The 144,179-nt window shown below is 44.1% G+C and overlaps 8 protein-coding genes and 2 pseudogenes across 8 annotated transcripts in view; 3 read left to right on the top strand and 7 right to left on the bottom strand.

Moving 5' to 3' along the window:
- The first annotated feature begins 19,923 nt into the window (after positions 1-19,923).
- Positions 19,924-21,729, top strand: LOC123398399 (UDP-glycosyltransferase 83A1-like). Its single transcript, XM_045092875.1, has 2 exons — positions 19,924-20,500; positions 20,597-21,729. Exons 1-2 carry the CDS (start codon positions 20,017-20,019, stop codon positions 21,478-21,480), a joined length of 1,368 nt encoding a protein of 455 aa, XP_044948810.1. The 5' UTR covers positions 19,924-20,016; the 3' UTR covers positions 21,481-21,729.
- A 1,448-nt stretch (positions 21,730-23,177) lies between these two features.
- On the bottom strand, positions 23,178-25,124 carry LOC123452306 (UDP-glycosyltransferase 83A1-like). Its single transcript, XM_045128947.1, has 2 exons — positions 24,568-25,124; positions 23,178-24,465 (listed from the first exon to the last, which is right to left on the bottom strand). The coding sequence occupies exons 1-2, from the start codon at positions 25,049-25,051 to the stop codon at positions 23,570-23,572; spliced, it is 1,380 nt and encodes a 459-aa protein (XP_044984882.1). The 5' UTR covers positions 25,052-25,124; the 3' UTR covers positions 23,178-23,569.
- Positions 25,125-51,408: 26,284 nt separating this feature from the next.
- Positions 51,409-52,373, top strand: LOC123397157 (annotated as a pseudogene).
- Positions 52,374-68,048: 15,675 nt separating this feature from the next.
- LOC123452308 (UDP-glycosyltransferase 83A1-like) lies at positions 68,049-70,801 on the top strand. Its single transcript, XM_045128950.1, has 3 exons — positions 68,049-68,739; positions 69,665-70,209; positions 70,359-70,801. Exons 1-3 carry the CDS (start codon positions 68,265-68,267, stop codon positions 70,704-70,706), a joined length of 1,368 nt encoding a protein of 455 aa, XP_044984885.1. The 5' UTR covers positions 68,049-68,264; the 3' UTR covers positions 70,707-70,801.
- A 1,462-nt stretch (positions 70,802-72,263) lies between these two features.
- LOC123452309 lies at positions 72,264-74,622 on the bottom strand. The gene is made up of 6 exons (XM_045128951.1): positions 74,470-74,622; positions 74,160-74,246; positions 73,621-73,851; positions 73,252-73,446; positions 73,098-73,151; positions 72,264-72,888 (listed from the first exon to the last, which is right to left on the bottom strand). Exons 1-6 carry the CDS (start codon positions 74,575-74,577, stop codon positions 72,361-72,363), a joined length of 1,203 nt encoding a protein of 400 aa, XP_044984886.1. The 5' UTR covers positions 74,578-74,622; the 3' UTR covers positions 72,264-72,360.
- Positions 74,623-88,373: 13,751 nt separating this feature from the next.
- LOC123452307 (UDP-glycosyltransferase 83A1-like) lies at positions 88,374-90,008 on the bottom strand. The gene is made up of 2 exons (XM_045128949.1): positions 89,409-90,008; positions 88,374-89,320 (listed from the first exon to the last, which is right to left on the bottom strand). Exons 1-2 carry the CDS (start codon positions 89,890-89,892, stop codon positions 88,437-88,439), a joined length of 1,368 nt encoding a protein of 455 aa, XP_044984884.1. The 5' UTR covers positions 89,893-90,008; the 3' UTR covers positions 88,374-88,436.
- A 9,111-nt stretch (positions 90,009-99,119) lies between these two features.
- On the bottom strand, positions 99,120-100,733 carry LOC123452301 (UDP-glycosyltransferase 83A1-like). The gene is made up of 2 exons (XM_045128943.1): positions 100,117-100,733; positions 99,120-100,046 (listed from the first exon to the last, which is right to left on the bottom strand). The coding sequence occupies exons 1-2, from the start codon at positions 100,592-100,594 to the stop codon at positions 99,163-99,165; spliced, it is 1,362 nt and encodes a 453-aa protein (XP_044984878.1). The 5' UTR covers positions 100,595-100,733; the 3' UTR covers positions 99,120-99,162.
- An 8,368-nt stretch (positions 100,734-109,101) lies between these two features.
- LOC123397156 lies at positions 109,102-118,408 on the bottom strand (annotated as a pseudogene).
- A 2,877-nt stretch (positions 118,409-121,285) lies between these two features.
- Positions 121,286-121,809, bottom strand: LOC123452305 (GDSL esterase/lipase At3g48460-like). The gene has a single exon (XM_045128946.1). The coding sequence runs from the start codon at positions 121,771-121,773 to the stop codon at positions 121,294-121,296; it is 480 nt and encodes a 159-aa protein (XP_044984881.1). The 5' UTR covers positions 121,774-121,809; the 3' UTR covers positions 121,286-121,293.
- A 20,694-nt stretch (positions 121,810-142,503) lies between these two features.
- The window catches only part of LOC123452302 (UDP-glycosyltransferase 83A1-like), a 1,786-nt gene continuing 110 nt past the window's right edge, over positions 142,504-144,179 (bottom strand). The window contains exons 1-2 of the mRNA XM_045128944.1: positions 143,655-144,179; positions 142,504-143,572 (exon numbers count right to left, since the gene is read on the bottom strand). The exon at positions 143,655-144,179 is cut by the window's right edge and continues 110 nt beyond it. Of these exons, the coding sequence (XP_044984879.1) occupies positions 142,698-143,572; positions 143,655-144,135 (1,356 nt within the window). The 5' untranslated portion in view covers positions 144,136-144,179 and the 3' untranslated portion in view covers positions 142,504-142,697. The remainder of the gene's footprint in view (positions 143,573-143,654) is intronic.

The raw sequence follows: 144,179 nt of genomic DNA, 5'->3' as shown, positions 1-144,179 counted from the left end.
TATTAATTAAATTTATTATATTTGTGAACCATTCTTTAAAATTGATGGCAAATTGATGACCATTTTAAAATGCATGATCGTTTAGCTCATGGTTGTTTTGACTAGTTTTAATAATTTATCTTCATTTTTATGTTTTGCTTTCATATAAATTATTTTGGGTATATAATAGTATATCTCCTCTAATAATAAAGCGCGCAGTGCTTCTGTCAACCGTCGCGGCTTTTTTGGAAAAAAGCCCCTGAGGCTTATCGAAATCAACCCGCAATCCTATAGCAACGGGAAGAAAACGTTTTTTTTTTTAAAAAAAAAAGCCCTCCGTCGCCGCCACGAGCCAGCCCTGAGCTCCTTCTCCTTTCTCCCGAAGCTGCACACCCGATACCGCCTCCGGTGGGCGTTCACCGGAGCTCTGCCGCCGCCGGAGCACCGACAGCTCCTCCGCCCGGATCCCGACCATGGCAGCCCGCGCCGCACCTTCCTTATCCTTTCTCACGTTCCCTCTCTCTCATCTCAGGTCTCTCTCTTCCCCTGTTCCGCAGGACCGCCATGGCCATGGAGCTCCGCCGCTCATCGTCGTTCTTCGTCAGATCCGGCCACAAGAGCAGTCGTCGTCCCGCGCTGGACCCTGCATCACGTTGCCGCCTCGCCGACCTGATCTGGATCGGGGATCCATATCGCCAGCGTCGCCTCACCCCGTTGACCTCGCCAGCCTCGCCAGCGCTCCTGGACCTAACGGAGGAGGTGTCGTCTCGGCAGTGCGTGACCAGCGCACAGGTTGATCGCTGAGAACTCCGCACTTCGCCGCCGGATCGACCAATGCTTGCCCCATCTGGCATCGCACCATCGAGAAGGACATCCCTGTCCTCACCTTCGATGCCACACGCGGGCCAGGAAGGGATTCTTCCCTACTGTGGTCATCGCCTCTCTCATAGACATTGGCAGGATTCGGCCAGACCGTCGACACCCCAAGGTGAGCCCTCATAGCGGCGTTGGCCAGGCCTCGCCAATCACCAGTGAGCCCGGTCTCACATCTCCACCATCAGGGCTAGCTACCAGTGCAGACCATGCTGTTACAACGTTCAGCGGCGTGGATGGAGAGTTTTTCACAATGAGGTTTCTTCTAATTTGAAGTTTTGAACGATGAATGCAGACCGCGGTCGTCCGAAACGTCGGGAGACACACCGCCGGGACCAGTCGCGTCAGGGCTTCTGTTACTCCTCCCCATGGTCAACATCATCACCTGCTCAGAATCTCCGATGGGAATAGTATGAACCATTAAATTCCATTGCTGAAGCGTCATATCTCACTAGATTCTACATTATACAACTAACAATGTTTGTGCCGCAACGAACTTTCTTTATTCCTCGCTGAAATTTATCTCGTTTTGTTTCACATCAGACAATATACAGTTTCTAAACTAAAAAAAAAGATAGTACAATTTCTGCTCATATTATGTTTTCCCTTCTTGGTCTGTCATTGATGAAGTAGCAATTGTTAGCAATGTCAGTCATGCACGGTGATGCAGATTAGCGTTTTGTATAAATGTTGGTCAAAGATAATGTTTACCTTTATCTTCCTTGATATCTTCTTTTAGACAGGAATCATGTGACTTACATGTCTTCAGTAATGGAATGGAAACAATAATCATTGAAATCATGTCAACTTTCTGGCATGTTCTGAATCTTTTTCTCTATTATATCGAAAATAGTGCTTATGATGCCTAATAAATAATCACTTTTATGTACAATTTGGATGATTAGGTCACTTGATGGTTCGAAATTGAAACCTGCCCATCATGGGTTGGATAGCCATGCCTACCATTCCATGCTATATTATTGTTTTATGGCGTATTTGTGTTTGCAGAAACCAGAACCGCATACTACTCTCCCAACTAGACTACTGGTGCTTCAGTATTTTTAATCAAGGTAATTCAATTATGGTTATGCCCAAAAGCACAAACGTTGAGTTTACAGAGATATGTAAGGTTCGGCTACCCACAAAAAACGTAAGATTGAGCTGTGGAGCTACCGTTAAGTTTTTTCTAACCTTAAACCTTATACTCCCTCCGTTTCTAAATATAAGTCTTTTTAGACATTTCACTAGAGGGCTACATACGGAGCAAAATGAATGAATATATACTCTAAAGTATGTCTATATACATCCGTATGTAGTTATTTTAGTGAAACCTCTTAAAAGACTTATATTTAAGAACGGAGGGAGTAGAAGTTAAGCTGGTGCGGTTCAATGATATATTCTTAGTCCGTCATGCGTGTTTTTTAGAAAAGTTCCTACTCTTTTTGACAGTAATCCTGCAATCGAGTAAATAAGTGAAAAAAAAGTCTTCTAATTTGTATGTCATGACCGAACGAATTATTGGCCGAGCGACACGATCAACCGAACGTAAGACCCAGTTACCGCGTTGTTTGCCTTCCTGGGCCTTCCTTCTGTTTTCTACAATAAAAGAGAAAATACTGCTGCCTCAATGGATAAAACTCATGAACAACTACGTACAGTATTGTTGAAGTCCACGACGAGCTGACCTCTCATGCCCACGTAGGATTGGAGCGCCGCCTATCTTGAGCAGTCACTGCATCGCTGCTATTGCGTAGTTGGCTGCGTCGGTGCAGAGGTATGAGCATCGGTCATGTAGTCCCCGGTTCATATAATTGTGGAGCCACATTGCTTGGATATAACGCAAGGAGGAAGATGACAATCTGTGTTGGTGTGCGATCGGACGGCCACACATATTTTGATCAAAGGGCTGGTACATATATCTATTCTTGGAGCATGCATGGCACGAGGGATCGACAAGGGAATTATTATACAGTGAAAAGGTTTTAGCATGGTTTTCGGTGTGTGATAGCTAGGAGTGTGTCATTCGGCCTCCTTATAAGAGCATCTACAATCGGGACTCCTAAATTCATCTCAAACGCTCAGCCGGACGATCTGGTTAATGATCGATCAGAAAAATCCGATTCAGATGGGCGCCTCAAACGGGCCTCCAAGGCCTAGGCTGACCGACGCACCTCATATCAAACCCAAATAAAGAACGGATATGGGGAGGCTCGGGTGCGTCGGTCACGTCGGACTAACAGTCGGATCCCACATGGAAACACTTCGAAACCCGGTCTGAAGTTCGTCTCCTTCCTCGGATCAGTGGCACCGCGTGGCGGCGCTTAGGCGGGCCAGGTAGTGCCCCATCCCGGCTATTTAAGCTAACTTGCGACACTGAAACCTTACCCAAATCCACAATTCCCTCATCCCGTCTCTTGACGCCGCCAGAGTTCACTCATCGTCCGCCTCCAGTCGTAGCCATGCCTCCATGCCATCGAGTAAAGCACTACCCTTATCTGATGCTGGTGGTCTGGTTGGAGCGCCTTGAGCATATTCGAGCAAGACGCGAAGCCCGGATCACCTTGGGGATACCTCCGGATGCGGTGGGTCCGGAGGACTTGGAGGAGGAGGAGGAGATGGTGGGGGAGGAAGGAGAGGATGAGATGGAGGAGGACATGGGGGATGTTGGGGACGCGGATCTACACACAGAGTAGCAGACGATCCTCGATTCCCACTCGTCGGAATCGGCAGTTGATGCAAAGCGCCATTGTCTCCAGCCGGCGAAGGCGAGGCACGATGCGGATGTCGACAAGATGCTCGCGTACATGGATGATGATGAGGAGGAGGAGGAGCCGGAGCCCTCCCATGTGCCTATCTACCTGGTCCCTGGTACTGATGTGGTGGACATCTCCGTCGATGAAGCTTAGACAAGCGCGGACATTGGATTTAGTTTGCATGCTTTATTTGGATATAGGGGATGAATATGAGGTGTTCAGATGCATATCACTCAATATGAGGTGTGACCGTTGGTGTCCACAGACGCGCCCGGATACATCCACAAACGTTTGTGAGGCTGTGTACGGTTGTAGATGCTCTATTTTTTGGCATTATTAATAGAGGATGTTTCATGATACTATGTGAAGATGTAGTCCTGATACAAATCATTTAGAATCCATAAGATTTATTCTGAGGGTGCTATATTGATGTGTATCCCTTGAAGAACCATTTTATCTTTATGCTTTTGCACAAAATCATTTATGGTGTTTTCTTAGGATAACTTATCATGTTGTTTCTCATGTGGCAGCATAATGAATTTTAAGAAATTTGCTGATGTCGTCAAGTGTATATTCAAAGGGGGAGACGAACTATTTCTTTCTTCCGTTGCAACGCACGGGTATTTATCCTAGTGTTAACTAAAGAAAGGGCCAAATAGTAGTGTGTCGTCAAAATGGACAACTAAATTTGCCCGATCTATTGGTTATAAGCTAGAACCGAGGCTGTTCCTGACCCTGGTTCGAATCATGTTTTTCTCCAATTTTTGTGAGGAATAACCACTTCCCTTTTTTTTCTTTTGCGGCTTCTGTGTTTCTTCCTGGGCCAGCCCACGAGGAGGGGCGCTTCAGGTGCCACATAGGAGCTCCCCGCGCTAGGTCCACATATTGTATGTACTGGTTCCTAAAAGTAATCGCCGTTGGACCGGACCACTTTCTAGCGCGGCGCTGCACGCTAGTTCTTGCTCGTAGTGAACAATAGAGTTTGCTTGCTTCGTTTTTTTTTTAGAGAAGGAGGTTAAACCTCCGGCCTCTGCATCAATCGATGCATGCAGCCATCTTATTAATTATTTCAGAAATGTTTAACAAAAATATACATCAATCCATCCAAAGCCACCACTCACACCTACAAACTCGATAATGTGGAGTGCTCTCACTCCACATATCTAAGACCGATGTTGTTTTCAATCCATCCACATAACGTATCGGGAAAAACAGCCGGTGCAACACACCTAAAACGCACACCTCACGCACACGTTTTACCAGCCACCATCATCCTCGAACCACTGACCCATCTTCAGGAAAGAGATCCGCATCATCCTTGCCAGGCCAATCATCCGTCGACGCCACCACGGTGCCCAACGGCGCCACCGCCCTGCGCTCATCCGTTCAGATGCGAAGACTCCGGGAGATCTGTCGTGCGTAGCACCTGCCAACCAGGCATGACTCAGCGTAGCACCTGTCGGCCAGGCATGACTTGTCAGCTCCACCGAAATTCCGTGCAAGACGAAGCCGCTCCACCTCCTGCCTCAGTCTGTCAGCGCTGCTCCACAAACGATGCTTCCAAGAGAGAAACGGCACCGCAGTACCGCCATCGTTCGATCTGGAAGACCAGATCCTAGGGTTTCCCCCGAAGCAGTGCCCACCACCAGCAACCAATCAGGACCCACACATTGCCCACCACCACTCAGCCCTCAAGGCGACGCCTTCAGGAAGGTAACGACGTCGAGGACGCCGCCGCCGCCCACCGGAGTTAGGGTTTTCACCCGAAAGGCAAGGAAGGGGAGCAGAGGAGCAGATGTATGCCGACGTCTCCAAAAAGAATAACGACGCCCTTGAGCGTCGTCGTCGGCGCGGCCGGCCTCGGCCAACCAAGGGGTTTCCCATAATCCGAATCTCCTCCACCGGCTTCACCCGCAGGAAGGGCCCCGACAACCACGCCGGCACCGCCAAGAATCCGCAGGAGAGAGGCCCACAAATCAGGACCTGGGGGGCGCAGGCGGCGGTGCGGGCTGCGGCCGACGAAGGGGAACAACACACCTCCACAACGACGCTTCCAAGAAAGATAGCGGCACCCGTGGGCGTGGGCGTCGCCGTCGCGGCTCCGATAAAGACCGGAGCAAGGATTTCTCCCGGAGCTGCGCTGGATAACCACCGCCACCGACCGCTGAGCATGGCCGCCACGCACCATCACGACCCCCAGCCAAGGCCACTGCACCGCGCGCCCTGGACACTGCTCGTGCCCAGCCGACCAGCGCAGCCGCGCCCGGCTGCCTCTCCCTACCACCAGGGCCGAGTGCCCCGCCAGATCCAGCCATGGAGCCCCGGATCCGTCCTCTGCCGCCGCCGATTGGCGAGATCACACTGGATCCCGCAACCGCCGACGCGGGGCGCCGCCATCAGAGCCCGAGGGCCGACGCGAGGGGCCCCGCCGCCGCCATCCCTGGGGCACGCGCGGCTTCGCCGGCGTCCCCTCCGGCAGCGGCGAAGCGGGAGGGGAGGCGGAGAGGAGGTCCGGTGACAGCACGGTGCGTGTCTCCAGATTGGTTTGAAGGCGCCCGCGTCGGATCGCGTCGGGGGCGGCGCCGCGCCGAGCGCTGAAGCTGGCCGCCTCAACTCTCGTGAGGAGCGGCAGGTGGCGAGGGCAGGCCGCGTCAGGTAGGTCTCGCGGTGGCCGGCGTCAAGTCGCGTGGAGGCGGGGCGGGCGGGCGGGCGGGATCTCGAAGTACTCCCAACCACCTCTTTTTCCTTTTTTTCTTTCTTCTTTGTTTTCTTCTGTTTTTTCTTTGTTTATTTCACTGACTTTATGTTTCTCTTTTTCTTCTTCTCCTATGCTTAGGTTTGATTTGCTTATCCATGTTTTTTTCTTTTTCTTTATACTCTGATTTTCTTTGTTTCTTTCCGGGGTTTTTTTGTTTCTTCACACTAATTTTTCTTTCTTTTGTTTTTCATTGCTTTTATTTCTTTAAAGTATGTATACTTTTTCATACATTATGTAAACTTTAATATATATTTAAAACATTTTTTATACTTTTTAATATTTATAATATACTCCCTCAGTTTCAAAATTCTTTTTTCTTAGATTTGTTTAGAAATGGATGTATCTAAATACTAAAACGTGATTAGATACATTCATATCTAGACAAATGTAAAACAAGAATTTTGGTATGGAGGGAGTACATTTTAACAGGAATATGTTTTGATTATTTTTTAAATACATGTTGAAATATTTTTGATATGATAAAAACATGTTCGTTGCACTAAGTAAACATTCTTAGTACATTGTGCAATTTGTTTTTGAAAATATCATGAACACATTTGAGAAACTTGTGGTTTTCTTTTCAATGTGATGTACATATTTTGAATGTATGAAATATTTTTATTGAATTAAACAACCTGCTTTTTATATTTGTATAAACATTGTTTAAATTAAGGAAGCATAATTTCATTCGGTCTCCTGACATTAATATACAGTTCGGCTCATATCCGGTGTGGGAGTTAGACCATTGAAAGGATCTTTCCCATGTACGAGAGGACCAGAAAGGATGCACCTCACGTACTTTTCTTTGGGAATGTGCGACATTTTATATTTGTCACATTTTTCAGACATGTAATTAACATTTTTTGTACATCTGTGTGACTTTTGTTGTACACATGATTAACATTTTTTTATAAATGATTAAAATTTATTTATTTATTTTTCTGCGCAAAAAAAATATTATTTATTTTTTGTATAGAAAAAACATTGTTTGAAGGTATAAGCACTCCGGTTTGACCAGTCTTTAGTCACGCCACGCCGGCCCGCCCCGCGCACCATCGTCGTACTCGAGCGGCAGCAGTATGACGCGCAAACGAGGAGGCATACCACCGGCCCGACATGCCGGAACCGAGCAACCGACTAAAACATGACCGCCACCGTCGTCGTCGCCAAGGGAGACTCCGTCGTGCCTGATGACTTCGCCACCGTGCATCCATGTAAGCATGCATCTTGTACCTTCGTATGTGCTTGACACTTGCGAATGAGCTGTCTTGTATAGCCACGATCCAGAGTCCTTGGTATGTTGGCCGCCACAGGAGACACCGCAGGAGAACCTGCGACGTGTACCCGTTGATCAACCGCTTGATCGAGAGGGAAGACCCCAACAAGATCGCATGCCGTCGTGCAGCTCACACCATGGGTAGCGCCAGCCAATAGTACTGCAGCACATTTGCCACAACCGCATCCCTCTACAGCTCCGTCGCTGCACGTAGAATGAGTTCTCGTCGTCGTCTTTGGCCGCACAGACTTCGCCCGGTGATGTCCTCAGACGATGGCGAGGGGAGCAGACGGAGAGCCTGCCGGTGGAGGGTAGAGGAGATGGCTGTCGTCCTTAGGCATGTACAATGATGTTATTTTAAAAGTGTCATATAGGATAAATGATGAGGTGGAGGAGAGATAACTTAAAAAAAGACTTTGCCTTCCCTTATTTAAGAGATACCTTAAAAAAAAGAGGAGATTATTGAGCATATTATAAAGGATGAGCCCGACCGCTCGCGTCGCCTCCAGGGAGGCGACTCGGGCGCCCAGCCGCCGCCGTCCTCGACCTCCCTCCTCCCCTGCTTCCCCGCCGCCGCCGGAGGAGGCCGGCGAGCGAAGCTCGCCCGGCGGACGGCAGACGGTGGGCCTTCCTCCCTTCTTCACGAAAGGATCCTCTGGGTGAGATGCGACGGCGTCCCTCGGCGTACGACATGGAGGCGGAGTTGGCGCGCTGGGGCGGCGGCCCGATGGGATCCTAGCGGCGCTGCGGGGGTTGCCGACGGATCTGGGGTTCACAACCCCAGATCGGTTCTCCTCCTCGGATGATGCTGGATCTAAACAAGGTGGTGGCGCCATCCCCTTTGTCAGGGATGACGTTCAGGTGGTGGGTCCTTGTGACGTTGCCAGTGGCGGCGGATCTTGGGATCCCGCTCCTGGGGACGTCGCAGGATGTGGTGGTCCGTGCAGGAGAGATGGGTTCTTCGAACAGATCTGGATAAAAGCTTGCTTTCGGCTACTGCCAAAGCCAGCGATGGCGGCATTGTCTACGTCGTTCCCTTCCTAAAGGCATCGCCGAGGAGAAGTGCAGGACCACTCTTTGCTACCTCCGAGGGAAACCCTAGATCAGTAGATCGGATGACGGCGACACTCTGGTGTCGTTTCCCTCTTGGGGGCGTCATTCATGGAGGTACACACGGGCTCGAGGGATCATTGGTCGGCATCTACGGTGGAGCGGCGTTCCTTGTGACACATCGACGTCGTGGAGTCTCGGCGGCGAGGCGCAGCAAAGTCTCGGCGACTGATGCGTGATGATGAGCGCGCGTAGGGAGGAGGCGCTGTCTGGCGCCGTGGGGGCATCGACGGCAGGCCTTGCAAGGTCGATGCGTTAGTAACTGTTCTGAAGATGGATTGATGGTAAGCGGCGGCGACGGCCTATGAGGGTGTGTTGGATCGGTTTGTTCCCCTGACCCGCTATATGGCTCGGTCGGGGCCTCCGGCTTTAGATGTTAGGCTAGGCGAGAGGTCTGGGTATGTGGCTCATACTTTCTGCACCCCTTCATCATTGGATAGGAGTAGCGACAAATATTGTCAAGAGAGCGGCTTCAGATATATTGATGTATTGCTTTGTAAGATCTTTGTGAATAATTAATAAAATGGCTGCATGCATCTTCCAGATGCAGAGGCCGGAGGTCATCCTCCTTTTCTAAAAAAAGAGAAGACAAAAGGTGATCTCTTAGCACAATATGTCTCACCATGTTTTTATGAATAACTAATTATAGAAGATAAGGCTAAGAGATGACCCGTTGTAGACTCTATTTTTTGTCATCTTTAAATTACATGCAAGATTTAAGATAATATTATTTTATCAACCATTGTACATGCCTTTAAATCGCCCGGAGACGATGGGGGGATTCGTTTTTTCAAGAGTTCTTTGGGTGCTCGAGCCTCCAACTTGTGCTACTCCAACTCGAACCAATATAAAATTGGAAGAGAAATCCACTTCATGGGCCTCTGCATCAATTAGAGATGCATGCAACCATTTTAATATGAATATCAAGATAAACATGATCCTCATATTTTTTAAAATAAGTATCAAGATATTTTCTAATGAATGGTTTCACCACATATCAAGCTTGATCCTCAATAAATGTAAACCCCCCCCCCCCTTACATCACCTGTCAATTATAGGAATTGAACCTGAGTAGTTACACTAGTGGGGACAGGGCCTATAGCCCCGGCCCGTAAGGGGCTTTAGTCCCGGTTCACCAACCGGGACTAAAGGGGCGGGACTAAAGGCCTAACCTTTTCATCCTGGCCCTCTTACACGCCGGGACTAAAGGTGCTCCACGTGGGCGCCTCGTCGCGCCCCAGGGGCAGGCCCTTTAGTCCCGGTTCGTTACACGGTCCGGGACTAAAGATTTTCAGATTTTGCTGGCTTTTGGGTTTTTTTTTGAATGAAATTATTTTTAGGTTTTAGGGTTTTAGGGTTTAGGTGTTCAGGAGATTAACGTGATGCCTCGTTTTGTGTTCGGGAATTAGTTTTCATATAATTTAAAATAGAAATAATTATGCATATATATAAGATTAACTTATCTTACAAGCGATTATATATATACAATTATATGGAGATCTGAATTATCGGGACTAGAGCCCGTCTATTCGATTACATGGACGAACATCAGTAATGACCCTTAGCTACACTAAATCGTCCTTTGTCTTCTATAGCTTCCGTCCTCAGAAATCCCGCAAGCTCCTCTGCAACAGCAATCGCGCGTTGCTCTGGTAGGACCTTCGTTCTCATGACCGTGTGCTATATAAGAAGAGGAGATGAATATGAATATCAATCATGATAACAAAGAATGACGGGTAAAAATAGAGGTGTGAATGTTCATTGCTTACGTCGAATCTGTGCTCCTTGAACTCAGAGGTAAACGTGCGAATGGTCTCGCAAACATAGTATCCGCATAGATGCGTTCCCCGTGGCTGCACTTTACGAGAATGGAATATATATAATCAAAATAATAATCTAGCATCATAAATGTATTGAAAATTAATAGAAGTATATCATACTACTACTTACCTGAGCCGCTCTAAAGGTCAGCTTCTCAGGAAAGTTACCGGGAGTCACGCACTTGAACCGATTCCAAACCCTGCCTGACAAGGATAATGATTTGCTAAATTTTCATTAATTGATATATCAGAAAATCATCGAAAGAGATCGATAGAGCGCAAGAATGATTAAAATTACCCTTGAAGCATGTCCTGCAGGCTTTGGAACTGTTCCAAGGGTCTCGATAATGGGTCGAAGGCATCAACTCTTCCCTTATCAATTTGAATGTCCAACAGAATCCAATGGAAGTTGCACATGTGTATATATATATATATATATATATATATATATATATATATATATATATATATATGTGTGTGTGTGTGTGTGTGTGTGTGTGTGTGTGTGTGTGTGTGTGTGTGTGTCTGTGTGTGTGTGTGTGTGAGTAACTTATCAATTACACTTATAAGTAAATGGACACAACAGAGTAAAGACCCTCACCTGAAGTTGTATGGAAACAGTATGTGGTCACAGAAATTTTGATCTCTTAGAAACCTTAGAAGGTTTTCCTCCGTCTCCTTGGGATAATTAGTTAGCGTCGCTATATGTATTTTATCTGGATCAATAAACCCAACATTTAGGATGCTCTTACTTTTACACTCCAGAATCTTCATTCTGCATAATAGAGTACACGTTATATATAGAAAATGAATTGAAATAACTAAACAAGTTATATGTAGACAACGAATTGAGAAACTTACAGACAATAGCAACTCATAAGCGATTTGTCGAGGGCGTCGCCATTGTACATCTGGAAGAGTTCATCAAAGTCGATATGGATTTCTTCGGAGCGGCCGTAGTACTCCTGTGGGACACTCAGCACGATCATCGTTCTCCCATTCTTTGATTCACTTAAGTACCATTTATGCAAGTAACGCATATTTGTTGGGAGATCATCTTTGCTGACCAAAGGCTCTCCCATGACAAATTGTGGCTTAGGGGCTACCACAGCCTTGGGGTATCCTGTCGTCTTGGGAAGCCAGCAAAATTTCAACCAAGATACCACATTCATCCGCCAACTCCTTTGCTTTTTCAAAAGCTTGCCCCTGCACCGGAGGGGGAACATTCTCGGTTAACACCTTGAGGGGTGGGATCGACTGTTTGGCCTGTTGTCCAAGTTGAGGAACGTTTGATTTTTTCTTGCTTGTAGTTGAACTTGATTTGCTCCCACTTGCACTTGCATGTGACCTGCTCTTTTTCACTTCCTTCTGCAATGTGCGTGTATAGTCATCAGGCTTATAGTGTAAGTCATACTGTGATGGAGTGGTTATGAAGTCTTTTGCCCATGCTATGTTCTTCTCCGTGTATTTCGGGCGGGGCTCGGGTTCCTTCCTTATCATCTGCGCATCATGTTGTTCCTTTGCTATCCTGGCGTTTTCCTCGGGGGTACGATCATAAGGTCTGATAGGAAGATTAGCATGAGGTACCTTTGGGAGGGGCGACAGTTTGCGCTTTGGGGAGCTCCGTCCCTTAGAAATCATCGACGAAGCGTTCTTGCTGGCACGCTTCCGCTTAGTATCATGTGCGGGCGGCGGCGGAGACGGACGACCCAAGTCCGGCGGCGGTGATCGAGATGGACTCGTGTTGTGCTGGTCGACGTCATGTGGAGGGATTGGAGGTAATGGAGGTGTAGGTGACCTGCGACGACTCGGAGGCGGTGTTGTCCTTGGGGCCGAGCCTGGAAGCTTGATGTAGTTCTTGTCTCATAGGATAACTCCACCCAGTACTTCTCCGAGTGTCCTCTCATCTTCGGGTCCAGCTATGTCGAGCTCCATATCATTAAACCCCGTCATGATTTCATCCACCCCGACTTTAGCAAAGCCAGCTGGAATCTCACGGCCATGCCAGCGTGCATCAGGGCCAGAAGGTAAAGCTTGTCCGACGGCCACCTTCATGGATATGTTCTTGAATTTCTGATGGAGTTCACATGATGTTGACTCCTTGATTCCATCCACGGGGTAGCCGGGACCGCCCTCTATCATTCTTCGTTCATCGTCGGGCGGGGCCTCAGATTCAGCCACGCTGCTTTTCCGCTTAGATGGGGCGCCGGTAATATCAACTGCAGGATCTTCCTGGCGCGGTACTCCTCTAAGCTCATCAATCTGCTTTTGTTGCTCGTTAATCCTGGCAAGCAACTGGTTGAACTTGTCATTCTCCTCATCCTGCTGCCGCTTCTTTGCTCTCTCTCGGCTTCTGTAAGTGTCTTGGTCTCTGGCAAACCCAAGCCACCACGGGTAAGAAGGACCGAAGCCTCGCGTTCGTCCTCCTTGTTTGTCATTACCGAGGACCAGTGTGAGCAAATCTTTCTCTCTATCTGCAGTGAACTTTCTTCTTCCCTCCTTAATTTCTTTCACTATCCTTTTCCAATTCTCCCTGGGTATCCTAAGATTGTCATTGCAGATGAGGTCCCCTGTTGTTTCGTCGTACGACCCATCATGCGCAAGGAACCAATTTCTTGCTCTCAATTCCCACTCACCACGGAGTGGTTCAGGTACGACGCCTTTATCTATCAGATCTTGCTCTTTCTTATCCCACTTTGGGATGGCAGTCTCATAGCCCCTGGCCCCAGCTTGTGGTGATATTTCTTCTTGTCGGCATTTATCTTGTTCTTTTCTGATAATGCATGGGCATCTTCTGACTCCTTGTACTCTTGAAATGCCTTCCAGTGATTCGCCTGCTTGGCTAGATACCCCTCGAATACTGGCACTTTCTGTGTCTTCAGATAGTTTTTCCATAGCTTCTTCTTCCAGCTACGGAACAGTTCGGCCATCTTCTTCAGTGTCCACTGCTTGACTTTGGCCCTCAGTTTGTCTGCGGCGTCTTCATTCTCACATTCTGGCAGGTTGAAATGTGACATGAGATCATTCCAAAGATTATCTTTGTACCTTTCGGCGACATAGTCACTATCGGCTGCCCCTTTGCGCTTGTTCCACTCCCGAACGCTGATCGGGACGTGATCCCTAACGAGAACTCCGCATTGCTTCTTGAATGTGTCAGCAACATTCTTAGGAAGCTTGGGTTCGCCCGTAGGAAATATCACCTCAAATGTGTAATGCGTCCGTGCATCCAACTTTCTAGTCGGGCCTCGTTTCGTAGTTTTGCTCGATGTGGAGGCCTAAGAGGGAGAAACATTCGTCAAATGAATGTATATGTATACAATATAGAGCTATCTCCAATATTTTTCACATATTACAAGTGATTGTCGAACTTCATATGTATACCTCGCTGGACTTCTCCTCTTCACCGGCTTCTCCATCAGCGGAGCTATCACCTTCTCCGTCATTGGACCTATCTCCTGCCCCATCAGCTTCACCTTCGTGTCGCTCGACCTCCATTCCAACGTCCTGGTTTAGATATGACGACGGAGATTCAGCTGGTTCAATTCGGGGCCGTCTTTGATTATATCTTCCAGAAGTTCTTCCTCTTCGAGGTTCCTGATATGTGGATCTATAGTTCTGCAAAAAACGGATTCTCTTAACCTTTGTACCAAAAACCTAAGTAGGAGTACTTTTCCAATTTGAGACTCCTAGATTTCTGCATAGTATTCAAAGTAGGAGTACTTTTCCAATTTGAGCATTCAATAAGCAAAACCAAATCGAAAAATAAAGTAGTATTCAAATTAGCATGCATTCAATTATAAGCTAATACATCATCACTTTTGTCCGTACATCGTCGAATATTATCATTAATACTCCTCGAATACTATCATACATATAGCATCACTAATACATCTAGAACCGTAGCGCCCGACGGGTATCGGTGCGGGCGGTGGACACCCAAAGAGAAGGAACCATCACAGGATCATAGCTCCAGTGAGATCCCCGAAGAACCTGCCACGTATGCTCGAACCTGCCCTCCAACGCAACCATGTAGCGACGGACGTGCTCATCCTCCTCGCTAACACGGTGACGTACCACCTCCGCGGTGTCCGGAAGCCTCGGCACCCTCACTGGCCCACGCGACCGCCACCAAACAAGGATCGGGTCAACGACGGGCTGGCTCCTCACCAACCTACGCCCCCGGAAGGTAGCACCTCCCAATACCAGCCGGGCGGAGCCCAGTCCCGGACAGGGCCCCTCTGATCAAGCAGGTGTCCTCCGTCGAGTCGACGACGAGGATGCGGGATAGGCATCGTAAAATGAACTAAAAAAATAAACTAGTTCTATTAATTTTTTTGCTAAAAATAAACTATTAACACTTAAGCATATACAATAGCAAAATTAAACTATAAATAATAGCAAAATTAAGCAATAATCTAAGAAACACTATTAACACTTAAGCATATACACTATACAATAGTAAAATTCCTCCTCTTCTTATTTTCATTTTTCTTCTCCTCCTCTTCTTTTCTTCTCTTCTCCTCCTCTTCTTTTCTTATTTTCTAATACACTATACACTATATACACTATAGCAAAATTTCTCCTCTCCTTATACACTATACACTATATACACTATACACTTAAGCATATACACTATACGATATACATTTTTTCTTCTTTTCTTCTCCTCCTCTTCTTATTTTCATTTTTCCTAATCTTATTTTCTTATTTTTGTTCATATTTCTTCTTCTTGTAACCCTAATCTAATTCTAAATATTACTAACCCTAATAATCTAGCACAAACCTAATAACAATAAGAATTAAATGACAAAAAAATCTTTTCTTTTTCTTCTTTTCTTCTCCCTTTTCTTCTTTTCTTCTCCTTTTTCTTCCTTTCTTCTCCTTTTTCTTCTTCTCTTCTCCTTTTTCTTCTTTTCGTCTATACTTGTCGGAGTGTTGGGGAGGAGGGGGCGGGGGGCTTACTAGCCGGAGTGTTGGCAAGGAGGACGGCGTGGAGGACGGCGTGGAGGACGGCGCGACGGCTAGGAGGACGGCGAGGAGGACGGCGCGGCGGCGAGGAGGACGGCGCGACGACGAGGAGGACGGCGCGGCGGCGAGGGGACGGCCGACGGCGAGGAGGACGGCGGGCAGCCTGACGGCGTCGGTTAGTTCGTCGTTGTGCCGCGCCGGGCAGGAGAACGAGAGGAAGAAGAAGACAAATGGACGAATTGGGTTGGAAATTTTCGAAGTCCCGCTTATATAGGTGGATCTTTAGTCCCGGTGTGTGGCTCGAACCGGGACTAAAGACCCCCTTTAGTCTCGGGCGGAGCCACGACCCGGGACTAAAGGCCTCTTTTCGGGCAGACCAGGAGGCGGGAAGCAGGGGGTCTTTAGTCCCGGTGCGTGGCTCTAGCCGGGACTAAAGGGGGTCTTTAGTCCCGGGGCGTGGCTCCACCCGGGACTAAAGCCCCTCCTCGGCTGCACGATAAGTTTAGTCCCACCTCGCCCAGCGAGGGGGACTAACACTTGTTTATAAGCCCCATCGCAGCTTGTCCATCGAGCTCCTCTCTAAAGCAGGCTTACTGGCCTAAACTTACTGAAAATTGAAACTATATTCGAAATTGTGGATAAAATTCAATCTGAATTCAAAGTGAATTCAGGTCGAATTTTGTCCATGATTTCTCATATAGTTTCAATTTTTTTCTTTTTTCAAAATTAATTATTTTGACTATCCAAACTATTAACTTATTTTGTTATTTTCAATTAAAAACTATGTTTATTAAAAATTCTTTTTGCATATTTGAGAATTTGGCAAAACTATGATAATGAAAAGTGTTTGAAATTGAATAAATAATTCAAAACTATTTTCTATTTTCAAAATGAATAATTTTGACTATCCAAACTATTAACTTATTTTGTTATTTTCAATTAAAAATTATGTTTATTAAAAATTCTTTTTGCATATTTGAGAATTTGACAAAACTATGATAATGAAAAGTGTTTCAAATTGAATAAATAATGCAAAACTATTTTCTATTTTCAAAATTAATAATTTTGACTATCCAAACTATTAACTTATTTTGTTATTTTCAATTAAAAACTATGTTATTAAAAATTCTTTTTGCATATTTGAGAATTTGACAAAACTGTGATAATGAAAAGTGTTTCAAATTGAATAAATAATGCAAAACTATTTTTTATTTTCATAATTAATAATTTTGACTATCCAAACTATTATCTATTTTGTAATTTTCAATTAAAAACTATGTTTATTAAAAATTCTTTTTGCATATTTGAGAATTTGACAAAACTATGATAATGAAAAGTGTTTCAAATTGAATAAATAATGCAAACTATTTTTTATTTTCACAATTAATAATTTTGACTATCCAAACTATTATCTATTTTGTTATTTTCAATTAAAAACTATGTTTATTGAAAATTCTTTTTGCATATTTGAGAATTTGACAAAACTATGATAATGAAAAGTGTTTCAAATTGAATAAATAATGCAAAACTATTTTTTATTTTCATAATTAATAATTTTGACTATCCAAACTATTATCTATTTTGTTATTTTGACTTCATTTGGTATATTTCGTGCATTTACTTTTTTTTTGAGCTAGTTGACCTTGAAATTGAAAAGCACTACAAATGAACTCTGAAAATGTTGAAAATTGGCATGCTATCATCATTTCACCCACATAGCATGTGTTAAAAAGTTGAGAGGGCTACGACAAAAACTGGATGCACTTCGTGTACAAAACTGACAATCTCTCCCGAAATAGCAGGGTTTCGAACGAGAACTCATCTCTTACAAAGGGATTTCATTTTTTTAAACTTATTTGAACTCCATAATTTTTGTGTGTTCAAAATGCACCATTCAAAGGCAGATCAAAAAATTTCAACAATTTCTGACTTCATTTGGTATATTTCGTGAATTTACTTAATTTTTTTGAGCTAGTTGACCCTGAAATTGAAAAGCACTACAAATGAACTCTGAAAATGTTGAAAGTTGGCATGCTATCATCATTTCACCCACATAGCATGTGTTAAAAAGTTGAGAGGGCTACGACAAAAACTGGATGCAGTTCATGTACAAAACTGACAGTCTGTCTTGAAGTAGTAGGGTTTCAAACGAGAACTCATCTCTTACAAAGGGATTTCATTTTTTAAAACTTATTTGAACTCCATAATTTTTGTGTGTTCAAAATGCACCATTCAAAGGCAGATCACAAAATTTCAACAATTTCTGACTTCATTTGGTATATTTCGTGCATTTACTTAATTTTTTTGAGCTAGTTGACCCTGAAATTGAAAAGCACTACAAATGAACTCTGAAAATGTTGAAAGTTGGCATGCTATCATCATTTCACCCACATAGCATGTGTTAAAAAGTTGAGAGGGCTACGACAAAAACTGGATGCAGTTCATGTACAAAACTGACAATCTGTCTTGAAGTAGTAGGGTTTCGGACGAGAACTCATCTCTTACAAAGGGATTTCATTTTTTTTAAAATTATTTAACTCCATACTTATTGTGTGTTCAAAATGCACCATTTAAAGGCACATCACAAAGGGATTTCTTGTTCTCTCATATATGGTGGACACTAGCTCACCTGATTTTTCAACCGTCGATGATGGTCGCTACTCCTACTTACCCTAGTGCATAACCAATATCTAGCACAAGGAGAAGAAGGAGAAGTGATTATTTTAATCAAAAACAGATCTGTTACAAAAGGGATTTCATTTTTTGAACTTATTTGAACTGAAGACTTTTTGTATATATATGTGGTCAAAATGCATGATACCATGAAGTTAGAAAGGGCTAAACCATTCAAAAGTAGCAAATGAAGTTAGAAAGGGCTAAACCATTCAAATTTGGAAACTATAATGGCACAAACTTACCTCGCCCATTGGAAGATCAAGACATGGCTTGCGAAGCATATTTGGATGACGGCAACACCGCGTTGATCGGCCGTGTACTCCAGATCAAGCCCGAAGAACTTCTCATGATCCGCTGCATGGTCAAACCATCGTTCCTTCAACTGTTGAAGGAAAAATGGCACCTCCGTGCTCAGGTTCGTGTACACGACACGAAGCTTCGTCGTGCCATGCGCGACCACCTCATGAAAGCTAGTTGGCATGGTGGAAGAAGAGAAGGGAAGAAGAGAGGAGAAGAACAGAGAGGGCGACGCGAGAGAGAAGAAGAATAGAGAAATGGCGACTGTACGCTTCGGTTCGTGCTTTTCATCGCCCGAAACGACGCGGGATGCAAACCGTTTGGGCCTTAATCCCGGTTTGAGCCACCAACCGGGACTAAAGAGGTATACCAAACGGTTGCCACCACTACGGCAGGCCACGTGTTAGGCTTTTAGTCCCGGGTTCAACCACCAACCGGGACTAAAGAGGTATACCAACGGTCGCCCCACTACGGCAGGCCACGTGTTAGTCCTTTAGTCCCGAGTTGAGCCACCAACCGGGACTAAAGGGGGATACGAATGGTTGCCACCACCACTGCCCGCCACGTAGCCCTTTAGTCCCGGTTTGGGACACGAACCGGTACTACAGGCTCCTTACGGGTCGGGACTAAAGCCTCGAGGGAGGCATTGAGAATTGGGGCGACGTGGCTGGGCCTTTAGTCCCGGCCCAGAGGCAGGCCGGGACTAAATGGTCCAGGCCAAAGGCCCGTTTTCCACTAGTGTTAGGTTGCACAACAGCATGCCTAACTAATGAGTCAAGACCCCCTTTGCTTAATTTTTTTTGTTTGGGGGGATGAGATTTCACTTTCCCGACCTCTGTACCAAATAGGGATGCACACGGCCTTAAGTATGAGTACTAGGACTTTTTAGTCTCGTTTATACCAAGCCTATTCCTCAATAAATGCATGACTATCGAAAAAGTTCGGTCCTCAAGAATAAATGAAAACCTAAATTCGCCTTCGTGAGGATTCGAACCCAGGTGTTGGGTTTGTATCCATTTTGATAGCGTATGTGTTTTTAGGTTAAATTCTTTCGACCTATGCTTTTCTTCATTGACAACGGTTGTTGCTCCGGTGCACCGGCCTATCAGGCTTAGCACGACGGCTTTCATACTGTCTAATACAAAACTTTTCTCTGGGTCTAGCAGGGTAGGGGTGATAACCGCAATACACTTTCGATTTACTTGAGTGCGTGTAGTCGTTGTTAGGTGGTCTACGTTTTGCTGTCATGATGATGAATAGATCAAAAGTTCTTTTAAAGAAAACCCCATAAGATAACCTCTTTTTAATTAAAGATGATCATATGGTCAACAGACTGGGAATCTGCTGACGCAATCAGTGACGAACGTCAAATAATTTGGTGCGCTCCTTCAAATATGCTCACGTGATGAGCCTGTCTCTGTCCACACGGACACGAAGTGTCAAGCTTTGAACTTTGTACAAACTTCTTGAGCTCACGCACTATTATTCTAGTGCTAGACAAGCTCCATGGCGGATGCGGCTGCTGCTGCTACTCTAGCTCGTGTGATGGTGCTGCCCTTCCCCGCGCAGGGCCATGTGATCCCACTCATGGAGCTGTCTCGCAAGCTCGCCGGACACGGCGTCGAGGTCGACTTCGTGAACACCGAGTTCAACCACGACCTCGTCATCGGGTCAATGGCAGAGAAGGGAGCGATTCCTCAAGGGATACACATGCTCTCTGTTCCGGACGGCCTGGGGCCCGGGGACGACCACGCGGACATCGGCAAGTTTGTCAAGGACTTGCCGGCCGCCATGTCCGGCCGCCTCGAGGAGATGATCCGATCCAGGAAGATCAAGTGGGTGATCGTGGATGTATCCATGAGCTGGGCACTGGAGCTGGCCACCACGGCGGGTGCCCGTGTTGCCTCCTTCTCGACCTATTCCGCGGCCGTGTTTTCTCTCAGGATGAACCTCCCCAGATTGATAGAGGATGGTGTGCTCGACGAAAATGGTAAGAACAAATCAAGCATCTCCATGGAACTTGTTACGTTTCTCTTCTCCATTTGGTTAAGGCCGAATAAGAAATAAGAATGTGGAGCTTATTTAGGGAATGTGAAGGGGCAGGGGAAGATCCAAATGGTGCCGCCCATTGATCCGGCGGAGATCCCCTGGATCAGCCTGGCCAGCACCAGCGCCCCGGAGAGGCGCAGAACCAACATCCAGAACGTCCTCAAGACCAACCTGTCGATGCCACTCGCCGAGGTGGTCATCTGCAACACTTCCATGGAGTTGGAACCCGACGCTCTGCCTCTGCTCCCCAACGCGCTGCCTCTCGGCCCGCTGGTAGCGCCCACGTCGAGGCCGGCGGGACACTTCCTGGCCGAAGACCTCGCCTGCCTCGCCTGGCTCGACGCGCAGCCCCCAGGCACCGTCGTCTACGTGGCCTTCGGCAGCTCCGGCTTCTTGGACGCGACCCAGTTCCAAGAGCTCGCCGACGGGCTCGAGCTCTCCGGCCGGCCGTTCCTGTTGGTGGTCCGGCCAAACTTCACCACCGGAGCCGGTCAAGATCGGTTCGACCTCGACGCGTTCAAGCGCCGCGTGGAGGGGAAGGGGCTGGTCGTGGGCTGGGCGCCGCAGCAGCGCGTGCTCTCGCACCCGGCCGTGGCCTGCTTCGTGTCGCACTGCGGGTGGAACTCGACCATGGAGGGCGTGCTGCACGGCGTGCCGTTCCTGTGCTGGCCCTACTTCGCCGACCAGTTCTGCAACCAGAGCTACGCGTGCAACGTGTGGGGCACCGGCGCCAAGCTCCGGCGAGACGAGCGAGGGGTCGTTGCCAAGGAGGAGATCGAGAGCAAGGTCGCGTGGCTCCTCGGTGACGAGGGGGTCAAGTCGAGGGTGGCGACGTGGAAGGACGTCGCACGGGGCAGCATCCGAGAGGGAGGGTCCTCGCATGGGAACTTGCTCAAGCTTGTCAGCTTGCTAAGACAATAATGATTATTTTTTAATATGCAGAACGAACTGTTAGACATTGTATATCCCTGTACACATGGTATATGTATAAACCATGTGTATCACGTTGTAGGCATGCGTGTGTTGGTTTAAACTAAGGATGTGTTGTTAGGATCTATCTCGTGTGTTTAACTTGTAGATAAGATAGATCCTAACTCCCTGTTGTAATCTTCTTGGCCTTGTGCCTTTATTAACACGCACGCGTCCCTGTTAACGCATACGCTTCAAGCTTTTCTATTCTCACACGAACAGCAAAACAACATGACTTCGATTAATGCCATGATATAAAGTCACTTTGATGATGAGATGATAACGGAATTTGTAAGATTCTTTCCGCATCGACCGACCAAAAAATACCACACACCAACTGCTCATCCCAATTCCCTGATATTGGATCGATCAGGTCTTCAACTTTCTATCCCTAGGGGTCATTACGTTGCGATCATGGCTTGTTGGGATCCACGGGTCCGCCCAAATATCAATTGAAGACAACAATGATTGATCTTTCGATGGGCGTATATTTTTTTTACAGCGGTATCCTCCAAAATGTTGTGCAATCCCATGCACGGGGAAGAAATCAAACGTATAGACGAATAAAGACTGAATCCGAGCGATTGAATCATACAGAATCTGGCGCAGCCGCACCTCCAGGCGCCCATCCACAATCAAACACATTAAACATCGCACACATTAAGCATCGTTAGAATGGTGGACAACCAGCTACGTCATGTGACGCATGCTGGTTGGTCGCAGTGAGATTTTTTTAGATTTTTAGAGTTATTTTCAAAATGGAAGTGAGAAGTTTTTCTTTTTATTTTCAAAAATGTTTTTAGGTTTATTTTTTCTTTTTAAGATGGATGTGATGTTCACATGACATAAGAATTTTTTAAATTTTGAAAAGAAGATATGGTGCGGACAGTTTCCTCTCAAACGGTCCGCAATGACGGATCCTAATCACTAGTGCTAGACACATCATCGAAACGGGGCTACACTGAAAGAAATTTACTCGATTTTAAGGAGTCCTGGTCGTCTTGTCCTCTTGAAGAGAACACAAATGTAAAACTTAAAAAAAAAAGCAAAGCCCTCCCGTCGGCAAGAATCATAATCTATCGCGTCCCATGGCACTAAGGTTGTAGGAGACGCGGCAAATCAACGACGGCACCGACGGGAGGCTGAAACTCTAGCCGCTTGTTTGCTTGAAGGAGAGGTGAATGGGTAACACGATAATATCATCATTGAGTTGACATCGATTTTGCCTGTTGCAACCACATCAGTGGAAAGAGCTTTCTCAGCTATGAGTATTATCAAGACAGAGTTGAGGAATAGGATGAGTGATGATTGGCTTAATTACAGGATGGTTTGCTACATTGAGCGAGATGTATTTGCAAGTACTTGATGATGATATTGTATATCGATTTCAATCATATATGTGTCGTAAAGAATTTTTACCTCGTCGAAGTGGTAAGTTTTTAGATTTAAATCAATGATAATTGTTTCACTTATTTTTTATGCCTTGTCTTATGAAACTTTTCTCTTTATGTCTTCAAGGTGTTGCCTCTTCTTCCAACATGGATGAGATTATGTGAGGCACTGATGAAGCAAACCGTTGATTTGGTACTCATTTTATCTCATAATATTCTTTGTAGTTTTTCACATATTTTTGTATACTTTGTTGTGTCGTTAAGCATTGAGTTTAAATTTTAAAACAAATGTGCAATTGAGCCATATTTCATACGGGGTATCTTTTATGGTAGCTAAAAGCCTTACGGACGTTAAGTTTTTTCCTTTCAAGGATTTTTTTTAGATCCAGGGCTTGCTCTAATCCTGACTCCCCCACTGACCGCCGGCTAACACAAAAATAAAAAGAAGCAGGCCGGCCACACCATTCTAACAGGCCGATTCAAATGTGACAGGCAGCTAGCATAGAGAATATTCAATGAAAGCGTCGACTGAGACTTGGATAGAAATCAATCGACTGAGTTTTAGTCGCTCCGCTTTTTTTATGCTAAATCTAATCTGTTTAAGTTTTCTCGTAAATGACAGGAGCCGTCCGGTGTCTCTGTGTCGTGATTCATGCAGTGACGGGATGAGATCCCACCTCTCCTAGCAAGCTCACAAGCTTGAGAAGGTACTCATGGGAGCACCCTCCCTCTGCAACGCTCGCCCACGCCTTGTCCTTCCACGTCGCCGCCCTCGCCTTGACCCCCTCGTCGCCGAGCAGCCGCGCCACCATGCTCTCGATCTCCTCCTTGGCGACGACCCCTCGCTCGTCTCGCCGGAGCTTCATGCCCGTGCCCCACACGTTGCACAAGTAGCTCTGGTTGGCGAACTGGTCGGCGAAGTAGGGCCAGCACAGGAATGGCACGCCGTGCAGCATGCCTTCCATGGTCGAGTTCCACCCGCAGTGCGACACGAAGCAGGCCACGGCGCGGTGCGAGAGCACGAGCTGCTGCGGCGCCCAGCCGACGATCAGACCCTTTCCCTCGACGCGGCGCCTGAACGCGTCGAACCAACCTTCTGTGGTGCCGGTGGTGAAGTTTGGCCGGACGACCCACAGGAACGGCCGGCCGGAGAGCGCGAGACCGTCGGCGAGCTCTTGGAACTGCTTCGTGTCCAAGACGCCGGAGCTCCCGAAGGCGACGTAGACTACGGAGCCGGGGGCCTGTGCGTCGAGCCAGGTGAGGCAGGTCAGGTCTTCGGGCAGGAAATTTCCTGCCGGCCTCGACGTCGGCGCTACCAGCGGGCCGAGCGGCAGCGCGTTTGGGAGCAGGGATAGAGCGTCGGGTTCCATCTCCATGGAAGTGTTGCAGATGATCTTCTCAGCAAGCGGCATCAACCGGTTGGTCCTGAGGACGTTCTGGATGTTGGTTCTTCGCCTCTCCGGGGTGCTGCCCAGGCTGACCCAAGGGATCTCTGCCGCGTCAACCGGCGGCGTCAGTTGGACCCTCTCGTGCCTCTTCACGTTCCCTGCAAACGTGGTGTACATGTTCATGGTGTCCAGTCCAAATGGAAAATGCCGAGAAAAGTAGGAAAATAACAAGTGACATGGAAATTTTGATTTGCTCTTACCACTTTCATCAACAACGCCGTCCTCTATCAGCTTCGGGAGCTTCATCCTGAGCGCGAAAACGGCCGCAGAGTACGTCGAGAACAAGGCGACGCGGACGCCCGACGTGGCGGCCAGCTCCAGGGCCCAGCTCATGGACACGTCCGCTATCATCCACTCCGTCTTCCTCGACCGCATCATCTCCTCTAGGCGGCCGGACATGGCGGCCGGCAGGCCCTTGACCAGCGCGCCGATGTCCGTGTGGTCGTCGGCAGGCCCCAGGCCGTCCGGAACGGACAGCATGTGGATTCCTCCTGGGATCGCTCCGTCTTCTGCTAAGGCTTGGAGGACGCGGCCGTGGTTGAACTCGGTGTTCACGAAGTCGATCTCCAAGCCGTGCTCGACGAGCTTGCGGGACAGTGCCATGAGCGGGATCACGTGGCCCTGTGCAGGAAAGGGTAGCACCATGACACGAGGTCGTTGAGGAGGAGCAGCAGCAGCAGCCATTCAGGTTGTTCGCGCTAGAATGGAATATGACTCACAAGTTTGCAAGAGCAAAGTTTGTCACCGTGGACGAAGACGATCGGGTTGTACATATGCCCACACATGTTCATATAAGGGTGTGCCAGACCAATTGATGTTGCATCAGGGATTGCATCAGTACACCTCTAGTCAAAATGACCACATGTTTGCCCGCCTCAAGTAAAATAAAATCGACCACATGTTTGTCTCAAGAAAAGCTTATCCGGGTAATGACTCATGCGACTCGTGGATAAATTTTCATGAAGTTGTGGAGTGGAGTGTGGACCAAGTTGTTGTCTCTATCGTGTTAGGATCGTCCCGGATTAGATAGGAATTATTTTCCTCTTATCTTTAAGAGGCTTCTTACCCTTGAGACTCAATGCAAAACGCATCGATTCTCTCACCTGTAATTCTTTTATAGTTCGATCTCTTTATATTGTACAAAAAAGAGGATGATTGTAGCCAAATTTTGAACCCGCAACCACAACTAATCATTGGAATGCAAATGATTTGTGTGTTGACTCAAGGAGCTTTCTTGCGGTGGACGACAAGTGTTGGGGTTGGTGGCCTTCTTCCGTAACATCACGGTTTGTTGCGCCGTGGTCATGTACCCGCCACCTCCATCGGCCTACGTGTTGCCGGCCGTGTGCACCGCTAGCATGCTCATCTACAACACACTCTACTTTTTCTTCTTTGCGGACACATTGAGGTGTGGAACGTCACGCTCTCCACGTTAGCTTCCCTTTCTTGGGTTGATGCCTATGTTCTTGTCACAGCTAGGAACGTTGTAGTCATTCTTATTGGGGTGGCAGTCTTCAGTGCAGGCTCTTACGTAGCTTTGTTTTGTCGTTAGCGTTACTAGATCTGCTTCGTCATCAGGGATGACCCTAGGCCATGATAAAGATGCGACCATCGATAATAAGGGGCAAATAGATTATAGATATATAATTTTAGAACCTAAAATCAACGCTAATAAATGGATAGGCAGGGGGCGTTGCCCCCCCCCCCCCCTCCCCCAACGGTGTATTTATGCAATAGTTGTTTAGATTGAGCATGTGTATCTTATAATTATTATTTATATTATACAATTATATATACATTGCGTACTAAGACTTTGTCTGTGAATTGATTTTTTATGTTTATGCCTTTATTTTATAATGATTTTAATGATATGGATGAAAATATTTATGTTACTCCGTTCTTGTTGTTAGGTCAGTGTATCTCATTCACACTAGAGCCTCTCAATAGTAGGGCCGACCATGTTTGTCATCAAGAAAATATATTGCTAGATAAACGTAACACTCATGTAGTAAGTAAGCTATATCCATGATCGGTGCTTGGTGGTTACCCCAATAATCCACGGCTGCACCTTTGTGTCACTAGTAGGATTATGTGATTTGGGGTTTTGGGATTTTAGGGTTTATTGTTTATTTTCTGTTTTCCACTTAATTCTTTTTCATTTCAAACATATCATAGAATTTGGTACATATATCATAGAATATCTCGTACCATCATATATATATATGCATACACAGATGCATATATATATATATACAATTTGATATATACAATTTCTCATACCACTTGCGGATCAATTACATGCATACATTAATTGGTGAAGTGGTATTTTCCTTTGGGATCTATGACCTCATCGAGCAAAAATCCGGCAAATTCCTCTTGAAGTTCTCTTATGCATTCCGTTCGGAGGAGTTCCTCCCGCTTCTCCATCATCCTTTAAAGAAGGAGACCAATATGAATATTTTATATGTGCGTACATATATATATATTAGACCATGAATATAAAAATTGTGAATAATGTTTACATTCCACAAGAGTTCCTGGTTTACTGGACAGTTCGGTCGTAAAGGAGCGAATGTTCTCGCAAACATCGTATGCACATAGATTATTCCCCGGTTGTTTCCGCATGCAAAACTTTACGAGAATAGAATTGAGTCAGATAATAATCAAGCATTATAATGGTATTGAAACTAGAACTAAAGAGATGCACGGACGTAGCTAGTACTACTTAATTACCCTGGACGGTGTCCATCGCATCTCTGGTTTCCATTCACCGCGAACAATATTGATGAACCGGCTCCAAACCCTGTCCGATAAAGAAAAATAATAAAAGGAGTCATTGATTAATTGATATCAGTTAATGAACTAAAGAGGCCGACATAGTGCGATAATGATTGAAATTACTGGTCCAGCATCAACTTCAGGGACTTGTACTCGTCTTCGTCTTTTCTTAGTGAGTCGAGTACTTGAACTTTTCCTTGGTCAATCGAAATGACGAGCGGGATAAAGTGGAATCTGCGTTGTATAAACGGGCATGCATGCAACACAAGAACTATACGTAAACTTAACATTGTAGGCAAAATAGAATTTATAGTACAAGACAGCAGTAACACTTACTTGAAGTTGTAAGAAAATAATATTTTTTCATTGTGACTTAGTATCTCGAAAAACCAAAACAAGTTCTCCTCTGTCTCTTCTAGGTATTGTACTACCGCCTGTTCAAAAATGGTATTTGGGTCAATGAAACCAATGCCATATAGTCCATCTCTTTTCATTTCAAGCATCTTCATTGTGGATAACACCACACACACAAAATAATGTAATGAGGATAATTAGAGGCAAATGAACGAGACGATGAGCTAGAGGCTTGAATTAGAAAGAAATCACTTACAAACAATAGCAACTGACGAGAGATTTGTAGAGTGCGTCTTGATTGAATAACTGCCAAAATTCTAGCATCTCAACCCACAAATCTTTGCAATTGAATAAATGCTCTGGCTTGACTGTCACCATTAGGGACTGACACCCGAGTTCTGCTTCCTTCATGTAGCAGTTATGCAATTTGTACATTTTCGTTGGTAGCTGCTTGACAAGCTCAGGCCCGACGAGAGATCTCTTGGGTTGATATGTCCATACTAGTTGTTTGTCCACCGTGCCGGGAATGTTCTCGTTGCCTAGGAGTTGTGAAACAGTGACACCGACAGTCATAGCCTTCTTTTGAGCAATATCGGGATCGACTACAGAATCATCGATACCGACCTTGAGTGGAGGGATCGATTGCACTGGTTGTTCTCCCAGCTGGGGAATTGTTTTCCTGCTTATTCTATTAAGGAGCACCGTCTTCATTTGCCCTTTTTGATATGACTTGGCAATAGAGCGGTCATAGTCTGATTTAACTCTCTTCGGAGGCGGTAGGTCGGAAAGATTGGCCAGAACGCGCTTGACGTCTTTCAGAGGTGTTATATCCTTTGGTACATGCTTTCTCTTGTCTTTATGGGCCTGCAACTCAGCACCCACTGCCTTGTCTAATTCCTCCATGGTCTTCTCATAAGCCAACTTTGGCGGGGGAGGAGGGGTGCGTTTCTTCCTAGGCTTATTCCGCTTTGGACTCTGTTTCTTTAACAAAAAATGAAATGATTTCCCGGTGGCGGATTGGAAGGCTGGAGTCGGCTGGTGGGATGGAGTCGGCTGGCGGGGTGGAGTCGGCTGGCGCGACAGACTTGGAGGAGGAGTCGGTGGCCTTGGAAAGACGATGCAGTCCTTTCCCCATAAGCAGAGGCCACGTAGGACTTCTTGCAGTGTCTGCTGCCCTTCACCTCCAGGAATGTCGAGCTGTAGTGACTCATATCCCGGCATCACTTCATCCACCCCGACACGAGCATAGCCAGGTGGAATCGGAGTGCTATGGAAGGTTGCACTAGCGGGATTTGTTAAAGCATAGTTGACCGCTGCCTTCAGGGATGTGTTCTTGAGTTTCATGTGAAGCTCACAACTTTGTGTCTCTATGATTTCATCCACGGGGTAGCTAGCCAACAGTGCATCGTCGGCAAGGACTCCCGTGGAACCCACACTGCTTTTCGGCATCGATGGGACGGTACTATCCAATGCTGGATCGGCTGGTTGCTCTGGCAGCCGAGGCGTCCTTTGTTGGCTAAGTGTGTCGATCTACTCCTGCTGCCGCAAGAATTTGTGTTCCAAATCCGCAAGCCGGCCAACATCCTGCTTCTTCCTGGCTGACTCCTGATTCGTCTTTCTCGCACGGCTTCTGTAATCGCCCCGGTCCTTAAACCCCTCAATCCACGGAATAACGCCTTTGCCTCGTGTTCATCCCGGGTGTTCAGGATTATTGAGGGCGCGTGTAAGCTCATCATTCTTTCTCTCGGGCTGGAACACACCCGTTCGAGCATCTTCTATTGCAGCAAGTATAGCTTCAGAGGCATTTTTAAGACTTGTCTGCTCCACACGCAACCTTGTCTTTGGGTCCAACTTTCCCCCATGCCCATAAAACCAATTCCTACACCTTTTAGGCCATCTGGTTGTTTGCAGAGTGACCCCTGCATCAATCGTCTTCTGGTCGAATTCATCCCACTTAGGAATGCCACTCTTGTAGCCACCTGGCCCCAGAGAATGGCGATGCTCTTTTTTCTGAGCATTTTCCTTGTTTATCCTCACCCGCTCCTTAATTGTTTATGATTTCTTGAACTACACGAATAAGTCCGAGTGATCTTTTATCTTCTCGTATTGTCCAGTGAGTTCTGGAGTCTTTCCCTGTTTGCCCAATTCGGCCCATAACCTTTTCTTCTAGTTGCAGAATTGGGTGGCCATCTTCTTAAGAGCAAACTTCCTGACTTTCTCATGTTGTTTATCTGAGAAATTCTCTCATAGGGTGAAATGTGTGATGAGCGTATCCGAGAGAAGATTTTTTGCTCTTTCTTCCACAAAACTAACTTCTCGATCTTGCTTTGGCCTATGCCATTCTTCAATGGAGATAGGGATTTGGTCCCTGACAATAACTCCGCATTGACATACAAATTTGGATGCATTCTTTGGGGGATCGGTTGGTTCTCCACCTAACGATATCGCATCAAAGTTGTACCTTGTGCCCTCGGGCAACTTTTTGGCCGGCCCCGTACTGCCCTGCTCGTAGAAGATTTGCTTGATTCGGAGGGCTAAAAGAGGAGATTCGCTAATATATATATATATATATATATACAAATCAATTAATACACATCTAATGTTCACCACATGCCAAGTATATATACCTCGCCAGACTTTTATAATTCGAGAAAAATTTCTTTAGCATCATCGTCGTCTGGTTCCCCTTCGTCTCTTTGTTGTTCTTCCTCAATTCCGTCATACGATGGGTTAAGTTATTGTGAGCAACCATCTTGTTCTTCATTCTCTTGGTTTCTAGAGCGTATCATGTCGTACAAGACATGCTCTTGATCATGGTCTATGTCTCTACTGTCCATAGCTTAACTAACCGAGAAAAAGATAAAAAAATTAGTATTCACTTTAGCTAGCAAGATCATCATGTATATATAGTATCACTCATACATTGAATAATCCACTTAAATAATGCATCATCCAATAATCCACTTAATATTCTCGAATATATAATCTCGAATACATCACTAATACATCTCTCGAATAATATCTAACTGATCAACCAACAAAGAGCTGCTGCTGTAGTGAGGCGCGAGCGGTGGACACCCAAAGAGGAGGAACCATCACCAGATCATAGCTCGGGTGAGATCCCTGAAGAACCTGGCTTCCAACGCCTCCATGTAGCGACGGACGTGGTCGTCCTCCTCCCTGACACGGCGACGTTCCTCCTCCTCGGGACCAAAAGTGGCCCACGCGACCATCACCAAAGAAGCTCCGTGCCGATGACGGGAGCCCGGTTCCTCACCAAGCTGCGCGCCTCGGAAAGTAGCTGCTCCCAGTGCCAGCCAGGCGGAACCTAGTCTCGCACACGTTGGCGCCTATCAAGAAGGTGGTCGCCACCAAGTCGACGACTAGGATGCGGTCCAAGCATTATCGACGTCGAGAACCAATTGTACAACTATTTAAATTCTTACTATTTAATAAACTTCAGTGAACTTTTACAACTATTTAAGTGCTAGCATATGTTTGTGTTCTTATTTACAAGATGTTATCTAGAGAAGGAGCACTATCCAAGTTTCTAGAATTAATAATAAACGAACATCTTATTGTAAGGAACATGAATACTTAGGTCTACTCAGTTTCTATAATAGATGGCACTGCAAAATCGATTAGCAGCAAACTAACCAAGTTTACTGATACGTCTCAAACGTATCTATAATTTTTTATGGTTTCATGCTGTTATCTTGTCATCTTTGGATGTTTTATGTACCTTTTATATCTTTTTTGGGACTAACTTATTAATTCAGTGCCAAGTGTCAGTTCCTGTTTTTCTGTGTTTTTGACTCTTTTCAGATCTGATTTTGGAACAGAGTCCAAACGGAATAAAATTCCCGAAATAATTTTTTCCAGAACGGAACAAGATCAGGGGACTTGAGGGCCAAGGCAGGAGATCCACAGGGGGCCCACAAGCCCTGTAGCCGCCACCAGGGGGGCGGCGGCTACCATGCTTGTGGCCTCTCTAGCACCCCCCTAACCTAGCTCCTTCGCCTATATATTCCCTAAAATACAGAAAAAATAGGGGAATCCACGAAAACACTTTTCCGCCGCCGCAAGCTTCCGTTTCCGCGAGATCTCATCTGGAGACCCTTTCCAGTGCCCTGCCGGAGGGGACTTTGGAGTTGGAGGGCTTCTACATCAACATCATCGCCTCTACAATGATAGGTGAGTAGTTCACTTCAGACCTACGAGTCCGTAGTTAGTAGCTAGATGGCTTGTTCTCTCTCTTGGATCTTCAATACAAAGTTCTCCATGATCTTCATGGAGATCTATCCGATGTAATCCTCTTTAGCGGTGTGTTTGTCGAGATTCGATGAATTGTGGATTTGTGATTAGATTATCTATGATATATATTTGAGTCTTTGATGATTTCTTATATGCATGATTTGATATGCTTGTAAGTCTCTCCGAGTCTTGGGTTTTGTTTGGCCAACTAGATCTATCATTCTTGCAATGGGAGAAGTGCTTGGTTTTGGGTTCATACCATGTGGTGACCTTTCCGAGTGACAGAAGGGGCAGAAAGGCACACATCATGTTGTTGCCATCAAGGGTCACAAGATGGGCTTTTATCGTAGATATGAGATTGTCCATCTACATCATGTCATCTTGCTTAAGGCGTTACTCTGTTCTCATGAACTTAATACACTAGATGCATGTTGGATAGCGGTCGACGTGTGGAGTAATAGTAGTAGATGCAGAAAGTATCGGTCTACTTGTTTTGGACGTGATGCCTATAGATATAATCATTGCCTTAGATAACGTCGCGACTTTGCGCGGTTCTATCAATTGCTCGACAGTAATTCGTTCACCCACCATCTACTTGCTTTCGTGAGAGAAGCCACTAGTGAACACTACGGCCCCCGGGTCTATTCACACCTATCCTTTCCACTTTCACTTTTACTTTGCGTTATTTCTTTTTTGCTTTCAGTTCTCACTTGGCAAACAATCTATAAGGGATTGACAACCCCTTCATAGCGTTGGGTGCAAGCTCTTTGTGTTTGTGCAGGTACTTGTGACAATCCTTCACTGGATCGATATCTTGGTTCTCAAAACTGAGGAAAATACTTACCACCGTTGTGCTACATCATCCTTTCCGCCTCCAGGGAACACCAACGCAAGGCTCCAAGGCCACGGGGGAATCCTTTGCATATTTGCCAAGGAAGTCCCTAAAGGCATAGCCGTAGCAGAAAGATTCCTGATGCCGTTGGTGAGGAGTATCAAGACAATAATAGTCTCTCGTCATCACGCTTGTTTCTGGCGCCATTGGAAGGTCTTTTGTTGCAGTAGCAGAAGTATTTCTGGCACCGTTGCCGGCGAAGGAGAGATCTATCCATGTAGGTCTCACAAACTCATCTGTTGCATTTACTTTTTTTGCCAGATGCCTCTCGTTTTCCTCTCCCCCACTTCACATTTGCCGTTTTCATTTGCCTTTCTCCTTTGCCGTTTTCTTTTGCCTTTTTGCCGTTTTCCTTTGCCGGTTTTCTTGCTTGCTTGTGTGCTTGTTTGTTTGTTGACCGTTTTCATTTGCCTTTCTCCTTTGTCGTTTTCTTTTGCCTTTTGCCTTTTTGCCGTTTTCCTTTGCCGGTTTTCTTGCTTGCTTGTGTGCTTGTTTGTTTGTTGAAGTCATCATGGCTTAAAACACCAAACTTTGCGACTTCTCGAGTACCAACAATAATGATTTTATTAGTACTCCGATTGCTCCCGCCACTAGTGCGGAATCGTATGAAATCAACGCAGCTTTGCTGAATCATGTTATGAAAGAGCAATTCTCTGGCCTTCCTAGTGAAGATGCCGCATCCCATCTCAATACCTTCATTGAGCTTTGCGATATGCAAAATAAAAGAGATGTGGATAATGACGTGATTAAGTTGAAGCTTTTTCCTTTCTCGTTGCGAGATCGCGCAAAAAACTTGGTTTTCTTCTTTGCCTAAAAATAGTATCGATTCTTGGGATAAGTGCAAAGATGCTTACATATCCAAGTATTTTCCGCCGGCTAAGATTATCTCCTTACGTAACGATATCATGAATTTCAAGCAACTTGATCATGAACACGTTGCACAATCTTGGGAGAGGATGAAGTTAATGATTAGAAATTGTCCCGCTCATGGCTTGAGTTTGTGGATGATTATACAAATCTTTTACGCTAGTTTGAATTTTGCCTCTCGCAATATCTTGTACTCCGCCTCAGGTGGAACATTCATGGAAATCACGTTAGGAGACGCTACAAAACTCCTAGACAATATCATGACCAACTACTCTCAATGGCACACTGAAAGGTCACCTGCTAGCAAAAAGGTACACGCTATAGAAGAAATTAACTCGCTTAGTGCTAAGATGGACGAGTTGATGAATTTTGTTGCTAGTAGAAATGCTCCTTTAGATCCTAATGACATGCCACTATCTTCCTTGATTGAGAGTAGCAAGGCTAGTTTGGACGTTCATTTTGTTGGTAGGAACAATTTTGGCAACAACAATGCTTTTAGAGGAAACTATGTTCCTAGGCCTTTTCCTAGTAACTCCTCTAACAATTATGGCAATTCCTACAACAACACTTATGGAAATCACAACAAATTACCCTCTGATTTAGAGAGTAATATCAAATAGTTCATCAACTCTCAAAAGAATTTCAATGCGTCCATTGAGGACAAACTACTCGAAATTGACGATTTGGCTAAGAGCGTTGATAGGATGTCTTGTGATATTGATGCTTTGAAAGTTAGATGTGCTCCTCCCAAGGTCAACTTGGATGAAACTTTAAAAGCTATGCGTGTCTTCATGAATGAGAGCAAAGAAAGAACTGCCCAAATTCGCGCTAGGCATGAATGGTTTAAAAGGGTGCGTTCTAGTGATGCAAATCACGAAGATCTTAAAGTGCTTGGTGTGACTCCTCTTGAATCTTTGTTTTCACGTGTCAGACCTATTGATGAAGGGGTTGGATATGAATCCACTTTGGTTGAAAAACGCCCTAATGATTTGGAGTCCACCTATCTTGATGATAAAGGTGTGGAGAGTGGAGTATAAGAAATCAAAATATTGGGTAGTAATGAAACCCCCACTTTGGATTTCAAGGAATTCAATTATGATAGTTTCTCCTTGTTTGAATGCATTTCTTTGATGCAATCCATTGCAAACTCTCCACATGCTTATAGCCAAAGCAAAGCCTTTACCGCGCATATCGTAGATGCTATGATGAAATCTCTTGAAGAGAAACTCAAATTAGAAGTCTCTATACCTAGAAAACTTCATGATGAGTGGGAACCTACTATCAAAATCAAAATCAAAAACTATGAGTGCAATGCTTTGTGTGATTTGGGTGCTAGTGTTTCCTCGATTCCAAAGTCTTTATGTGATATTCTTGGTTTTCATGAGATTGAAGAGTGTTCTCTTAATTTGCATCTTGCGGATTCTACTGTCAAGAAACCCATGGGAAGGATCGATGATGTTCTTATTGTTGCAAATAAGAACTATGTACCCGTGGATTTCATTGTACTTGACATAGATTGCAATCCTTCATGTCCCATTATTCTTGGTAGACCTTTCCTAAGGACTATTGCTGCTATCATCGATATAAAGGAAGGGAATATTAGATTTCAATTTCCCCTAAAGAAGGGCATGGAGCACTTTCCTAGAAAGAAAATAAGATTGCCTTATGAATCTATGATGAGGGCTACTTATGGTTTGAGCACCAAAGATGACTATACGTGATTCCATCACCTTTTACCTAGCTAAGGGCGTTAAACAATAGCGCTTGTTGGGAGGAACCCAACGAATCTATCCTTTTTCTTTCTGTTTTGTGTTTTCCACACTTTCATAATTCTGTTATGATTGTGTTTTTTGTGTTTCTTTTTGCGTTTGTACCAAGCAAAACCGTTATGATTAGTCTTGGGGATGATCGTTTGGTCATGCTGGAAAAGACAGAAACTTTCTGCTCAAGAAAAGAATTTTCTTTTTTTCTGTAAGAGCTTTTGAGTTGATTCTTTTTGCTACTGATTGCAACGCAAATTCTTTAGACCGTCGTAAGTTTTCAGAATTGTTTAAGTACCAGAAGTATACGAAGTATACAGATTGCTACAGACTGGTCTGCTGTTGACAGATTCTGTTTTTGTTGAGTTGGTTGCTTATTTTGATGAAACTATGGATAGTATCGGGGGGTATTAGCCATGGAAGATTGAAAATACAGTAACCCAACATCAACATAAGTAGAATTTAAGTTTTCTACAGTACCTAAAGAAGTGGTGGTTTGCTTTCTTATACTAATGTTATCACGAGTTTATGTTTAAGTTTCGTGTTGTGAAGTTTTCAAGTTTTGGGTGAAGTTCTTATGGACAAAGAGATAAATAGTGGCAAGAGCTCAAGCTTGGGGATGCCCAAGGCACCCCAAAATGATTCAAGGATGACGTAAAATCCTAAGCTTGGGGATGCCCCGGTAAGGCATCCCCTCTTTCGTCTTCAATCCATCGGTAACGTTACTTGGGGCTATATTTTTATTCACCACATGTTATGTGTTTTGCTTGGAGCGTCTTGTATCGTAGGAGTCTTTTATTTTTGTTGTGTCACAATCATCCTTGCTTCACACCTAGAGAGAGATACATCCATTTACCGTAATTTTGTCGAGCTGCACTTATATCCTTTGGTAGACAATTCAGCTCACATGTGCTTCACTTATATCTTTTGAGCTAGTTGATTTTGCTTTATGTGCTTCACTTATATCTTTTAGAGAACGGAAGCGCGTGGCTTGGTAGTGATCTATGCTATGAAAGTAGTCTCAAAAAGGGGTAGTTATGCAAAGGGATGTGAAAACTTCCACCTTCATGTGCATTGAATAGTTAGAGAAGTTTGATTCATATCAATTAGTTTTGAGTTGTGGTTGTGGTAATATTGAAGTTATGCTAGTAAGGTGTTGTGGATCTAGAAATACTTGTGTTGAAGTTAGTGATTCCCGTAGCATGCACGTATGGTGAACCGCTATGTGATGAAGTCTGAGCATGATTAGCCTATTGATTGTCATCCTTTGTGTGGCGGTCGGGATCGCGCGATGGTTTATACCTACCAACCCTTCCCCTAGGAGTATGTGTTGAATGCTTTGTTTCGATTACTACTAAAACTTTTGCAACAAGTATATGAGTTCTTCATGACTAATGTTGAGTCCATGGTTTAGATGCACTTTCACCTTCCACCATCACTATCTTCTTAGTGTCGTGCAACTTTCGTCGGTGCAGAAAACCCACCATTAGCCTCCCTCAAAACAGCCACCATACCTACCTACTATGGCTTTTTCAAAGTCATTTCGAGATATATTGCCATGCAACTACCACCATGACATGTGCCACCACGTCTACATTGCTATTGCATGATCGTAAGATAGCTAGCATGATGTTTCCATTAATGTCTATGCCATGCTAGATCATTGTCATGGTACAGTACCAAAGGCATTCCATATAGAGTCATCATTGTTCTAAGTTTTGAGTTGTAGGTGTGATGATCATCATTGATTGAGCATTGTCCGATGTGAGGAAATAAAAGAGGCCAGCGAAGCCCATATACAAAAAGAGGCCAAATATGCCCACCAAAATAAAAAAATAAAAAAAGAGGCCAAAGAGCCCACCAAAAAATTAGAGAAAAAGAGAGAAGGGACAATGCTACTATCCTTCCACACTTGTGCTTATTAAGCACCATGATCTTCATGATTGAGAGTCTCTCGTTTTGTCACCACCATATAGCTAGTGGAAAATTTTCATTATATAACTTGGCTTGTATATTCCAATGATAGGCTTCCTCAAATTTGCCTTAGGTCTTCGTGAGCAAGCAAGTTGGATGCACACCCACTAGTTTTCTTTAAGAGCTTTCACTTACTCTTAGCTCTAGTGCATCATTTGTATGGCAATCCCTACTCATTCACATTGATATCTATTGATGAGCATCTCCATAGATCATTGATATGCCTAGTTAATGTGACTATCTTCTCCTTGTTTGTCTTGCAACCTCCACCACACTCCACACCACTTATAGTGCTAAAACCATGGCTCACACTCATGTATTGCATGAGAGTTGAAAAGGTTTGAGAAAGTAAAGGTGTGAAAACAATTACTTGGCCAATACCGGGGTTGTGCATGATTTAAATTCGTTGTGCAAGGATGATAGAGCATAGCCAGACTATATGATTTTGTAGGGATAACTTTCTTTTGGCCTTGTTATTTTGAAAGCTCATGATTACCTTGATAGTTTGCTTAAAATATTATTGTCTCCACATCAATAGCAAACTATTGTTTTGAATCTAATGGATCTGAACATTCACGTCACATAAGAGGAGTTACAAAGGACATCTATAATAGATGGCACTGCAAAAGTGGCCCACGCGACCATCACCAAAGAAGCTCCGTGCCGACGACGGGAGCCCATTTCCTCACCAAGCTACGCGCCTCGGAAGGTAGCTGCTCCCAGTGCCAGCCTGGCGGAGCCTAGTCTCGCACATGTTGGCGCCTATCAAGAAGGTGGTCGCCACCGAGTCGACGACTTGGATGCGGGCCAAGCATTATCGACGTCGAGAACCAATTGTACAACTATTTAAATTCTTACTATTTAATAAACTTCAGTGATCTTTTACAACTATTTAAGTGCTAGCATATGTTTGTGTTCTTATTTACAAGATGTTATCTAGAGAAGGAGCACTATCCAAGTTTCTAGAATTAATAATAAACAGACATCTTATTGTAAGGAAGATGAATACTTAGGTCTACTCAGTTTCTATAATAGATGGCACTGCAAAATCGATTAGCAGCAAATTAACCAAGTTTACTGATACGTCTCAAACGTATCTATAATTTTTGATGGTTTCATGTTGTTATCTTGTCATCTTTGGATGTTTTATGTACCTTTTATATCTTTTTTCGGACTAACTTATTAACTCAGTGCCAAGTGCCAGTTCCTGTTTTTTCTGTGTTTTTGACTCTTTTCAGATCTGATTTTCCAAACGGAATAAAATCCCTGAAATAATTTTTCCCAGAACGGAAGAAGATCAGGGGACTTGACTGTTGGAAATATGCCCTAGAGGCAATAATAAATTAGTTATTATTATATTTCTTAGTTCATGATAATCGTTTATTATCCATGCTATAATTGTATTGATTGGAAACACAATACTTGTGTGGATACATAGACAAAACACTGTCCCTAGTAAGCCTCTAGTTGACTAGCTCGTTGATCAAAGATGGTCAAGGTTTCCTGGCCATAGGCAAGTGTTGTCACTTGATAACGGGATCACATCATTAGGAGAATCATGTGATGGACTAGACCCAAACTAATAGACGTAGCATGTTGATCGTGTCATTTTGTTGCTACTGTTTTCTGCGTGTCAAGTATTTGTTCCTATGACCATGAGATCATATAACTCACGGACACCGGAGGAATGCTTTATGTGTATCAAACTTCGCAACGTAACTGGGTGACTATAAAGATGCTCTACAGGTATCTCCGAAGGTGTTCGTTGAGTTAGTATAGATCGAGACTGGGATTTGTCACTCCGTGTGACGGAGAGGTATCTCGGGGCCCACTCGGTAATACAACATCACACACAAGCCTTGCAAGCAATGTAACTTAATGTAAGTTGCGGGATCTTGTATTACGGAACGAGTAAAGAGACTTTCCGGTAAACGAGATTGAAATAAGTATGTGGATACTAACGATCGAATCTCGGGCAAGTAACATACCGAAGGACAAAGGGAATGACATACGGGATTATATGAATCCTTGGCACTGAGGTTCAAACGATAAGATCTTCGTAGAATATGTAGGATCCAATATGGGCATCCAGGTCCCGCTATTGGATATTGACCGAGGAGTCTCTCGGGTCATGTCTACATAGTTCTCGAACCCGCAGGGTCTGCACACTTAAGGTTCGACGTTGTTTTATGCGTATTTGAGTTATATGGTTGGTTACCGAATGTTGTTCGGAGTCCCGGATGAGATCACGGACGTCACGAGGGTTTCCGGAATGGTCCGGAAACGAAGATTGATATATAGGATGACCTCATTTGGTTACCGGAAGGTTTTCGTGCATTACCGGAAAAGTTTCGGGCTCATCGGTAGTGTACCGGGAGTGCCGGGAGGGGTGCCGGGGACCATCGGGAGGGGTGTCACGCCCCAAGGGGTCTCATGGGCTATGGGAAGAGATAAACCAGCCCCTAGTGGGCTGGAATAAGTTCCCACTAAGGCCCATAAGGTTTGAGAAGGAAAAAACACATGGTGGAAAGAGTTTCCAAGTGGGAAGGTGGAATCCTACTCCAAGTAGGATTGGAGTAGGACTCCTCCACCTCCAATTTCGGCCAAACCTTTAGGTTTTGAGGCTGCCTCCTCCCCTCCCTCCCACCTATATATACGGAGGTTTTAGGGCTGATTTGAGACGACTTTCTCACGGCTGCCCGACCACATACCTCCATAGTTTTTCCTCTAGATCGCGTTTCCGCGGAGCTCGGGCGGAGCCCTGCTGAGACAAGATCATCACCAACCTCCGGAGCGCCGTCACGCTGCCGGAGAACTCATCTACCTCTCCGTCTCTCTTGCTGGATCAAGAAGGCCGAGATCATCGTCGAGCTGTACGTGTGCTGAACGCGGAGGTGCCGTCCGTTCGGTACTAGATCGTGGGACTGATCGCGGGATTGTTCGCGGGGCGGATCGAGGGACGTGAGGACGTTCCACTACATCAACCGCGTTCACTAACGCTTCTGCTGTACGATCTACAAGGGTACGTAGATCACTCATCCCCTCTCGTAGATGGACATCACCATGATAGGTCTTCGTGCGCGTAGGAAAATTTTTGTTTCCCTTGCGACGTTCCCCAACAGTGGCATCATGAGCTAGGTTCATGCGTAGATGTCTTCTCGAGTAGAACACAAAAGTTTTTGTGGGCGGTGATGTGCGTTTTGCTGCCCTCCTTAGTCTTTTCTTGATTCCGCGGTATTGTTGGATTGAAGCGGCTTGGACCGACATTACTCGTACGCTTACGAGAGACTGGTTTCATCGTTACGAGTAACCCCCTTTGCTCAAAGATGACTGGCAAGTGACTGTTTCTCCAACTTTAGTTGAATCGGATTTGACCGAGGAGGTCCTTGGATGAGGTTAAATAGCAACTCATATATCTCCGTTGTGGTGTTTGCGTAAGTAAGATGCGATCCTACTAGATACCCTCGGTCACCACGTAAAACATGCAACAACAAAATTAGAGGACGTCTAACTTGTTTTTGCAGGGTATGATTGTGATGTGATATGGCCAACGATGTGATGTGATATATTGGATGTATGAGATGATCATGTTGTAATAGAAATATCGACTTGCACATCGATGGTACGGCAACCGGCAGGAGCCATAGGGTTGTCTTTATACTAACGTTTGTGCTTGCAGATGCGTTTACTATTTTGCTAGGATGTAGCTTTAGTAGTAATAGCATAAGTAGCACGACAACCCCGATGGCAACACGTTGATGGATGATCATGGTGTGGCGCCGGTGACAAGAAGATCGTGCCGGTGCTTTGGTGATGGAGATCAAGAAGCACGTGATGATGGCCATATCATGTCACTTATGAATTGCATGTGATGTTAATCCTTTTATGCACCTTATTTTGCTTAGAACGACGGTAGCATTATGAGGTGATCTCTCACTAAAATTTCAATACGAAGTTGTGTTCTCCCCGACTGTGCACCGTTGCGACAGTTCTTCGTTTCGAGACACCACGTGATGATCGGGTGTGATAGACTCAACGTTCACATACAACGGGTGCAAAACAGTTGCACACGCAGAACACTCGGGTTAAGCTTGACGAGCCTAGCATGTGCAGACATGGCCTCGGAACACATGAGACCGAAAGGTCGAGCATGAATCGTATAGTTGATATGATTAGAATAGGGATGCTTACCACTGAAACTATTCTCGACTCACGTGATGATCGGACTTGAGATAGTGGATTTGGATCATGTACCACTCAAATGACTAGAGAGATGTACTTTTTGAGTGGGAGTTCTTAAGTAATATGATTACTTGAACTAATTGTCATGAACATAGTCTAATGGTCTTTGCGAATTACGATGTAGCTTGCGCTATAGCTCTACTGTTTTATATGTTCCTAGAGAAAATTTAGTTGAAAGTTGATAGTAGCAAACTTTGCAGACTGAGTCTGTAAAACTGTGGATTGTCCTCGTTGCTGCACAGAAGGCTTATGTCCTTAATGCACCACTCGGTGTGCTGCACCTCGAGCGTCGTCTGTGGATGCTGTGAACATCCGACATACACGTTTCTGATGACTACACGATAGTTCAGTACAAAATACTTAATGTCTTAGAAGCAAGGCGCCGAAAACGTTGTAAAACGTCACGGAACATAAGTGATGTTCTAAAGAGATGAAATTGTGATTTCATGCTTGTGCCCTTGTTAAGAGGTACAAGACCTCCGACAAGATTCTTTGTCCACAAAGCACAGGAGAAAAGGCTTAATCGTTGAGCATGTGCTCAGATTGTCTGAGTACGACAATCGCTTGAATCAAGTGGGAGTTAATCTTCCAGATGAGATAGTGATAGTTCTCCAAAGTCACTGCCACCAAGCTGTGAGAGCTTCGTGATGAACTATAACATATCAAGGATAGATACAATGATCCTTGAGCGATTCGTGATGTTCTGACACTGCGAAAGTAGAAATCAAAAAGGAGCATCAATAGTTGATGGTTAGTTAAACCACTAAGTTTCAAGAAAGGTGAGGGCTAGAAGGGATACTTCATGAAACGACAAAACAGTTGTTGCGCTAATGAAGAGACCCAAGACTAAATCCAAACCCGAGACTAAGTGCTTCTGTAATGAGGGGAACAGTCACTGAGGCGGAGCAACTCTAGATACTTGGTAGATAAGAAGGCTGGCAAAAGTCGAGAGAAATATATTTGATATACATAATGTTGATGTGTACTTTACTAGTATTCCTAGTAGCATGAGGGTATTGGATACCGGTTCGGTTGCTAAGTGATTAGTAACACGAAATGAAAGCTACGGCATAAACGGAGACTAGCTAAAGGTGAGGTGACGATACGTGTTGGAAGTGTTTCCAAGGTTGATATGATCAAACGTCGCGCGCTCCCTCTACCATCGGGATTGGTGTTAAACCTAAATAATTGTTATTTGGTGCTTGCGTGAAGCATGAACATGATTGGATCGTGTTTATTGCAATACGATTATTCATTTAAAGAGAATAATGGTTACTCTATTTTCTTGAATAATCACCTTCAATGGTTTATTGAATCTCGATCGTAGTGTTGCACATGTTCATGATATTGGTGCCAAAAGATACGAGTTGATGATGATAGTACCACTTACTTGTGGCACTGCCGCTTGAGTCATGTTAGTATAAATTGCATGAAGAGGCTCCATGCTGATGGATCTTTGTACTCACCTGATTTCGAATCACTAGTGACATGCGAATCATACCACATGAGCAAGGCCTTGTTTTCATTGAGATGAAATAAGATAGTAACTTGTTGGAAGTGATACATTTTGATGTATGCAGTCCAATGGGTGCTGAGGCACGCAGTGGATATCATTATGTTCTTACTTCACTGACGATTTGAGTAGATACAGGAGTATTTACTTAATGAATCACAAGTCTAAAATGTTGAAAAGTTCAATTCCGTTTCAGAGTGAAGTTCGTCGTAACAAGAGGATAAACTGTCTACGATATGATCATGGAAATGAATATCTGAGTTACGAGTTTTGGTACACAGTTAAGACAATGTGGAAATTGTTTCGCAGTTCATGCCACCTGGAACATCATACTGTGATGATGTGTCTGAACGTCATAGCCACGCACTATTTGGTATGGTGCATACTATGATGTCTCTTATCGAATTACCACTATCGTTTATGGGTTATGCATTAGAGACAACCGCACTCACTTTAAATAGGGCACAGCGTATTTCCGTTGAGATGACACAGTATAGACTGAGGTTTAGAGAAATCTAAACTGTCGTTTCTTGAAAGTTTGGGGTTTTGACACTTATGTGAAAAAGTTTCAGTCTGATAAGCTCGAACCCAAAGCGGATAAATGCATCTTCATAGGATATCCAAAACAGTTGGGTACATCTCCTATCTCAGATCCGAAAGCAAAGTGTTTGTTTCTAGAAACGGATCCTTTCTCGAGGAAAGGTTTCTCTCGAAAGAATTGAGTGGGAGGGTAGTAGAACTTCATGAGGTTATTGAACCATCACTTCAACCAGTGTGTAGCAGGGCGCGGGAAGTTGTTCATGTGGCGCCTACACCAATTGAAGTGGAAGCTGATGATGATGATCATTGAGCTTCGAATCAAGTTACTACAAACCTCGTAGGTCGAAAAGGTCGCGTACTGCTGCAGAGTAGTACGGTAACCCTGTCTTGGAGGTCATGTTGTTGAACAACAGTGAACCTACGAGTTATGGAGAAAGCGATGGTGGGCCCAGATTCCGACAAATGGCTGGAAGCCATGAAATCCGAGAGAGGATCCATGTGTGAAAACAAAGTGTAGACTTTGGTAGAACTACTTGATGGTCATAGGACTATTGAGTAAAAATGGATCTTTAAAAGAAGACAGACGATGATGGTGATAAGTCACTATTAAGAAAAGCTCGACTTGTCGCAAAGATGTTTTCGACAAGATCAAACAGTTGACTATGATGAGACTTTCTCACTCGTAGCGATGCTAAAGGTCTGTTAGAATTATGTTAGTTGTTGATGCATTATTTATGAAATATTGCACGTAGGATGTCAAAACATTGTTTCCTCGACGGTTTCCTTGAGCAAATATTGTATGTGATACAACCAGAAGGTTTTGTCGATCCTAAACATACTAGCAAGTATGCAAGCTCCAGTGATCCTTCAATGGACTGGTGCAAGCATCTCGGAGTTGGAATATACACTTTGATGAGATGATCAAAGATTTTGGGTTTGTACAAGGTTTATGAGATACTTGTATTTCCAAAGAAGTGAGTGGGAGCACTATAGAATTTCTGATAGGTATATGTGGTTGACATATTGTGGATCAGAAGTAATGTAGAATTTCTGTAAGCATACAAGGTTGTTTGAAAGAAGTTTTCAAAGGAGTACCTGGATTACGCTACTTGAACGTTGAGCATCAAATATCTATGGAGATAGATCGAAAGCGCTTAATAGAAGTTTCAACAAGATGCATGCCTTGACAAGTTTTTGAAATAGTTCAAAATAGACCAGCAAAGAAGGAGTTCTTGGTTGCGTTGTGAGGTGTGAATTTGAGTAAGACTCAAAACCCGACCCCGGCAGAATAAAGAGAATAGACGAAGGTCGTCTTCTATGCCTTAGCCGTAGAATCTAAAGTATGCCATGCTATGTACCGCACCTGATGTGTGCCTTGACTCAAAGTATGTTGAGAGGTACAGAGAGTGATCCATGATTGAATCACTAGCAGCGGTCAAAATTTATCCTTAGTAACTAATGGACTAAGGAATTTTTCTCGATTATGGAGGTGCTTAAAGAGTTCGTCGTAAAGGGTTACGTCGATGCAAGCTTTGACACTAATCCGAATAACTATGAGTAGTGAAACGGATTCGTATAGTAGAGTAGATATTCTGAGTATTTCCGAATAGCACATAGTAGCAGCATCTATAAGATGACATAAAGATTTGTAAAGAACACACGGATCTGAAAGTTTCAGAACCGTTGACTAAAACCTCTCTCACGAGCAAGACGTGATCAGACCCCAGAACTATATGGGTGTTGGATTCGTTGAAATCACATGGTGATGTGAACTAGATTATTGACTCTAGTGCAAGTGGGAGACTGTTGGAAATATGCCCTAGAGGCAATAATAAATTAGTTATTATTATATTTCTTAGTTCATGATAATCGTTTATTATCCATGCTATAATTGTATTGATTGGAAACACAATACTTGTGTGGATACATAGACAAAACACTGTCCCTAGTAAGCCTCTAGTTGACTAGCTCGTTGATCAAAGATGGTCAAGGTTTCCTGGCCATAGGCAAGTGTTGTCACTTGATAACGGGATCACATCATTAGGAGAATCATGTGATGGACTAGACCCAAACTAATAGACGTAGCATGTTGATCGTGTCATTTTGTTGCTACTGTTTTCTGCGTGTCAAGTATTTGTTCCTATGACCATGAGATCATATAACTCACGGACACCGGAGGAATGCTTTGTGTGTATCAAACGTCGCAACGTAACTGGGTGACTATAAAGATGCTCTACAGGTATCTCCGAAGGTGTTCGTTGAGTTAGTATAGATCGAGACTGGGATTTGTCACTCCGTGTGACGGAGAGGTATCTCGGGGCCCACTCGGTAATACAACATCACACACAAGCCTTGCAAGCAATGTAACTTAATGTAAGTTGCGGGATCTTGTATTACGGAACGAGTAAAGAGACTTGCCGGTAAACGAGATTGAAATAGGTATGTGGATACTAACGATCGAATCTCGGGCAAGTAACATACCGAAGGACAAAGGGAATGACATACGGGATTATATGAATCCTTGGCACTGAGGTTCAAACGATAAGATCTTCGTAGAATATGTAGGATCCAATATGGGCATCCAGGTCCCGCTATTGGATATTGACCGAGGAGTCTCTCGGGTCATGTCTACATAGTTCTCGAACCCGCAGGGTCTGCACACTTAAGGTTCGACGTTGTTTTATGCGTATTTGAGTTATATGGTTGGTTACCGAATGTTGTTCGGAGTCCCGGATGAGATAACGGATGTCACGAGGGTTTCCGGAATGGTCCGGAAATGAAGATTGATATATAGGATGACCTCATTTGGTTACCGGAAGGTTTTCGTGCATTACCGGAAAAGTTTCGGGCTCATCGGTAGTGTACCGGGAGTGCCGGGAGGGGTGCCGGGGGCCATCGGGAGGGGTGTCACGCCCCAAGGGGTCTCATGGGCTATGGGAAGAGATAAACCAGCCCCTAGTGGGCTGGAATAAGTTCCCACTAAGGCCCATAAGGTTTGAGAAGGAAAAAACACAAGGTGGAAAGAGTTTCCAAGTGGGAAGGTGGAATCCTACTCCAAGTAGGATTGGAGTAGGACTCCTCCACCTCCAATTTCGGCCAAACCTTTAGGTTTTGAGGCTGCCTCCTCCCCTCCCTCCCACCTATATATACGGAGGTTTTAGGGCTGATTTGAGACGACTTTCTCACGGCTGCCCGACCACATACCTCCATAGTTTTTCCTCTAGATCGCGTTTCTGCGGAGCTCGGGCGAAGCCCTGCTGAGACGAGATCATCACCAACCTCCGGAGCGCCATCACGCTGCCGGAGAACTCTTCTACCTCTCCGTCTCTCTTGCTGGATCAAGAAGGCCGAGATCATCGTCGAGCTGTACGTGTGCTGAACGCGGAGGTGCCGTCCGTTCGGTACTAGATCGTGGGACTGATCGCGGGATTGTTCGCGGGGCGGATCGAGGGACGTGAGGACGTTCCACTACATCAACCGCGTTCACTAACGCTTCTGCTGTACGATCTACAAGGGTACGTAGATCACTCATCCCCTCTCGTAGATGGACATCACCATGATAGGTCTTCGTGCGCGTAGGAAAATTTTTGTTTCCCTTGCGACGTTCCCCAACATTGACGGCCAAGGCAGGAGAGCCACAGGGAGCCCACAAGCCCTGTAGCCCGGCTACCAGGCTTGTGGCCTCCCTCGCCCCCCTGACCTAGCTCCTTCGCCTATATATTCCCTAAAATACAAAAAAAAAAAGGGGAATCCACGAAAACACTTTTTCACCGCCGCAAGCTTCCGTTTCCGCGAGATCTCATCTAGAGACCCTTCCCGGTGCCCTGCCGGAGGGGACTTTGGAGTTGGAGGGCTTCTACATCAACATCATCTCCTCTCCAATGACTCGTGAGTAGTTCACTTCAGACCTACGGGTCCGTAGTTAGTAGCTAGATGGCTTCTTCTCTCTCTTGGATCTTCAATACAAAGTTCTCCATGATCTTCATGAAGATCTATCCGATGTAATCCTCTTTGGCGGTGTGTTTGTCGAGATCCGATGAGTTGTGGATTTGTGATTAGATTATCTATGATATATATTTGAGTCTTTGCTGATTTCTTATATGCATGATTTGATATCCTTGTAAGTCTCTCCGAGTCTTGGGTTTTGTTTGACCAACTAGATCTATGATTCTTGCAATGGGAGAAGTGCTTGGTTTTGGGTTCATACCGTGTGGTGACCTTTCCCAGTGACAGAAGGGGCAGCAAGGCACGCATCATGTTGTTGCCATCAAGGGTAACAAGATGGGCTTTTATCGTAGATATGAGATTGTTCATCTACATCATGTCATCTTGCTTAAGGCGTTACTCTGTTCTCATGAACTTAATACACTAGATGCATGTTGGCACTACTAGGAAAAGGGCTATAGATAATATAGATACTAATGGCGCACCAGACAAGTGGTGCGCCACTACTATATAGCACTGGCGCACCATGTGCAGGTGCGCCATTAGTGTCCATCACACTAATGGCGCACCACACACACGGTGCACCACTACTAACAATTTTTTTCCAAAAGTACTAATGGCGCACCGGGGCAGAGTGCGCCATTACTAGTTTAATTAGTAATGGCGCACCACTCACCCAGTGCGCCACTACTATAATTTTTTTCCAAAACTACTAATGGCGCACCACTAGCTAGTGGCCATTAGTAACCAGGGTTACTAATGGCGCACCACTAGCTAGTGCGCCATTAGTAACCAGGGTTACTAATGGCGCACCAGCTGGTGGTGCACCATTAGTAAGCGTTACCAATCTCGATCCCTATCCAGAGTCCTCTCTCCCAATCCCCACCCACCCGGCGCCATTTCTCCCAATCTTGAGCGCCATAGTAGTGCCGCACGCGCGGTCCCTCCCGCCGGCGAGAGCTTAGGCACCGGCGATCTGCTCCGTCAGCCTCTCCTCTAGTCGCCGTCGCCTTCACGCCCCCCGAGGTAAGGCTCCCTCACCCGCGCACCCCGATTCCTCCGCCCCATGCGGAACCCTCGCCGCCGCGGGAACCTAACCCTAGCTCTCCCTTCTTCCTCCTCAGCCATCTCTAGGTCTCCGCAAAGGAGTCCCCGACCTCAAGCAGCAGCGCCGCCACCGCCGGCGCCGTATCGTCTCGTCTCGACATCCCTTCCATCACCGATGCATCAGGAGGTACCTCTTACATGCCTTCCCCTCCCCTCTAGGGTTAGGATCTGTCGCCCGATGCATTGGGTAGGATTTGGTGCTCCGGTTGCTCTTACTGGTGCTCTCGATTGATGATTCGATTCGATCCAGATTCTAGAATGGGGGCGAGAGATCGAATTGTCGATCTCAATTTGCCGCAGCAGCCTAAGCATATACTGTCTGCGTCTGTGCTTTTGTGCATTTCGCGTTTAGGAATTTCGAGATGTGCGGGGGAAGCGGGGGGTTCACAGGCTGCTGCTAGCTGAATTATGGAGTTCAGATTGAGTGGAGGCACCTGGGGAGAAATGCTTACCACACTATATAGCTGAATTATGGAGTTCATCGTCTTCACGCTTTGCATCTCCACATGTTGATCGCATCTGCACTTAGGAACTGCATAAGAATGTCAAGCCATCTTACAAAAGGAACATCCAGCGCTTGTTACTCACTATATGCATGCATGTGCAATGAACCTTACCTTGTGATGAAGCATACTGCTATTTGGCGCACCAGCAACTTCACTTTCAGTATCCGTAGAATCAGATAGAGGCCCCAGTTTTCCTACAGTGCTGAGAACTTGCTTCTTCTAAGGTTCTTCCAAGTTCTAACGGCCTCAGGCTTCAGTGTTAACAATTAGAGCCATGTTAGTACATAAGTAGAAGTAGATACCAGGTAGCTAACTTCCTGAAAGTTCATAATATTACATTGTCCCGGACCAAATACTTCTGGTCAACTGAAGGAATAATCATGGAACACACATTTTGCCAAAAGTGAGATGGTGCATACAAAAGTACTCGTGCATATATAAAATAAAATTAGTTTGGACTACAAGCAAACTGACAAATGGCAATATACAGGTTGGATGTCTGTCAATAAATATATTTATCTGTGCCTCTCTATCCAACTTTCCATCAACTATGTGATAACTTAATACAAATGAAGTTGCATCATAACACAAAACAGTTGTAAAAGGGGGAGGGAAACTTTACCAGGTTTCTTGCTTTTGAGAGGAAGAAGTAATTAGATCATTGACTTTGTTTTCAGCAGCTACAGTCTCAGTTGATTTTTTAAAGTTGTCTACTAGTTTCCTTGTTAACATGCTCATCCTTTTGTTGTCAATTTGTTCGGTTGACCTAGTAGAGGAATCTGATTTCAGTTATTGTGTTTGTTTAGATATGCTTCCAGGACCGCCACCAGCTCTTCTTATGGGATATCCCGCTGTGCCGAGCGCGTCACCGTCAGCTACACTGTCATCGTCCATAGGTGCCAGCATCGTCATTATCGTAATCGTCATCATCGCGTCGACCTTGCTGATCTGTTTCATTAAGGTCCTTTGTCGTAGCCCCCATCGCCCTCGCCCATCGTGATCATCATTCTCTCGCCACAACAACATCTCTCGGAGGGCCTCATCGTCAGCAGAGTCTGACAGGAAGCGTGCGGTGGCATCAGTTGTTCACACTTCCCCGAGGGCCAGTGCCTCACCTAAAAAGCATGCAGAAGGTTTGCTGTTTGGGTTGGAGGTCTCTGTGCCATCAGCGCCCTCTCTACCAGAGGTGGAGCTGGTGATCTTGGGGGTGCTCTCACAACCTCCCTTGCTGTTGCAGAAGGGGATGTTTTGCTGCATCTGCGCCCAAGAGTTTGCGCCGACCGATAGGATCCTGGCCCTTTCGGCGTGCTTGCATAAATTCCATGAGCTGTGCATTATCCCATGGATTCTTTGCCACACATCTTACTGTTGTCCGTTCTGTGATGCTTCCATCACCATCCCCTGCGCTGGCCCTGACAATACCTACACCTCAGATCAGTATGACGTCGAGGCACATACAATGATTGTGCCAGCTCCGCCTGGAGAGAAGGTGGCACAGGCTGTGGGGGGCTCTCGCGGATGGCTGTGCTCTTCACTGGACAGACTCTCACGCAGCTAGAGGGGATGCTCCTACAATCATTCCACTGCCGTTGTAGTGCCGGTGTCCTCATGGCATACCATTGGAAGCTGGAGAGTCGACACCTCTGACAAGGAGAACGTAGAGGCACCTAGGGAGAAATGCTTACCACACTATATAGCTGAATTATGGAGTTCATCGTCTTCACGCTTTGCATCTCCACATGTTGATCGCATCTGAACTTAGGAACTGCATAAGAATGTCAAGCCATCTTACAGAAATAAAACTGCAGATAGTTTAAGAGCTGGCCAATCACAAATATGTGGTACTGTTGTTTTGTTAGCCCCTGAGGATGAAAATATGTTGTGAACAACTTGCCAGGCAACTCTAAGTGTATGAATGGGTTGATAACCTACTCTCACTGGTACAAAGCTTCATGTGCTCATCTTGAGGAATGCAATATGCAGAGGTTCCATCAAATTAGAATCTTGTTCTCTTGCATAGTGTAAAATTACTGCATGCAGTAATGTGTATCTTATTATAGAGTAGATATTAAAGAATTTATGTTAGTTTAGCCTTTCTTCTGTGATATGTTAGATTATTACAACCATCAAACTAGTTTGGGTTTGTTAATGAATTTAGCCACTGTTTCTAATATTGCTGGCACTTTCTCTGTAATTTTGGATATTTTACTAACAATATGTCATTCTGCTGGCACAACAGAAATCAATACTCAAGTTGCATTTGGGCTATTCTGCGCTGCATATATACACTATGGTGATGAATCATTAAGATGTCTCTGAGCACGTTGGCGGCTGCCGAGGCCATCGCCAAAGAGAACAAGGTGTCTCTTCTTCTCGGTGGATCCAGACTGACGCTGCACAAGGCTGCCCAGCATGCTGCGTCTAGCCACCCATTGGTCAATGAGGTATTGTTACTTGTTGCTGGCTACCTCCCGTTCAACTACATAATACTATTAGTTGCATCTTTTACTTTTTTTCCATGCTCTGCATTTCAGTTCAGCAAGGGTGAAAGAGAACCTGGCGAGAATGGAAGCACATGTTCATTTCTTCATCAGTTGTCTCTCTTGTGTGGCAGGTTCTTGTTGCGGATTCAAACGTGTTTGCGCATCCTTTAGCTGAGCCTTGGGCCGAGATGCTCCGCTCCGTGCAGCAGAAAGGTGGATACTCTCATGTGATAGCCTCGTCGACGTCGTTCGGGAAGAATTTGCTTCCACGTGCAACGGCTCTTCTAGATGTCTCCCCTGTCACGGACGTCACTGGCATATCTGAACCACAGGTCTTTGTGAGGTACGGCAGTCCAATGTTTTTGCATTGTTATCGGTGATTCATGGAGAATTCGGGGTATTCATAGGGTAATCACCGTCTCTTTGGTGTTTAACATAGACAACTCTATGCTATAACCCATCAGCAATTAAACTTTTGATGATTAAGATAAGACACTATTTTCTTCTGGCCAATTTATGCTGGAAATGCACTCTGCACTGTACGATATACCAGGGAGTCTCCTTGTATGATGAGTATTAGATCAACATCATTTTCTCGAGCTACTGAGTCTATGTCAGAAACTAAAGTTGCGCCCATAACCCAGGTTGATCTCTCTTTCCTCAGTGAAGGTTTGTGTGGTTCCCTCACCATATTCTTCTATTATCAACACTCTTCTATGCCTTGCAGAGTTTTTGTTGTTAATGTTGCATTACCTTTCTTAGACCATCGATTTGTTAAGACAATATTTTGACTTCTGCAATAGAAGTTCAAGGTCTGATTGAGTGTTAGTACTAGGTTTCCATTTCCATGGACTTGTTATGGTATTTCATCCTATACTGTACGGTTTTTAATTACTCAGATGGATAATGAGTTGAAGCCACAGAGCTAGATTACATTAAATGATTTCTGATTCTTTGTGAGCAATGATTGTGAATACAATAAGTGAAGGTTTAAGATGTCTCATCTCTGTTGCAGGATATGGCTTGTGAGTACCAGCAGATGCTTGAGCTTCTTAGAAAGGCCCCATTTTTTGGCAGATGGCGTCCTAAGACATGATCCGTTGATTCGTTTGAAGTTCCACGGTGATGACCAGATCTTGAGGTTCTATGCTGCGTCGCAGAGGCTGGTTCTTGAAGTTTCTTGATTTCACCACAATTTTAGCAGTTTTGTGTACCAGCTCTTTCAGCTTATTTGTAGCATGTGTGCTTCTGCACAATACTAAAGTTTTGAACAGTGGCAGCCTGTAACAAACCTATAAGGCCCTATGATGTTTGGCACCATGAGGTGTTTATATGGATTGGTAACTCTGTAACTCTTATTAATTTAATTGTTGGAGAGGAAAAGAAAAGTAGAAGGAATTGGCACACAATAAATATGTTAACTCTGCGATGTCTGGTCATCACCGTGAGCTATACTAATGGCACACATGGGAGGCATACTAATGGCGCACCTGGGAGGCATACTAATGGCGCACCTGGGAGGCATACTAATGACGTGCCTGAGAGGCATACTAATGGCGCACCTGGGAGGCATACTAATGGCGCACTGCCTGGTGCGCCTTTAGTAAAAAATCTAATGGTGTGATGCTAGTGGCGCACCTATAGTGCGCCATTAGTAGCCAAAACAGGTGCGCCACTAGCAAGCCTTTTCCTAGTAGTGTGGATAGCGGTCGACGTATGGAGTAATAGTAGTAGATGCAGAAAGTATCGGTCTAATTGTTTTGGACGTGATGCCTATAGATATAATCATTGCCTTAGATAACGTCATGACTTTGCACGGTTCTATGAATTGCTCGACAGTAATTTGTTCACCCACCGTCTACTTGATTTCATGAGAGAAGCCACTAGTGAACACTAGGGCCCCCGTGTCTATTCACACCTATCGTTTCCACTTTCGCTTTTACTTTGCTTTCTTTCTTTTTTGCTTTCAGTTCTCACTTGGCAAACAATCTATAAGGGATTGACAACCCCTTCATAGCGTTGGGTGCAAGCTCTTTGTGTTTGTGCAGGTACTTGTGACAATCCTTCACTGGATCGATACCTTGGTTCTCAAAACTGAGGGAAATACTTACGCCGCTGTGCTACATCACCCTTTCTGCTTCGAGGGAACACCAACGCAAGGCTCCAAGGCCACAGGGGAATCCTTTGCATATTTGCCAAGGAAGTCTCTAAAGGCGTAGCCGTAGCAGAAAGATTCCTGGTGCCGTTGGTGAGGAGTATCAAGACAAGAATAGTCTCCGGTCAGCACGCTTGTTTCTGGCGCCATTGGAAGGTCTTTTGTTGCAGTAGCATTTACCATTTAAATTTCTATAATACTTAGGTCTACTCACTGTTCCTATTTACAAAATGTGATCTAGAGGGGCTCACCATGGCAGGAGGGAGAGAGCTGCAGGGCTCGTCGGCGGCGGCGCGGGAGGAAGACGACGACGACGCGGGAGGACGGCGGCGCGGAAGGAAGAAAACGACGGTGCGACGGTACTTCGAGGATTGAGGCGGGCGCCCGTGGAGGAGTGACGGTAGCATTGGCGCGGGCTCGAGCGGCGTAGTCGAGGGCACGGGTCACCGGTGAAAGTGGGCAGCCTGACGCCGTCGGGATGGAGAGGGCGGCGGCGGCTCTGCTTTGTTTGATGGGCGGTGAAAATGGGCGGCGACGGTGAAAATGATGGTCGGTTGGGAAGGGGAGATGGCAGCGGTTATATATGCCCGGTACCTTTAGTCCCGGTTGGTGCCACAAACATGGATTAAAGGGTCTTTAGTCCCGGTTGTTGGTACCAACCGGGACTACAACTTGGGCGCCTGGCCCACTAGCAGGCACCTTTACTGCCGGTTGTAGACATCAACCAGGACTAAAGGTCTATTTTCGGCGGCCCAAATTCCACGCGAGATGGGATCTTTAGTCCCGGTCGGTGGATCCAGCCAGGACTAAAGGTCAATTCTCTCTTTTTTATTGTTTTTTTCTAAATACGACAGTCTGTGTTTTTTAATTTGAAATAACTGTTAGACTATTTATAGTTTTTGAATGAATATGTTTGGTTTAGGTTAGAAAAACTACAAAAAAATTCTATTAGCGCTAGTAATTTTCAAATTTACATAGTTTAAATTTGTTTTTTTTTAAATTTGTGTGAATCACTAGTTTGTGAATAACTTTACTTTAAAAATGTACTTTTAGTCATTCTTTTTTCTGATGTTTAATATTACTATGTTTTATCATTATATTAAATTTGGTAATTTTTAGGTTATTAAAAAAATGAAATGTCTTTTTAAGAGATGAGTATTTGTCCGGAACCGTGATACTTTGAAAGAGATAGTCCAGTTTGTACACGAAGTGCATCCTGTTTTTGTCATAACCCTTCCAACTTTTTACACATGCCATGTCGGTTAAATGATAATACCATGCCAAGTTTCAGCCTTTTCCGAGTTGATCTGTAGCGCTTTTAAATTTCAGGGTCATTTAGCTCAATTTTTTTATTTAATGCATGGAAAATAGCAAATGAAGTGAGAAAGGGTTGAAAATTTATGAGGTGGCTTTGAATGATGCATATTGAGGACACAAAATGTTTGGAGTTGAAATAAGATTAAAAAAATGAAATGGTTTTGAAAGAGATGAGTATTCGTCGAGAACCGTGATACTTCAAAAGAGATAGTCTAGTTTGTACACGAACTGCATCCTATTTTTGCCGCAACCCTTCCAACTTTTTATATGAAAGAGATACATAATGTTTCTTCGAGTTTCAACTGCCATAACACACACATATATATAGCCGGAAACTCGATAAGAAGAAAATGATGACAGTGAAAGTCGGTCACATCCGAGATTGGGATGTTGGGGTATAAGACTTTTTCTTCGCGTGTGTCCCTTTGGGCCGTAACCATGGACAATCTTCATCATTTAACACGATGCTTGGGTCAGTCTTCACTGTGAAGGGAGGAATTTCGTGAAACTTCTCATAATCTTCTGACATGTGTGTCTTGTCCTCCACTCTCGCGATGTTTCTTTGCCCTCAAAGAACTATGTGGTGCTTTGGCTCATCATATGATGTATTTGCTTCCTCACCTTTTTTCTCGACTTGGTAGACATGTCCTTCACATAGAAAACCTGCACCACATCATTGGCTAGGAAGAATGGTTCATCTGTGTACCCAAGATTGTTGAGATCCACTGTTGTCATTCCGTACCACGGGTCTTCCTTTACCCCGCCTCCTTTTAGATTGACCCATTTGCACCGAAACAAAGGGACCTTCAAATTTTTCCCATAGTCAAGTTCCCATATCTCCTCTATGTATCCATAATATGTGTCCTTTCGCCTATTCACTACAAGAAATCTGATAATCCATGACGGTCCTCGTCCGTCATGAACGAGCCAAAAACTGTCGTGCATGTCCACGCATGAAGGATTTGAAATCCGTCATGTATATCACGTCATAATTTGACATAGCACCTTCCATGACGGATCTTGACCGTCGCGGATTTGCCCGAGGCCCGCCCGACCCAAATTAGGATATGACGGAACAATCCGTCACCGATTTACATGACATGGAAGCTGTTGGAGAACGTCGCATGGGAAACAAAAAATTTCCTACGCGCACGAAGACCTATCATGGTGATGTCCATCTACGAGAGGGGATGAGTGATCTACGTACCCTTGTAGATCGTACAGCAGAAGCATTAGAGAACGCGGTTGATGTAGTGGAACGTCCTCACGTCCCTCGATCCGCCCCGCGAACAATCCCGCGATCAGTCCCACGATCTAGTACCGAACGGACGGCACCTCCGTGTTCAGCACACGTACAGCTCGACGATGATCTCGGCCTTCTTGATCCAGCAAGAGAGACGGAGAGGTAGAAGAGTTCTCCGGCAGCGTGACGGCGCTCCGGAGGTTGATGATGACCTTGTCTCAGCAGGGCTCCGCCCGAGCTCCGCAGAAACGCGATCTAGAGGAAAAACTATGGAGGTATGTGGTCGGGCAGCCGTGAGAAAGTCGTCTCAAATCAGCCCTAAAACCTCCGTATATATAGGTGAGAGGGAGGGGGCCTTGCCTTGGGGTCCAAGGGACCCCAAAGGAGTCAGCCGAGCCAAGGGGGGGAGGACTCCCCCCCCAAACCGAGTTGGACTTGGTTTGGTGGGAGGAGTCCCCTTCCCTTCCCACTTCCTCCCTCTTTTTTTTTCTTTTCCTTTGATTTCTTTTTCTTGGCGCATAGGCCCCCTTGGGGCTGTCCCACCAGCCCACTAAGGGCTGGTGTGTCTCCCCAAAGCCTATGGGCTTCCTCGGGGTGGGTTGCCCCCCCCCCCCCGGTGAACTCCCGGAACCCATTCGTCATTCCCGGTACATTCCCGGTAACTCCGAAAACCTTCCGGTAATCAAATGATGTCATCCTATATATCAATCTTCGTTTCCGGACCATTCCGGAAACCCTCGTGACGTCCGTGATCTCATCCGGGACTCCGAACAACATTCGGTAACCAACCATATAACTCAAATACGCATAAAACAACGTCGAACCTTAAGTGTGCAGACCCTGCGGGTTCGAGAACTATGTAGACATGACCCGAGAGACTCCTCGGTCAATATCCAATAGCGGGACCTGGATGCCCATATTGGATCCTACATATTCTACGAAGATCTTATCGTTTGAACCTCAGTGCCAAGGATTCGTATAATCCCGTATGTCATTCCCTTTGTCCTTCGGTATGTTACTTGCCCGAGATTCGATCGTCAGTATCCGCATACCTATTTCAATCTCGTTTACCGGCAAGTCTCTTTACTCGTTCCGTAATACAAGATCCCGCAACTTACACTAAGTCACATTGCTTGCAAGGCTTGTGTGTGATGTTGTATTACCGAGTGGGCCCCAAGATACCTCTCCGTTCACACGGAGTGACAAATCCCAGTCTTGATCCATACTAACTCAACTAACACCTTCGGAGATACCTGTAGAGCATCTTTATAGTCACCCAGTTACGTTGTGACGTTTGATACACACAAAGCATTCCTCCGGTGTCAGTGAGTTATATGATCTCATGGTCATAGGAATAAATACTTGACACGCAGAAAACAGTAGCAACAAAATGACACGATCAACATGCTACGTCTATTAGTTTGGGTCTAGTCCATCACATGATTCTCCTAATGATGTGATCCCGTTATCAAGTGACAACACTTGCCTATGGCCAGGAAACCTTGACCATCTTTGATCAACGAGCTAGTCAACTAGAGGCTTACTAGGGACAGTGTTTTGTCTATGTATCCACACAAGTATTGTGTTTCCAATCAATACAATTATAGCATGGATAATAAACGATTATCATGAACTAAGAAATATAATAATAACTAATTTATTATTGCCTCTAGGGCATATTTCCAACAGAAGCAACATGGTATCTATGTGGATCTGACGTGGATGCGAGCATGGCCCATGTAGTAACCAATCCAATTAGGTTTTTGGCACAATAATTTCATTCCAGTCCAACCGATTAGCCCTTTTTTCAGCCCAACATGTCTTCTCAGTGCATCACAATTTTCAACAAGACATTCAATTATATTCATTCGACAAGACAATAGAGATTTCCCAAAATCTGGTCTGATTTTAAAAAGCAAAATTAATATCAAAACATCACAAGCATATTTACAAGGTGTTATAAGCATACACATTTAATAAAAATCAAGTAACAAGATATCATTGAAATTGCACTACTAGGTGATTTTACTCTCCAACACTACACCGCCACTTCCAGGAAACTATCCAGACATAAGTAATTCCTGGTAAAAAGCCCCAGTCACCAGTAACACAAACTAATTGACAAACCTGCAAAGAATACAAAACACATAAAAAACTATACTGCATAACAGCTAGCTCCCAAATGAATATATAGAGTAATAATATTAGTTGTAGGAATGCGACATTTTAGCATCGAAACATAGAAAAGTCAACATCATTTTAAAACAAAGTATGGACAGATCATTTCATATTCATCAAGTACAACCAGAGGCATACTTTCTTCCTCAATTAAAAGTAATTCTTCAATAAACTTGCTTCTCGTATGTAATGTAAAATAAAACCAATCAAAGGCAAAACCATTTTAGCCAGTTAAGATCCATTTAGTGATCTTATTATGCTAAGAGTAGACTAGCAGGAATCTGTTAGCACATGTCTTGTTTACATGCGCAACTCTGGCATATACATACAATTTGAAAGAGAGTGGATTTTTAGGTCCCGGGTGTCTAGACACCCTGTTATCTATACTGTTCGTTTGGACTAGGTTGCATAGAGATCTGTGCCACGTACTCTATTGATCAAATAAATTAACACGTCTTTTGCTTGATTATGCACGTGAGAACTGACAATATTTAAGGAATTTAGGCCTAGTCTCGTACTGTCCATGATATGACGGACACCCCTCGGGTTGCATGCATATTGATAGTACAAAACATGCACATGCACTGATGTGAAACCCCTGTTCTTCTGAAAAAAGGTACTGTAGCACGATTAACTCTATTGACGCCGCATCTAGCCCCTATGAGTTGTCTCTGAGCAAAAACAACACATACGAGTTGTCTTTTCAACCTTGACCCGCTTGAGTGTCGACCCCCTGCAAGACCTACTCGACGCAGAGTAGGAGCTCTGTTCCCTACCCTACCTACTTCATACCGTTGTTTCTCTCTGTTAACTGATCTCGTGAACAATGCTGACTCTGAAAAAAATCTGCCGCTGGACATGCCATAGCACGAATCTAAACGTTTTTGAATGTACAGATAAAAGGGGGTCGGGACCCCCGGGTGCCATCGCACCTTTTCGAATTTGAAATCTATCACTCATACAAGTATACAACAAGCTCACGAAAATGTCTCCTGTTCTTGAACTTCCAGTGTTAAAATAGCATGGCAGATATTTCAAACTAAAATATTAGCTATAGTGTGTTGGCAGTTCAGCTTTATATTGCTGCTAACAAACAAGTTAGGCGAAGATAGAAGAGTTCGGAATATGTATTTACCTCCTCTGTTCTGTCACCATGGATCCCCGTTGTAGGGAAACCTCTAGTGTATAGAGGATACCTCAATGAATTAGCTTCTCGTTTTGTCTCGACGTAAACCAATGTTAACTTTTCAGGCTAGACAAACCACAAAACTAGCATAACAAAAATCTTACAGAATAATATTAAATAAACTCAATTAGATATTTATGATATGAATATATAGTAGAAATAAGATAATTAGAACAAACATAAAAAATGAATTACAAGTTCTCCTAAGTTCAGAAATCTTATGGTGCCTAGCTTGAGCATGCGTAGCAAGCCTGCATCCGCTTGCACAATAACAATAGATTTAATTTATTTCATGGCTTAAGAAACCTCAAAAACTCAGTAACATATTTACACAAAGGCTTATAAATCTCACAATACATTTTAATTATATTCCTTCTTCCGTGTGTGTTAGTAATCTAACACACTGCATGACTGCAAACAAGTTCTAGAATTGTATTCTCAAATCCTAAAAAATGAGCCATATGGGTAGGGTGTCACATTAATCCTATCAAATTAGATTAGAACAAAGTATATGCCTCGTAAAAGTAGAAGTAGCATACGTGTACCAAATGAAAAGTCATATTTTTTTTGTGAATCTGCTTCACATCTAATGTGGTCCAACTTGTAGAATGAAAAGAGATTGATGAGCCGAACAAACCTGCTCATGTTTATTTAAACTGACTCATGATTGTGCTAGCTCATTAAGAGAATAGAAAGAGACCTTGTGTGGTGTGATCTCGTCGTCACAGCGGAAATCACCTCGTGTACCTCTGCAGGGTAGAGATCATGAGGGGCCTATCCAGCAGACACGGTCCTGCCGCCGAAGCTGCGCCCATGTAAGGAATGTGCAGCCGTGCATGCAGCCTCCTTTCGCATGAACTCCTCCTTGGTCCTGGCCACCAGGTAGGCAACAAATGTCTTAATTGACTAACTAAGTTCTTAAAATATGATTCAAATGCATACAAACTGAAATAAGAAGCAAGGTACAGTGGGTAGATGATAGATTGCAAGAACAAAAATCACAATAGGAGTCTATAAAAAAATACAGAGAATGGATGGCTTGCATGATGACCAACTACCTAGTTGACAATAAATCAAACACGCCGAAGCTTTTTTTTTGTATACACAGATATATCCAACAACTTCAGTTTATGGTCTAGATCTTTTTTGCAGAACATGTTTTACCATTAATTATTCAAATACACATCCATCATGTGTCTTTCATTACACACTCAACCAAACACGAGTACACTATACATCAATTAACAATCCATGTTACCAAATAAACTTCAGAAGGCTTCGTGTTATACTGACTAGCAGCAACCATGCTTGCAAAAATCCGAGAATACAAAGTAGATTCTATATTTAGACCCAGATCTAGCGCACCCAAGATGTCGTTGTCATCACTCTAGCGTTGATGCCGCCATTGAACTCGCGTCATCTGCAACATAGGCTACGGATCAGCCATAGTTATGGAGGAGGGAGCGGAGGAGTGTGGGACCAGCGGGAAAAGTAGATCATAGGGTGGAGGAGGAAGAGGTTCCACTGGGAGTGGGAGTAGAGGAGGTGCGTGAGAGACGAGGGAAGAGAGAGGGCGCATCCGGGAGGTCCACGAAGGGGTGGTGAAAGGAGGGGCCGTCGTACGGAGAGGGTGCAATGGAGGAGGAGGGGGGCGGTCGGGGATGGGGATGACGGGGGCGGCGGCGGAGGGAGAAAGAAACTGGGGAAGAGAGATAAAGACTTAGGGTTAGGTCTTACACCGTGAATGGTTTAGATGGGCTTTAGTGGGCTCGAAATTTTTGCCACCACGCGCTAATGGAAATAAGGCGCGCACTGGTCACGCCCCCCAAATTCAAATGCGCCCTTTCTTTCCTTTTAGTTTTCATACATAGTTATCCGACTGACATGTGGGTCAAATAAAAAACATGTACGACACATCGGCAAGAGCCACCGTGATGGTGTCGGTGGTGTATAAGCAAAGGGGAAAAACAAGGCTCGGCTAGTCGATCCATGATAGTCTTCGTGACGGTTCCTTCATGTCCATCATAAAGGAGCTAGCATGTTGGGCGGTCGTTCGCCAGTTGGTGATCTGTGACAGTTTTCGTGACGGTCTGAAGAAACGTCATCAGAAATACATCATGGATTAACGGACTTCTTGTAGTGATTGTTGGTGTTTGCTGCATCAAAGAGGACACCGCTGTTTTGGTTGGTGCTCCTTTTATCTTGGGCGGTCGTGTAAAATGTATTCCCATTTATCTCGTACCCTTTGAAAGTTTACATAGTCGAAGATGGTAACTTGGCGAGCAAGTACAGGTCATCTCCAACTTCAGGGTCATGCATGAGACGTGTTTGCAACCAACCGCCGAATGAAGACATGTGTGTACGTTTGATCCAGGGATCAGACTGCTCCGGATTCTTGGAGCATACAATATCCATATGTTCCTCGATATACCGAGCCACCAAGGTAGAATGTTGTTGAACTGTGTAGTGTGCTTCCGCCCAAAAATGCCCGTCCTTATATATTACTAAATCCTTTCCTAGCGTGCCTTTTCCACCCAGTCTGCCCTCATGCCTCGATTCAGGAAGACCAATCGACTTAATACCAGGAATAAAGTCAACACAAAACTCAATGACCTCCTATGTTTCATGGCCCTTGGAGATGCTTCCTTCTGGCCTAGCACGGTTGTGAACATATTTCTTTAAGACTTCCATGAACCTCTCGAAGGGGAACATATTGTGTAGAAATACATGGCCCACAATGGCAATCTCTTCGACTAGGTGAACTAGGACGTGCGTCATGATATTGAAGAAGGATGGTGAGAACACCAACTCGAAACTGACAAGACACTGCACCAAATCATTCTGTAACCTTGGTAGGATTTCTGGATCGATTACCTTCGGAGAGATTGCATTGAGGAATGCACATAGCTTCACAATGGACAATTAGACGTTTTTCGATAGAAGCCTGCTGCGGCAACAAAAGTCCTTCCCTGGCGCGTAGGAATTCTTCTTGTTACTTCTCTGGATTGCGTCGGTTTTTCCCTTGAAGAGGAAAGGGTGATGCAGCACAGGAGCAGTAAGTATTTCCCTCAGTTTGAGAACCAAGGTATCGAACCAAAAGGAGGGCCTCGTCAAGTCCAAAGTACCTGCGCAAACACAAACAAGCTTTCACCCAACGCTTCAAAGGGGTTGTCAATCCCTTCAAGATTGTTTGCAAAGTGAGATCTGAAGGCGGAAAGTGCAACGAAGTAAAAAGTGTAAGGCTGAAAATATGGTGTGGAGTAGACCCTGGGGGCCATAGTGTTCACTAGAGGCTTCTCTCATAATAGCAAATATCACGCTGGGTGAACAAATTACTGTCGAGCAATTGATAGAACCGCGCAAAGTCATGATGATATCTAAGGCAATGATCTAGCATATAGGCATCACGTCCGAGACAAGTAGACCGATACTTTCTGCATCTACTACTATTACTCCACACATCGACCGCTATCCAGCATGCATCTAGTGTATTGAGTCCATGAAGAACAGAGTAACGCTTTAAGCAAGATGACATGATGTAGAGGGATAATCTCAAACCAATGATGAAAACCCCATCTTTTTACCCTTGATGGCAACAACACGATACGTGCCTCGCTACCCCTTCTGTCACTGGGTGAGGTCACCGCACGGTATGAACCCAAAACCAAGCACTCCTCCCATTGCAAGAATCATATATCTAGTTGTCCAAACAAAACCCACAACTCGAAGAGAATTACAAGGATATGAAATCATGCATAAGAGAGATCAGAAGAAACTCAAATAAGATTCATAGATAATCTGATCATAAATCCACAACTCATCGGATCTCGACAAATACACCGCAAAAGAAGATTACATCGGATAGATCTCCATGAAGATCATGGAGAACTTTGTATTGAAGATCCAAGAGAGAGAATAAGCCATCTTGTTACTAGCTATGGACCCGTAGGTCTATGGTAAACTACTCACTCATCATTGGAGAGGTCATGGTGTTGATGAAGAAGCCCTCCGTGTCCGAATCTCCCCTCCGGCAGGGCACCAGGACGTGCCACAGATGGGATCTTGCGGAGACAGAAGCTTGCGGCGGCGGAAAAGTAATTGCGATCATCTCTTGATTTTTTCGGGAATATTTGGGAATTTATAGGCGCAAGATCTAGGTCAGGGGACCTCCAGGGGGCCCACAAGCCTGGATGGCGCGGCCCCCCTGGCCGCGGCGTGGGGGCTTGTGGGGGCCCTGGGGCTCTTCTGGCTTGGCCCCCAAGCTCTCCGATCTTCTTCCGTTCCAGAAAAAAATCTATTCGGGGATTTTCTTCCGTTTGGACTCTGTTTCAAAATCTCCTCTGAAAGGGGTCAAAAACATGGAAAAAACAGGAACTGGCACTTGGCACTGAGTTAATAAGTTAGTCCCAGAAAATAAATAAAAGGCATGCAAAACATCCAAAGTTTAACAAGATAATAGCATGAAACCATCAAAAATTATAGATACGTTGGAGACGTATCAAAGCCCCCTCAATGCAACCGGAAGCAATTGCGTCATAATCACATGGCAGTCATGATACTTTAGGTTCTGGAATTTTTTATCTGCCATATTTATTATTTCCTTTATATTCGACGAGTAGCCAGATGGGACCTTCATACCGAGCAGGCATTCAAAGAAGATTTCCTTCTCTTCTTTGGTGCATACGTTGCTGGTCCTCCCGTGCCTTCGGTGTATCTTTTGTCTTCCCATACACGCCCAAGAAGCCTAGCAGGTTCACGCAAAGATTCTTTGTCATGTGCATCACGTCTATTGCAGAGCAGACCTCTAGGACTTTCCAATAAGGTAGGTCCCAAAATATAGATTTCTTCTTCCACAAGGGTGCGTGTCCATCAACGCCATTCAGAACCGATTGTTCGCCAGGACCCTTTCCAAAAAATACTTTTAAATCCTTGACTATATGAAGTATATGATCACCGGTACGGTGGACAGGCTTCTTCCGGTAATCTGCCTCACCTTTGGAATGCTTGCCTTCTTTTCTTAATAGATGCTTGATTGGAAGAAATCGACGATGTCCTAGGTACACATTCTTCTTACGTTTATCCAAGTATATACTTTCGGTATCATCTAGACAGTGCGTGCATGCGTGGTATCTCTTGTTTGTTTGTCCTGAAAGGTTACTAAGAGCAGGCCAATCATTGATGGTTACAAACAACAACGGTCGTAGGTCAAATTCCTCATGTTTGTGATCATCCCACACACGTACACCTTTGATAGCCTACAACTGTAAAAGTTCTTCAACTAATGGCCTCACGTACACATCAATGTCGTTGCTGGGTTGCTTGGGGCCTTGGGTGAGCACTGGCATCATAATGAACTTACGCTTCATGCACAACCAAGGAGGAAGGTTATAGATACATACAGTCAAGGGCCAGGTGCTATGACTGCTGCTCTACTCCCCAAAAGGATTAATGCCATCTGCACTTAAACCAAACCAACAGTTCCTTGGGTCATCTGCAAAGTTCAACCACTCTCTCTCGATTTTCCTCCACTGCGACCCATCTGTGGGTACTCTCAACTTCCCGTCTTTCTTACGCTCGTCTTTGTGCCATCACATCAACTTGGCATGCTCTTTGTTTTGGAACAAACGTTTCAACTGTGGTATTATAGGAGCACACCACATCACCTTGGCTGTAATCCTCTTCCTAGGGCACTGGACCTCAACATCGTCACCAGGGTCATCGCGCACGATCTTATATTGCTCGACACCGCATACTGGGAATGCATTCAAATTCTCGTACTCCTCGCCACGGTACATGATGCAGTCATTAGAGCATGCATGTATCTTTTGCACCTCTAATCCTAGCGGGCAGATAGTCTTCTTTGCTTCGTACGTACTGTTGGGCAATTCGTTGTCCTTTGGAAGCATCTTCTTTAACAGTTTCAATAACTTTTCAAAACCCTTGTCAGATACACCATTATCTGCCTTCCATTGTAGCAGTTCCAGTGTGGTACCCAGCTTCTTCTTGTCATCTTCGCAATTTGGGTAGAACAATTTATTGTGATCCTCTAACATGCGCTGCAACTTCAGCTTCTCCTATTCACTTGCGATGTTTCTCTTTGAATCAACAATGGCCCGACCAAGATCATCAGCAGGCTCATCTGGTGCCTCTACTTCAGCTTCTTCCCCCATTGTCGTACCATCGTATTCAGGGGACGAAGGATAGCCGTCATCATCCTCTTCTTCTTCATTCTCTCCATTACAACCCCTCTTTCTCCATGCTTGGTCCAATAGTTATAGCCGGGCATGAAACCGGACATAAATAGGTGGACGTGAATGACTTTTGACTTAGAGTAAGTTTTATCATTCTTACAAACAGCACATGGACAACACATAAAACCATCTCGCTTGTTTGCCTCAGCCGTACGCAGAAAACTCTGCAAGCCATTAATGAACTGGGGAGAGCGTCGGTCTTCGTACATCCATTGCCGGTTCATCTTCATTACACAAGACCAAAAAGAACAAATTAATACAAGTTCACACAGAAGGTTCATACACACTTATTCTCATAAAACAACATACAAGACTTTCTAGCTAAATCATTTAAATGCAACAACAAATACGATCAAGATCACAACTAAGGTAACAATTGATCCAACAACATAGTGAAACCAAACCTCTTTATTAAGGGCATAATTTCTAATCATTCTAATCTTCAAGCGCATTGCATCCGTCTTGATCTTGTGATCATCGACGACTTCGGCAACATACAACTCCAATTTCATCTTCTCTTCTTCAATTCTTTTTAATTTTTCTTTCAAATACTCATTTTTGTTTTCAACTAAATTTAACTTTTCGACAAGAGAGTCGGATGCAATTTCCACTTCACACACCTCATAGATAAAAATATCTATGCCAACTTGATGGGCATAATTGTCATATAAACGAGACATGCAACAAATAGTTATAAAAGAGAATATACCACACCCGAATCATAAACCGGACGAGGGCTGAAGGGGACAGATATCAAGACCATGACACTATGTATAATAAAATCATACATGTAAGAAAACTATATAAATCATACAAAAATAAATTTTTTTGGAATAAAAAGGATAAGAACAAGAGGATCACCAACGTGGAGCCGACGACGAGACGGTGCGTGCGATCGGCGGTGGTTAGGACGGAGACGGGAAGGCACTAAGTAAACCACACCTACACATATGCAAACTAAAAAGTTAATTTGAGCCCAAATTGCATAAAAATCAAATAAACTCCCACATAATCACTTCCAAACTAAAAACCCACAAATCACTATACTTATAGAGCATTGCATGAGCCGATCTAGCAATGAGAGATGAAAGGACAGAGTTGCTAACCTTTGTAAACACTTGAAGAGATGGGGTGCCTCAAATCTTCACAAATCTTGGTGAAAATTGGAGAGTGAGCTCGAGCAAGGGAAAGAACAGAGGAGAGAGTGCAGAAAACAGAGCAATGAGCTTGGGCTGGACGAAGGGGTTTATATAGGAAACTCTTTAGTCTCGGTTTGTATACTCAACCGGAACTAAAGGTCCACATATAGCCCCGGTTTGTGATACAAACCGGGACTAAAGGTGCTAGTGGGGCCCCCCAGCCTGACAGAACACTGCCACCACCCCTTTAGTCCTGGTTTGTGTCATAAATCCGGACTATAGGTCCAAATCAAACCAGGATTAATGATCCCCGAGCCCACCGACTGCTGCTAGCCATTGGAACCGGGACTAATAGTCATATTAGTCCCGGTTCAAAACCAAAACGGGACTAAAGAATCAAACGAAAGATCTGTTTTCTATTAGTGTGTGTTCATCTGTTGATATGTTAAAAGATGGATGGTCAATTAATACTGTAGTTATCTTTTTTTTTTTGGACAACTTCCTCCCACTTTATTCAGAAACAAGAGTAACCATATCGTTTACAATAGCTGGGATAACCTCAGGAGGAGCTGAGTCCATCCAGCAGCTAGGGGGAGAAAACTTCGCTAACTTAGCTAGTTCATGCGCCACTTGATTACTATCTCTACCACAACGTTCAAATAAAACATGATTAAATTCCGAACCCAAATAGAAACAGTCATCGATGATTGCCGAAGCTGCCGAAGAAGAGTATCCCTTCTTTAGATCCTCCACTATCTCTAAATTATCAGAGTTCACCACGATTTTACTGCATTCGATATTTCTTGCAAGGTTCAGTCCAAATCTTACCGCCAATGCTTCTGCCGTGTTCAGATCATGGTTATCTAATGTTGTAGCCACCACAACAATCGCAATACAAGAGGTTGGTGGAGTGGTGGTTGTGTGTGAGTCGCTCACTCTCACTTGGTGAAACCTACCACTCCGTATTTGTTACGGAAATAGTACCATCCTTCAGTAATCAGTCGACATTGGTATTTGTTACGGAAATAGTACCATCCTCCAGTAATCAGTCGACATCTACGATTGACGTCTCAATTAAACTCCCCCTCACTCGATTGTGCAGTGATCTTGTCTCATGCCAGTTGCCCTCAAGCTCCACTTCGACTAGCGCACAAGAGCGACCTTCACGGACCCCGTGCCCCGGACGCCGGCCTTATCCATTCCATCGACCGGCATGGCCGTCGCTATGCCTCACGTCATGGTGCTGCCGTTCCCGGCGCAGGGCCACGTCACCCCGCTCATGGAGCTGTCGCACCGCCTCGTCGACCACGGCTTCCAGGTCACCTTCGTCTGCACCGAGCCCGTCCACAAGCTAGTTCTCGACGCCCTGCGGCAGAACGGCGGCGGCGAGGCGCTGGACGTGATCCGCCTGGTCTCCATACCGGACGGCCTGGCCGACGGCGACGACCGCAGGGACCTCTGCAAGTTTCTCGATGGGGTCTCGCGGTGCATACCAAGCTATGTCGAGGATCTCATCAGGGAGACGAAGGTGAGGTGGCTCGTCGGCGACGCCAACATGGGGATGTGCTTCGAGGCTGCCAAGAAGCTCGGCGTCCGGGTCGCCTGCGTCTTCCCGGCGTCCGCGGCGGGCCTTGGGACGTTGCTCCGGCTTCCCCAGCTGATAGAAGACGGCTTCTTCGATGACAAGGGTACGAAAGATCCATCCATACTAGAGCATCTCCAACAGCCGCGTTATACTAACGCCGCGCCGCAAAAAGGGACTATAGCGCGCGTAACGCGGCCGACAGCTCCAGCGGACGCGTAAAAAACGTGCGCGCGCTAAAACGAGTTGGGCGCGCTAGCCATAGCCTCATCCCGCGCGGTTAATTTCGGGCGTCCACTTCCGCGCGCGGCAGACTCGAGCGCGCGCGCGAACTCGCCCTTTCCTTCCTCCTTCGCACCCGCGCGCGCCGGCGCCAGTGCCCCAGCCACCATGGACGCGCACACCGGCGCCCCGCTGACCCCGCTGTACAGCCGCGACCCTCCCGCCGCCGCCGCCGCCGCCGCCGCCGAAAACCCTAGCGCTGGCGCCGCCGCCGCCACCGGAGCTCCGCCGACCGTCGGCCTCGCGCGCAGCCTCTTCTTACCGCCGCGGATGACCACGCCGACGGGTGGCGTCGCGCCGGCACCGTCCCGTGCTGCCGCCGCGCCGTCAAAGCTCCCCAATGCGTCGGAGCCGAAGAAAGGAAAAACATCCGCGAAAAAGAAGGCGGCGGACGGCTCCGGCAGCTCGAAGGCGAAGAAGAAGCTTGCAGGGTTCATTGCATTTTGATGAATGTTTCAAACTATTTTGTGTCCATATGCCCTATATTTGAAAGCTGCTGGAGCGGCGCGCGCGCTGCATTTTAGCGCGCTGCTGGAGCGGAGCGCGCGCTGCATTTTAAAGCTGCCGCTGGAGCCAGCGCTGCGCGACGCGGCAAACCAGACGACCAGCGCGCGGCAAACAGGTTTTTTAGGCGCGGCGCGTAGCGCGGCTGTTGGAGATGCTCTTACACACCTCAGGTTCTAAACGTAGGATTGGCATTTTTTCTCTGAAGAAACAGCGGACTGAATTATTTCTCTGAACAAACGCAGGCTTCCCGAAACGACGAGGCGCGTTCGAGATCGCCCCCAACATGCCGCCGATGTACACGTCGCACATGCCGTGGAGCATCGACGGCGCCGCCGAGGGGCAGGAGGTATCCTTCCGGCTGGTGTCCCGCAACACCCAGGCGACGAGCCTCGCCGAGATCGTCGTGTGCAACTCGTTCCTCGAAGCCGAGGCCGCGGCGTTCGAGCTGTTCCCCAGCATAGTGCCCATCGGGCCGCTGTTCGCCGACCAGGAGTTCCGGAAGACCGTCGGGCAGTTTTTGCCGGAGGACACGGGGTGCCTGAAGTGGCTCGACGCCCACCCCGATGGCTCCGTCGTGTACGTGGCGTTCGGCAGCTTCACTGTCTTTGACCCGCGGCAGTTCCGTGAGCTCGCCGAGGGGCTGGAGCTCACCGGCAGGCCGTTCTTCTGGGTGGTGCGCCTGGACTTCACGACCGGCGGCCTGAGCAAGGCGTGGTACGACGAGTTCACGAACCGCGTCGTCGTCAACGGCAGTGGCATGATGGTTAGCTGGTGTCCCCAGCAGCAGGTATCTTACATTATCATCAACACAGATCTCACGCAGTCATGCTATGTTTCGTTATCTGTGCGCCTCAGACCTCAGTGCATATTGTAAGCATCAGATCGCGTGATCGCGATTCGCCAACCAACCTTTTTTAATTCGTTTTGAACGTGCAGGTCCTCGCGCACCGCGCGGTGGGGTGCTTCGTGTCGCACTGCGGTTGGAACTCGACGATGGAGGGGGTCAGAAATGGCGTGCCGATCCTGTGTTGGCCGTACTTCGTCGACCAGTTCGCAAACCGGAGCTACATCTGCGACATCTGGAGGACCGGAATGGCCGTGACGCCCGGTGAAGACGGCGTCGTGACGAAGGAGGAGGTGATCGCTAAATTGGGATTGGTTATCGGTGACAAGGGAATTGCGGAGAGGGCACGTATGCTCAGGGATGCAGCTCGCAATAGCCTCAAAGAGGGCGGCTCCTCGTATGAGAATTTCAAGAGATTTGTCGATCTTCTAAGGGAATGAGGGCATTTTTTTCATGTGATAGTCTCTATGATCTGTTGATCTATATGATTTTCTAAGAAAGCGTAAATCATGGAAAGTTAGTGCCTGTTCCGAGACGTTACGCTCCACAGCGTCGGAAGCGGAGCTACAAATCCGAGATGCTTGCACCAATTCATAAATGAATCGCTCGAGCTCGCATGCATTTTAGCATCCTTAGGATCGATAAAACCTTCTAATTGTATCACATACAACATTTCCTTAAGGAAATCATTAAGGAAACAATGTTTTGACATTCATCTGTCAGATTTCATAATTAAAAAATAAAGCAACTACTAACATAATTCCAACAGAATTTAGCATCCTACGGATGAGAAAATCTCATTGTAGTCAACTCTTTAAACTTGTCGAAAACCTCTTTACGTAGCAGCAGCGTCATCAGCAACTGCCGCTTGTGGGCGTAGCAGCAGAGTCCTGCCAAGGCCGCCTCGGCCCATGCCGCGTGTCTGCCTGATCCAGCCGTCGCGACCAGGCATGCCCCTCCCACGTTGTCGGCCGACCAATAACAAGTAAGCCAACGAGGGGAGCCCGCTAGAGCCTTCCGAAGCTGCGGAGATCCAGAGCCTACCGAAGCTGGCTAGCTCTATCCCCAGAGTCGGTGTGCCGCCGCGGTTGTTCCCATGGAAGATCGAAACTAATTATTATGGAAGAAACATAGTTGTTCCTTGCCACTATACATTGCATAGATGACTAGTTTTTTTCTTTCTGCCATCGCAATCACAATTGGGAGCAGCATGATTGGATACATATTATTGCCATAACTTGGAAGAATTAGTGATGGGTGGTAATCGTTGCTAACAGGCGTTTTGGCGTAATGCTACCGTGGTAAGCTCAGGACATGAAACATTGAGCAACGACATAAGAATTTGAACTGTCAAAAGTGCCCTGACGCCTAAATATACTACCATAATTCTGGGGTAGTATTGCCATATCTCGGCCGTTAAATATACTACCATAATTTGATGTACAGTTATGTGTTGAACTGTTGATCGGTAAAAACATGGTTAACATTTGAGAAAGCATAGAGTTTGAAACATCCCCTTATCTAGCCATCTATTTCTGTATCGTGATTCGTGTAAGAACTTTTGTCTTTTTGTTAAAACAACATATGAACTTTAAACTTTGCATGACAAGAAAACATTTTTACTATAATGTGAGAAAAAACTTTCAGATTTTTTCAACCAAAATATATATACAAAATGAGATTTTTTACTCAAAAAAACTGATTTTGTATATTTATTTTGATGAAAAAATCTGTTTTTTTTCACATTGTACTAAGAATATTTTGTTGTCGTGTAAAGTTTGAAATTCATATGTTCTTTTGTGTGGAGGAAACAAAATAAAAATAAAAATTATATATAGTAAGTTAGTTGTGTAGCATAGATCTTACAGCGACATTGAAAGATAAGGATTATAGATGTTTGAAAGCCTATGCTTTAAAAATCCACGTTCAAAATTAAAAACATGGATGGTCAATTAATACTTGAAAATCCCATATGCTCGCATAGTACTCCATATATCTGAATGAAAGGTGCACGTTTATTAAGGAATGTCTGCTTAGGAAAACAAAAATATTCAAAGAACGGAGCGATAACAAATCGATTTTTTGAATAATTAATTATTGATCACAGTAGTATCCTCCGGGGCCGCCGTAGGCGACGTCGTTGCCTGGATGATGGAGATCTGGTCCAAGGTCCTTGACATCGTAGCACTTGTGATTAGTGACGATGTTGTTGACAGGGTCATCCACTTGGTCGCCGCCGTCGTTGTTGATGCCTAGGTAATAGGCGATAGAGGCGGCGTTGTTGGCCCCTGCCGAGCCGTACATGCCGCTGCCCATCCGCGTCATGGTGTGCCTGCCCCCCGGCCGCGTGTCCAGCACACGTCCGCCCATCTGGTTGTGGAAGCTCTCGATGAAGGGCATCGGGAAGAAGCTCGAGTCGAAGTAGCCGATGGCCACCTCGTTGATGGACAACCACCACACCGCCGGCCCGGTCTGCCTGTACAGCGCAACCGAGACGAAGTAGAGATCACCACCAACCTTGGATTCGCTGTCCCTGAATTTTGTCCCAAGTGCAAACTGTTTATTCGTCTGAATGAACCCGCAGTCATGATTCAAGCAGTGCGAATTCACGCCGCCGTCGTTCTGCATGCATATGTGGTGGGATCCTTCAGTTTCACAGTCCGCCCGGATAAGAAATGACTATATGCTATAGTTATGATTTTCCCAATCAAACTGTTTAAGTTTGTATACATAGTACTCCCTCCGTAAACTAATATAAGAGTGTTTAGATCACTAAAGTAATGATGTAAATGCTCTTATATTACTTTACAGAGAGAGTAGTATGGACTTACAGTGGCGTAGATGTACAGCCTAGGGTTATCGTCGCCCAGAACCGAAGGATACACCTGCAACGATGTGGTGGCTATCAAAATTTGTTTCGCTCCAGATAAAATTCACCACTACTTGGTCATTCGTGGGGAAAATGGACTCCCGATGAGCACTTACAGCCATTCCAACAGCTATTTGATTCTTGATGTCAGGCGGATCCGTGCCTGGGATGGGGACAAACTGCCTCTCGTGAGGACTAGCAATGCGGAGGTAATTCTTTGAGAATTCATTGGGCTCCACTTGTACTTTCCAGATGGGGATTGCAGCACTAGCTCCATGATATGGTCCGTTTACAGCATATGCAGCAGCTATCTGCAACCAAAGCATCCATTGTCAGTGACTCCAAAACTGCTGCTTAATATCCCAGCATCTTTTTCGAAAGCATCCACCAAGAGCTTTGTTGGTTTATATATTAATAGAGAACAAGATATCCCAACATGTGTATTAAGAACATTTCAATTGTTTAGGATAAATTTGACCACTTACTTCCACTTTTCCGTTCCCTTCATCTTGAACGCTCTCGTCAGTAGGATGAACGTATGAGAAGAAACGTAGACTCCGGTTAGCAACATCATCATCGATAGCAATAGGCTTCCTCCGAATCGGGATGGTTCCTTCTGGACAGCTACCACTTCTTCGCCATGTTTGCTCAGGAAGACTGTAGTTTCTTCCTTTAAGCTTATGCACTATTTTAGGAGGTTCCTTGGTTGGTTTAAACTGAAAATCATCCAACATATACAGTAGCATATCTTAGTGTGTTTTTTCATTTTCTCCGGCAGAACTAATCAAATGTATCATCTACCAGCCATCTATGATCTAGAAGTGAGCTAATAAAATTAACACTATGCATGTGTTGTTTTAGAAGTGAGCCATGACTATACTCTTCACTATAGCCTTATGCATAGAAATTAATAAATTATAAAAAAAGTACTCACATACTTATTTTCTATGAATACAAATCCTATAAACTTGAGGTATGTGTGGATATTGTTACATTAGAAATATTTAAAAGTAAGACAAAAAACCTGGATTTTGTGATCCCGAAGCAATGGATTCTTGAGGCTAGGTTGCTTGTAGATGTCAACACAGTCGATTATATCACCGCATTCGCTCTTTTACAAGAAAGCAAAGTAATATTTAGCACATGAAAATACTAAAAGATCAATCAATGGTTTACTGTAAATATTGGCCTTTATGATTATTGAAGGAAGAGAAGGAAGTCATGGTGGTTAGCAAATTCATCAAGTAACATAAAAATGTACCACTGGATGGATGTAAACTGCAAAGATCCACGAATTCGTCGTGTAATCCTTGAAAAGAAAACAATGCAATCACCTCAATGGTCTTGATAATATCATTGGGTTCAACATGTAACCCATGAATACACGTTGGCAACAGTCGAGACACTACAAACAATGCCAGAGACAAAGAAAGAAGGCTCATTCTTTGCGAAACAAGAAAACTGGATCTTGTATAAATTGGCTAGAAGAAGAAACTTTGAGGGTATATATAACTAGTAAATCCGTGCAATGCCGTTTGATATTAGACAATATATTAAATGCATGCGGATATTAGATACGGCATTATTTGCGTTTCATTTATTTCACTATCTTCTTAATTTATATTTTGTATGACACTACATGCATGCTAAACGTGTTGAGCGCTCGACATTGAAGCAACCTAAGACGTTGGATTGACCTAGTTTAGTGGCCGAGATTTGTTGGATCTAGCCATTTGGGTCTTCTTATATTGATACACATATAGATATAGATTTAGATGTGATTAGAATTATATTTATTTTTGTTATGACATTAACTGCACACTGAACGTGTTGAGTGCTCGACAATGGAGCAAGCTAATTAAGTCGTTGGATTGACCTGGATTGATGACGGAGATTTGTTGGATCTACCCCTTTGAATCTTTTTATATTGATACAGATACGGATATAGATGTTCAGATTCTTTTGAGTAGTCAAAAGAAATTTGTTACCTAAGTATATATGATGTCTAGATTTTTTTTGAGCAGTCAAAAGCAACTTCACGTTCACTCCAAATCATCATCTCATTCGTGAAATCTTCACCAACAACAATACATAGGAAAAATAAGGTAAATTGTGCATGTACACCTCTTACAGGATCCGGTTTAAGATCAAGGGCGAATCAAAGTATAGTGTAAATAATCAATGGTAGATTTGGAGCAAGAAGTGATTGCTTATGTGATCTTTTTCTTTTAGTACATAAAGATTATGAAATGTATCCCCACATATCGAAATATTCAATTATATATATCACAATGCAGGATGAAGTGTTACCAAATCTCCATGCATTAATATTATCCGCTATACATGTTAAATCAAATATTGATGCAATGGTTTAAATGAGAACAAGATTGATGTATTAACCAATTTGCACCATCTAAAAATGACACTCCTCCCATACACAAATATATGATGTTTTAGACATTTCATTATGAAGTACATACAGACTAAAACTAAGGCACAAACACATTAAAATATGTCTATATACAGCCGATTCAAAAATAAAGTTGGAACATCTTATATTTGTGAACGCAGGGAGTACCTACTACTTCATAAAACATTTATCACATCGGATACAAATATGAATCACCCCAGGACGTTGCAAGTATGAGGTGAAAACATAAGAGTATTAGCCTGACAAAATGTATAAAACTCTACATGAACCATCCGGTTGACAATGCACATACTTGCGTGAAATATCCATGTGAGCCTAGCATATATGTACCCCCCCCCCCCCCTCTAAAAAAAGAGTAATGAGTTAGTTGTTCATTGTGCATGATTGTGATTTGTGAAAGAGTTTTTTTAGAGTTAATATTACTCGAAGTCATAGAATTTACATCGCGTGTTCAGTTTGACGATAGAACTTTGAAAGTACGTTTTGTGGTCACCTAACTTGTCGTAACGTGTAAATACGGTCACAAAACGCGTTTGCGGGTGTATCTGTGTGTATAGCTCCACCTATCAGTGAGTGACTGCGCTCAGGCGAGATGCATTTTTGCACAAAACATCCTCGGATGTTCTTATTAGCAAAAAAAGGCGAGTACCGTTACACATTTTGACACAAACCCCTCATGTACTGCTGGTAGTTGTGAAAAAATTAACAGATAAAAGGGGCACCAGGTTTCAAACAATGGTCACATAGTTCGAAGACAAGCCAGTCCAGCGACTTCATCATTCACGTTATAAACGTCACACAGTTACATGTATTGAATCAGGGCGCGTGTGGAGCTTCAATAGCTGGAGATATTGCGGCACATTTGCATGCGCTATTTTTGTAATATATTTGTAAAATGTAAGTAACAATTTGAAGTTGAAATACTGTTGTGTTAACACAGAGATGACTAGTAACACATTCGTTCGTTACACGACACGTCTCATCGGTATACCTTTGAAGCGTGCGATTTGAAGCGGATCGGTTCGTAGCGGACGTCGTGGAAGTCGTGGTCGTTGTGGAAGTAGTCGTACACGGTCTCATCGATGGTAGTCGTTCTCTCGGCGTCGGTAGACGATCTTCGGTGTCGGGAGTCGAACACGGTTTCCAGGGGTCGTCGAGGACGTCGTGGTGCTCGGCGAATTTGTCGATGACTCACGGTGGCGGAGATGGTGCACGGGGCGACGGCAAGCGACAACAACACGGCTAGCGAAAGCAGACAACCGCCAACAACTAGCATCTAGCCTAGCAACAGCATCTAACAGCAACTAGCAGCAACTACATCGACAACATGCACATCGACCTGACAGCAGCAAGCAACAAGTATCTGCAGCAGCAGCAAGCTGCAAAGCAAGCAAATAGCAACAACAGCTATTAGCTAGCAAGCAGCAGCAAAACCTACCTAGCAGCAGCAACCTACAGCAGCGGCTACCAACTAGCAAGCTAGCAACAACAGCTAGCTACAGCATCAAAGCAACAGCAACAGCAACCTGCAACTACGGCCAGCAACAGCAAGCAGGCACAAATAGCAGCAAGCAACGGCAGCTAGCACGGCACGGCACAACAGCAACAACAAACTTGACAGCAGCAGCAGCAAAACGGCACAGCAACAACATTAGGCAGCAGCAACAAAATGCAACAACAGGGCAGCAATCGGCAAGCGCAACAGCAGGCAAGCGGCACTGCTCGTCAGCAACAAAAACGCAGCAGCGGCACAGCATGCAGCAGTTTCGCACAGCAACAGCAGCAGCAGGCAGCGACTCAAGCAACAGCAGCAGGCGCAGTAGCAAAAACGCAGCAGCGACAGGCAGGGGAACGGCGGCGCGGCGCTGCCGGAGGGCGCAGGCGGGCGAGGTCGAGGAGCAGCTGAGGCCGGCGGCGCGGGGGACCTCCGGTGACATCCGGCAGGGGGGCCCTCCTTGCGCAGGCGGTGGGCGGCCATGGCGGAGGCCGCGCGAGCTCGCAAAGGCATGCACGGGAACGGCGGCCAGCTCGGCAGGGGAGCAGCCCCCTGGTCGCGAGCAAGGGAGAACCGGGAGAGGGGGCCGCGGCACGGGGTTGTGGCGGCGCGCAGGGGAGCTGCGAGGCGGCGCAACGTGGGGCGCCAGAGGGGTGCGCGAGGGGCGAGGCGAGGCCATGGCGAGGTCGGCGGGGCAAGGGGAGGCCGGCGAGCGGCGGCGAGGGGAGGCCGGCGAGCAGGTGCTCGGCGCTGGCAGGAAGAGGGGAACGGGAGGAAAAGGAGAACGGGCAGAGAGGGAGGCGACGGCGCTCGGGGGGAACGAGGGAGAGGCGTAGCGGTTCGCTAGGGCAGGGGGCTTGGGTCCAGCTGGGCCTTGGCCTGCTCGGCTGGGCTCCCTCCCCCTAGCGTTTTTTTCCCTTAAAAAAACAAAAAGTTCCAACAAAATGAAAAAGGTTTTTTAACAAAATAGAAAAATGCTTTTGGCTCCCTTTGAAAAAAATATATACCCCAACTATAAAATAGCTTGGGCATTTTAAAACAAATAAAAATGAAACCCCTTTTTTTAAGAATTAAAATTAAAATCTTTTAAAGAATAAAATAAACCTCTTTTATTTAAAGAATAAAAATAAAAGCGCTTTAGAAGAGAAAAGAAAAATGATACGGATTTAAAATAAACAAAAGGAGAAAATAAAGAAAGCCCAAGGGGTTGCCTCCACATTTAGTAAAATGATTTTAAAAGAAGACGATTTTTAAAAGGGGTTAAAACGGAGCTTTAGCAAAACCACAAAAAAATGAAATAAGAGGGGAGAGGGGGAGCTACTATCGCTCTACGACTCGGTGATCACTCAAAGCACAACACTCAAAACCACACATGACAGACGATGCAAGATGCCATGCATGATGCGACGATGCAAACTAAATGATGATGCAACAAATAAAAATAAGCACACGACGGAAACGGAAATAAATGGGGAATCTTCTGAAACGTCGGTCTCGGGATGTCACATAGATGCACCACCTCCTTCGACATAGTCATAGCGTCGGTCCTATATGATCATATTGTTGCTGATATGACGTCTTTGTTATCTTTTTTCAGTTTTTTGTTTAGTTGTACTAGCAAAAATGCCCGTACGTTGCAACGGAAAACAAAAATATTACGTTATAGCTAAATAAGTATGGCTTAATACCCCGACATATGAGCATCCTCTATTTTTTCTACTTAACACGGTGACCCAGCATGTTGCCACTTATCTTTTCTCCCATCCTCGTTAATGATGATCGTGGTGTTTATGTGATCAAATTTTGTTGATTGATGTTCACTATCTTTTTTTCTGAAATGCAGTTTTCTCAATGTTGTTTTTTTTTTACTTCATAGACATTTTCTTCGAATTCAATGATATGTTTTGAATAAATGGTCATTTCAAAAATCATGAACATTTTATATGTACTTCATATACATGATTATGAATAATTTTATAACATGTGAACAATTTTTAAAAATCATCAATTTTTTAAACCATGAATGTTTTATTATTTCCTGAACATATGTTTCAATTCCCAAACATTCTATGGTTTCATGAACAATTATTTTCAGAACTAAAAAAATAGAATTTTTAAAAATCATGAATTAATTTAAAGAAGGACATAATAAATTAAAATAATAAAACATGGGCTGGCCCATGAACTCGTGTTTGCTGCTATAAAAAGAGAAAATCAGTGTTCATGTTTTGTCGGTTGATGTAAACTTATCTTTTGCCTAAAATGCATGGACAGTTTTTTATTCAGCGATGAAATTTTTTGTAAATGGGGAAAAAATTGGGAATTCGTAATTTTTTTAGTTTTTTTCAACATTTTTAAAAATTCATAGACATTTTGTGAATTATTTTATAATATGCAAACAATTTTTAAACCATCAACATTTTTTGAATCCGTGAACATTTTCTGCTTTTTTGAACCTTTGTTTTAATGTCCAAACGTTCTATGATTTCATGAACATTTTTTTTTCAAAACTAAAAAATTGGAATTTTGGAAAATCAGGAATTAATTTAAAGAAAAAAAATTAAAATAATAAAACATGGGCTGGTCCATTAACCCGTGTTTGCTGCTATACCAAGAAAAATAATAGGGATGAAAAAAGCTATGGCCACCAAGGATCGAACCTGGGTTTGCTCTCTGGAAGACACGGCCACCAGACCCGCGCGCGTTCATGACTCTTTTAAGTTCTCGTCGCTTAATAACCATACGCGACGACGACTCTGACAAAAAAGATCCGAACCGTTTTTTTTTACTTATAGGTGGCACAGTGGGTGATTTAAGCCAACTTCGAGGATAATTTTAATAACGAACGACAGAAGCAGTAGTTGCTTTATTTTTAGGAAAAGATGCATGTTATTTATACATAGGCTAGTTGTATCGGTTTAATGCTACATTTTGAGTCAATAAAAGTGCCCTTTATTAAAAAAGCTAGCAAGCAGCTTCCGGTCCGATCTGGTTGAATTGGATGCGCACCCGTTGTGCTTGTCCGCGACCGTGGAGGTCGCGCTGCCAAGGGCTGCCTCATCGGAGCTGCAGCTCGTGGGCTCCCGGCTCCAACGTGCTTTCCACCCCGGCCGTGGCGGCTGTGCTCGTCATCGCGTTCCGGCAGGGTGGTTGGAGGCAACTAGCTGGCTATGCCTGGCCACGGAGATTCCAAGGGCGAGCTTCTTTGTGCCTTCTCGTCATTGGCCACGGAGGTCGTCACGGGAGATAACGATGTGGTCATGTTGGACGCGTTCGGGGCATCAGGTCTGAATCCAGCAGTGGCACGTGACTACTCCCTCTGTATCGGAATATAAGTTGGTGCTACTGACAATGAAGCAACGGTTAGGAAGGATAGGCTAGCCTCGGGAGAGTTGGCCATGGATGAGTGTGCTAGCACCGAAGATCGCTATATGGACGATCGTCGCCGGAGCCATATCTCATTGTGCGATAAATCTGCTGGCGGTGTCGATTTGCACAACATTGTTAGCGACAGAGGAGCAGATAACAGTAGCAGCACCGACGGTGGCCTTAACTTGTCATTGCGGCAGGGATGGGGGTGGCGGCCCTGAACGACCATTGCAAGGAGATTAAGAGCATCTATAGCTCGACGCTTCAAACCGGAAGCATCTATTTGACGCAGTTTGCGTCAAAAAGTCGTCCCTTCATACAGGATGCACGCGACTGGCCTGACCCATTGAACTCGCACGAGTGGTCGGTCAAAAAATGGGTGAAAGTATGCTTTCATGTTAATCTCCTTACAGATGTTAAGTCCTGTTCGCATCATGCTAGCCACCCCATCCACTAAGCTTTCATGACAAATGTGTGGCCCAAAGTAAAATGAACTAAAACATCAGCGTAAATTGAGGATTACATAAAAGCCGCAAACACTTTTTTTCAAATTACAAATACTTTTTTGCAAACACTAATCAATTTTAAAATACCAAAGATATTTTGAAACTACGAATAAATTTTAAATTCCCCAATTTTTCTAAAATTTGTTGAGAAACAATTTGAATTTTTTTCATCTTTTGAAAATCCAAACAATTATCTATATGCATTTTTTTATTTTTTCCATAAATTGTTTTTGTAAAAGGTGAATAATTTTCCAAATTCTAGATCATAATTTGAAAACGCCAACATTATTTTAATTTGTGAACATAATTTGGAAATGGGTACAGTTTTCGAAATGCAGCACAATATGTTGAATCTGAGAAAATATTAAAAATCCTCAAGATTTTATGTACACGTGAAGAAAAATTGAATATGGAAACATTTTTTTAAAACATGAACAAATTTTTAAATTGTACGACATTTTTAGAAAACACAAACATTTTTTTAATTGGTGAACTTATTTTGAAAACAGGTCAAACTTTTGAGATGAAGAACTCAATTTTGAACATGAGAACAATTTTAAATCACAAATAGTTTATGTATATGTGAAAAAAAAGAAAATGGAAACATTGCTTAAAACTTATTTTCTTCTAAAAACACGAAAAAATTAAGTTGCAGAAAACTTATTGAAAATGCAAACATTTTATGATTTCTTCATTAAATTTCAAAATGGGTACAACTGTCAAATGCAGAACAAAGAAAATTTTATATGCGAAAACATTTAAAAATGGAAACATTTTAAAATTTTGTGAGTAAAATTTGGAAAATAAGAAAATTTTCTGAAAATATCATATTTTTAATACTTGAACAAAATGGATAACCGTGAAAGTTTTATTACTTTGCAAACAAATTTTGAAAACGGGTACATATTTATAATTATTTGGACAATTTTGGAAAATGGGAACATTTTCTAAAATCCCTGCACAATTTTCAATTTGTGAAAAAATATATAACGCGGATATTTTTTGAATTTTGAGGAAAATTTGTAACATGAATAAATATGAATTTTACAATAAATTTTGAAAACAGGAAAATTTGTAACATGAATAAATTATGAATTTTGAAAACAGAAACAGCCTAAAACCGAACATTTTCTAGTTTGTGAACAAATTTCAAAAGATGAACACTTTTTTAAATTTTGAACATTATTTGAAAATAAGCGAAGAATTTTTCAAATTCTAAACTTTTATGAAATTTCTGATTAAAAACTTGAAAACAGAAGCATTTTCCAAAAAAAGACAAAATCTGAAATTTAATTTTTAAAGAAATTCTAAAACATTCGTTGGAAAGATACAAATATTCAAAAAGAAAGCGCAAGAAGAAAGAAAAAAAGAAAGAGAAAATAAAAATTAAAAGAAGATTGAAAAGGGAAAAAGAAAAAGAAATATAAAAAGAAAAACGGGTTCAGGGACCTTCTAGAACGTTCCCAAAACAAAAAAAAGGTTAGGAACATCGTAGAAGGTTCCCAAAACTGATATGGTTCGAATGCTTAACAAGCCGGTCCACGTGCGAGCGCTCCGTAGATAGGGTGTGCAGAGCCCGGACTATTTTGCCGAAGAGAGCGACAAATATGATTTTCCCCTCAAACCCGTCTCAAACGTCCACACAAGCTGCCCCGTCACTGACCGCTCACGGAAAATCGACCCAGACGAACTTCTTAAACGGCTCTCAAACACTCGGGCTGGCCGACACCCCTCATATCTAGCCCAAATATGAGAAGGATATGAGGGAGCCTGGGCGTGCCCAGACACGCTCGTCATATCGGACTCGACAGCTCGACCCCATCACAAATTGCCCCCAAATTCTCCAAACCATTCATCCTCCTCCTCCGGCCATCCTCCATCATTTCCCGCGCCCGACCCCTCGCTGCCCGACATCCTTGCTCTCCGTCCTCACCATCTGTCCCGATACACCACCCTGATGTCTTCCAGCATGTCCCCGACCGCCGCGACGGAGACGCAACCCGTCTCGTCAGTCGGCGCCCCTTCCTATATGTCGTCTTGCAAGCTAGAGAACGCCACATGTAAGATGCGTTGTCGCAGACATCAACACAGGGAGGTAGAGTTATCGGCGCAAGTCGATGGGGCACCGTCAACGAGATGTCTCCGCCGGCACGCCAGCCTTCCCACAACCCATCCATTGAAGCGTCGATGCGGATTGTGCCATCCGGCACCATTGGGACCGAGGAGGATGTGATAGCCAGCTGAGCCATTCCAGAGAGCTTTTCGGCCACACAGAAGCCGTCAGTCGTTGAATGTGGGTCACCACAGCTCGCTCGGGAGCGGATGAGCACGGGCACCGGCACCACCGGGTTGCACTCCACATGTTCGATGGAATGATCGAACAAGACCGGTTCAATATTTTGCATAGATTACTAGTTCGCACATGATGAATTCTTGCAAACCATGATCACGTAGGAGGCTTATGTGACAAGCATGATTAATGACAATGAAGATCCGGCCAAAATGGAATATAACATGGAGGAGACCATCGCATTTGTAGTTGGGGCAACGGCCGATGCCAATCCGAGAAAGAAGAAGAAGAAGAGAAGCAAGACGGCTAATGCAAGAGCTCCGACTTTCACAAAATGTGAGGACATCTCATTGGTCAAATCTTGGTTGGAGGCAACATTGGATCCAACAAACGGCACCGAGCAGAAAGGGGATACGTATTGGAAGAAGATTTGATGTGCTTCTTACTTACTCCCTCTGTACCAAAATGTAGGTAGCTGACGCATGACGACCGCGTCCCGACCAGGTGAAATGGTGCATAATGACTATAACACCCCCGCTTAAATTTGAATATGTGTCGTCTTCTACCTTCGCCCCTCACCTCCACGTCTGCCCCCGCCCCCACCTCCGCTCCCTCCCTTGCCCTCCGCCTCCGGCCCCACCCAGGCCCCCACCTCTGGCCCCGCCTTGGCCCCCATCTCCGACTGCGCACAGATCCAAGCCCAGGTGCTCCTCCTCTCCTCTACTAGATCTGAGAACCTTGGAGCTCCAGGCGCTCCTCCTCTCCACCTCCAGGCCTAGGCACGTGTGTCCTAGAGTTTCTGTTGCAGATGGTGCTGCATGCCCAGGTGGAGGCTATTCCTGAAGCTGTTGTTGGGTCGGTTGCTGCCCAGGTTCATCTCATCAACCTGAATTTGGCAAATTCAGTACTGCATCAATACTCTTGACAGTATCACAATTTGACAGTATCAAATGAAATTGGAAGTAATGTGAATTTTACTGATAACATAATTGTTTCTACTGGATTTAGGACATACTAGAGTAAGAAATCAGGTGCTGCTGCCGCTGAAGTACTCGCCACTGCACAGGAGCTGCTCCAGCTGCAGTTGTCAATTTGGCAACATCAGAGATTAGAGAAGAGTCAATATGACATCAGCAGCGACAGCAGTTTGCCAGCAGCAACAATCATCAATGAAATCAGTTTGACAGCATCAATAGCAGTAGAGCAGTACTAAGAAGCATCAATTTGACATGGCAGCATCAGTAGTTTGACACCAGTACCAGTAGCTGTTAGCAGCAATACTCCAACAACAATACTCCTGTACTAGTGGACCAGTTTGATAATAGCAAGAAGATGGAGAACATGGTTGTGCCATACCTTAACCATACTCCACCTGCAGGTGAAATGGATGAAGATCCGGTAGTTGAAATTGATGAAGATGCGGTACTTCAAATGGATGAGGTATTGTCTGTCCCTTTTTCATTTGATCACTTGATCACTTGATCACTTGGTCACTTGATCCTTTGATCACTTAGATCATTTTCACTTGATCATTTCGTCACTTGTTTAGTAGTGGTGTTTCATTTGACCATTTAATCATCATTTATTTATTGTATTCCTTTGTGCAGGTGTTGAGCAAACAGTTTAGAAAAAGGGACAGCCTTGATGACAAGCAAAAGTATGCTGCTTATGTTGCATTACACATGCTGTGTATGAGTAGAGGTGGCAAATTTAACAGAGATGATAAGAAAAAGATTGATGATCAGATCACTTGCTTGGCAATTCGGATGCAGCCCACAGGCGGAGGACACGGTAGGGCGAGGTCAGGCGCCCTCCCTAACTTCATTTAGCACATAACATTTTGTACTGGTAGTCTAGTACGTTGTATCGCTGCATACGAATGCATCCTGTCGTGCTCTCGTGGATACATCGCTTAATGGCTGAGAAGAAAAGAAAAAGAAGAAAAAGAGGGCCTTGTTGAAATTTGGAGGTGGGCTTTAGGCCCATTAGAGAATTTCAGAAAAATCTCCAAGGGTCCATGTAGGTGGTGGCATGACAAGGTGGTGGGAGTTTAGTCCCACCCCGCTAGTGGAGGAGAGTTTGGACCCCTTTATAATGGTCTCTCTTCCACATGCTATTGGAGAGTGAGAAGAGAAGGTGCCCTCGTGCACTCCTCCTCCGCCGCCCGCCTCGTCACGACGTGCCGCGCCGCGGGTTGCGGGAATGAGCCGAGCTCATACCTACGCGCTTATTTTTGCCGGTCAGGAACGGAGAGTACGTAACGGACAAGGCACGATCCGAGACGTCGGATCGTGGCTGTTCTCTCCACCCAGCCGCCTTTATAAGCACGCGATCGCCTACCCTAGCCGTCACGAGAATCAGATCACATCTGCCTCACGCGTTCGTTCCTTGAACTGCTGCTGCCGCCGGCGACTCCGTCCCGTTTACCGCGTACACGGTCGACGGGAGAGCAGGCCTCCGAAACCTCGCCTCTCCGGTTCCTGTACGGGAGAGGGGCGATTAGGTTTTTGGGGAGCGATCACGCGACTGCTCGCCTTCGTCCATCTGCTTCGTCTACGTCTGCGTCGCCCTCGTCATCGCCATGTCTTCACCAAACGAAGCTGATCGTCTCCGCGAGGAAGCCGAGAAGAAGACGGCAGAGGATACTGCCGCCGCCGCTGCTGCTGCTACGGCCAACTGGCCGATTGGAGGGTATGACTCGTTTATCCTTATGTTCGTATTTATCCTAGCAGTACTACTTGTTTGCATAGATGTATCCACTATATGCGTAGTATGTGCTAGGTTAGCTCAAGATCAGTATGTCATTAGTCTAGTCAATGCCATGGTAGTTATTGTTTCATGGATTAATATACTCGGAAAATTGCCTATTTACTCAACAGGCCTCTCGCTCGTGAGCCTTGGGCTGAGTTACTTGGTCAAAACAAATTGACCGAATCGTAACGAGGCATCATTGATTGATAGTACTTGTCAAGTACCAAAACGAAGAGTCGTAGACCACAACCATCATGCACGGCCTGCACCATAGGCGCGATCAGACTGCAGACGAACAACAGCAGAAGCAAAGGATAGACAGGGCTCAACCATGGGCGTAGGCACTTGCGCAAACGGCGGTCCAACGGCTTTGCCGGTGGCCAGCGGGCCGCTGCGATTGTTGCTAGTGAAGGTTTTGCCGTACCTTAAACTTTTTTCCATACTCCGCCACTGATGCAGCCCCACCACAAAAGTCAGAATTCTTTTTCTTATCAAAGCTGTTAAAAAAAATCTGCCTAGTTTTTGAGAATGAATCTACTTTGAATAGTTAGTTTTGTTGATCATCTTTCTTGATTGCAAACTACTCGGCCAATTAATTTTGTTGAATCCTTTAATTTAAGGACAACGCTAGGGAGGGACGCCGCACCTTCGTCTTGCCGTGCGGCGGCTCACTTAATCACATTCCAATGTAAAAATTAACCTCCTGTTAATCACCCATTACATATCTCTCTCATGCATGTATGCGTGCAATGATATCATTATGTGAAAACTGCTACATGGATGTAATGATGTCACCAAGATTCCTTTTGATTTTGAAATTTAAAAAGTTTTATCTACAAAACCGTTAATTCAATCCATGATCCGCTTTCACCATTGACTTTCTCTCGACGAGTTCTTCGAAACTAGATCCCATGTCGACATGTTTCGTCAACTATTTTTTTCATCCATACTTGTCACATTTTTTGACCCCACTTGCCATATTATTAACCACTTACTTGCCTGAAAAATTAACTTAATTGACACTTTTAATGTTTTTTCGTATAAATCATGTAACAGTTTTCATTATACATGATATAAAAGCATTGTCATAGGTTGTGTTTGTCAATTTAAATATGCAAACTTGTCATATTTACATACAACTTTGCCAAAAAAACTATTTTGTGTGTTTGTTAGTTTAACTATGTCAAGTTATCATATTTATAAACGATGATCAAAAAAGATTTTTTGTGGTCACCGATTTTAAATATGTTGAGTTGTCATATTTTTGCGCGTAATCGTCTAAAAAAATTTATTTGTGCTTGTCATTTTGATTATATCTAGATGTCATATTTATACGCAGTTTTTAAAAAAATTGGCGATTAAGTTATTTTTTATCAGACAAGTAAGGAGTGCGGACGTTTGGAGCTCGGCCTCCATGGAGGCCGAAATTTTTGAATAATTCAAAACTCAAACTTTTTGGTTTCAAAAAAATCTGAAAAAAAATATGGAAGTAAAGAAGGATGTTATGCGTATGTGTGCAAAAATTTAGGATGAAATACCTTGAAATACGATCTGCACAAAAAAGACAAATTCATGACCTGAAATGATGAATAGTGTCATGTGTAAAAAAGCCTCAGATTTGTCTTTTTTGCACAGCCCTCATTTCAATGTATTTTTTTCTGAAAATTTACACACATGTGTGTTACGCCTTCACTTATCCCTGTATTTTTTTTCATAATTTTTTGAAATGTAAAAATATGAATTTTCATGAAATTTGAATTTCAAATTTAAAGGTCTTCATGGAGCTCGGCCACCAAAAGCAATTTCCGACAAGTAAGTCCTTACTAATATGACAAGTAAGTACAGCAAATATGGTAAGTACGAGCAAAAAAAATGAGTTGTCAAACCATGTCGACATGGGATCTAGTTTTGAAGATTTCATCGAAACAAAGTCAACGGCGAAAACGAATCATCGATCGAATTAACGGTTTAAGAGATAAAAGTTTTTGAATTCCGATCATTTAAAACGAATCTCATAACATCATTGCATGCATGCATGCATGAGAAGAAAGGATGCAAGCCGCTGCACGGAATGTCCATCATGCGGCATTTCTAAATAGAATTTTCCTTTATTTAATTGTATCATGTCATTGATTTTTCATTTCCTTTAAAAGTTTGCCCCGTGTAAGTTTAAATCCTAGACCCAGCACTGGTCAACTGACTGTCACCCCACCTTGCTCAGCCCCCAGCGCCCGCACCCGAACCTTCATATCCTCACCTCCGCTTGGTGTCGTTGCCGCCTGTGGCTCGGTTCAGACCACGCCATATCACCTTGGCTCTGCTCCATGACCACGATTCACGAAAGGATCGTGCAGTTTATGACTCAATTGTGGTTTGGCAAAATTTGCATTTGCCTCAACTTTAACACAAACGTTAGAATATAGACTTGATTGAAGAAATATCATGTCATCTGAAGATTATTATTCCGTTAGCAGTTTCACAAGCTTGAGCAAGTTCTGATCTGACGACCCTCCCTCTGCGATGCTCGTACAGGCCGCGTCCTTCCATATCGCGGCCCTAGCCTTTATCCCCTCGTCACCCAGCAGCTGCGCGACTTTGTTCTTGATCTCCTCCTTGGTGACGACCCCTCTCTCGTCGGCGTGGATCTTGACGCCGGTGCCCCACACGTTGCAGATGTAGCTCTGGTTGCAGAACTGGTCGGCGAAGTAAGGCCAGCACAAGAACGGCACGCCGTGTCGCAGCCCTTCCATGGTGGAGTTCCACCCGCAGTGCGACACGAAGCAGGCGACGGAGGGGTGCGAGAGCACGCGCTGCTGTGGCGCCCAGCCCACGACCAGCCCTTTGCCCTCCACGCGGCGCTTGAATGCGTCGAGCCAATCTTCTCCGATTCCGGTGGTGAAGTTCGTCCGGACCGTCCACAGGAAGGGCCGGCCGGTGAGCTCCAGCCCATCGGCGAGCTCCAGGAACCGCGCCGCGTCGAAGACGGTGAAGCTCCCAAACGCCACGTAGATGACAGAGCCGCGGGCCTGCGCGTCGAGCCAGGGGAGGCAGGCCGAGTCTTCTTGCCAGAGTTGGCCGGCAGACCTCGACGCAGCCGGCGCTTCCAGGGGTCCGACGGGCAGCGCGTTGGGGACGAGATCCAGCTCCTCCGACTCGATCTGCTCGAACGTGTTACAGATGATGGCGGCGGCCAGCGGTATCATCGGGTGGGTCTTCTGCAAGATCTGAATGATCACCCTACGTCTGTCCGGCAAGCTGCTCAGGCAGACCCATGGCAACTCAGCTGCCTCGATCGGCGGCATCTTGGGGCTCAGCTGGATCGTCACGTTCCTCTTCACGTTCGCTGCATATCATACAAGCACTGGATCTTTCAGTTACTTAACAACGACACAAAGCACAGCGTTGTAGTACTTGACATGGTTTCTACTCACCACATTCGTCGAGGACGCCATCGTCGATCAGCTTGGGCACGTGCAGCCGGAGAGCGAACACCGCGGCCGAGAAAGTCGAGAACAGGGCGACGCGGACGCCCGTCGTGGCGGCGAGCTCCATCACCCAGCACATGGACACATCGGCGATCACCCACTTGGTCTTCCTGGACCGGATCATGTCTTTGAGGGGGGCGAGCATGGCCGCCGGCAAGCCTCTACCCACGGTGGCAATGTCCGTGCGGTCGCCGTCGGGGCCCATGCCGTCCGGGAGCGAGACCATGTGGATGCCGCCGGGGTCAACGGCTCCTCTCTCGGCGCCCATGGCCTTGATGGCGCGGTCGTGGTTGTATTCCGTGTTCACGAAGTCCACCTCGATCCCGTGGCCGACGAGCCGGTGGGAGAGCTCCATGAGGGGCATGACATGGCCCTGTGCAGGGAAGGGAAGCACCATGACGTGAGGCTGGGGATCAGGAGGAGCAGCCATTGATGCGACCTACTGGCTACTACCCAGCTTGCAACTTGCAAGGCTGTAGTACATTTTATTCGAAAGGTAGGACGACCACCGAGCTTTTTCTAGTAGTAGCTTCGTGGTTCGCATGTGCTACTTGGAATATTATAATATAAGTACGGCAGCTTGTTTGTATGGCGCTATCACTGCACGACAGCTTGAGATAGATATGGAACCTTTCTAATTTGCCACTTCTTATGCATACACACAGCGAACTGAATTTGCCGATGGAAGGTGCCTATCAAGGCCAGCCCTATTTGATTCTTTGATGTCAGCCTCTCGCGGGGATAAGATAAACGGCGTCTCATCCCGCGTGAGGACTAGCAATAAGGACAAACTGTCTGCATCTGTTAGGACCCGGGCTGTCCCAACGTGTTTTGTAATCCAACACGATACTTTAGGCTCCGCTTGGTTCCTTGTTTTGGGCCTCAATACACGTGTAAACTTGTATCCCTATAGAAAGAAACCGGATTGGCATCCGTACGTGCTTGTTATCTCGTTTTGGGGCTGTAACTTTTACACTGATTTTATAGCTTACACTTGTATTAAACCAGTATATGATACGGACCAGCGCTCGTCGTTTTTTCCCCACCTCACCTCTCGCTCGAAACCTTGTGGCCCTCACGTCGCCGCCCTATCCTCCTGTTGGCCTCGGCCTCACCTGCGCTCCCGCCAGGTCCCGTCGCGCAGCCGTCCTCAAGCTCGAGCGCCAGGACCACCTCACCCCGAACCTCGCCAAAGATGCCCACCGGAACCCGGGTCACGTCGCCGCCCTCCTCCTCCTGCCGACCTCGGCCTCCCTTGCGCTCCCGCCAAGCCGACCCTGCATCCCTCTCCTCCTCTCACGGTTTCTCTCCCCTCCCATGGTTTGCAGGGGAAGCCCATCCCCGCCCGGAGCCATACATCGTCGTCCAAGCTTCATCCGTCGTTGTTGTTGCCCGGATCCGGCCGCGCCGGCTCGGATCCCGCCATCCCCGGCAACATCCACGCGTCTCCCCCCTCCCCCCCCCCCTCGCTCGACATACGGATATGTAATCCAAGGTGGCAAAAAAAACAACATTCCAAGCGGAGGCTAGAAGCGGGATGAAAATACAAGTGTAAAATGTTACAAGGGTGGCAAAGAAACAACATTCCAAACGGAGCCTTAATTGTCCGCGGACCGGCCCGTACGTTCATTTTCCTGTAAACACAGAGGGGAGAAGCTTTGCATGTGTCCGGACCATCTCACATACACAGACAGACCCAAAACCCTCCTCGCCCTCCCACGCCCTTTCCCGCCAGAAGTGGTTCGTGCACATCCATGCCGATCGAGGGCGCCATCCTCGTTTTCATCCGGCCTAGACGTTTTCACACATCGCAATGAAGTTAAACACACGCGCCGGCCAAGAGCGCCGCACACGCTGCGTCCCGGTCTCCACACCTATTTAATGTCGGAGTGACATGAGAGGATGGGAGGAGTATCTACCACATTCAAACAACAATCTACATGTTCACCTGCCGGCATTAAACATACATATCGGCCGAGAAACCAACTCCAGCACCTGTATTCCACACACCGTGCTGCTTGGCCTGACAGACATCCTCTATTTAAATGAGGCCACTCCCATCACAAAGTGCACCACGTCATGTCCGCTCAACATCCTCCTCTCGTGTACCACACCCGCCACGACCACGAGCAGTATGGCATTGTGGGAGAGCCTCTCGACAAAGCAAAATCACAAGGTGGATGCCCATGTTGTTGGTTGGTAGAGCCGTCGTGCTAGGCGGATAGAGGCCGGCATGCCGGTCAACTCCCTGGATGTATCTGAAGGCAGCGCGACTATGGAAACGTGTTCAGACGATGACTCGGTACCAGAGCTCGCATTGGTCCATCCTTGCTTAACCACGGAGCAGGCGTAGGCACACATCAACGACGCCATGGCAGAGGAGCAGCCGGCGCTACCACCGATGTTGGTGTTCCAGCAGACAGGCCGAGCCCATAGTGGTTTCAAAAGTGTGGCCCGCACAAAGGTCAAAAATCTGAGGGGTCCCAATTTATTTATGTAGGCCCAGTATAGAAAAAACTAACTGCTACTGGGCCTGGTGGCATCGGAGTGGGCTGGAGATCTCAGAGTCTAGGCGATCAACGACCGATAGAACGAACTTCTCGTGATCCCGATCTGGACGGGATTCCCCACCAAAAAAAGGGTACATGCCTCTCAAAATAAGAAAAAAAGGCTACCGGTGTTCGTGGCTAAAGGAAGTTATTGATCGTGGCTATAGGATCGGGGCATCGGGCAACATAATCGATTGTGGTTACAGGAAGTCGCCTTGACGCCTCATATCATCACTCGTCGCCTCGTTTTGTCATCTTGGCCAAGCCCTCGCCTTGAAAAGCAGCCGGCCCTAGCGACTTCTGAGTTTGCCCTCGTCTCCTTACCTCGTCCCTCGTCTTAGATCGAGCCGTCCTCGCCTCGCCCCTCGTCATTACTCATTATATCAAGTCGTCGTTGCCTTCCTCGCCTCTTCTAAATCTCTCAAATTTCAGACTCGTCGACATCGACTTGTCGAATTGACCGGTGACTGTCTCCTCCAGCCTCCAAGTATGATTTTTTTACGTGTCAAATTGTTATGTAAGACATTATATTATATATTATAATATTTTTGCGAGATATATATACATTATAATATATCATCAGTTTATTTTTTATGAGATAGGGCCTTACTTTTTAGTTTCGCACAAGGCCCTCGATTTTGCAGGCCCGGCCCTGCGCGCAAGAGGAGCAATGGTACAACCTCTTCCTTCTCGAGCAGCACCAGTTGGAGGAGGTGTAAATCTATGGCAAGCACGCGAGCGAGGAAGTTTTGGCGGCCATGGCAGCGGAGAAGTGTAACTTCATCGTCGAGAAATGGGCAATCTACGAGGCCGCGCGAAAGTATTCAGTTTTACCCGTCTTCCGGCGAGTTGTGAAATAATATCCGCATTGTCCTTTAGTCTGTGAAGTTTGATCTTTCTCTAACTATGGTGAAATTGAACAAACTGTTAGCACTTCTTTAACATCCAAAATCGCAGATTGCCAAAACATTGAAAACCCCACCATCTCGTTATCAAGATCACAAATATGTAAATTCTTTGCGAGCAACAAGAACATCGGGTAACATATTTCATCAGCTACCCGCATAAATAATTTTCAGCAATATGTCTCATCTACCACAAAATTATATTATTCAATACCCATACATCTCTATGTATTCTAGATCGTAACCTGCATCTATGCATAGCACGACTCATGATGTCGTTGTAGGGGAATGTGACACAAAACAAAAAATTCCGGTACTCCGAGCACACCCAGGATCACTATGAAGATGCATAAAAGGTTTTGGATCTGATCATTACCGACTCGTAACCAGTGGAAGTAGAGTCTATGAAGATTGGCGGTGCAAATCCGAGTAGCTAAGATTTACAACCTACCAACCGCAAGGATGTTCTCTCTCGTCAGCTCCTTGGACATGCCCTTTGGGAGGGATCCGGACAGTCCCTCGGGGGTTCTCACGGATAGCCCTTCGGGAGGCACTCACAGAATCTCGAACGGTCACTCGGACAGCCCTTAGGGAGGTACTCTCAAGCTAAAATCAAAACTACGATCTCTCTACGGGGTTGCACATGTATAGTGTTAGTTCTCCTGCAGGGCTTCATCGTGAAGAACTAGTTCCTGCGAGAACCGAGACGACATTTCAGCTCTACGAAACTATTTCGGTGGAAGGGAGAGAGACAGCCAGATCATGCATTGCATTTGTATGTGAGTCGCAATGAGTGTGGAGATATCCTCTCCACCTCTGTTTATAGGAAAACCAAGCGGTATGGTTGGCACAAAAAATTACCAAAATACCCACACTTTATGTCACACATAAAAGGCATAAAAAGATGGCAAGTGGAGCTCCATGGAGGAGCACCACCCTTGGTTGTCCAAACCCTTGTGGGGTCCCCAAAAAAGGGGTTCCCAGCCTTCCATGCCATCCATAGAACTTCTCGGAAGATCCCCTTTAGATATTTCCCCCAAAAGCAACCAATCAATGCTTTTCACTATTCATCGAAACATTTTTCTACGTTTGAAAAATTTCGAAACTTTTTCTGTAGGCCTAGAACATTTCCAGTGCCCACTAAAATAAATCTGGACGCGTTCCAAAATTTGCAAATCAATGATTTTCTTGAGCAAAAAGCAACCAAGACATTTCCGGCAGGAATGGAACATTTTCGGTTTTCAGTGTGAAATTTTTTCAAAAGTCCCTAGAACAATCTTGGCACTTCCAAAAACTTCTAGATGTATGTCACAAACCTTTTTGGCTTAATGGTCACTCCAAAACAACCTTTTGGTTTTGCCAGAATCCCGGAATTTTTCTTGTGTTTTCTCTGGTACCTTTCCGTTTTCTCCAAAACTTTTCCGACGACTTTCTCTCAGACTCCATGTCTAGTATAAAGCACATAGATAACCGTTAAGTGTGTGTGTGACCCTATAGGTTCGGTGAAGTATAGACATGACCCGAAACACTTTCGATCAATGATCAATATCATAACTATGGACACCCATATTGATCCCTATGCCCACACAAATGAATATTCGAGCGAACCTGTAGTTTGCCGTGTGATATTCTTATTGCTTCGTGATATGATACAAACACCCGAGGTGAGACTTGTGGGCATCCTCATGGATCAACAACTTGTACAATATGCCAGTTACCTCGTTATCGCTTTTCTTTCTTTCTCGTATACGTGTTTCGGCATCCCTGTGATCGAATCACATTGTGTCTGGCCATACGATGACCGATACCGTAACACCAAGAGGGCCCTAAGAATATCTCTGCATTGTCAGAGGACAAAATACCAAACTTGAGCTACCATGTTACTTGTCATATTTTTCTGTGAACCCGTAAGCAGTCGTAATAGCCACCTTGTTACAAACGACGTTTAACAAACCCCAAAGTTCATGAAGCAAGCATCTAGGAACTCGATACTCTCATGGTCTAAGGAATTATGCAAACGTTAACTTTATTTGTATTATAAACCATTTACTTGTGATGACTGTATCTCAGAGCATAACATCAGTTTGGGTCGATTCAAGACAAATGTTCTTCTAACATTGTGCCCTCAAAATTGTCGGCGTAGTCTTGCCCATGACCAGGAAAACAATGATAACCTTGCAATACTTGAGCAAGTCTTAGAGGCATAACTAGGAAAACATTTTACCGTTTATTATACCACACGTGCACATGAGTTTCCCTCAAAGCCTCATGGTTATTGTAGACTCGGGAATCATTGCAGTTACAGCATGGAACATAAACATTCATTACAAAATTGAAGATAGAGAATAACTATTAGTATTGTCTCTAGGCCATATATCCTACAACCACTACACTACAGAGTCACCTACACCATTTCGGCGAGAACCCAATCGTATAGTGAGTTTGTAGAAGAAAGGGCAACTTGACTTTAGCGCTGGCTTTTCCGAAGTCGATGTTTAAGGTGACCACCCTCAACTTTCCCCGGTGAATCCCATGTGCAATTTTAGGCACCAAAATCAACCATCAAATATGTTCTGACCTTGCATCAAACTAGTTTTAGTGGGGTGTTCCCCATGGTCTGTCACCCTGTACAGTCACTTAGATCAAACATTTGTAAAAAACTGGCATTTAGGTGACAAATCGATTGATATTGTTGAATAAGATTTCCTTCCTTGGTGTTGGCTATGAGGATAATTATCCAAAGGTTTGACGATGTCAAAGTCTTTTGTATGCAGATTGTTGAACAACTGAACAAGTCCACCATAATAATGTACCTAAAAGTTTGATAAAATCCACTAGAAAGGCATCGATGCCACAACTTTTGTGCTCCGTATGAAAGATCACATCGTGAATTTCCTCCTCCGAGAATGGAGCAGTTTAAAACTCATTTTCCGCCTCTAAGATCTAGGGGATGTCAATAGGTATAGTGATATAACAAGAAAAATGCTCCCATCTTGTGGTCCAAGTATTCACTGTTTTAGTAATGAACTCTTTGAGTATGATGTTCCCCTAGATTTAGACCTCATTCTAGTTGAGCACGAAGATACATTTATTTCGGTGTCTACGATTATTATTTTTGCTCCGTGACAATCGGTGTCTACCATTGGCCAACATATGAAAGTATTTCGTATTATCGTCTTCTTGTACGATGTGTGCCTTAGAGCATTTATACCATTTGATTTATGCATCTCATAAAAGGCGGGCAATATGCTCATTTAATTATCATTGTTGCACAACTTTTCTATCCATTAAATGCCTCAGCTCCTCAATCTCGTCTAGGTTGTTAGTCACGGTGGACAACCTCAATTTTCCTTTTTCTTTTTGAGACATTTTCTTTTGGTATAGATCAGTGGTATGCGCGGCACACATCATAGGAATAATTGCATTATGCCCGCCCTAGAATTGCAATGTTGAATCGATGTTGTGCTTGGTTGCTGCCTCACCCAAACTTTCTTAAGCAAGTCAGATATATTGTCATTACTAAGGCTTCTTCCAATGCTCCACCTTATACAGTTGCTAAGACTGCCACGTACACAAAAAATCTGATGTGGCATGGTATTTAAGAGAAAAGAGACGGATGTGATGACCCTAGAAAGAAATGATGCCAATCGCGTGAACATAGGCAAAATACATAAATAAAAAAAAGCCTATCAATACATGAAGAAACTTTAGTAGCTAAATCATGAAATAGAGTATGTTTAGCTACAACAAGTTAAACACCTACTCATTAGGGGCTTTGGTTGTTAAACTTTTAAATATGTTTATCACCTCCTCTTAACACCAATTCATTGGGAGTAGCCTAATTCGTACTAACCCAGGGGACCCAACCCGAAGAGAAGTTTGCCGAGCCCACAATAGAACAAACATCTTGATAAGTAAATGATTGCTTGATTGTTTCTTGTAGACATACGAGGTCGGTGTGCTCATTACGAATGTTTGGCCAAAGCTTGTAAGCAATGAAAGCATGATCTGACAAGACGCTCTGCTCTTTCTAACTTTGCTACCGAACCTAGAGGAAATTTATAATGCCACTTAATGGTTACTAGAACCCGGTCATGTTTTGGTAAGTAGGAACGGGTCGCGTATTTGCCCAGATGAACTAATGGCCAGGCGTAGTGAGCTCCTCCAGACCAAAGCTGTCAATACAAGGAAATGCCACCTACCCCCAAACCAACCATTGTGTTGGGTTTTCACCACACATAATTTTCGTAGATAAAAGAAAGCGCCTAGAGTACAATTACAAGAAAATTTATGGAGTTGATTTTAAGAAGGGCAATACTCTGCGTGGTCCCACCGGCCCAATCGTTTCGGCTGGTCACCGCGCAGCCGTATGATTCAGTATGCGGCATCTGTCCGATATGTACCTCAGTAGTCGTCTTCTTCCTTGGATAGGTCAACGCAAAGAAACAAAAAAAAATACTTGATCCGATTTTGTCCTGCGGCTAGCGCGTCCGACAAGAGCAGCAGATGTCTGCTTCCCTCCTTGCTCCGCCGCCCTCGCGCCAGTCGCTGCCCTCGCCGCCGTCGTCTCCTTCCTTTCCCACCGGCTCCACGTATACAGCAGCATGCCCCCTTGTAGTTGCAGCTCCCCGTGACGACGGACGCAGCTCCGGTGGTGACGGTCGCAACTCCGGTGAAGATGGTCGTAGCTCCGACGGGGATGGACACCTGGTAGCAGCTCCGGTGGCGTCATGTGGTCGTCTGGTGCTCGTGTTGATTCCAACAAAAACACTTACGGTTGAAACATTTTTCATATATCGTTGAAGATTTTTCTATCAACGGTTGCAACAACCGCGAGCAAGGTTCCCCAGCTTGGCCATGGTGATCGTGAAACCTCTCCGCTGTCCGAGATGCAGCTCAGCCGTGATGGATGTAGCAAAACGTTATGCCGGTTGTAGCAAAATGAAACACGGCATATGTAGCAAAAATCACGACGCCATGTGCAATGTAGCAAAAAATGCGACACCGACGATAGCCAAATACGGTGCCGGTTGTAGCAAATCTTGACGTCGGTTGAAGCATGTAGTAAATTACTGAGCTGCAACTTCGTCGGCCAAGCCCGTTGCAGCTCCAGTCGTCATGGAGCAGTTGAGAGAGGGGAAATCGAGGGGAGTTCCAGAGTGCTCGCCGAAGAAGAAGACGTGGCTCGCTAAAGGAGATTGTCGGGGTAGGATTTTTCATGACAACCGGAAGGTTGGGGAAAGGAAGAAGAGGGATGCGGGGATGAAGAAGAAGATAACATGATGGGCCCTCCGATTTGATTCGCTTTCGCGAGCGAGTAGATAGACCGACCGAAGCGTTTGACCGACGCTGGACCCAAATGTTTCCCTTTCAGGAAACTATTGATCCCAATCCAAAGGTTCCTCTTTTTCTCCTAGCTCCAGCCAACCATGCATGCTTCTGCCTAAGCCTAGCACCGCACATGAGTAGTCGATAACCGGGGCTTCGGTCAACGGCTTGCCTTTCTTCTCACCTTCTTCGACTCATTGCCTCCCGCAGTTTGATTCAGACTCATCCCATGTCATCCTGACTTTGCACGATGACCACGAGTCATGAAAGACCGTGCGGTTTACAAATCAAATCTGAATTCACAATTTCGCATTTTTGAAATAGGCTTTTACTGCTGCTTTACAAATAAAGCAACCACCGTGTTCAAAAAACAAGTTCAAGTGTAGCAAATAAATAAAATAGTTTGTTGGGACATCAGCACAAACACACCCAAAAAAACATAGACTGAGAGGCCCAGCTGAGAAAGACCCGCTCCATGACCATTTTATTGAGCGTCTTCCAAAAGGTCTAAACTAGCGCAGCGAACACAAACCAGAAGAAGAGTCTCCTCTTCTCGGTATGGCAAGCACGGATTTGAGGGAGCACGGCCATGTTCAAGGCCTTTCAATCAGCCACAAAAGACTCACGGACAAAATTTCAAAGAACTCTTGCCGTCATGCAAAAGAGGAGGGTGCGGGTGCCCCTCTACGAAACACCACAAAGAAAACATGGCCTATCTCCGGAGTCGTGTCGCTTGATCACCTCCGTCCCAAATGGGAGGCGATATGATCCTCCAACGATAACCAAACAAAGATTTTGATCTTGAGGTATCCCTGACGAATTTGCACTTGCTCAACTTTGGCAAAAACGTTGAATTAAACCTTACTCGAGAGGAATATATAGACTTGAGTGAAGAAATATCATGTCATCTGAAGCTTATTATTCTGTTAGCAGTTTCACAAGCTTGAGCAGGTTCTCATATGACGTCCCTCCCGCTGCGATGCTCGTACACGCCGCATCCTTCCACGTAGCCGCCCTTGCCTTTATCCCAGCGTCACCCAGCAGCTGCTCTACTTTGTTCTTGATCTCCTCCTTGGTGACGACCCCTCTCTCGTCGGCGTGGATCTTGACGCCGGTGCCCCACACGTTGCAGATGTAGCTCTGGTTGCAGAACTGGTCGGCGAAGTATGGCCAGCACAGGAACGGCACGCCGTGCCGCAGCCCTTCCATGGTGGAGTTCCACCCGCAGTGCGACACGAAGCAGGCGACGGAGGGGTGCGAGAGCACGCGCTGCTGTGGCGCCCAGCCCACGACTAGACCTTTGCCCTCCACGCGGCGCTTGAAGGCGTCGAGCCAATCTTCTCCGATTCCGGTGGTGATGTTCGGCCGGACCGCCCAAAGAAAGGGCCGGCCGGTGAGCTCCAGCCCGTCGGCGAGCTCCTGGAACCGCGCCGCGTCGAAGATGGTGAAGCTCCCGAAGGCCACGTAGACGACGGAGCCGCGGGCCTGCGCGTCGAGCCAGGGGAGGCAGGCCAGTTCCTCTGGCCAGAGTTGGCCGGCAGACCTCGACAACTCCGGCGCTTCCAGGGGTCCGACGGGCAGCGCGTTGGGGACGAGATGTAATGCCTCCGACTCGATCTCCTCGAATGTGTTGCAGATGACGGTGGCAGCCAGCGGTATCATCGGGTTGGTCTTGAGCAAGATCTGAATGATCACCCTGCGTCTGTCCGGCGAGCTGCTCACGCAAGCCCATGGTATCTCGGCTGCCTCGACTGGCGGCATCTTGGGGCTCAGCTGGATCGTCTCGTTCCTCCTCACGGTGGCTGCAATATTTCACACATGTACTCGCCAAAATACACAGAGAATGCTCTATTTGTTTCGGTTTCCTCTTACCACATTCGTCGAGGACGTCATCGTCGATCAGCTTGGACAAGTGCAACCGGAGCGCGATCGTGGCGGCCGAGCAAGTCGAGAACAGGGCGACGCGGACGCCCGTCCTGGCGGCCAGCTCCGTCGCCCAGCACATGACCACGTCGGCGATCACCCACTTGATCCTCTTTGACCTGACCATCTCCTCGAGAGGGCCGAGCATGGCCGCCGGCAAGCCGCTGCCCAGCGTGGCGACGTCGGTGCGGTCGCCGTCGGGGCCCATGCCGTCCGGGATCGAGACCATGTTGACGCCGTCGGGGCCAGCAGCTCCTGTCTCGGCGCCCTGCATGGCCTTGAGGACGCGGTCGTGGTTGTAGTCCGTGTTCACGAAGTCCACCTCGAGGCTGTGGCCGACGAGCCGGTGGGAGAGCTCCATGAGGGGCATGACATGGCCCTGCGCTGGGAACGGAAGCACCATCACGTGAGGGTGAGGAGCAGCCATGGATGCGACCTACTGGGTAGTAGCACCAGCTTGCAAGATACAGTACTGTAGGATACAGTACTTTCTACACTTCTATCCCAAAAGCGAGTGGTTCGACCGCATGCGCTACTAGGAATATATAAGTACGGCAGGCGCTATCGATGTACGACACATGGAGATAGATATACGGAACCTTTCTAGTTCGCCACTGCTTTATGGATGGAGATAGCCAATTGAAATTGCCGATCCAAGGTGCCTATCAAGGCCAGCCATATAGCCGCACATTTGCATCAGAGCATGCATCACCAAAACTGTACTTGACTACACTGTTGGCGTCATGTCAACAACTTTCATCAGATTTGGATCATCTCACGGTATGGGAGGAGCAAAATTATCCATGCAAGTTTGAAAAAAAAAACGTTTCTGGCCGGTGCGTCGTCCAACCATAGCGTGCGCCCCGCTGACTTGGCATGTAACTTTTTTCGTCTAAATTTGTTGCAACCAGCATCATATTTGGTGTAAGCGTTTTTTTTTTGCTACATTTGTCCATTAAAAAAGCTGCATATACGTTTGGTTGCAACTTCAGTTCGTCGGATTTTTCGTTACAATTAGTGTTTTTTACTTTTGCTACAACCATGTTAATTTTTGCTACAACCGGCATCATTTTTTTGCTGCAACCATTCGCTAAAAAAGTTGCATACACGTTCACGTAGATATTTGTTACAACCAGCGTTTGACTTTTGCTACCATGCACCATCAGCTTCGTTTTTTTACTACGATCATGTAGATATTTTTTTGCTACAAAATTTATTTTTTATTACAACCGTTGAAAAAATTGTTGCATCGCGCCGAAATTTGTTGCATCGAAAAAAATATTGCATGAAAATCTAACGGTACGGACCCGCGGGGTTGGTGGATCGTACGGACCACGCACGGTCGGCCGAAAGTTTGGACCGGCGTCGGCGCATAGCACTGGCCTTGAAAAAAGGTCTCAAATGCTATTTGCGCGAGACCGTGTTTGTGCCTCCGGCCGAGAGGGTTTCATATGGTATGCTCAACTTTCAAAGAGCATCTACAATTACACTGGACAAATCCGACGCGGACGCGCTTGCGGACAGCACCAACTGACCCATCATTTTTCTTCCCAGACAACCCTACTTCCGATATGCCAACCCTTATATTCATGCAAATCCATGGACGCCCATCATATAACACAAATTAATCATTAATTAAACAATTTGACGATACAAAATATACGTCAGTTCAACAATTCATTTCATGTGAAAATAAAGTTCAACAATTCACACATAGATATATGATACATGAATGAATCAAACACCTCCATTGTTACGCTCGTTGATCATCTTCTTCGTGACAATCAATCACGTTTTGTCTTCATCATCCAAGTGCAACAAATTAAGCAAGCAATGCAAAATGGCATATGGGGCAAAGAATGTATTGGGTCTTGTTGGGGGCATATTATCGAAGAGTATGCAGGCATACCCAACACCGGCGTTGCCCAACGTTGTTCATTGGCTTTGGAATTGCAGAGACTCATACACCGTCTCCTCGGCGGCGGTGTATTCGGCAAAGGCATCTGGTAAACTTGTGCAACTGGGAGGCGCGAAGGGACTTGGTTGTGCAAGCGGGTTCTACCTTTCTGCGACCATGACGAACGGGTGGTGGTGGTCACCAAACTAGACGTGCCCATGTCCATGTCGTTATCACTGACCCTCTTGGTAGCTGACTTCTGCATCGCATGTCATTATCACTGACCCTCTTGGTAACTGCCTTCTGCATCGACGCTTTCTACTTGCACTACTTCCGGTGCCGCTCCCTCCAGGTGATGTTCTCCGCCTTGCAACCAACGACCACGATCAGGAGCCCCACAAAATATGTCGAGGCATCATCCATGCCAACGGTGGAGGATGGGGTACTCAGCGAGGACATCTACGACAAGGAAACAAGGATGGTAGCGTGGATAAGGGAGCAGGGCTATAGTAGGAGGACGTCTCGGATGTGGGTAATGGAGGCTGGACCGGGGAGGAGTGCAGTCGTTTTGGTCGACTTAGTCAATTTGGTGTTGATTTGTATGGGTCTGACCTATTAGACCTGACGTGAGGGACGCATCCGGGCATCTCCATACCCTGCACATATAATGGTTTGAACATGGGGGTGCCGGTAAGCCCAAATGTATAGGACCGATTCTAGGTGTCCAATTGGGTGGCAAAGCAATGACCGAGGCACCCATCCGAATGCAGATGGAGGGTTTTAGGGATTTGGTTGTGGATGCTCTAAATAGCCGCCTCTAGCTAACGTTTCTGCTCCTGAGCTCAAATGCTCCCTCCAGAACAAATTGAAAAAAAGAAAAAAAAAGAAGTTCGATTATTTTGGCAACGATCGTTGATGTATTGTCTACATATATACAAATTTCGTAAAAAAACATTCCAAATTCGCTGGAGGAAACACACACAAAATCAACACTCCAAAAGGATTGTTTGAAAGTTGTTTGGAGCATTGATTTCTTTTCTCTCCGCGGAAAATTACACATATGTAGATAATTATTCAATATTGTTGCTTGTTTTTTATTTTTTTAGAAAATACTATCTTTTTACTATTCATCACAAGTACATTTGAGCTCGCGAGCAGCAGAACACTTTCGCAGCTACCTGCTCTGCGATGACCATAGAAAATACAATGAAATTATTAATCTCAACCACTAGTAGAAAATGGATCTTTAGTCCAAGTTCGGGACGGCCTCTAGTACCAGTTCCCCAAGTGGGAGTGTGGAATCGGGACTAAAGGAGTCCCCCTTTAGTCCTGGTTGCATTATGAACCGGGACTAAAGCCCCTCCACGTGGCTGCTGGGGCTGGAGGACATTTAGTCCCGGTTGGTGTTATCAACCAGGACTAAAGAATTTTTTTCGAAAAAATATTATTATTTTGAAAATTGTTTTTGATTTTTTTTATTTTCAAATCTTTAAATTCTTTGACAATTTAATCTCTAATCATTCCTCGAGCGTAGAGCACTCATTTTAAATCGTATAACTTCCCGACAGTTCTCCCACTCCACTTATTTCAAATCGTCTAACTTCCTGGTCGGTCACTCATCCTCTCACTGCTTCAGCCCAAGCACGTTTAAGTTTCCAGTTCTATCTCCACTACTTTCCAAGTCAGCACTTGTTATTTTCTTGACAATAGTAACCTATCAATCCTATTAACCCTTAGGTCTTGATGTCACATGATTTAATTTTTTAAATTCCAAAAAATTATTAAAACAAACAACAATGATAAATTTAAAAGCAAAAAAAATCAAAAAAGCAAAAAATTCAAAAAAACTAAAATAATTCTCAAAAAGCATAAAAACAAAAAATCCAAAATAAATAAAAAGTTCAAAATAAAATATGTAATAATAATATTGAATTTCAATGAAAATAAAATAAGTAATAATAGTACTTTATGCATTTTTTGCCATTTATTCATTTATTATGGCATAATTAAATTCTTTAAATTTATAAAATAATATATCCATTATTATCAGAAAAATGTGAGGAATCCAAATATGACGTCGTTTATTTAAAACAATATTTTTAAATCTGAATTTTTATTCTTTTCGAATTTCAAAAATCTAAAATAATTAAAAACGTTTAAAAAATAAACTACTCATTCAGTTAGTTTATGTTATATGTATCATATCAATCATATTAAGTCCTTGAGCATGACTAGCAAAAGGGCCCGTGCATTGCAATGGGAGAAAAAAACCATACGCTCTTAATTTATAAAAATGGTATATAATCCGAGACTTCGTAGTTACGGCACAAACAGATATGTTCTTACCCTACAAAAGTTCAGTTCAAGATTCTATAGGGCTTTTATTTTAACACGACTTGTATGTAAATTTAATACATATAAAGAAACGGGCAACTGACCTTCAATTTCATCTTCACTCCGGATTAGTACGAGTATGAAAAAAACGAAAAACGAATTATTTAATAAAATTGCACCCTAGATAATTTTTTTATTAATTGTTTAACATGTGAAATAACATCATATTCAAATTTTACAAATTTATAGATAATTATTTTATTAAATGTTTAACATGTAAAATAACATTATATTTAAATTTTACAAATTTTTATAATCAAATTCTATATATAACATGTTAAATTTGGAGTTACGCTTTAAAAGATATGAGTATTTGAAAAAACATTTAATATTTGCTGCAGGTTTAATGTTAGAAACATCAGGGGGATTTTTATAAAATAGCAAGATGGACTAAGAATACCTATTTTCTTTTATTAGTAGGTACAGATGTCACACGTTTCACCATTTGAGTTTGAAACTATTATTCTAAAACCATGTAGTAATACTAATATTTATTGAACAAGTAGTTTGACAAAAAATTCAAAAAAACTTAAATTTGAGGATAACTTTTTTTCCTTTCGGCATTTAAGGATTCTAAAAATTTACAAAACAGCCTATGACAGTTGCCATAGGAACCAGTTTCTCGTGCTAAACATTTTGATATATTAAACTTTTTGGGCTAAATGACTGTGAAATTGAAAAGCACTGTAAATTTTTTTTCTGAAAAGGCTGAAATTTGGCATGGTATCATCATTTCATCCACATATCATGTGCTAAAAAGTCAAGAGGGTTACAACAAAAACTGGATGCACTTTATGTACAAATTGGACAATCTCTTTTAAAGTATCACGGTTTCGGACGAAAACTTAGGTTTTACAAAGACATTTCGTTTTTTCAAACATATTTTAACTCCACACTTTTTGTGTTTTCAGTATGCACCATTTAAAGCCACGTCATCAATTTTCAGCCCTTTCTACTTCATTTGCTATATTTCATGCATTTGTTGATTTTTTTCAGCTAAATGACCATGAAATTGGAAAGTTCTACAAATGAACTCTGAAAAGACTGAAATTTGGCATGATATCATCATTTCACCCATATAGCATGTGCTAAAAAGTTGAGAAGGTTATGGCAAAAACTGAAAGCACTTCATGTACAAACTGGACAATCTCTTTCGAAGTATCAGGGTTTCGGACGAAAACTCATGTGTTACAAAGGCATTTCATTTTTAAAAATCTTATTTTAACTCCAGACTTTTCGTGCATTCAATATGCACCATTCAAAGACACGTCATCAATTTTCAACCCTTCCTAACTTCATTTGCTATTTTTCATGCATTTAATTTTTTTTAGCTATCAAACTAAAAGAGGCAAACAAAATCTATTTTTTACTAAAACACCCATTTAAAATAATCTAAAAATTACCAAATTTAATATAATTATAAAGCACATTAATATTTAACAACATGAAAAAGAATCACTCAAAAATGTATTTTTAAAGTAAAGTTATTCACAAAGTAGTGATTCACACAAATTTTAAAGAATTCAAGTTTAAACTATTCAAATTTGAAAACTAATGGCAATAACATAAAGTTTATATTTTTTGTGACCTAAAGCAAAAAAATCATTCAAAAACTGTAAATATTCTAAGAGTCAATCCAAATCTAAAAACAGAAATTGTCTTGTTTAGAAAAACAAAACAAGCTAAAAAAAGAAAAGAGACCTTTAGTGCCGGTTGGAGCCACCAACCGGGACTAAAGGTCCCTCCCGCGCGGAATTTGGGCCGCCAAAAAGGAGACCTTTAGTCCGAGTTGATGTCTCCAACCGAGACTAAAGGTAAGGGGCGTAAAACCCCTTTAATCCCTGTTGGTGTCTTACACCCTTTAGTCCTGGTCGGTGTCTACAACCAGGACTAAAGGTCCCATTCAAACTGGGACTAATGTCTATCGAGCTTCGCCCGACGTCCTAGCCACTCGAATCAGGACTAATGCTCACATTTGTTCCAGTTCGTAACGCGGACGGGACTATTGCTCCGATTCGGCTAGGACGAAAGCCCTGTTTCCTACTAGTGAATGTGTGCCATGGCAAAGCATATCCGTGTTTGCAAAAGAAATTATTAATACATTCCCCAAAATTTGAATGCCTTTAACGTGCAGTGAATGTTTATATAGTAGAAGAAACACCACACTGTACATAAAAGTAAATATAATTTTGGGTCAGGATTTTGTCATTTTTCCATACGCAACAAATGAATATATTATTTAATGAAACTGTACATACATGTCAAGAGGACCTATATGTATCCATGCAAAAAATACTGTAATTAGCAATTTCTGATTTCTCACGTTGCCCAGTCTCTAAAACACCACACTCTACTTTGTTTGTCCTCCTAAGATGGTTTTTGGGCAAAAATTCAAAACAAACCTTAAACTTATAGACGAAAGCTAAATTGAACCTTGAACTTGTAATCTTGGAAATTAGCACATCAAATTCTTCGATCCCGGTCTATTTTAAACCTTCAAACCGTTTCCAAACAGGGATTGTTAACGTCGCAGGTTGAATCTCATGATTATTGCCTGCGGTCCTGACTAGGCCGGCCCAACATACCCGAAATAATTATTTTTGATGGATTTATTTTTTATTATACGGAAAGTACAAATACCGAAAGGGTGCGGTCGTGATTGGGCCGGGCTAAACAAACGGGCGAATTTTTTTTCATTTTTGTAAAGATGCGAAGTAAAAACACAAAAAGGGACACAAGGTTTAAAGTGTGTGACTTACCGCTCCCAACTTCCTCCCACTAGGCACCAAAACAATTAGTCGTTGATGACATAATTAGAGGCTCAAACTATTAAACCTCATAAAGCAACACAGAGATTTGAATCAGTTTTTAAGGGAGTATTGAAAACGTGCAGGCCTGCTTTTTTATATATCATTCTTGAAAGTGGGAACACTTTTTGAAAATTTAAATAGATTTTTAGAAAACGAAATTTTTTATGAAAACACAATCAATTTTAAAAAATGAACACTATTTGAAACATATATTCCGTGGATGCTGGTTTTTTTTGCTCCTAAAACAAGTGGGTACATTTTTTTAGGGCAAAAGAAGTGGGTACATGTAGTTTGAAAGAAGTGTATTCTTATGAAGAAAATGTAAAAGAGAATTTATTATTTTACTGAAATGGGAAACAAAAAGGGAGAAAGAATTTACTATCTTTTTTATCATTTCATTTTTCTTTTTTTCAATATTATTTTTGTGTTTCCTTATCCATTTTTTATAAACTGATTTTATATGTTTTGTGGAACATGGAAGAAAAGAAGTGTGCTATAGGATCAGGGTAAAGATTTGTAGTAAATAAATATATTTTAGAAATGGTGGAGCTGAGTGCACATTTTATTTTGATTAAAATCTAAGTTCAAATATGTTTGAACTAAGCATTTAACTTATGCAATTTTTTTGTGGTTGTGTTTCTTGCATTGATATTCTTAAAACTAGAACACATATTGATAGGTTTAGAAGAACTATTTTTCAGTTTACGAGCAAATGTATGTTCATGTTAGTGTGTGCGTACTTCCTTTGTTATTACTATTGCTCTTCACATTAGCGTGTTTGCATTAGTTGTGTGTACTTTCTATTTACTAATGCAAACACAATTATAATGGAAACTCTGTCAAAAATATTTTCAAACATTAAAAAAGAGGGGTATGTCAGAAAGGTGATGTTCTATAAACATGTGAAATTTAGAGTCCAAACTCACATTCATTTGCCATGTAAGAAAAGAAACAATTTAGGCACGAATAGTGTTGTTGTATTGTTTGTCACTATTCATAGATTTGTTTTCTCATATCTCTATCCATATTTCTTTTTGTAGAACATCACTCCAACATATTTTATTTTCCAGATAATTTTTAGAAACTTCTATTCTAATGGTTTCCATAATTCCCACTACTAGTATTTCTATAGATCTTCTCTTTTGCTTTCGAATTATAAACAATAGCTCTTGCCTCACACGTAGGGACTGTAAAACATCGAGCGGATACAAAACATAATGAGCCACCCCAGCCTCTGTATAACTAAGATTCACACTACCAAATGCCAAAAATCTGACGAAAATAAAATAAGAAACCGACATATGGACAACAGTGAGTCATATAGGTCCGACAATATCCTATGTTGAAGGAGGTGGTCGACCATCTCGGGATTATGCTGCCACCCATGTTGGATAAGACCTCTTTGTCCATCTGCTCCAACCGCATAGACATCGTCTTGAACATCGGTTGATACTCCGTTCAATATAGCATACACCACCTAAGAAGCGAGCACACACATCTTAAAATAACTTGCATAGGAGACGAGTTTTGTCATTAAAAATCGAATCATTTCTACACTGATAAAGCGACCATAATAAGGCACACACTCTCACTCTTATAATAGTTTTAAACCTATTTAGAATACCGTGCAATCAGTGATAAAAAATATTGACAAACCTTGTGAACGGATATAAATTGGATGCTATTTTGATCACTGACCATATAAAACATGCAAACATACCCTTAAAAATAAGTACTTGATTGTCTCATCGTGAATACAAAAAACATATTTTTTACTCCCTCTATCAACTAATATAAAAATATTTAGATCAGTAAGTAATGATCTAAACCCTTTTATATTTGTAGGGAGTACTTCCTTGACAATTCGCTACACATGATTGAAGCCCATGCACCACCACTGAAATCGTTGACACTAGCTAGCTTCCCACGATTTATTATGCTCTCCCAGAGCATACGTGCCCTCTCCGCAATTCCCTTGTCACCGATAACCAATCCCAATTTGGCGATCACCTCCTCCTTGGTCACGACGCCTTCTTCACCGGGCGTCACTGCCAGTCCGGTCGTCCAGACGTCGCAGATGTAGCTCCGGTTTGCGAACTGGTCGACGAAATACGGCCAGCACAGGGTCGGCACGCCATTTCTGAACCCCTCCATCGTCGAGTTCCAACCGCAGTGCGACACGAAGCACCCCACCGCGCGGTGCGATCACGATCTGATGCTTACAATATGCACTGAGGTCTGAGGCTCACAGATAAACATAGCATTACTGCGTTAGATCTTTGTTGATGATAATGTAAGATACCTGCTGCTGGGGACACCAGCTAACGATCATGCCACTGCCGTTGACGGCGACGCGGTTCGTGAACTCGTCGAACCACGCCTTGCTCAGGCCGCCAGCAGTGGCGAAGGCAGGAATAATTTTTTGGTGTGGCGAAGCTTACCAAAAAGAAATACATGTATACTGCAGCTGTCTAAAAATTCACTGAAAAATAAGTCTAAAATTAAAGTACTATTGGTTCGCGTGTATGTTCTCGTGTTTTTGTTCCGTGGAGTTTACATCAGCCCCACAAGGTAGTCAGTCTTTTTTTTTCAGAATTAGCAGCTAGTCAGCTACGTACTAGTACCATTACCATGCTCAGCAGGTAGATATATTAGCTTCAGATTTTAGGTGTGGTAGATGCCATGCCTTGCCAGATAGCTAGATCGCCGGTCGTCAAGTCCGGGCGCACCACCCAGAGCCGGTCCTGAGATTTCCGGGGCCCGGGGCGAAACTTACAACGGGGCCCTTAGAATTTTTTTACTGTCTTTATATACAAGGTCACTACTGATAGAATCGATATATGGATAATAAGACATAGCTTCTCTAAAGTTGTATCATCACAGACTTGTTGGTGGCCACAGTGTGATCTCCTCTAATTGTGCCCGCATGGGGAGTTAATGATAGCGCATCTCTGGCTAGGGCACATAAAAGATCAAGTGTTCGTTACAAGCATCTGGAGAGGGGATGATTGCACACGAGATCAAGGCAAATATTTTTTTACCATACAATGATTTTGCAATCACACACGTTGGTGGGTGGGAAATTATTTTTGTATGATGAGACCTTAATATAGAACAGTCATAATCACCTCTACATACATACTAAGACCAGTGTAAGATATCCAAAAATATACAACATCTAAAATAAAGTTGATGAAATAACCGGTTGTCAATTTAGAACACGGAATCGACCTCTTTCAGAAATGCATAAATTAATATTTGATACAAAGCAACAGAAACAAGAGTACCGCCCGTGTGACCCCTCCTTCGCTATCGTCGTGGTGCCCACGTCGCACCTTGTTCCGAGCTGGTCATAGCTCTGTGTCACTGTACTTAGTTTTCTTTTTTAGGTATAGGGTTGTTTATCAATGTACTGAATAGTCTGCAGGTATAAATGTATTTTTTAATATATTTTTTGTACTTTCATGATTAATGATGAACAGACAAAATGTTTTCCAAAAAAAAAGCTTGCTATAGCAACAAACTTGTCCGCAAGATTTCTTTGATAGCGTGACTTTTCTGCAAGATATTTTGACCTAGGAAATTATGCAAGAATTTCTTTGGAAGCAAAAGTAAAATGACGTAGTTTTCTGTTTTTTATTTATAGTCTAATAACGTATTGTATTAGTTCCCTTCTTAACCGTACGTTTTTTAGGCAATACTGAACCGTACGTGTCCTGCCTAGATTTGATGGAGGATTGGCCCACATCCACTTAATCGCCAGCATGCAATGCTAAAGAAAGATAGGCCCAAGGCCCTGTTTACTAGAGGAGAAATACTACTAGAAGACTGAAAGGACAAAGTCCAGATCTGCAGCACCCATCGCTCCAAACGGTTTGGCTTTCTTCTTCCTGGAGAAGAAAAGCTTCTACTGCTCTAATGACCCCTCTGGCCACCCGATGGTTTGCATAGGAGTACTTGCACATATCTAAGGTGGGGGTCCCTTTGATTTGGGGGCCCGGGGCGGCCGCCCCTCCCCCCCCCCCCCCCCCCCCTCAAGGCCGGCCCTGGCTATAATTTTCCCTTTTTGTTTTTATATTATATGATTGCATGAATTGACATGTAGGCCAAATAAGGAGCATGCCATGTCAGCATGAGCCTTCCATGATGTATAAATAAATAAAGGCTAGGACCAGTTGGTTGATATGTGACCGTATTTGTGACGGACTATTTGTGTCCGTCATAACGACTTCACCTTTGCAAGGTATACTCTGATCTTAGTGATCAATGACGGTTTTAGTGACGTTTTATGGGAACGTCATCAGAAATTCATCATGGATTAACAGATTTCTTGTAGTGTTATGATAATGTTAAATGGTTGTTTCTCCAACAAGTCTTACGTAAGAAGGGATTCCACGATTCATAGAGGAAGCAGGTCGAGTCCTTTGTACAAAAAGGCAACATCGGAATTGAAGTAAATGACAACATATGTCACTACTTCGAGGCACTAAAAGGTCCTAGGCAGGAAGACCCGATGTCATCTATTTTGTTCAAGATAGTGGTAGACATGTTGGCCATTTTGATAGATAGAGCTAAGGACGATGGACAAGTAGGTGGACTAGTGCTAAATTTTGTTGATGATGAAGTGTCCATAAGACAATACACGGATGATCTTCATGGAACATGACATGACAAAGGCTGGGAATATGAAACTTGCGTTTGGTTACTAAATGTACCCGATGGAAGATGGCAGCTCGGAATATCTACAAGACGTTTGGATGATGGTGCAGTAAAAGGCTAGGTGTTTAGTCATATCATCCTATTTTAACCGGTTGTGGCATTTTACATCTTTTTGTCTTCATTTGATTTCATTTTAGCTCGGACATAGCTTGTACTTTTGCACGGATATTGCTTGTTTCTAAACTGAATAATGTTGCTGCATGCATCGTGCTATGTAGAGGCAAGTGGATATTCTCCTTTTCCCAATAAATAAAAAGGAAACTTTGATTCCACTCGTCCAGAACTTGAATACTCGGAAGAAACAGGTTCCTCAGTATTTATCAGTTTCCTTTATTCTAACTTTCTGGTTGTATGATTCGATTCGGGTATTGATAGTCCTTACTGTACATTCATTTTGGTACTCCTCACGGACGTACGTGTACGATCCATTGGTTAACTGTGAGTCGGTGATGAGTTTTATTCGCAGCGTATGGTACTTAAGTTCCCCCTAATAATTAAGCACTTTGGTCCACCTCACAAGGTGCTTAAACTCTTGTAACAAGAGGCATATCATATTTCGTTATTAGATAACGAGTTGTTACCTACTACTGCCTAGCTGAGACGTGCGTTCTAACCATGTGATTGGTTCGATGATGATGGTACCATAAGTTCGGACAAGAAAACGGATTTTAATTAAAACCAAAAGCTTTCACTTCTATAAGTTCAACTGATCATCCAACACGGTTTAAAAATCTGGTCCGCTCGTGTATGGAAAATTCATATATTAATAGTATATATGTTTATAAAAAATTAAATGCGGTTAGTCCGTCCATGAAATTCAACGAAGTCCTAAGAAAAAGAAAACATAAAACATTTCTTGAGGACTAAAAATTCAACCAATCCAACTATATAAACCATGCAAGTTCGGTGATGATGACACTAGGAAATACTACATTTTAAACTAAGCTGACAAAATGGTGACTGCGCTATCCAAATTCTCTGAGATAGTGGTAGAATCTACAGTCGCTGGCCTTTATGTTGTTTCTGTAGACTCAACCTCCAGCTTTTGCATTCTTGGTCGCACACAACTAACTTGAAGAAGAAGTTACACCGTAAGAAAATTCATAATCAAGTTTATGGATGGGTTCTTTTAATAGGAGTGGGATGTTTTTCCCCGGCACATTTACTAGTCAATCAAGAAAACATACAAGCATTTGGTTTTTCAAGTAGTACTATATATTAGCCATCCATCTCTCAACACAATATCAGTACATAACGAACTGCACTGCTGAGATTAGTTACTACTGAGTACAAAGCAGGGGTACATAATGACAGAACATAGCTAATTGCCCACCATAAAGCTGAGCGAGCACTGGGTTCCTAATGGCAGAATATAGGTAATTGAAAACAGAGTTGCACTAAAAGTAGATCGGCCAGAGGAGCTAATTGCAGTGCAGAGTAATGTAAGCGCCAGAACTGCCTATTGCCACAGCAACAAGAACAAGAACAACGTCCCCAACAATGAGCAACACCTTAGCTGGCCATACCAGGCATGAGAACAAGGAAACCCTTACCAAGATGAAGTTGTCGAGGATACTAATGAGGCAGATGAAGGATAGAAGGGTGAAGCCGACGCCGGTGAAGAGGATCACGCGGCACCATTTGACGCTGGATGCCGGCAGCTCGTCGAGGATCTTCTTGGGGCCGATGATCCACATAACGAAAGTGACACAACAGGCTTGCACGGCGCAGCAGACCAAGGCTGCGAAGCAAGAGAGGAATAACGCATTGTAGACAGGCATGTTCGCGGTGCATGCGGCCGGCAGCACGTGCGCCGATGGCTCTTTCTCATACTCGATCTTCATCCCAGTTGTTGCGATGCTGGCGACGAACGCTGCCAGACAGAGCAGTTGGGTGCACACGGTCACGAAGCTCCCTGTAACATAAAAAAGAAGCAAACAACGGATCAAAAGGTAGCAAACAACAGATCAAAAGGCAGCTAACAAGCAACAAGATCCCACATAGTAGTTACCGTTGCTAAACAACGCCATCGACGACGGTTTATGTTGTCTCACTTCAACAAAGAAGAAGAAGAGGAGGAGGGCTATGCGCTCTGCCTCCAAGGCTCCAACAAAGAAGAAAGGACGGCTATGCGCTCTGCCTCCAAGGCTCCAACAAAGAAGAAAGGACGGCTATGCGCTCTGCCTCCAAGGCTCCAACAAAGAACAAGAGTATCGTTGTGTTACTACGGCTGTGGAGCTCGAGTACTTATAGTACTGAACGCTGCTAGAGGTACCGACGACGAGCAAGGGGTATGCGCTCTCCCTCCAAGAACAACTGATACGGTCTGCGGTATGCCATCAGGGCCGGTCCAAGCAAATGTTGGGCCCCGGGGCGAAGTCGAAAATAAATGAAATTTTATACCAAACTTTTATATTCTTCTAAACATATTGTTTAATCAGACTAAAACCTAAACGAGTATGATGTTTTCCACTTAGTTGCCATAATTAGTCACACAACAACGTTGCTAAATATTAATTATTGTTTTGTTTGTCCTACGATTGTAACGTACATTAACAAAACAATTATACTAAATTTAAATTATTTATCCTAACAAAAATTAATTTGATGGTTTGCATAAATTATATATATAGGGAGGGGGGGTGAGTGTGTCCGTCCATGTTTATTTTAATATCGTCAAATATCATGATAAAGCTTCCTAAAGCATATTGTTTAAAAAAAGTTAATACTGGTTTCTAGTGTATTATTGGGTAAGTATATCTATAAAAATTTATAGAGTATAAATTGAGTAGTTGCCAACTGAATCTTGCAAATTAAGTTAATTAATAAACTGACACTATGTGCGTACTAGATAGTTGATTCTAAAGTAGCATCTTTATAAGAATCACCTATGCAAAGATAAAAATAACGTTAGTTCAATTTCTATATACTGATTTTATTATTTCATATGCACTTATGTGATATGTTTGGATTTATCTAGTGCAGATATCAGTCTTTCAAATCAAAAACTTATGCACGAAATTGCACATATAAATCTACCTAAGATGATGTTTATTACAAAGAGTCTAACTTAATTTAATATCACCAGTGATCTATTTATACCTTATACATGCTATTTGTTTGCAGTGTGGACTTTGCTCATCTAAATTGAGAATTTTGTTTTTCCTACATATTTTATGATATTTCAACCTAATATGCAATATTATGGTTGTTAGTAGTATAGTTTAATGTTTGGGGCCCTCATCCTCTCGGGGCCCGGGGCAGTTGCCCTGTTTGCCCGGCCTATGGGCTGGCCCTGGCACCACCCACAAGAGAACGGCCTGCCGGTGAGCTCCAGCCCCTCGGCGAGCTGACGGAACTGCCGTGGGTCAAATATGGTGAAGCTGCCGAACCACGACGGAGCCGTTGGGGTGGGCGTCGAGCCACTTCAGGAACTCCTGGTCGACGAACAGCGGCCCGATGGGCACTATGTTGGGGAACAGCTCGAACGCCGCAGCCTCGGCTTCGAGGAACGAGTTGGACACGACGATCTCGGCGAGGCTCGTCGCCTGGGTGTTGCGGGACACCAGCCGGAAGGATACCTCCTGCCCCTCGGCGAAACATTGTAGAAAAATGAGAGAGAAAAGTTCAGCTTATTTTGAACATTGATTTTCTCACAAACTTAAAACTTGGTTGTTGTCGCCATTGCAAAAAAATTTGCTGATGTTGAAGACTTCTTTGATATGATATCACTTATGGTGACAGTTGTTGGATCATCTTGTAAGAGAAAGGATAAACTTAGAGCGGATCATCAAGAAGAAGTGAGGAAAGCAATTGGTAAGGACGAGATTGCTACAGGAACTAGACTCAATCAAGAACTTTCTCTTCAGAGGCTGGGAGACACTAGATGGAACTCTCTCTACAGAACTTTGTTAGGTTTGTCAGAGATGTTTCCATCGATGATTAAAGTTCTAGAATATGTTAAGGAACATGGTATCGATCCTATTAAGAAACGTCAAGCCAGTGGGATTCTAAAATATTTTCAATCATTCGATTCTGCATTCTATCTACACATGATGATGACCATATTTGCTTTAACAAATGGGCTATCTAAAACCTTTCAGAGAAAGGATGTGGACATTGTTAATGCCATGTCAGATGTGGAATCCACTAAGAGAGAGCTACAAAATCTTGGATCTGAGAATGGTTGGAATGATCTTCTGAACAAGGTACGTTCTTTTTGTAAGAAGAATGGGATTTTAGTAATGCACATGGAAAATGATTATGTGAATCCAAAGAAGATAAGGCAAAGGACTGGCATTAACAACGAGCATCATTATCGAATTGATTGTTTCTTTGCTGTCCTAGGTATGTTGGTAGAAGAGTTAAATGGAAGATTCAATGTTACATATTCTGAGTTACTATGTTGTATGTCAGCTTTGAGTCAAAGTGATCAGTTTTGTCACTACAATGTTGGAAAACTGATGAAATTGGCTCAGTTTTACCTGATGACTTTAATGATTTGGTGAGTCTTGAGCATGAACTTGATCTTTATCTCGACAATGTAACCCATGATACATGGTTTGCTAGCTTGGATATATTGGAGATCTGGCTGAATTGATGCTGACTACGAAGAAGCATCTTTCTTATCCTTTGGTATACCGACTTATAAAACTTGCATTAACTTTGCATGTTGCCACTGCAACCATTGAGAGGTGCTTCTCAGCTATGAAGATTGTGAAGAATGCTCTACGTAACAAAATCAGTGATGATTTTATGAACCATTGCCTTATTTGATTTGTTGAAAAAGATTTGCTGAGAAAAATTCCCAATGAAGTGATAGTTAAGTGTTTTCATGCGGTTCAAGATCGTCGTGGGATGAAACGAAAGTAAATGTGCTACCTAAAGCTCTTCTCTTTTCTTAATACCGACCTTCTTCAATGTTTTCACTCTTCCTCGATTTGATCATGTTTTCGTTGCTGTTGCAGGTTGTAAACTAGAGTGGTAGAAGAATATCTCAATGTTCTCTTCTGCAACTTTGAAACAATTTATTGTTATGCTGATATGATTCACTGTCTCAAGTGTTTACTAGTTAGTTCCTTTCATTTTTAAACGAACATGATTGTCATGAATAAAGTGATTATGCCTACATTTTTTTACAAGCGTATTTTTCTTGTTGGTTCATGAATGTGGTCATACTTTGCCCCTTCTTAATTGTTTTCCTGGGTCCGCCCCTGCTTGAGGGCAAGTGGCACCGACATTGCTGTGCTGGTAAAACTCTCTCACTCGATTGTGCAATGATCTTGTCTGATGTTCATCGACTGGCAGACAGTTTGTTGTACGTCAGACGATCTCGTTCCGGCAGACCACCACCATTCCACCAACCTCTTGTAGCCGGGTAGATTTTTTTTTCTGAGTCGGAGGTACCCTTCACATGCTCCCCTGATTCAACTTTCGCAAAACCATATTTAGGTGTTTCGAAAAATACAAAATTATTTTTTGGATGTTCACAAGACATATGTTTACATCTCCTTAAAAAAATCAGATCGAATTTGAAATATACATTTGACAAACAAAAAAGACAAATTCATATGTGAATAGTGTCATTTTTTTATACTATTCATGTCTTTGTCTTCTTTTGACACCATCCATCCCAGTTTGTGTTTTCGTTACTCAATGTGTGTTTGGTTATCGACATATGCTTTGTGAACATCCAAAGTTTTTTGTCAGATTTTTTTTGAAACATTCAAATGTGAATTTTAACAAATTGGATCATGGTAACATATGAAGGGTGGTATCACCTGATATTTTCCCCTTGCACTCTTACACTTGAGAGGATAACAAAAAAATGTGCAGAATAACTAGGGATAAGCACATGCAGTATTTTTAAGGTGCGTCACTCAGTTGATGCACCGACAAAGATTGGTGATGCAACATTTCGCCAGAAGATGATTGAAGGCCACTAGTTGCTCATGCTCGAGTACTTTGTGACGAGTTGTACCTTCCCAACGTATGTGTTCTATCCACGCTTCCGCATGACCAATCGACTGTCTCCTTTGAATTGCTGACGACATGAAAGCCAATGAACCTTTCTTCTAACAATGGACAAATCACGCCCATCTCCTTGGGGTTTTTTTTCCTTTTCATAAGGTGATTGTGGCACTTCAGATGATTTCTTATGGATATCATGTAGATTCATGAGATGCCACTCTTGAATTGCCGAAGATACAGGCATCAAGTGCATGAAAGTGCCCATTGAAACTATGTTTGAGTTTATGGAGAGGAGTATCTGTGAGCACCCAATGTAGAGAACACAACCAAGCTTCTAAGAAAGCATGAAGCAAAACCCTATCCTGGGATGCTAGGTAGTGTTGATTGTATGTACTGAAAGTGCAGAGTTCCCCTGCAGGCTGCAGCGCAGCACGACCAATTCACCGGGCATTACAAGGACCCAACCATAACTATGGAAGTTGTTGCACGACCAATTCACCGGGCATTACAAGGACCCAACCATAACTATGGAAGTTGTTGCCCGCGAAGATCTATGGATCTGGCATTGCTATTTTGGGTTGTATGGACCTCACAATGACACCAATGTCTTGCAGACATATCATATGTTTGCAAGGCTAGTTGGTGCTACTTCTCCATCTCACTAGTAGGAAAAACCTTATAAATAGACGCTTACTAGTAGCGCTGGTTTTTACCACACGCTACTGCTACTTACTAGTATCGCTGGTTTTTATCACTCGCTACTGCTAAGTTGATAGTAGTAGCGCGGGGTATAAAAAAAGCGCTACTGCTAAGTGGTATTCACTGTGCCTCCCGGGACAAGCCATACTTGTAGCGTGCGTTATAAAAAAAGCGCTACTGCTAAGTCGATAGTAGTAGCGTGGGTTTTTACCACTCGCTATTACTACTTGCTAGTAGCGCGGGGTATAAAAAAGTGCTACTGCTAAGTGATCTTCATTGCACGGGGTATAAAATCCCCATCTCCTCCCCCAAATCCCTCCTCTCTCATGTCACTCTCCCCCCTCTATCCATAGGCTCTCTCACGGGGCTCATGCCCATTGGCGCCTCCTCCTCCATGGTGCTGAAGAAGGACGCCGCCTCGCGTGTCGGCGTCCAGGAGCTCGCCGGTCTTCCCTCACGTCTCCATGCCACCGCGCTGGAGCACCTCATCACCGGCGACTAGCCATGATGCTCCCTCCATCTCCTTCCTCTCTACCTCGTTTCTCCTTATTTATCTCTCCCTCCGGTTTGACTCATCGTCCCATGTTCATCCTCGTGTAGGTCGTTGCCATGGATGACCCAAAGCTCTTTACCTTGGTCGAAAGAGTAGCCCCACACCGGCGTCTTGCTCTGCCCTGGATCCGAGCCCTATCCAGCAACCGCTGTCAGATCTGGTCTATCGCTGCTAGTCCACGATGCAGGCGACCACTGCCGTCGCGGGATCAAATCATTGCAGCCATGGACAGCACGCACGGGATCGATAATTTTTTTTGTTTCTGAAATTAATAATAGTAGCTTAATAGAGTAGGTGCTACTGCTATTTAGCAGTAGCGCGGGCTGGAAAAGCGCTACTACTAACTGTACTTACGAGTAGCGCTGGCTGGAAAAGCGCTGCCGGTGGGGGTAAAACCAGCGCTATTAGTAGGCTTTCTCCTACTACTTCCTCCTTTCCGGTTTATAGGGCTCATCTATTTTTTTTCAGATTTCCATTATATTTGGCTCATTTTGAGTCTAATTGAGTTAAAGTGCTTTGAGTCACATGCCATATTTAATTCATAGAGTTTAGAGAAAGGAAATGAATGGCTATGCATGCATCGTTTTCTACATCCACCATGCAAGTCCAATGAGAAGAAGGATGCTACATTTATTGCCTCGGAAATTGAATATGTGAGAAATATTTCATTGGCTAGTTAAAACTAGCGTCAATCCACTCACAATTCGCCTTGGTTGATGAAATTTCAGATTTGAGCCCTATAAACCGGAAAGGAGGGAGTAGTGGCTTGCAACTTCAGAGTGAATAGCCATTAATATGATCAATGCAACTATCTAGCCAATGGCATTTATCCATCATGATCAACATTTTTGAAGACAATTTATAATCCCGAGAGTAGGAAATATAAGCATTTGACAAGTCGCAAGAAGCTCAGAGGTAAGACATTGAGAGGAAATTTGGAGTGTTGGAAGTAAGGTTTGCAATTGTGTGGAGCCTGCTAATTTTCTGGAACAAAGGGTGTCCTGCAAATGTATGACATGTTGTGTGATCATACATATATAACATCATAGAGGATGAGACGAATATGCCAAAGCCCATTGACTATTAAGATATTATCACAATCGTCAGGCCTCGTAGACACACATGCTGCATTCAAGTATTTCTTGAGGCATACCGAAAGATTAAAAATCGGTCCTCGCATCATCAATGAAAGAGGATCTCATTAAGCATCGTTGGCAGCAAGCTGGGAGCTATGCGTTTAATTTTTTTACTTGAACAATTTATTCGATGGAATTATTTGTTGTATTCAGATTACTGGGTTGTAACAATATTTTTTGGATTATTGAATTTTTTGGTCTAAATGGTTAACTAGAACAAACAAAACATACAAAAAATATGATGACCGCATTATGACAACTTTATATTTGCGCACAGCGTCCGCAGCCTTCAAATGCATATGAAGTGTGCTCCATATATGTTATGAAGGCTTACCATGCATATGAAGCGTCCGCGTTTTTAGAGTACCAATTTTGTTTTTATTTTTGCCAAGTTTTATAGGAATGTTATTTTGTGTCGAATTTTACACGCAGTTAGCACTTTTGTCAATGTCATTCACAAAAAAAAAATCATTTTTTTAAACTTTTTTTGATTTTATTGTTCACTGAACTCATTTGAGATCGGGGGCAGAAACTCTGCGTCCAAGCGTTTTAACCTTTCTCTGGAGGTGATGGTCACGTGGGTTTAGCACGGTTTGGACTTCGAATTTTGATCATGATGATGCTACCTGTAGGTGAGGTGCATTCATTTAGGTGATGATGTCATCTCAAAGAATATGTGAGGTGCATTCATTTCATTGCTCCTATGACGTGGTCAGTGACCGTGTTCATGCAATTCGTCTCTGTCTTGTTGGAAGAAATCTGACAGAGTTGAGGTTGTTAACTGTTTAACTCTCTGTTCGTTACCATAGCGTCAAGCCGTCAACTACATTTGTCTGATAAATCGCACTGGATTCATGCGTAGTTCTGTTGAATTGAGATCCCTACCTCTCGTCTGAATACAATACTGGTGCTAAACTGACGATGACGAATTGACGATGATGTTCAAGCTCACTGGCCGTGGTCTTTCCTGGCGGCGAGCAAGGAGCAGAAGGTCGGCCGGCAGTACGCCCCGGTGGCGTCGTGGAAGAACATGCCGGCGACGACCTTGTACATGGCCTCGGTCATGTGCACCCCGTCCCAGTTGACGTACCTAGCGGGCTGGGCGCAGGCGGTGGCGACCTCCGGCGAGCCGCAGGTGGAGAAGATCTCAAAGTTGTAGGCGCCGCCGCCTGTGCCGCAGCAGGCCTTGAAGGGCTCCGCGAAGCCGTACCTGGCCGGGCTGCGCACCACGGCGAGGTGCGCGGCGTGATAGTCCGCGTAGGCGATGATGGCGTCCGGGTGGCTACGCCGGAGCCGGTGGAGCCTCGCCTGGAGGTGGTGGTTGTGGCCGAGGCTCTTCTGGTTGAGGGGCGCCACGCAGCTGAGGTTGTCTCGCTCCCCCGGCTGCGACAGTGTCATCGTCAAGGGCAAGCACCCAATCAGCGGCATCCCCTGCACGGCCACATACCTGGCCCCTCTCTTCAGCAGCCCCTGCGTTTTTTTTTTTTTCATATTTCTTTCTTAGTCCCTAGAAATCATTCTGGAGGTTGAGGTAAGTTTGTGCGTAATTTGTTCCTAAAATAAGTGTTTAATTCAAGTTTCACAAATCTGAAGTTGATAGAAAAAATTATATATTACACTTTACAGTATCAAATACATTTCTTGATGATCTAACGGTATTTATTTGCGGAACGTAATGGCTACTCCCGGGTGTAGCACACCCGAGTTAGCAAAAAATTGTAAAAATATGATCAAGCAATATCCAAAAAATCTGAAAATTTGGGACTGCAAACATTATCAGATGTTTGAGGTTCTTGCAAAATTTTATCAAAAATAACATCCCAGGAGTTCTCACCAGAAATAACAAAATCACTGCTCAAAACTTTCAGCAACGATTTCATTTTTGGTGAGAGCTCCTCATATGTTATTTTTTTATGAAACCTCGCAATAACCTCAAAAATATGATAGAATTTGATGTATCAAAATTTCAAAAAAAGAAATAGACTTTGTTGATAAGGCTTTTTCAATGCTTTTGCTAACACAGGTGTAGTACACTTGAGAGTAGAAAATCCAGTCTCATCTTTGTGGTATTCTAGATGTTGATACATTTCTTTTATAAATTTATCGAACTTTACAAACTTTGACTTCAAAAAATAAACATGCTATATATTTGGACTGGTGAAGTATTTTTAGTGCGACTAATCCATTTCTAGGCCACCACTATAACTTTCCAATACAAACATACCATTTGTTTAAATACGGAAAAAAAATATCGATTGATATTTAAATATTTGTGCCCAATGTTTGGGTGGCCCATCCTTGCTCATCCATATCCGATTGATTATTCTCCCTTCACTGGGCAGTGGTGATTGCAATATGGTGGTGCGGTGCCTTTGGGCTCGTTGGTGTGTAAGTTCATGAAGTGTGTGCTTGTCTCGGGTTCCATCGCTTCGGCGACTCGTGGGAGAATTTGTGCTCTTTTTAATTTGTTTTCACACAGTTTTTCTAATTAACTAGTCCCTCTATATGAAAATGCATGAATCCCTACCCCTCTTTCTAGATGTTAATTGAAAACTAAATGTATAAGTACAAAAAGAGATGGAAATAGAAAACGTTGTCCTAGGTCGTTGACTTTATGGAGGCTCTCAAATAATTATTTTATTAAGTCAGGCTCTCACACAAATTCTCTTTACACTGACACTTAATTTTTCCACCATTATTTTGTATCATTAAATATGAAAGAAAATATAAAAAAAAAATTTGTTTCATCGATAAGCAGGCACGGGGAATCGAACACAACATCTTCATTACAAGCGGTCAGCTCCAACCATCAGGAAGTAACCACGTAATTGTACAGGTACTTCATTTTTATTCTTTCATTCATAGTTTGTTCTTCAGTTCGGTTTATTATTTATCTTTTATCTTTTTATTCTCATTCGTTTTCGTTTTTTTAATGCGTGATTTTTTTAAAATTCCTGAACTACTTTTAAAGAGATGTAGTTTTTAAATTGGATCAATTTTTTTCCAAAATTGATGAACTTTTTCAATTTTAATGAACTTTTTAAAATTTGGTTAACTTTTTTTCCCAAATCAATTAATTTTTTAACATTGTTTGTGATTTTTTTAAATTGATGAACATAAATATTGAGGATGTTCAAATAAATAGCAACTGGAAGTTGGATAGGTATTACTTATTTATATGTTCAATTTTTATATAAGATATTATATTATATACATTATAATTTTTTTCTACGAGATATATATACATTATAATTGCTCGTTAATATATTTTTTGTGAGATAGAGCCCCATTGTTTAGTTTCGCACAGGGCCTCAGATTTTGCCGGCCTGGCCATGCAGAAATGGTGAATGAGTATCCATCCTTGTTATGTTATGTGTTTTGTGTTCATTACCTCCTCAACATAGTGGATCTAACAAACACCTTAATTATCAATATGAGTATGAGATTTATCATATAATAGTCTCGACTATTAAAGGGGAATTTTTATTCCATCCCTTGCAGTCATTTGATACGGAAATAATCTGAAAACCAAGCATCGAATTAATTTAAACACCGAGACATTCGTATAGCTAATTAGTCAGACAATTAACTAGACATGGAGTTAGTTATGTTTGTTTAAATAGGTTTTTTCACCGAATCAATTTGAAAATCCACCATTAATGCAATTATTTAGCTAGAAATTTAATTATACATGTCATAAATTAGGTTCGTATAATTAGGAATTTGTTCCCAATGGTGCAAGAGCAACTCCAACGGATACTAAAAAACAGCCCTCAAAATTGGTTTTACAGGATGACCATAAAATGTAGGAGAAGTTGTCCGAGAGCAACTTTTGTCAGTTTGCCTAAACTTCTTTAAATCAATTCTTTTTTATTTTAATTAAAAATAATATATAATTGTCTAGGACCCGTCGGTCATTGACACACGACGGGCGGTATGATCGCCGGCGGCAAGGGGTGGTGCAGTTGACGTTGGTCGGTTGGTGTGAGGTGGCAACGGAAGGTGGCGTGGGCGTGGGATGGTGTTGCAGTGGGCATCTCAGGTGGGGACGACATTCTGGTGACGTTAATGGAAGTTGGGGTCAAAAAGGTCTCTCCAAAAGTTCTTGTAAAAGTGGCCATAATTTCAATGGAAGATTATCTTCTTAGAAATCCGTGGGAATAAGAGCATCTCTAGCAAACCCTTTAAAATGCTAAAGTGAAAACATGGCTTTTAGTTCGCGGGAAACACATTTTAAAGGTCGGTTTGAGCTGCGGCCAAACAGACCCTTTAAATTTAAACTGTAAATCAAATTTTCATTTATATTTTTTTCCACATCTTCTTCTTCCTCTCGTCCGTGTCCATAATCAACTAAATTCGCTCCTAAAAGACGGCGAAGAACACACGAAGCAACCAAATATAGAGCCGCCGACATTTAGGATGGCTCGCACGAAGCAGTCGTCGCTGTAGCTAGCTAGCCCCGGTCGCCGAATCAATCCAGGAGCTAGCTTGCTAACTAGCTCCTGTATGGAGTGGCGGCTGAAGCTAGCTAGCTCGCTAGCTCCTAAATGGATTCAGCGACGGAGAGAGTAACTTCATCATTTTTTCACATACCTAAGCATGACAATAGATATTTTTATATGTAATGGAATTAAGCTTTCCACCTAAATAATCAATAGATGAAGCAGCAACAAGGGTTTCTATGCCACCACCCCATCTACCTCTATTCTATCGTCGGTATCGACGACGCTATGTCCATTAGAGCAAGTACAATAAAACTGATTCAGCTGGCTATAAGGAATAAAGTAGTATATTTTTGCTTAGTTGAAAAAAAGAAAATATGAGAGAGAAGGTAAGCGGACTCTTAATTAAGAGTCAGCTCTAGTACGTGCCCCAAAACATTTTGTAAAAATAAAAGGTGGTACATATAATAAAAAAGTAGTACACTCTTCTAACCAACTATTATACATGTTAGATATAAGATGGGCTATAGATAACATGACAATGCCTTATAACCACCAGCTGGCTATACTATTAACCATGCTCTAACTCATGGAGCACACAAAGAGGGGAACACCAGAGTCCACTGCTTGTTGTTTGGCCTTCTGGTGCTACATGGCATGGGAGGTAACCCGTCAAAGCATCGATCAAGGAGGCGAAGTTGGGCTCGACCCTGTGATGCCAGGAAGGCACACTTGCAATGTTGTCGGGGGGGGCGCATCGACAAGGAGGAAAATGGGAGGAGTGGAATGGATCTGGACAATGAGGTGGGGAGGAGTGGAGGTGTAGATCTCATCAGGCGATGGGTGGCGCAATCGTAGAGGATATGAGTATCGTGGTCGTTGCCGAGCTAGGGAGGTTCATGCGAGGGGGTCTTTGGATGGATGAACGGTCGAGTGATTAACGTGATGTGATTATGCGGCACACGCGGGTGGCTAGTAATGAGGCGTTGTTATTTTGAATGGCCAAAGAGATAATAAGTACCGGCCGTGGGATTATTCTAGAATGGACGGTAGTCCATCGGTCTGACGCGGTGCTTCTGATCAGACTATAGATTAGAAGTGTTTTCCAAAAGTAAAGTATCCATGTAGTCGTCACTGTTGATCACTCTAACAAAGCGCTAGGACGAGATGGATTTAATGGTAGATTTCTCAAGGCATGTGGGCCAACCATTAAATGATATTATTAAAAACATGTGTTGGTTTTTCATTTAGGAGTCACTAATCTTACATGTATTAATGATTCCATAATTAATTTGATACCGAAGGATAACTCCCTTGAAACTAATGACAGAAAATATGTGATAATGCCACTTGGGATTCTCATCACCTTTTTCCGCGTATGAAATTTAAGACGAATGTTTAAGTTGATTGTATACTTCCAAGTTTTTTCCTTAAAGATAACACCAAAGTATTATTTCTCACTTTTTTGAGCAGGTTCATTCCTCAGAATCAAATTGACAAATAGTTATTCTTGTATTTAATTTATATTGTTTGCTTTTATGTGAGTGAAATGAGTCTAAAATAATCGTTTTCAAACCATTGATTACTTCCATGGTTTTTCCTCTCCTTTCTTTTTAAAATGAAATTGATGATTTATTTGCCTTTATACGACCTAACAAAAGGTCTGGACCAGATGGATTTATTGGTACATTTCTCAAGGCATGTTGGCCAATGATATGTGGTTATTTTCATGTAGGCGCCATTGATCTTATGTGTATTAATGTTTCCTTAATTACTTTGATACCAAACGGTAACTCCGTTAGGCATGTGTCAATGCTAGTTTCTTAACGTGGTATCATATGCATTTTGCTGATGTGGCATACTAGTTAATGAAGAAAGAGAGTGAGATTGTATCTTAGCTAACATACAACCCTTGCACGTGGCCATAGGCAAAAAATGATTCTAGCTCAATCATATGCATGCATCACCCCAAATTATTAAATGTAAATACAACTCATAAGAAACAATGCATTGACATAGTTGTATATTAAGTTATTAATGCTCCTATGATAACGTGATAAGAGACAATGCATTGGCACAAGCCTTACAACCCCTGATGAGTACATGAATGTTTCTATGTGTAGGTATTATTTGGATTTGCTGTAAAAAAATTGCTTGTTGGTGATCTCCAATTCAGAACATTCCTTGGTTAGTCCACATGAATCAATATGAGTTTATTATATCCAACACCCTTCAAGATTACCTCGGATAGTCTTTTGAGTATTTCTATCATTGTAAGAATTATGGAAAAGAGATTCTCCCTCTCAAACTAGATATTGCTGAAGTTTTTTACATTCTATAGCATTATGTGAGTATTCACATTGTTCATCAGATGGGGGTCGATGATTGGTGACTGGGCTGGATTCAAGTTATTATTTCTTCTCGCATGTCCGCGGTCTCGTAGAATGAGGTGTTTGAAAATAAGTTTCGCACAAGTGAGTGGTTTGATAGGGTGATCCTCTTTCATCACTGTTATTCGTCCTAAGCATTGACTTTTTCAAGACCAGCCATTGACCCTTTGGAGTTGATTTTAGATAACCTTTGTCAGCCAAGCCAATTTTGTTAAGTAATGGTCAGGTGTACTGCCGATGCATTTCAGATGAGACGCAATAAAATTTCAGTTCGAGAGATGGGATTGTGGCTCCTACTCCCTCCATCCCATAATATAAGAGTGTTTTTGACACTACGGACGGAAGGAGTAGAAACAAAGAAAATTTAAAACAACAATCTAACCAGGTTATGGTTCTGGTTCGTTTTCTCCAAAAGTTTCCGAGGTGATACATACATGAGCCACCACCATGTCCGCTTTAATCATGGCAAGGACATGATGCGCCGCGCATGTGGAGTTGTCAAACAATCGCCGGTTTCGCTCTTTCCAAATGTGGCAGTGTTGGAAATATGCCCTCGAGGCAATAATAAATTGGTTATTTTTATATTTCATTGTTCATGATAATCATTTATTATCCATGCTAGAATTGTATTGATTGGAATCTCAAATACATGTGTGGGTACATAGACAACATTGTGTCTTCAGTGAGCCTCTAATGGACTAGCTCGTTGATAAAAATGGTCAAGGTTTCCTAGCCATAGACATCAGTTGTCATTTGATAATGGAATCACATAATTAGGATAATGAAGTGATGGACAAGACCCATACTATGAACATAGCATGTGATCGTGTCAGTTCGTTGCTATTGTTTTTTGCATGTCAAGTATCTGCTCCTATGACCATGAGATCATGCAACTCACTAACACCGGAGGAGTACCTTGTGTGTATCAAATGTCGCAACGTAACTGAGTAACTATAAAGATGCTCTATAGGTATCTCCGAGGGTGTCTGTTGAGTTGGCATGGATCAAAATTGGGATTTGTTACTCCGTGTGACGAAAAGGTATCTCAGGGCCCACTCGGTAATACAACATCACAATGAGCTTGCATGCAATGTTACTAAAGAGTTAGCCACGAGATCTTGTATTATGGAATGAGTAAAGAGACTTGTGAGTAACGAGATTGAACTAGGTATGGAGATACCGATGATCGAATCTCGGGCAAGTAACATACCGATGGATAAAAGGGAACTATCTACGTGATTGATTGAATCCTTGACACCGTGGTTCAAATGACAAAGATATTCATATGATATGTTGGAGACAATATGGGCATCCAGGTCAAGCTATTGGTTATTGACGAAGAGGTTGTTGGTCATGTCTGCATAGTTCTCGAACCCGCAGGATCTGCACACTTAAGGTTCAGTGATGATTTGGTATTAATGAGTTATGTGTGCTGGTAACCGAAATATGTTCGGAGTCCCAGATGAGATCTCGGACGTCATGAGGAGCTCCGGAATGGTCCGGAGGTAAAGATTGATATATGGGAAGTTGGTATTCGAGGTCCGGAAAAGTTTCGGGACATACCGGTTTTGTGACGAGAGTGCCGGAAGTGTTCCGGGGGTCCACCGGGAGGGTCCACCTGCTGTGGAGGGACCCATGGGCTGTGAGAAGGGGCACACGAGCCCCTGGTGGGCTGGCAGCCCCTTCTACCTACGCACATGTGGTAGGAGGTGCAGGACTAAGCCCACAAGGGGTCAGCCACCCTTGTGTTGGGTGGCAAGGCACCCTCTAGGGTCGCCGCCCCTCCCCTTGGCCGCCGCTCCCTAGGGGCGGAACCTTAGGACGACCGGACCCCTCCTATCCTCCTATATATATGTTAGGGGAGGGAGGGCGACAACACCACAAGCCACAACGCAGCCTCTTCCTCTCCCTCTATATTATTTCGGTAGTGCTTGGCGAAGACCTACTCGGACAGCTCCACCACCACCACCGCCACGCTAGCGCGCTGCCGGGGAACTCACCTACCACTCCACCCTCACTTGCTGGATCAAGGAGGCCTAGACATCATCGAGCTGTACGTGTGCTGAACGTGGAGGTGTCGTCCGGTCGGCACTTGATCAGGAGTTTGCGTGACGGATCGTGAATGGATGGCGACGATGTTCGACTACATCAACCACATTTCTTAACGCTCCCGCTAGGCGATCTACAAGGGTATGTAGATACAATATCTCCTCTCGTAGATGTGCATCTCCTAGATTGATCTTGGTGAGCGTAGGAATTTTTTTGTTTCCCATGCAACGTTTCCCTTCAGTTGCATCATGAGCAAGGCCTATGCGTAGATGACATCATGAATAGAAGCCAATGGAATTTGTGGGTGTTGATATTCAGATTGCTTCCTTCCTTAGTCTTTTCTTAATTCAACGGTATTGTGGGATGAAGCGGCCCGGACCAACTGTAGTCGTCCACGTACGAGAGACCTGCTCCATCAACTCACATGTAACTTTGTTGCATAAGATGGCTGGCAGGTGTCTGTCTCTCCCAACTTAGTTGAATCGGATTCGACAAAGGCGGTCCTTGTAGAAGGTTAAGTAGCAACTTGTATATCACCATTGTGGTTTTCCCTAGATAAGAATCATTCTTGCTAGATACCCATAACAGCCACATAAAACATGCAACAACAAACTAGAGGACGTCTAATTTGTTTTGGAGGGTATGTTGTGATATGATATGGCTAAAGACATGATGAGATATATTTGATGTATGAGATGATCATGTGTTGTAATAGTTATTATCGACTTGCATGTCAATGCATACAGCAGCCGACAAGGGCCATAGGGTTGTCTTTAATTGTTGTATCACCCACGTGTCAATCATTAGGTGATATGTAATGCTTTATTTTATCGCCAAACGGTAGCAATAATGGTACAAGCATGGTTGGCCCGACAACCCTGAAGGAAACATGATGATGGAGATGATGATGATGGATATCACGGTGTTACGCTGGTGACGGTGTATATCATACCGGTGCTTTGGAGATGGAGATCAAAAGCACAAGTTCATGGCAATATCATGTCACTTACGATTTGCATGTGATGTTAATCCTTTTATGCACCTTATTTTTCTTAGGATGGCGGTAACATTATAAGGTGATCCCTGATATGTCTCCCTCGTATCTACTTTTCCGAACTCTTTTGCCCTTGTTTTGGACTCCAATTTGCATGATTTGAATGGAACTAGCCCGGACTAACATTGTTTTCAGCAGAATTGCCATGGTGTTGTTTTTGTGCAGAAATGAAAGTTCTCGGAACGTCCTGAAAATTTACGGAGAATATGTCTCGAAAATATGAAAAATACCTGCGCAAAGATCCACCGGAGGGGACGGGCCAGTGGGCCACAAGCCCTGTCGCCGCGGCCTCCCCCCCTGGCCGCGGCGACCAAGCTTGTGGGGCCCACGTGGCTCTGCCGCCCCCAACTCCAATGCTATTTATTCCCTTTCGTCCCGGAAAAAATCAAGAGAGAAGATTTCATCGCGTTTTCGATCTAGAGGCGCAACCACATCATGTTCTTCACCTGGAGGGCAGATCTGGAGTCCGTTTTGGGCTCGGATCAAGGAGATCGTCGCCATCGTCATCATCCACCTTCTTCCCTCTCCAATTCCATGAAGCTCTTCATCGTTCGTGAGTAATCTATTCGTAGGCTCGTTGGGCAGTGATGAGTAGGATGAGATCTATCATGTAATCAAGTTAGTTTTGACGGGGATTGATCCCTAGTATCCACTATGTTCTGAGATTGATGTTGCTACTACTTTGCCATGCTTAATGCTTGTCACTAGGGCCCGAGTGCCATGATTTGAGATATGAAATTATTATGTTGTCGCCAATATATGTGTGTTTTAGATCTGATCTTGCAAGTTGTAGTTACCTACTATGTGTTATGATCCGGCAACCCCGGAGTGACAATAACCGGAACCACTCCCGGTGATGACCATAGTTTGAGGAGTTCATGTGTTCACCAAGTGCTAATGCGTTGGTCCGTTTCTTTATTAAAAGGAGAACCTTAATATCCCGTAGCATCCATTTGGACCCGCTGCCACGAGAGGGATGGACAATAGATGTCATGCAAGTTCTTTTCCCTAAGCACATATGAATACACATGGAATGCATGCATACGTCACATTGACGAACGGGAGCTAGCCACATATTTCTTCGTGTTATAACTGTTGCATGATGAATGTCATCCAGCAAATCACTGATCCATTGCCTACGAGTTTGTCCCACTGCTGCTGTTACTGCTGTTGCTGCTACTCTCACTTGCTGTTGTTGTTACTTGCTCTGTTGCTGCTACTGTTGCTACTTGCTACTGCTGTCACTACTGCTGTTCCTTGCCACTGCTGCTACTGTTACTTGCTACTGTTGCTACTTGCTACTGCTGTCACTACTGCTGTTCCTTGCCACTGTTGTTACTCGTTACACTGCTGCTATGTGCTACAATACTTTTTCTGGCACCGTTGCCGGGAAAAGAATATCTCCCGTCCACGGGCAACTTACTGGCGCCATTGATACAACAGTTAGGAATAGTCTGTCATTAGCAGATCATTTCTGGCACCGTTGTTATCATACTACTTTGCTACTTATACTTTGCTTGCAGACACAAATCTTTCAGGTGTGGTTGAATCTGACACATTCAGCTGCCAATACTTGGGAATATTCTTTCGCTTCCCGTCGTGCGAACCAACAAATTTGGGTTGAATACTCTACCCTCGAAAACTGCCGCGATCCCACGCGCTGGTGGGCTATTGCAAGAATATTGCTAATTGTTGAGCAACTCAAAGCAGCTCTTTTCTGGCTCCGTTGCTGTGGAGGCATCAAGTCAGGAATAGTTGCACCCCAAGGAGGATGAGAAGAACCACCCCAAGTGCGTGGTTCCTCGAGCGTGCGAGTGGCCAAGTGATGAATTTTTGCGCACCGCTGGGCTTTATGAAGACTTTTATTACTTGGTGGAGAACGCTGGTCTTACCGCGTTCGTTGAAGATAAGTGCCCACAATACCTCCTCCTCACCAATACTTTCGTTCAAAGTTTCAACTTTTATCCGAGGAAGAATCCTCCTATGGTTGAGTTCATGTTATACGATATCCCCCAGCGCATGACACTACAGGATTTTTGCAATGTGTGCAAACTAACTTATGTTGGGGATATTCATGATCCTTGTCCACGAGACTTGGAGGCTTTCATAGGTACTATTGCTGTTGGAGAGGAGAGAGGAGTGTCTCGCGCTAGAATTGCTAGCATACATTTTCCTGTGCTTCGGTACTTCTCATTATTTGTGGGAAAATGTTTGATTGGCCATGGGGAGGCTGGATCACTTAGCTCTCTAGACCTTGTGGTTTTGCGCGAAGGCCTTTATAACGATAAGACTTATAGCTTAGGTGCTATAGTAGCTCAGCGGTTGAACACGAACCGTTCCAAAGGTGTCGTCTATGGAGGTATCTATGCTACCCATCTTGCCAGACACTTTGAGATACCCGTTAGACTGGGGGAGGAAGGAGAGCTGCTTCTTCCTGAGAAATATCTGGATTATGACAGCATGGTTCGCCATGATTTTCTGGATAGAGATGCTAGTAGACTGATGATTTATAACCTGGTATTTAGTCAAGGTACTCGTGAGACTATTACTTTGCCTGCTCCTTCTTTGTTCAACCTTTATGTAGGCAGGTACATTATTATGCCCTCGGACATCTACGCGTATTGGGGCTTGGCCCAACCACAAGTGCTCGTGCCCGAGCCGCCAGTCGAGTACCAGACGCGAGTTTATCAGTGGGAGCCAGAGGAGCTCACACAGCAGTGGCATCCACAGTCCACTCCGGAGTATCCCGGAGCTAGTTATTTCCCTCCTTTGGAGTAGACCGAGCTAGGCCAAAAGCCTAAGCTTGGGGGAGTGCGTGTTCTCACCAACTTTATATTCATGCTTATGCTTTCACTTTGTTAGTCGGTGTTTACACTTTGCCACTGTATTATCCATGCTAGTTTAGTGGCTCTTGCATGCATACCTGTTTAGCTTTCAAAGAGCCATATTACTTTGTCTTCTCCTTTGTGTTTGCCTGCATATTCAGCTTAGTCCAATGCACGAGCACTGTTATTATTGTTCACATCGTTCGATCGTGCAACTGAAAGGCAATAATGATGATATATGATGAAGTGACTGAGACTGGAAAAGCTGGAATGAACTCTATCTATTTTGTTTTTGTAAATATGACTAGCTTGTCGTCCCAGATTCAGCTTTGTTGAGAGAGAACCATGTTTGCAATGACAACTTAGAGATCATAGTTCTGATGCCATGCTTAATTAGCTAAGAGCTTATAATGGTTTGCCTTGAATGTCAACATAGATTTTGAGATGACTATGATGTAGTATGATAGGATGGTATTCTCCTTTGAATGATTCAAGTGGTTTGACTTGGCGCATGTTCATGCATGTAGTTGAAACAAAATCAACATAGCCTCTATGATGTTCGTGTTCATGGTGATTTATATCCTCCTCATGCTTGCACCCAATGTTAGTCAAACTCTTTGCATCTTGATGACTGTTGTCGCTCTCTAGTTGGTCGCTTCCCAGTCTTTTGCTAGCCTTCACTTGTACTAAGCGGAATACTGCTTGTGCATCCACTTCCATAAACCCAAGAGTTTTTCCATGAAAGTCCACCATACCTTCCTATTTGCGGTATCTACCTGCCGTTCCAAGTAAATTTGCATGTGCCATTCTCTAAACCTTCAACAAATAATCTATTTTGCATGCTCGAACCGCTCATGTGGTGACAGAGGGCTATTGGTATCTTCCATGTTAGGCGTGTTATCCTCGACATGTGTTTATTCACTGTCATTCATGAGAAAGGGGCCGGTAATTGGAATGCCCAGTTCCACGCTTAAATCGAAAACATAACTGTAAAACAAGACTCCCCCCGGATTGATGTTAGTATGGACGGTACCCGAGGATTCGGCTAGCCGTGGAGTGATTGATTTGTGGTGGGGGAGTTAAAACTTTACTTTTCTGTTTGGGAACTGCCTATAGCATGAATAGCATGGAAGATATTGAGAACTCTTGGTCATTGCGTTAACAATGAAAGCATGCCACCCAAAATTATTATCTCTGTTTTCAAAGCTTGAGCTCTGGCACCTCTGCAAATCAATGCTTCCCTCTGCGAAGGGCCTGTCTATTTATGTTCCTGTTGAGTCATCCTCCTCTTACAAAAGCACCAATTAGAGAGCACCTCTGTCATTTTTATGCTTTGCTTTTGATTGATATTGAGTATGACTATTACTGGATCTTCGTTACTATGAATTACAATGTTTAGTCAGCCCTTGATCTTTGAAAGTGCTCTGCATTTATATTTTGCGGTCTCAAAAAGAGCTAGCGAGATACCACCTATTCATATTGCTTCATGCTTGTTTTGATTGAATTGTTTGTATCTGAAACTCATTATTATTTGCTCACTAGTTGATTATGCCATTGATATGAGTTTACCGTGAGACCTAGATGTCATTTGCTTATGTGGTTTGCTTGTGATGTTGCTGAAATTCTGGTTGTGAGTTAGACATAGTTGCAACAACAAGATCAAACAGAGTTCGTCAAAAATTTTCTTTTGTCTCTCTCAGTTTGTCAACTGAGTTGCTTGAGGACAAGCAAGATTGTAAGCTTGGGGGAATTGATACGTCTCCGTCGTATCTACTTTTCCGAACTCTTTTGCCCTTGTTTTGGACTCTAATTTGCATGATTTGAATGGAACTAACCCGGACTGATGCTGTTTTCAGCAGAATTGCCATGGTGGTGTTATTGTGCAGAAATGAAAGTTCTCGGAACGTCCTGAAAATTTACGGAGAATATTTCTGGAAAATATGAAAAATACCTGCGCAAAGATCCACCGGAAGGGGCAGGCCAGTGGGCCACAAGCCCTGTCGCCGCGGCCTCCCCCCTGGCCGCGGCGACCAAGCTTGTGGGGCCCACGTGGCTCTGCCGCCCCCAACTCCAGCGCTATTTATTCCCTTTCGTCGCGGAAAAAATCAAGAGAGAAGATTTCATCGCGTTTTCGATCCACAGGCGCCGCCACATCCTGTTCTACACCTCGAGGGCAGATGTGGAGTCCGTTTTGGGCTCCGGATCAAGGAGATCGTCGCCATCGTCACCATCAACCTTCTTCCCTCTCCAATTCCATGAAGCTCTTCATCGTTCTTGAGTAATCTATTCGTAGGCTCGTTGGGCGGTGATGAGTAGGATGAGATCTATCATGTAATCGAGTTAGTTTTGACGGGGATTGATCCCTAGTATCCACTATGTTCTGAGATTGATGTTGCCACTACTTTGCCATGCTTAATGCTTGTCACTAGGGCCCGAGTGCCATGATTTCAGATATGAAATTATTATGTTGTCGCCAATATATGTGTGTTTTAGATCCGATCATGCAAGTTGTAGTTACCTACTATGTGTTATGATCCGGCAACCCCGGAGTGACAATAACCGGGACCACTCGCAGTGATGACCATAGTTTGAGGAGTTCATGTGTTCACCAAATGCTAATGCGTTGGTCCGGTTCTTTATTAAAAGGAGAACATTAATATCCCATAGTATCCATTTGGACCCCGCTGCCACGGGAGGGATGGACAATAGATGTCATGCAAGTTTTTTCCCTAAGCACGTATGACTACACACGGAATGCATGCCTACATCACATTGACGAACTTGAGCTAGCCACATATCTCTCCGTGTTATAAGTGTTGCATGATGAATGTCATCCAGCAAATCACCGATCCATTGCCTACGAGTTTGTCCCACTGTTGTTGTTACTACTGTTGCTGCTACTGTCACTTGCTGCTGCTGTTACTTGCTCTGTTGCTGCTACTGTTATTTGCTAGTGTTGCTTCTTGCTACTGCTGTCACTACTGTTGTTCCTTGCCACTGCTGCTACTGTTACTGGCTACTGTTGCTACTTGCTACTTCTATCACTACTGTTGTTCCTTGCCACTGTTGTTACTCGTTACACTGCTGCTACCTGCTACCATACTTTTTCTGGCACCGTTGCCGGGAAAAGAATATTTCCCGTCCACGTGCAACTTACTGGCGCCATTGATACAACAGTTAGGAATAGTCTGCCGTCAACATATCGTTTCTGGCACCGTTGTTATCATACTACTTTGCTACTAATACTTTGCTTGCAGACACTAATCTTTCAGATGTGGTTGAATCAGACACATTCAGCTGCCAATACTTGGGAATATTCTTTCGCTTCCCGTCGTGCGAACCAACAAATTTGGGTTGAATACTCTACCCTCGAAAATTTCCGCGATCCCACGCGCTGGTGGGCTATTGCAAGACAATTGCTAATTGTTGAGCAACTGGAAGCAGCCCTTTTCTGGCTCTGTTGCTGTGGAGGCATCAAGTCAGGAATAGTTGCACGTCAACAATCCCTCACTAAAATTTTAAGATAAAATTGTGTTCTCCCCGAGTGTGCACCGTTGCGAAAGTTCGTCGTTTCGAAGCACCACGTGATGATCGGGTGTGATAGACTCTACGTTCGCATACAACGGGTGCAAGCCAGTTTTGCACATGTGGAACACTCGAGTTAAACTTGATGAGCCTAGCAAGTAGAGACATGGCCTCGGAACACAAGAGACCAAAAGGTCGAACATGAGTAATATAGTAGATATGATCAACATGGAGATGTTCACCATTGAAACCCCCTCATCTCACATGATGATCGGACTTGGGTTGGTGAATTTGGATCATGTAACACTCAAATGACTAGAGGGACTTCAATTTGAGTGGGAGTTTTTAGTGATATGATTAATTAAACTCATTATCTTGCACAATAGTCTAAGTAATATTTGCAAAATTATGTTGTAGATCAATGGCTCGCGCAGTAGCACCGTTGAATTTCATTGCATTCCTAGAGAAAGCCAAGCTGAAAGATGATGAAAGTAACTTCGTAGACTCGGCCCGTAATCTGAGGGTTGTCCTCGTAGTTTCCCAAAAGAGTTATGTCCTTGATGCACCGCTTGGTGCGGCACCCCCTCTAGAGTCGCCTAAAGAAGTTGTGAACGTCTGGCAAGCGCGTTCTGATGACTACCCAATAGTTCAATGTGCTATCTTGTATGACTTAGAACCGGGCGTTCAAAGAAATTTTGAACGTCACGGAGCATATGAGATGTTCCAGGAGTTGAAGTTTATTTTCGAAAAGAATGCCCGGATTGAGAGGTATGAGACCTCCGATAAGTTCTATGCTTGCAAGATGGAGGAGAACGGGTGTGTTAGTGAATACATACTCAAAATGTCTAGGTATTCCAACCGTGTAGCTGAGTTGGGAATCGTTCTCCCGCCAAAGGCGATCACTGACAGAGTTCTTCAATCACTAACACCTAGCTGTAAAAGCTTTGTGATGAACCATAACATGAAAGGGATGAACAAATCAGTCGCCAAGCTGTTTGCGATGCTGAAAGTCGTTGAGTCAAAAATTCAGAAGGAACATCAAGTGTTGATGGTAAATAAAACCACTAGTTTCAAGAAGAATAGAAAGGGAAAGAAGGGTAACTCTAAGAAAAGTGGAAAAGCGGTTTTCCTCCCCTGAAGAAACCCAAGGCTGGACCCAAGACAGAAACTAAGCGCTTTCATTACAAGGGGACTGGCGAGTGGAAGCGGAACTGCTCCAAGTATCTAGCTGACAAGAAGGCGGCGAGCAAAAAACAAGGTATATATGATATACATGTTATTGATGTGTACCTTACCAACTCTCGTTGTAGTGCATGGGAATTTGATACCGGTTCGGTTGCTCATATTTGCAACTCAAAGCAGGAACTACTGAATAGATGGAGGTTGGCGAAGGACAAAGTGACGATGTGCGTGGGAAATGGTTCCAATGTTGATGTGATCGTCGTCGGCACGCTCGCTCTTCAATTACCATCGGGATTAGTGAGAAGCTGAATAGTTGTTATTTAGTGCATGCGTTGAGCATGAACATTATACCTGGACCAGGTTTGATGCGAGATGGTTACTCATTTAAATCAGAGAATAATGGTTTTTCTGTTTATATGAGTAATATCTTTTATGGTCATGCACCCAATGTGAGGGGTTTATTCTTACTGAATCTTGGTAGTGATGACACACATGTTCATAACATTGATGCCAAAATATGTAGAGTTGATAATGATAGTACCACTTTCTTGTGGTACTGCCGCTTAGGTCATATTGGTGTAAAACGCATGAAGAAACTCCATGCTGATGGACTTTTGGAGTTAGTTGATTTTGAATCACTTGACACATGTGAACCATGCCTCATGGACAAGATGACTAAGATTCCATTCTCTGGAACAATGGAGCGCGCAAGTGACTTATTGAAAATCATACATACTGATGTGTGTGGTCCGATGAGCATTGAGGCACGCGGTGGATATCGTTATTCTCTCACCTTCACCGATAACTTAAGTAGATATGGGTATGTTTACTTAATGAAACAGAAGTCTGAAACATTTGAAAAGTTCAAGCAATTTTAGAGTGAAGTTGAGAACCATCGTAACATGAAGATTAAATTCGTACGATCTGATCGAGGAGGAGAATATCTGAGTTATGAGTTTGGCACACACCTAAGACAACGTGGAATTGTTTCACAGTTGATGCCATCTAGAACACCATAGCGTAATAGTGTGTCTGAACGTCGTAATCGAACCTTATTAGATATGGTGCGTTGTATGATGTCTCTTGCCGATTTGCCACTGTCGTTTTGGGGTTATGCGTCAGAGACAACTGCATTCACTTTAAATAGGGCACCATCTAAATCCGTTGAGACGACGCCGAATGAACTGTGGTTTGGCAAGAAACCTAAGTTACCGTTTCTTCAAGTTTGGGGATGTGATGCTTATGTCAAAAAGCTTCATCCAGAAAAGCTCGAACCCAAAGAGGTTAAATGTGTCTTCGTAGGATATCCAAAATATACGGTTCGGTATACCTTCTATCTCAGATCCGAAGGCCAAGTGTTTGTCGCTAAGAACAGAACATTTCTCGAGAAAGAGTTTCTCCCAAAAGAATTGAGTGGGAGGAAGATAGAGCTTGATTAGGTTGTTGAACCTTTACTTCAACCAGAGAGTAGCGCAATGTAGAAAGATGTTTCTGTGGAGTCTACATCAGTTGAAGAGGAAGCTAATGATGATGATCATGGAGCTTGGGATCAAGTTACTATCGAACCTCGTAGGTCGACAAGAGCACGCCTTGCTCGTGAGTGGTACGGTAACCCTGTCTTAACAGTCATGTTGTTGGACAATAATAAACCTACGAGCTATGGAGAAGCGATGGTGGGCATGGATTCCAACAAATTGTTAGAGGCCATGAAATCCGAGATAGGATCCATGTATGAAAATAAAGTATGGACTTTGGAAGTATTACCTGAAGGGCGAAAGGCCATTCACAATAAATGGATCTTTAAGAAGAAGACAGACGCGTATGGTAATGTCACCGTCTATAAAGCTCGATTTGTGGCAAAAGGTTTTTCACAAGTTTAAGGAGTTGACTACGATGAGACTTTATCATCCGTAGCGATGCTTAAGTCCGTTAGTATTATGTTAGCAATAGCTGCATTTTTCGATTATGAAATATGCCAAATGGATGTCAAAACGACATTCCTTAACGGTTTCCTGAAGGAAGAGTTGTATATGACGCAACCAGAAGGTTTTGTCGATCCAGAGAATGCTGACAAAGTATGCAAGGTCCAACGATCCATATATGGACTCGTGCAAGCATCTCAGAGTTGGAATCAGTGCTTTGATGAGGTGATCAAAGCGTTTGGGTTTATACAAGTTTATGGAGAAGCTTGTATTTACAATAAAGTGAGTGGGACCACTATAGCATTTCTAATATTATATGTGGATGACATATTGCTGAGTGCAAACAATATAGAATTTTTGGGAAGCGTAAAGGAATATCTGAACAAGAGTTTTTCAACGAAGGACCTAGGAGAATCTGCGTTCATATTAGGCATCAAGATCTATAGAGATAGATCGGGATGCTTAATAGAGTTTTTCAACGAACGACATTCCTTAATAGAACTTTCGCACAACACATACCTTGACAAAGTTTTGAAGAAGTTCAAAATGGATCAGTCCAAGAAAGGGTTCTTGCATGTATTGCAAGGTGTGAAGTTGAGTAAGACTCAATGCCCAGTGACTGCAGAAGATAGAGAAAAGATGAGTGTCGTCCCCTATGCTTCTGTCATAGGCTCTATCATGTATGCAATATTGTGCACAAGACCAGATGTCAGCCTTGCCATAAGTATGGCCGAATGGTTTCAGAGTGATCCAGGAATGGAACACTGGATAGCGGTCAAAATATCATTATGTACATGAAAATGACTAAGGAAATGTTTCTCATTTATGCTGGTGATCAAGAGCTCATCGTAAAGGGTTACGTCGAAGCAAGCTTTGACACTGATCTGGATGACTCTAAGTCTCAAACCGGATACGTATATATTCTCAATGGTGGAGCGGTAAGCTGGTGCAGTTCCAAGCAAACATGGTAGCTGATTCTACATGCGAAGCGGAGTACATAGCTGCTTTGGAGGAGGCTAAAGAAGGTGTCTGAATGAAGGAGTTTATGACAGATCTTGGAGTTGTGCCCAGTGCATTGGATCCGATGACTCTGTTCTCTGACAACAGTGGTGCCATTTTGTGGCCAAGGGGCCAAGGTTTTACAAGAGGACCAGACATATAAAGCGACGCGTCGATTCCATCGGCGATTACACCAAGGAGGAGGACATAAATATTTTCAAAGTGCACACGGATCTGAATGTTGCAAACTTGTTGACTAAACCTCTTCCACGAGCGAAACATGATCAACACCAGAACTGAATGGGTGTTAGATACATTACAATGTAAATCACATAGTGATGTGAGCTAGATTATTGACTCTAGTGTAAGTGGGAGACTATTGGAAATATGCCCTAGAGGCAATAATAAAGTGGTTATTATTATATTTCCTTGTTCATGATAATTGTCTATTATCCATGCTAGAATTGTATTGATTGGAAACTCAAATAGATATGTGGGTACATAGACAACAGAGTGTCTCTAATGAGCCTCTAATGAACTAGCTCGTTGATCAAAGATGGTCAAGGTTTCCTGGCCATAGACATGTCTTGTCATTTGATAATGTGATGGACAAGACCCAAACTATGAACGTAGCATGTGATCATGTCAGTTTATTGTTATTGTTTTCTGCATGTCAAGTATGTGTTCCTATGACCATGAGATCATGCAACTTACTGACACCGAAGGAGTACCTTGTGTGTATCAAACGCCGCAACGTAATTGAGTGACTATGAAGATGCTCTACATGTATCTCAGAGAGTGACTGCTGAGTTGGCATGGATCAAGATGGGATTTGTTACTCTCTGTAACGAAGAGGTATCTCAGGACCCACTCGGTAATACAACATTACAATAAGCTTGCAAGTAATATGATTAAAGAGTTAGCCACGGAATTTTGTATTACGCAATGAGTAAAAAGACTTGCTTGTAACGAGATGTAAGCAATCATAGATAACGAGCAATCTCAGTCCACCGAGAAGGCGGAGAGCAGTTTGAGTCATTTGGCAAGATGAGGGCCGATTGAGCCAACCAACCAGCGAGCAAGAACCATACCTCGCCAGCCAAGCCAATTATCGTTTCCTATTCATTTTGAAGGGTATGATTTTTTCTTTAATCTAACATACTGATAACCCTCTCATAAAATGGAAACTTACCGAGCTCGGCGCTGGCTCCGAAAGGATGCTCTAGCCTCCTCCTCCTTCTTTTTTGCTTAAGCCAGCGGTTTGCATGTCAATTTTGCAAAATTGTCCATGGTTCTTATCAATGTGTTACTCGAAAGATTTTCATCTCTTGCAACTCTTTTGTGTTGCTCCGTGAGAAAATAATTTCATCACTTAGTTGGGTTATTATGAAATTGTCTAAAATGAAATTGCATCTAAAATAGTACTTGCCATGCGGCTTGTTACGAAATTGATGTAAAGATGAAATTGAGTCTAGCTAGAACAGTACTCGCCACTCCACACATCCTATATAATTTGTAGGTAATCTCCACTATTTTTTCTCTCACCATACAAATATACTTGCTTAAAAGGCAATCATGATAAATACATAGACAGTGACCCAACTCAACATATATACAATAAATATCTTATACTCCATACAATAACGGTTTTGTTAAGGCATATTTAGATGTGCCCTAAGTATTATACATCAGGTATTTTCTTTTTGTTTTTCTTGTTATGTATGTTTGGTTGAGTTTAAGGTTATGCCATACAACAAATCATATGTATTTTCAGTTTTAATACTCATATTATGAACCTAAATAATTATGTTTCATACAACCAAATCTTATTAAGACATTTTTTTTGTATGGTAAATAATCTTATTAAGACATACTAAAATTAATTCCCACGGTAACATAGCGGGTATCATCTTGTATCCGGAGTAGCAAACTAAGTACACGCATACAGGAGATGTTTTTTTTGTTCATTCACTTAGGAGATCCACAAATCTGGTGAAATTCTCGTGCGATGAGCCGCCCTCGCCGATACACCTCCAGGCGTTATCCTTGAGCCACCGTGCCCTGTTCCTGAATTCGGCATCGCCGACGACACTTTCCACCTTGCACCTCACCTCCTCTTTCGTCACAACACCATCCTCGCCGGTGGACACGGCGAGGCCGGTCCTCCACACGTCGGTGACATAGCTGCGATCCAGGAACTGGTCGCAGAAGTAGGGCCAGCACACGACCGGCACGCCATTTCTCACCACCTCCATTGTCGAGTTCCACCCGCAGTGCGACACGAAGCATGCCACCGAGCGGTGCGCCAGGACCTGCTGCTGGGAGCACCAGCTGACGATCATGCCTGTGCCGGCGACGTGTTTCTGGAACTCTTCGAGCCATTCCTTGCTCAGGCCGGCGGTGAAGTCAGGGCGCACGACCCACAGGAACGGCCGGCCGGTGAGCTGCAGCCCCTCCGCCAGCTCCTGGAACTGGCGTGAGTCGAAGATGGCCATGCTCCCGAACGCCACGTACACGACGGAGCCGTCGGGCCACGCGTCCAGCCATTTGAGGCAGCTCGTGTCCTCCGGCAAGAAGCTGCCGACGGACCTCTGGTCCGCGAAGAGCGGGCCGATGGGTAGGATGTTGGGGAACAGCTTGAACGCGCCGGCCTCGGCCTCGTGGAACGAGTTGCAGACGGTCATCTCGGCGTGGTCGTTGAACTTGTTGTTCCGGCACACGAGCTGGAAGATGATGTGCTGTCCGTCGGGGGCGCCGGCGCTGTTCCACGGCAGCAGCGACGTGTGGAGCGGCGGCATCCCCGGAGCGAGCTGCAGCGTCTCCTCCCGATCCGGCCATCCTACAGTAGAAAATTACTAGATCTCTCACAATTATAACGAAGAGCAAAAGGAGAAGGAACAAAGGATGGAATTGGCGTATACCCTTGTCGTTGAGGACGCCGTCTTGTATCAGCTTGGGGATGTTGAGCATGATGGCGAGGCACGCAGCGGACGCCGGCCAGAAGGAGGCGCACCGGATGCCGAGCTTCTTGGCAACCTCGAACGACCAGCCCATGTTGAAGTCAGCGATGAGCCACTTCACCCTGCGCCTCCCGGCTGCCTCCATGTCGCCGATCAGCGCCTCCAGGTAGGCCGGCATGTGGCGCGGGTAGGCGTCGACGAGCTTGTTGAGGTCCTTGCGGTCCTCGTCGTCGGCCAGCCCGTCCGGGATGGACGCCAGGTGGATGCCGCGCAGCGCCTCGACGCCCTCCGGCAGCGCGGCGAGCACGAGCGCGTGGTCCACGTCGGTGTTGATGAAGGTGACCTCGAAGCCGTGGTCGACGAGGCGGTGCGAGAGCTCCATGAGCGGGACGACGTGGCCCTGGCACGGCATGGGAAGCACCAGCACGTGACCCTTCGCCATGGCCGGCCACTCTCCCTCCGGCTCCGCGCGCGCTCTGCCGCTAC

Source organism: Hordeum vulgare, chromosome 5H, assembly GCF_904849725.1.
Source record: "Hordeum vulgare subsp. vulgare chromosome 5H, MorexV3_pseudomolecules_assembly, whole genome shotgun sequence".
Lineage (NCBI taxonomy): Eukaryota > Viridiplantae > Streptophyta > Magnoliopsida > Poales > Poaceae > Hordeum > Hordeum vulgare.
The sequence above is the reverse complement of the archived record's forward strand: the minus strand, read 5'-3'. Positions and strand labels throughout refer to the sequence as shown.

What these genes read in the sequence shown, in the direction of transcription:
- LOC123398399 (XM_045092875.1), top strand. Translation starts at nt 20,017, where the DNA reads ATGGCGGATGCGGCTGCTGCTGCTACTCTAGCTCGTGTGATGGTGCTG. An exon ending in TGGTGTGCTCGACGAAAATG is followed by an intron (nt 20,501 to 20,596) that starts GTAAGAACAAAT and finishes GAGCTTATTTAG; the next exon opens with GGAATGTGAAGGGGCAGGGG.
- LOC123452306 (XM_045128947.1), bottom strand. Translation starts at nt 25,051, where the DNA reads ATGGCTGCTGCTGCTGCTCCTCCTCAACGACCTCGTGTCATGGTGCTA. An exon ending in CGGCGTTGTTGATGAAAGTG is followed by an intron (nt 24,466 to 24,567) that starts GTAAGAGCAAAT and finishes CCACGTTTGCAG; the next exon opens with GGAACGTGAAGAGGCACGAG.
- LOC123452308 (XM_045128950.1), top strand. Translation starts at nt 68,265, where the DNA reads ATGGCCGTCGCTATGCCTCACGTCATGGTGCTGCCGTTCCCGGCGCAG. An exon ending in CGGCTTCTTCGATGACAAGG is followed by an intron (nt 68,740 to 69,664) that starts GTACGAAAGATC and finishes GAACAAACGCAG; the next exon opens with GCTTCCCGAAACGACGAGGC. An exon ending in GCTGGTGTCCCCAGCAGCAG is followed by an intron (nt 70,210 to 70,358) that starts GTATCTTACATT and finishes TTGAACGTGCAG; the next exon opens with GTCCTCGCGCACCGCGCGGT.
- LOC123452309 (XM_045128951.1), bottom strand. Translation starts at nt 74,577, where the DNA reads ATGAGCCTTCTTTCTTTGTCTCTGGCATTGTTTGTAGTGTCTCGACTG. An exon ending in TTCGGGATCACAAAATCCAG is followed by an intron (nt 73,852 to 74,159) that starts GTTTTTTGTCTT and finishes GATGATTTTCAG; the next exon opens with TTTAAACCAACCAAGGAACC. An exon ending in AAGGGAACGGAAAAGTGGAA is followed by an intron (nt 73,447 to 73,620) that starts GTAAGTGGTCAA and finishes CTTTGGTTGCAG; the next exon opens with ATAGCTGCTGCATATGCTGT.
- LOC123452307 (XM_045128949.1), bottom strand. Translation starts at nt 89,892, where the DNA reads ATGGCTGCTCCTCCTGATCCCCAGCCTCACGTCATGGTGCTTCCCTTC. An exon ending in TGGCGTCCTCGACGAATGTG is followed by an intron (nt 89,321 to 89,408) that starts GTGAGTAGAAAC and finishes TATGATATGCAG; the next exon opens with CGAACGTGAAGAGGAACGTG.
- LOC123452301 (XM_045128943.1), bottom strand. Translation starts at nt 100,594, where the DNA reads ATGGCTGCTCCTCACCCTCACGTGATGGTGCTTCCGTTCCCAGCGCAG. An exon ending in TGACGTCCTCGACGAATGTG is followed by an intron (nt 100,047 to 100,116) that starts GTAAGAGGAAAC and finishes GAAATATTGCAG; the next exon opens with CCACCGTGAGGAGGAACGAG.
- LOC123452305 (XM_045128946.1), bottom strand. Translation starts at nt 121,773, where the DNA reads ATGCCGCTGATTGGGTGCTTGCCCTTGACGATGACACTGTCGCAGCCG.